Source organism: Sarcophilus harrisii, chromosome 1 (genome assembly GCF_902635505.1).
Source record: "Sarcophilus harrisii chromosome 1, mSarHar1.11, whole genome shotgun sequence".
NCBI lineage: Eukaryota > Metazoa > Chordata > Mammalia > Dasyuromorphia > Dasyuridae > Sarcophilus > Sarcophilus harrisii.
Window position 1 is genome coordinate 14,197,445 of NC_045426.1, and position 143,819 is coordinate 14,341,263.

Genomic DNA, 143,819 nt, shown 5'->3' on the forward strand with positions numbered 1-143,819 from the left:
TGGATAATTTGACAACACTGACCCTTGCATAGCCTTGTGTTTCAGATTTTCCCCTTTTTCTCCCTGTAATGCCAAAGGTCACTTTTAATGGGATGACCAGTTCCTCCATTTGTCTTATTTCGTATTCTGCCTTAAAGTAATGACCGTCCCCTCTTAATGGTTGAGATAAAGGTGTTATAGACATTCCTTAGAATATCAGTAACCTCCATTTATGAGGCTCTCCCCACCTAGGTCTAATGCATTATGTCATTGTTCTTGTTATCCCATAAAAGGCTTGCTGTCCAGATACTCCGGGCTAGACTCTTTGAGATGATACTCTCGTCTAGCCCTGGGATCCATTGGTCCCAGTATTTCTTTCCATTTAATAAATTATTGAATTGGTCTCTAATCTCTGTCTTGCTCAGTTTCTTTTGGCATTACATCCCCACCCCCTGCCCTAGTTGGCAAGCAATTCAATATATGTTCAACATGATCAAATATATGTTAAATCCAATATGTGTGAACATATTTATACAATTCTCTTGCTGCACAAGAGAAATCAGATCAAAAAAAGAAAGTAAATGAGTAAGAAAACAAAATGCAAGAGAACAACAAAAAGAGTGAAAATGCTATTCTGTGATTCACACTCAGTCCCCATAGTCTCTCTCTGGGTGTGGATGGCTCTCTTCACCACAAGACCGTTGGAACTGGCCTGAGTCACTTCATTGTTGAAGAGAGCCACGTCCATCAGAATTGATCATCATATAGCCTTGCTGCTGTGTATAATGATCTCCTGGTTCTGCTCATTTCACTCAGCATCAGTTCATGTAAGTCTCTCCAGGCTTCTCTGAAATCCTCCTGCTGGTCATTTCTTACCGAATAATAATATTCCATAACCTTCATATACCACAATTTATTCAGCCATTCTCCAATTGATGGGCATCCACTCAGTTTCCAGTTTCTGGCTACTACAAACAGGGCTGCCACAAACATTCTTGCATATGTGGGTCCCTTTCCCTCCTTTGAGGTCTCTTTGGGATAGAAGCCCAGTAGAAACACTGCTGGGTCAGAGGGTGTGCACAGTTTGACCATCCTTTGAGTGTAGTTCCAAATTGCTCTCCAGAATGGCTGGATGTATTCACAATTCCACCCACAATGTATCAGTGTCCCTGTTTTCCCACGTCCCCTCCAACATTTGTCCTTGTCTTTTCCTGTCATTTTGGCCAACCTGAGAGGGGTGTAGTGGTACCTCAGAGTTGTCTTAATTTGTATTTCTCTGATCAGTAGTACTTTAGAGCACCTTTTCATATGACTAGAAATGGTTTTAATTTCTTCATCTGAAAATTGTTCATATCCTTTGACCATTTAGATCTAAATCTTATAAGATTCTTCTAGACCTAAATAAATCAAAGCTTTGATCATTTAAGGGCGGCGGGGGTAGGGGGGGGGAATAAAAAGATGAATAAGAGAGGCACAAGGGACCAGAAGGAAGAGAAAGGAGGCACAGAAAACTATGGCAAATGCTTCCCCTTCCCAATACCTCCCTTTGGCCTCGGGGCGATGGAGAAAGGACCATGACATCCAGCACTCCTGGTAATCAATCAAAGGCCCAGGACATCCAGTGTTTCTAATACTTCCCCCTGCAGTCACACGTTCCTTTGAGGGCCCAGAACTCCCAAGGGACCTTTTAAAAGCATCAGTCCCTTTTCCTGAACCTCTTTTCCTGGCCAGATTGGGGAGAAGGAAAATGCAACACTTGGCCATTCTCAGAGCCCAGCAGTGTGGAAGGTTGAGATGGCTGGAGGCCCCAGCTCCTGCCCCCTGGCTCACGTCTGGCAGGGGCCCCCCAAAAGTCAGGCACAGACGAAAATGTCCCTCTCCCTCCTCCCCCTCCTCCTCCTCCTCTTCCTTGGACAAGAGGGAACTTGGGAGGGGACACACCCTTAAGGATGCAAATAGAAAACTTCCCCAACTGTATGGTTTAAGAGAGTGGCCTCCAGGCCCCACCCACTTTGCCTCCTGCCTCTCCTCTGGTGCACCAGATTTACATCAAGTTCCATAACCGGCTCTTCTCTAATGAAGCTGACAGGCTTTTGGAGAAGTGAGAGCCATGGCTGGCGCCCCTGGTACCACCGACTCACATCCTAAGCTTTGGAAAGGGGGCAGGGGAGGGCGGTCACCCAGTACCAAGACTGGAGTCCATCTAACTCTGGGAGCACTTGGCTCCTGTCTCTCCAGCCAGTCAACCAACATTTAACAAACCCTACAAGGAGGCAAAAAGAGGCTCCTGGGAACTCGTATAAATCCTATAGATCAAAATCTTATGAGATTCTTATAGACCTAAATAAATCAAGGCTTTGATCATCTAAAGAGGAGCAAAGGGGGCCTGAAGGAAGAGAAAGGAGGCACAGAAAACTACAGCAAATGCTTCCCTTCCACAAACTAATGAGGGAAACAACAAGTGAACAAAGACACGGATCAATAATTAACAGAGGGAGGCCTGGGGAGTTCTCCTGCCAAGGCAGGTAACCGAGGGTTCTGGGCGGAAGGAGGAACTTCACGTTTCCATCCCCTTTCGTTTGGGGTCCTGTCCCCGGTTCCTGCGGCCACTCAGGGGGAAAAAGTCCACGGGGACAACTGGGCGGCTGAGAGCTCCCCAAGTTCTTCGGGTATCAAGGGGAGGAAACTCCCCGAGAGACCAGTCCGACGGGTCTGCCTTTGTGGGCGCACATCGTGAGGGACTGGCCCAGAAACGGAGCATTAGCCAACATCAGGGGAAGCTGCAGCCCAGACTCTGTCAGCTTTTATCAGTAACCCAGGAGAGGCCAGACAGAGCTCCCAGAGGTCATGTTTCCCCCACACCCCAAGGTGCTAAACCCGCCCAGCTCCCCCAGAACCAAGTCGCCCAGCATTTACTGAATTACCATCCCTGGGCTCAGGCTTGGGGGAAGAGACAAATCTGGATGGTCCCTGCGCTCAAGGAGCTTACAGGGGAACAAAGAAAATGTCCACAGAGATAGAAGATTAAAAAAAAATCCTTGTATATGTACACATCTTTCTCTATCTCTGTGTCTCTCCATCTCTCTCCCTCCCTCTAGTTCTCACTCTCATTCTCTGTGTCTGTGTCTCTCCCCTCCCTCAGTCCCCATCAGTGTCTCTCTCTCTCTTCCTCTGTCTCTGTCTCTCCATCTCTCTCTGTCTCTATTTCTCTCTCTCTGTCTCTTTCTCAGTCTCTGTCTCTCTCTATCTCTCTCTGGCTCTCCCTCTCTCCATTTCTGTCTCTCTGTCCCTCCCTTTCTCTGTCTCCGTCTCTGTCTTTCTCTGTCTCTCTCCGTCTCTGTCTCTCTCTGTCTCTGGGCCTGAGTGGGAGGACGGTCACCTCGGGGATTCCCAGCGGGCTCTCGGGGGCAGGAGGAGCAGCCCAGGTCCGGCCTGGGGCAGACTCGGGCTTGGCCCGTGCCGGGTTGGGCCGGAGCGCCCCGGGCCGCCGTGCTCCCCACGCCCTCCTCCCCACGCCCTCCTCCCCCCGGAGCTTTCCCTCCATCCCGACTTCCCGCTCACTGGGCCCTATTTGCTGGTCCCGGTCTCTACCCCGGAATGCGGACTGCCTGAGGGCAGGGCCCGGCCGGGCTTAATGAACGTTAATTTATGGTAGGAAGGTGGGAGACCCCTGGCGGGGCCCCCGAGGGGCGTCTGGGGCGCGGGAAGGCTTCTGGCCGGTATCTGTGGCCGACCCTGGGGGCGCCGCAGCCCCGGGAGAATCATCCCGGGGCAGGGGCAGGGGCAGGTCCCGGGGGCGTTTTATAGGAGGAGGACTAGCGTTTGGGGCCGTGCGGCCGGAGACGGGACTCGAACCTGGGACTCCACGGCCTTCTCTCAGACGGGGAGGGCCTCCTCCCTCCGCCTCCGTTACCCCGGCAACCGGCGGAGTTCCGGCGGGAGCCTCTCCCGTCACTTTCCGGGAGGGCGGGGCGGCTGGAGACGGCGCAGGTGCCCACCCGGCTACACCGCTCCTCCCCCCCTCCCCCCGCGCTTGGGCCCCGAGAGCCTCCGTAGAGGCCCGTCCACGTTGGCCGCGCAGACGCGCTGGGAGCGTGGCTCTCCTGCCGGCCTCCGCCGTCGCCGTCGCCGCCGCCGCGGCTGGATGGATGGGGGCGCGGGGGGCGGGCCGAGGCGAGGCGGGGAGGGCGGGGAGCGGAGCCGGAGCCGGGAGCAGCAGCAGCGACCGCGGGGAGCGAAGCCGCCGCCGCGTCCGTGAGGCCTCCGTGGGGCCCGGCCCGAGGCCCGGGGCGGCCGCACCATGTTCAAGAAGCTGAAGCAGAAGATCAGCGAGGAGCAGCAGCAGCAGCAGGCGGCGGCCCAGGTAACCGGGGGGACGGAGGCTCGGGGGCGGGGCCGGGGGCGGGGGGGGGGCTGACTCCCGGCCCCCGCGTGTGACCTGGCAGCAAACGGTGGCAACGAGCTCCCGGGGCCCGGCTGCGGGCCGGCCTCCTCCCCCGCGGGACCCTGTCTCTCTCCGCCTGCCCCGCGGCGGGACATTAACCTGCCGGCGCCGCCCGGCCTCCCCGGCCTCCCCGGCCTCCCCCGGCCGGCGCAGGCGCCAAGTTGGCTGTTCCTTTCGAAGTTTCTGCCCCTGACGTGGAGCGGCCGTCGGGCCGATGGCGGCCGGGAAGGGCCGGCTGGGAGGAGCGCCCCCGAGTGCCCTGGGTCTCCCTGGGTCTCCCGGGCCCCGCCCCCGCGCCGGGACAGAAGCCATAAATCACAGTCCGTTTCGTGCGCCCCGCTCCTCCGGCTCCTCAGGCGCCGGTGCCTTCTGCGGCTCATTCCCAGATGGGGAAACTGAGGCGGGCGGCGGGGGGGCGCTCCGGGCCACCCAGCTCAGACTGAGGCCCAACTTTCGGCCTCTGCCGCCTCTGCCGCGCCCGGGGCGCCGGAGCTGACGCTTCTCTGGCGCCGCGTGGGTCTCCCCGCTCCCTCTGTTACGGGCGGCCCTGCCTGGCGGGTCCCCCCGGCCGCGGCAGCCCTCAGCCCGGGGCCTCTCTCCCCCGGCCGCGGCAGCCCTCAGCCCGGGGCCTCTCTCCCCCGGCCGCGGCAGCCCTCAGCCCGGGGCCTCTCTCCCCCGGCCGCGGCAGCCCTCAGCCCGGGGCCTCTCTCCCCCGGCCGCGGCAGCCCTCAGCCCGGGGCCTCTCTCCCCCGGCCGCGGCAGCCCTCAGCCCGGGGCAGGGAGGTGGGCTTCTCTGGTCCCCGCGCCCCGAGCTGTGGCCCCCCAGGAGCAGGGTGACGGGATCCAGGCGGCCCCTGGTTTCGGAGCACCTGCCGCCTGCAGGTCTCAGCTTTCCCAGATGATGGTTCCTAAAATGGGCGGCCGGTGATTGTTTTCCCTCGCTCTCACAAGGGAGACGTCCGGGCTTTCTAGCCCCATTCTCTCCTCCAGAGTCCCGGGCCGGACAGGGTCCGGGTGACCTCGGCCGTCTCAAGTGAAGCCTTTCCCCAGGCCTTAGCTTGTCTGAGGCCGGGCGGTGACGGGTCAGCCATTCACTTTTTGGTTATTTAGAGACTGGCATCGGGCCCCTGCCAAGCGATGCTCCCCCGCCTCTTTGGGCCTTGGTGAGGATCCAGGGAGACAACAAAACCTGCAGCCCCCTGGCAAGCGCTTTAGGATCCGGTGGAGATCCTGCTGCCTTAGAAAGACTTGGGCCCGCCGGCCCGCTGAAGTGTCCCCGGTGGGGCCGGCGGGCGGTGGTTATTATCTGCGGCAGTTCTCTGACTGTCAGGTTATCGGAGCAGTTAGTCTGCCGGAAGGAGGTCCCTTCGCTGGAGAAGTTTCGCAAGCGCTGGATGTGGAGGATAGAAAAGGGCAGAAATACAATAATCCCGTCCCAAGCAGAGTGGAGGCCAGCAGAGAAGCAGGCGGGGGGAGATGCCCAGAAGTCAGAGACCGCGAGAGACGCCTCCGAGGTGCCCACCGAGCCATGGATCATTTGGGTTAGGAAGGGTCGGTCTGCTCCAGATCGCTTCCTTGGGCTGCATTCCTAGGAGCAGGAGTACTGGGTCAGAAGTTGTGACCGCTTCCAGCCAGCTTGCTTTTCAGGACAATCGCACACGTTACTTTTACCACCACCTACATCACACAGTCCCCCGAGTTGTTTTTAAAAGTCCCTTTAAAGTGATCGTTCATGGCTGTTTTAGGAGGCATTTCTTTATGCGTGTTTGTTTACTCTGACTTTCTGTTTGTTCGCATCATGATTTCCTTTGTGCCCTGGAGAGAGGATCCTCGATTGGTATCAGGCAGCGCTGGCAGTTGCCCAGGAGCGCGTTGTTGTTTCTCTTTTGGTGGTGGGTGTTCAGACCTGGGGGATGGAGAACTCCATGTTTGCAAACTCCTAGCAAGGCGCGTCTGCAGGTTAAGTCGTTTGTCCGGGGCGCGCGGTGGGTAAGCGTCTGAGGCTGGATTTGAACTCGGGCCCTTCTGCCGTCAGGGCTGATGTTCTGCCCACTGTGCCACCTGGCTGTCCCTAGCTTATAGTCGAGGGGTTGAGCTGTTTTGGGGGACAGAAGCCTTAATTTTGTCCCCTGTGCTTTATTGCCCAGTGTGACTCCACTCGGATAATAATGATGTCTCGGTGGGAAAGTGAGTCAGTCAGTAGGCATTTATTAGGTGTTTACAATGTGCCAGGCACTGTGCTGAGAGCACAAGGAGCCTACGGTCCGACTGGGGGGAGGGGGTGGGCAGGGTGAAAAGGTATGTTCAAATACCTGGCTCCTGGCACAGGGCAACAACACTTGGGGAGGGACGAGGGAGGAGGGAGCATAGGATCGGAGCTGGTCTGTCATGTTTGGGAGCAGGGAGCACCCTCAGGTAGCGGGGTCCCCACGGGATGACTGGAAAGGCAGGAAGGGGCGAGGTTCTGAAGAGCCTCAAAGGCTACACGAAGGCCCCGAGGCTGGATGGTGGGTGGTAGGCAGGAAGGGTCACTCCTGTGCTTTGGGAACACAGCGTTGGAAACCCAGGAGAGGGGATTGGAGTCGGGGGAAACTTGAGAGCCAGAAAACGTTGGCTGTTGTCCAGGTGGGAGGTGTTGAGGACCCAAAATAGGGCTGAGGCTGTTGGAGAGGAGAGACAGGGTGAGAAGTCCTGAAGGGAATGATGGGATTGGGCACCAGAATGGGCGCCTGTGTTGCCCGGCTGCCAGCCAGCAGGCAGGAGAAGGGGAGGGTCCAGAGGGAAGGGGGGAACGTGTGAGTCTTATCGAGATCTGGGGTGGTGGTGAGAGAGTAAGAGCAGAGAATGTCCTAGACTGTGAGCCCGGAAGAAGGGTGGGACCCTTCAGAGTGAGGGGGAAGCTTTGTGGGGGGATTTGAGACAGGAGGGTCAGCAGAAGAAGTGGGGCCACATAAGTAGATTTGAGAATTCTTAGCGTGAAGATGACCCGATGAGATCACCAGGAGCAGAGGGCCCAGGCCAGAGTCTCGGGACACACTTGGCTAATAGGGACCAGAAGAGCAATTAGGAGTGATGACTGAAGAGGAGCAGCCAGACAGGTTAGAGGAGAATCAGGAGACACATGTTAGGGAATCCTAGGGAGGACACCAGAGGGGAGCCCTGGAGAGTGCTGGGGGTACAGAGGGCATAGGATTGAGGGTCCTGGGGCACTTGGGGAGGTGTGAGCCTCCTTGTAGGAGCGAGAGGGCAGAGCTGGGTCACGGAGATCCGGATGGATCCGAAGGCCGTAAGGAAGAAGCCAGGAGACAGCTAGATCAGTGCGAGGGAGCATGATGGAGAGAGCAGTCTGCCGGAGAAGATGGAAGGGGGTGATGGATCCACCATAGCAAGGCCCTCCCCTGGTGCCTGGGATTGTTGAGTGTTCCAGGGCTGCCTGAGTCTTTGTGACCCTGTTGGGATTTTCTTGGCAGCAAAGATTCTGGGCTGGTTGGCCGGCTCCTTCTCCAGCTCATTTTACAGTTGAGGAACCTGAGGCAGACAGGGTAACAGGACTTGCTTGGGGGCACACCTAATGTCTGAGGCTGGATTTGAACTTGGGCTCGCTGACCTGAGCCCGGCATGTTACTCATTGGGCCTCCTAAAATGGGTAGGTTGAAGGCAAACAGGTGAAATGGCTTCCCCGGGTCACAGATGCAGTAAGTGTCTGAAATCCAGGCCCAGGGCCCTTCCCCTTTGGCCACCCGGCCGCCTCCATAAATAGGTAGTGGTCATTCAGGCTCGGGGACTTTGGGGGCCCCATAGGAGGTTTCTTGGCAAGGCTGCTTCCTGGAGTCATTGGTCAGCTAGTAAGTGTCTGAGGCCGGATTTGAATTTGGCTCTTTCCGACTCAGGTTCAGGCCTCCGGCCACAGGCCACCTCGCTGCCTCCATGCTGCTCCCCATGCTCCCAGCTGGCTCCATGCCCCCTACTGGTGATGCAGAAAGGGGCCTGAGACAGCTTCAATTCTCAAGGAGTTTACAGTCTAATGGGGGAGGCAACAGGTAAGCCAGTGCCTAGAAATGCGTAAATTAGGGGCACAGAAGTGGGAAATAGTCACTAGAGAGAAGGCCCTGAATGCAGGGGGGCTGGGGTTGTAGTTAGGACTTTGGGGAAGATTCCTCATTGTTGTAGGCTTATAGGAGAAGGGCCTCATTGCTATGGGAGGGCACAGTGGCAGCAGGCCGCTGGAGGGTGCAAATTGAGGAGAGGGGGGAAGGGAGCTCTTTTAGCAAATAACTTCTTTTTTTCAGGAAAATAGGAAGCACATTTCTCAGCTGAGATGACGGTAGAAAGGGAAACCAGGAGAGGATTGTGTATTGGGCTGAGGGCGGCACCTCGCTTGGGAAGACCGTTCATGGAGGATGGCGGGGCCCTTTTAGTCTTATGATAGTTCAGAAGAGAGGTGGGTTGGGGGGGGGTGACAAATTGTTTTGGGCTTAGCGAATTTGAAGTGTCTGTGGGACATTGGGAGCAGCTCAAGACAGGAGCTGGGGCTGCGTGTAGAGATCTGTAGAGGTGATGACCGAACCCCTGGGAACTGCAGAGAACGCCAAGTGAGCGACCAGAGAGGAAGGGGGCACAGAGAGCCGCAGGCGCTGCTTCTGGGTGGTGAAAGATCCAGCAGCCCCGAGGAGCCCAGCAGAGAGGGCTGTCTGGAGGAGAGGGGGCCAGAGGTCAGGAAGGGTGGGCCTGGAGAAGGGGCCTTGGGCCTGCAGAAGGGGCCTTGGGTTTGAGAGAGCTCCTGGGAACTGGAGAGCAGGCTTGGGTGTGCGCCAGGTTTCCAGGGTCTGCAGAGAGTGAGAGGAGAGGCCGGCCGGGGACTCGTGCTCCCTTGTGGCTCCCAGGCACTCTTGGTGTATCCGGGACAGGGTGAGGGTGGCCCTGGGTGTCGCTGCACTCCTGATGGTTACTGTTGTCCTCCTAGGTCCCTTCCAGTTCTCCTGCCCCAGCAGGGACCAGGAGCCGGACGTCTTCTCTTACAGAGCAGCCTGAGGATGGGACGCCCAACAGAGAGGTCAGTGTGGAACTGCTTGTCTTGTTATTTCTCAAAGGAGGCGAGTCACTTAAGTGGGCAAGGGCTGTGACCCAAGGGCCAGGTTGTTGGACGGAAAGGCTGGCATTTCAGAAGATGATAGGATTTCTTTGATGGGTGTCGTCTGGAAATATTAACACAGGTCCCCTGCTGTCTCCTCCCCCAGGGCAGGGACTTGGAAGGCTGCACCGGGGGTTTCCCTGGTCCAGGGTGGGTGTGATGAGAAGCCTTCTGCCCTTCTGTGCAGCTGCCAGTTAGAGAGATGCTCATTGCCTAGAATGTGGAGGGAGGAGTACTTTTATTTTTTTATTATTATTTTTTCTATACATATTTCCACAGTTATGACACCACACAAGAAAATCAGATTGAAAAGGAAAAAATGAGAAAGAAAAAAAAAGGCACGCAAACTACAACAAAAAAGGTGAAAATATAGTGTTGTGGTCTACACTCAGATGGCTCTCTCCAGCACAAGACCATTGGAACTGGCCTGAATTGCCTTGTTGCTGAAAAGAGCCACATCCATCACAATTGATATCACATAATCTTGTTGTTGTGAACAGTTGTGTACAGTGACCTCTTGCTCACTTCCCTTAGCATCATGTAAGTCTCTCCAGGCCCCTCTGAAGCCCTCGGAGGAGCAGCTTTACAGAGAAACCCAGTGAATCCTTGTGCTTAGAAGTCACTTGGATCTGTTGGGCCAGAGAGGGGAAGTCCATGCCCACGGCCATCTGCAAACTCAGTGGCAGGAGCCCTGGCTCTCTGACTGCAGACATGAAGCCTTGAATCACTTCCAGAGTTGGGGGGAGGGAGGAAAGCTCATTGTAGCAATGAGGAAGTTAGATCAGACGGGCCGATTCTCCACAACCGTAGTTCAAGTGGCTAAACTTAGAAGCTCTTTAAACATAGACATTACAGGAGTCTTGAAGGTTTACAGGGAGCTTCCCATGGTTCTCCTGGCACCAACAGTCCTGGCAGATCTGCCACTGGGCACAGAGAAGTTCAGTACCCCTGGTCCCATGGCTGGTCAGTAGCTAAGGCAAAATTTCAATCCAGGGCATACTCCATCTCTTCTTTTTCAGTCTTAGGGTCTCTCAGTTTTTCTAGTGGTGATTTTACATACACACACACACTGTTTATAGTAATATAGCATACCACTTAAAAAATCTAAGAGCACTTGTTTTTATGTGTTAATTGTATATTTTTATCTATCATAGTATATCTTTAGATGTTGTCAGTTGTAATTTTAAAAGTGACACTGATATTTTTGTTGAATTCTTAACTCATATAATAAAATAAATTCCTATATTTTTAAGCTTTGTTTTCAGGGTTATTATTATTTCAGGTTATTATTTTCATGTTTATTCATGGATCTAACTAATTTAAAGGGAGTGGAATGAATACTACTTGAAATTCTATAATAGGTAAAAATTTTGTTCCATTGATTGCTTTTTAAATGAATTCTAAGTGTTTGTAAAGTAAATATACTCAACTTATTTTTTTTCCATGTAGGTGGGAAGGCAAGCCTTCTTGAGGCAATTCTTTGTAAACACCTGAGACTTGATATCAGACTGACCCAGGGAACCAGAAGCTCTTTGATTCTTTGGCCTTTCCCCCATGATAGGTTTCCTTTCATTGCTCAGTGACCTTGTACTTGGGCCAGTTCCAAAGCCTCACACAGGGTAATTCATTGTTCTACATGATAGAGCTCTATAATCAAACCACCATAACTGCCTGCTTAGCATTTTCTATTAGGGAACTTTTGGTAACAAACTAGTTCTTCAACTTGAATGAAATTCTCAATCCTGGGCCTGGTATTTTAATTGCTAAGTCAGTTTCTAGTATAATAAATGTATATTTAACTAAAAGTACATTTTCTTAGGGAGAATCTAGATAGCCCTTTCAGGCTTTTTCCTTTTGATCTATTGAGTTCATATAGTGATTTTGAGTCTTCCTCCTTTAAAGCAGAAATTGATATATATTAATTTGATGTATAAAATTGGTTGTCTTTTAGTCCTAATACCTAGACATAATAGAGTTCAATTCTGCAAACATTTTCAAGAATCAAACTCTTAAGTGCTTGGTGATCCACAGAATTTAGGGAAAAATGTGTTTCTTGCCCATTTGGAGATTACAGTCTTTTGGGGGACATGACATGGACACATAACCATAATACAAAATAATCTGATTGCACACTGAAAGTGCTCCTGGATTGCACACTGGAAGTGTACAAGGTATGAGCAAAGTGCTAAGTGAGGGATGAAGAGAGATCTTAACTCATGTTGGGTAAGGAATTGCCTAGCTGGAGAAGGTTAGGTTTAAGTAAAAATGCTTAGTAGGATAGGATGGAATAGTGTGTGGGGAGTGACAGAAGTCTAATTAGCTTTACACTAGAATTTGTGGAGGACAGTAGGATCAGAGAATGCTCTTTGGAGTGCAGACTTATTAGCGAGGTTTTTATATCCCTTTTAAGCTTAGTTCCAGATTGCTCTCTAGAATGGTTGGACCAGTTCACTACTCCACCAGCAGCTCATTAATATACTTATTTTCCCTCATCCCTCACAACATTTGTCATTTCTCGTAGTGAGATGGTGCTTCTTAGTTTTATTTTGCTTCTCTCTCTAATTGATAGGGATTTAGATCATTTTTTCATATGAATGTAGATAGCTTGGTTTTCTTTTGTTCATTTCACTTGATCATTTATCAATTGGGGAATGACTTTTGTTTTTATAAAGTTAACTCAATTCCCTATGTTTTTGAGAAATGAGGCCTTTATCAAAGGAATTCAGTGTAGGATTTTTTGGTATTACTTTGATACTTTTTGATTACTACCTTTGGCTTTTTTTTTTTTCCAAAACTTCCGGTAAAGCATCTTAGATTCTTCTCTAGGCCTTTATTCTATCCCTAGGTATGTCTTGTCTTTTTCAAGCTTGTCTCTTGTATATAGCATATTGTTAGATTCTGCTTTTCACTTGTTTTACGAGTTCATTCCATTCACAGTTATAATGACTGTGTATTTCCCTCCATCATATGTCCTTCTGTTGTCCTTCTCTCTTTATCTGTCCTTTTCAAAAGTATATATGTATGTGTACACATACATATATATGTGACATGGATTCCAGGTTATCCAGCATCCTTTTGGCTTTCCTCTGGAATTAATGAACTTGATGAGAAGTGTGGGAGAAGGAAAAATAAGAGTAATGCTAGTAAGTCTCATGTTAACTGAGATTCTTGGGGAACTGAAGATGAAGTTAGTCTTTTTAATTGAAGGTTAATCTGAAAACTTTGTTCCAGTGGTTGAGAATCTTGGTAAAATGGAGAAGCTCATTTTTCTGCCTCAGTAATAAATATATTGTGATGAAGTGAGCTGGATCTTTTCAGTGATTTCTGTCCTCAGAGTTATTAGAAGCAGGAATGTGAATTACAGAGAATTATACATTAGGACAGTCTGTGAGAGGGAGGGGAACCGGGCCCAGGGAGCTCCTTCAGAGGAGAGCTGTGTCTGCAGGGGAGCCTGTGGCTCAGCCCCCATTCCTCGGGGTAATCATCCTTGAAAGATGATATCCTGTGCCCCTTCTTCCACCCCCTGCCCAGCTGAAATAAAGATAGGAGCCTTTGAAGAGGAAAACGAGTCATCCAAGGAGAAGGACATTGGTCTTGGGATTGGCAGAGTGTTCATGTCACTGACTGACAATCTACCTTCACTGACTGCATTTGTGCTTCACATCTCTCATTTCTGGACTTTTCCTGGGTTTTGTTTCTCTTAAATTCCCAATAATGGGATTTCTGTCATTAACCGTATTTCTAAAATCAGATTGCAGCAAAAAAATCCAGTTAGTTGATAGGTTTTATTGTAATGAAATGCTACATTTTGTAGATTGACTTTCTCTTAAAAAATTATTGTCATCTTTTTAAAAAAGAAGTTTTTATTGATGTCTTTTGTTTTTTATATCATCGTAGTTTTTCTCAGTATCTCTTCCCTTTCCCATCCTAGCAAAAGTGGAAAAAATCAGCACAACCTTCTAAAACACTGAATAAATCTGAAAATTGTAAAATCCAGTGATTTCTATATTGTTTCCACTTTCATGAGAGGGTGCCTTGGGAGCTACATGTCACATTGTTTCCATCTCTTATCTCTGCTTGAGCTTTATAACTTTGCAACATTCACATTTGGGTTTTGTTTGATGATGTTCTTTTAATTCACATTGTTGTAGCACTGTGTAGTGTTTCCTTGGCTCTGCTCATTCGTCTCTACATCAGTTCATAGAGATCTTTCCAGACTTCTCTGGATTCATCACACACATTATTTCTTACAGCAGATAATACTGTATCCCGTTCATGTCTCACAGTGTGTTTAACCATTCCTCAATTGATGAGCATTTAGGTTGTTTCCAGTTCTTTGCTACCACAAAAAGTGCTGCTATGTAACTTTGGGATATATTGGGATTTTCTTCTTATTAGTGGCTTCCCTTATAGTATAAGTAGGGAAATCTCTGGGTCAAAAAGGATAACCATTTGAATCACTTATTTTGCTTATTTCCAAAATGGAGCCAGAATGCTTCTTGGCTCCTATCTTTGTGCTTGCTGGCCCACATGCCCTTCTATAACCATGTTTTGAGTTACATTTCCCTTATTACTAGTGATTTGGTTCCTTCTTTCATGTAGTTTTAATACTTTGCAGTTCTTCTTCTGAGAACTATTTTCTTCATATCTTTTGACCACTTACTTATTGGGGAAGATAACTTTTTTTAAACATCATTTTCATTTTCCAATTTATCCCTCCTTCTCTCTCACCAGAAAGCCATTCCTTATAACAAGAATAAGAAAGATAGGGGAAAAAGCATTTCAGTAAAACTTACCAACCCATCAACCATGTCCAGAGAGCCCCTCACCTCTGCATCCCCCTATTTCTGTTTCCAGGTATGAAGAATGATTCCTTTCTTATGATACATACTATGTATATGTGTCAAGATAAATTGCCTTTCTCTTCTTTTTTTATACTGAGAAGGACTTTTTGTAGGGGGAATATTTTTTATTTTACTCAGTGGTGGGTGGTTGACTGGAAGCCTGTTTCCTGGCCAAAATTCTAAATTTTTCCTTCAGAGAGAAAGTGTGATACATTTGCTTTAGAGAAGAGGGGTGTGGAATCAAAAGAGAGATTAATCAGTGACCTCTAAGGGGTTTAATTCATGACGGCTTAAGAGTATACTTGCCAGCTCCAGGACATTGGTTGTGTTGCTTTATCTGTGATCTTTTAAAAGTGGAATGGAGGATGTGCAGGGATTTCTTTTGTCTCTATTGCTTCCAAGTAGATTAATTTTTATTGAGATGTGAGGGGGGGTCTGAGATAGAAATTCTTGGCAGCCTTAAATCTTGATAAATACACTGGATTGTTCAAAGCCATCAGGTGATGTAGAGATAAGAACTGTTTTGAAAATGTTTGATGTTTGGAAAGAGCTTTTTCGATCACTTGCCCCTTGGATTGGTGTTGTGTTTTTAGCTCTGACTTTATAATTTTGAAGGAATGCTAGCTTCACAGTTGACACATTGACCATTAGTGGGGCAGTGCCAAGTGCTGGGGATATAAGGAAAAGAGAAAGACAGTCCCTCCTGTGTTTAAGAAGCTTAGGCCATTGGAGGAGACAGCTTTGGGGTCTCCAGTATCTGGGCCTCCAGAGCACTAACCCTGCATGGTCCTCCTACTCTGGAAAGGCCATAAGTCTAAGCTTAGTGATTAGCTAAGTATAGCCAGGTCTGATGACAGAAGGCTGGCAGCTGGCACTCCCTTCTCCCAAGCCTCACCCCCATTTTCTTCTGAGAGATTAGGACTGCCTCAGTCCACATGAAGGGCATATCCCCACAGCAGGCTGGGTTTCCTCTTACTCTTCACTACTGCCTGGAATTCAGAAGTGTGGAAAGAACACAGGCCTTTGAGTCAGAAGTCCTGGCTGCGGGCCCAGCTCCAAAGCGTCCTGGGTGACCTTGGCCAGCAGGTTGCCTCTTGGGGACTCAGCTACAAAATTAAAGGGATTGGCCTAGGTGACTTCTGAGGGCCTTTTAGCTTAAACTTGGGTATCTCTAAGATGATTTTTGGACTCTACCAGAGTTATTGATTTACCAGAAGTGCTTTATCCTCATTTTATGGTCCCAGAGGCCTAAATTATAGAGCTTTCAGTATTTATAGTAGGATGATTTTTTTTTCTGAGTAAATTTATTATTAATACATATTACTTTATGAATCATACTGGGAGGGAAAAATCAGAGCAAAAGTGAAAAACCATGGGAGAGATAAAAAAACAAGAAGTGAAGCTAGCATGTGTTGATTTATTCAGTCTTAGTTCTTTTTCTGGATGCTGATGGCATTTTCTGTTCAAAGTCTATTGGGATTGCTTTAGATCACTGAACCACTGAAAAGAGCCAGGTCTTTCATGATTGATCGAAGCACATGCTTGCTGTTAGTGTTTACACTGTATTCCTGGTTTTGCTTGTTTCCCTCAGCATCAGTTCATGTAAATCTTTCCAGGCCTTTCTGAAATCAGCTTCTTTGTCATTTTTTCAGCCATTCCCCAATTGATGGGCATCCACTCCTTTTCCAGTTCTTTGCTACCACAAAAAGGGCTGCCACAAACATTTTTGTACGTGTGGGTCATTTTCCCTCCTTTAAGATCTCTTTGGGATACAGGCTCAGTAAAGACACTGCTGGATTAAAGGGTGTGCACAGTTTGATGGCCCTTTGGGCATAATTCCAAATTGCTCTCCAGAAAGTTTAAATCATTTCACAATTCCACCAACGATACGTTAGTGTCCCAGTTTTCTCACATTTCCCTCCAATATTCATCATTATCTTTTCCTGTCATCTTGGCAGGTGTGAGATGGTACCTTGGAATTATTTTAATTTGCATTTCTCTCTCTCTCTCTTTTTTTTTTTCTTTTTTAAAATTTTATTTTATTTGAAAAAAACAAAGTAAGAAAAAAAAACTGAAAAGAAATAGAAAACGAAATAAAGCAAAATAAAAGAGGACATTGTCATGTGCCCAGAAGAACATCAGGGAGGATTCAAAATATATAACAACAAATTACCAGATCAAAAAAGGATATATATATATTAGTAGAAGAAATTATATTCATGAATGTCCATTTTTTTACTTCCTTGTAAATTGTTCTTTGGTTCTCTGCTGTGTACCTTATTTACTTTATTCTTTTCCATCACCCCCACCTCCAGTTAAAATATATGTATATATACATATACATATATATAATTATATATAATATATATACATATGTAGCTCCCCCCCCCACACATACACCCCTTTCCTATCCCTGCTGACTCTTTAATTAAATTCTGCTCCATAACTTATTAGAATTTGCATTTCTCTAATGAAAAGTGATTTAGAGCATTTTTTAAAATATAATCATTGGCTTTAATTTCAGCATTTGAAAATTGTCTGTTCAGATCTTTTGACCTAATAACTTGTATTCTTATAAATTTGACATGGTCCTTTATATATTTTAGAAAAGAGACCTTTATCAGAAATATTGGCTGTAAAGATTTTTTTCCCAACTTTGTACTTCACAATAGGATGAATTTATGAATGAGTTCTTGTGTGTTTTTGTGTGTGCATGCTTTCTATTACACAATGAATTATTTGCTATTTTTTTAAAAGGTAACTTTCTAGGCTACTTAACTTGAAGAGAACTTTATAGCCTGCATTGTGAGAGGGAATTTCCTTATTAGGGAGCTCCCCCTACCACTAAAATTAGAGCTCTATCCCCTCTCCCCTGTTAAAAAAATAAACAAACCCCTCCCCCCAAAACTTCTTGTCTGATATCTTATAAGACTCATGTTGTTCTTTGTAAATAAATTTATTTTTGCATATATAATATTTCAGTATTTTATAGACCCTTCAGGACAATTAGAATAGAAAAAAGCAATTAAAAATATTCAGAATGTGGAGCAATAGCAAGCAGGATCCCAAATAGAATATGGGCTTAACCTTTATAATTTGTAATTATTCAAAAGCAGTTTTTAAAAAAATGCTTGAAGTCTGGGTGGGGAAATTGCTCCCTAGTGTCAGAGCTCCCTTACCAAATTCAGATATCACTGTGCCTTGGTAGCTAAGTTTCTGAGGAGCCGCCGAAGGCTTCTGGAAGTTGTGACTTACCAGTGTCCTACAGTGATTTGCCAAAGCATGCCTTGGACATAGCTTTCCTGTTATGAACCCAGTGCGTTATCGACAGTGCCCCGTCCAGGAAGCATTGATTTAGTCCTTATGGCGTGCAGAACCCCAAGGATTGGGATGGAAACCCAAGCCAGAGGAAGGCACCTGCCTCTGAGAGCTGGCGTGCATCCGAAGGACTGAGGGCTCAGGCAGAGTGGAAGGCCCTGGTCTCAAGGAGCCGGAGAGCAATTCCTGGAGAGTTGGACATAGGTCTAGCCTTGAGAGGGAGATCTGGCCCCTGGGGGTCCTTGAAGATACAGCGCTGCTTGGGGAGTGCTCCCAAATGGGAGGGGAGCAGGGGTCAGGGATGCTGCCTCCCTGTCAGAGAAGGAGCAGTCATGTCTAAGCGAAATTCCTGTGAGAGAGTGTGAGCATACATCAGTGAGCGGGCAGGGGTAGATATGGGTATGTGTGTATGAATGACTTAATTACCCTTCTCAGTGTTCTTGTGGCATATTTACCTTTGTGGGCATAGGTTCTCATATTAAGCTGTTTAATATGCTACTTGTGTTCTACTTTTGAGATGCTTTTAGAGATTTTTATGAAAATACAATTTAAAATTGAATTATTGAAAAGCTGGGAGATTTCGGACTCATTCCTTTCTTTTCTTTATTGCTTTTTATATCGGCATTGCTCTGTCTCCTGAAATCTAACAAAGAGGGAAGATCATCAATTCCTAATCCCTTATAAACTCCCTTTTTACTCTCCTGCTAGGCTAAAACTCCTCTTTTTTTTTTTTTTTTTTTTAATAATTATAACTTTTTATTGACAGAGCCCATGCCTGGGTAATATTTTACAACATTATCCCTTGCATTCACTTCTGTTCCGACTTTTCCCCTCCCTCGCTCCATCCCCTCCCCAAAATGGCAAGCAGTCCTATACATGTTAAATATGTCACAGTATATCCTAGATATAATATATGTGTGCAGAACCGAACAATTCTCTTGTAAAACTCCTTCTTTCTTGAGGGAACTCATGGATTCCTTATTGCTAATCCCAGTGTCGGTCCCTTTTGTTGGTTTTTCTTCTGCTTTTTCCTTGCCCTTTGTCACATGTGCTTCTTCCCCCTCTTAGGCCTTTTCTTCTGTGCCTCTTCTCTGACCCTTTCTTCTCCTCCTACCTTGTAGCTGTGAATGTTTTCCAAGCTTCTTTCTGGCTTCTCTTTCTCTCCAGTACGTTCTTCTTTCATAATCTTATCTCTTCCTGGGGTTTTATTATCTCACTCTTTACTGACCACTCTCAGGATCCATGTTTCACTTCTATTGTCTCTTCCAGGCTCATCCATTCATTTAACAAACTTTCAGTAAACACTTGTATTCCAAGAACTCTGCCAAAGAGCGGAGAATAGCCGCAATATGGCCAGACACAGTGCTTGTCTTCCTGGGGCTTCCAGTCTCATAGACACAAATACGGTTAGCCAGAATCCAAGTACATCAGTGAATTAGACAAAGTGCCATGGCAGACTGAGGGGCCCAGTTTGCCTGGAGAGGATTAGAGATGGAGATGGCTCCTGAGAGGAAAGGAGCATCTTTGGAGGCAGATGGAAGCCTGCCAAGGCTGGAGATTGCTGGGGCATGAAGTGTTTGGGAGCTGGGCCCAGAGTGCTTGGAGGATAGTGTGAAAATAAGTCTGGAAGGGGACATAGTATCAGGTGTGCAGGGCCTTGAATGCCAGACAGAGGCACTTGGACTTTACCCAAGAGGCAGTAGAGGTCAGTTGTAGGTTTTTGAGCTTTGTCCCCAAAAATGATTATTCCATCAGGGTGATAAGTTGGAGGGAAGGTGGGGAGACCTGTTGGATAGAGGAGCAGGTTTTCCTTGAGGGCAGGGGTGTGCAGTTCCTCTCATGGTGGCTGTTCCAGGGGTCTTCCCGTTCTCTCCCATTCTCTGTGTCTCTTTCTGCCCCAGACCTGGAGTCCTCCTTGCTCCTGTCTTCTTCTTCTGTGTGCACGGCCCGTTTCCAGGACTTGTCTCTGTCCTGACCATTTGTCCTCTGTTCTCTTCCCTTTTCCTGCAGCCACTGTTTCAAATGTCCATCTCTTTTTCCACTCACCTCCTCTGTCACCTCTGTAGCTGGCTGTCTCACTTCCACTTGTTTCTTTTCTCATTCTCTAATTCAGATTTTAAAGAATAATTTTCCTGGTGAAATCCTCTGATCCTGTAACTTCTCTGTCCACAAACCTTCCCTGGGTGTCTGTTGTTTCCTGAAGCTCTCAGGACTGCCAGTCAGGGATTTCCTGGGGTGACTCAAACCTTTTGGCTGAAGGGCCGGTCTTAGGGCTGGTTGTGTCTTTCCTTCTTTCCCCTCCCTGCCCTTGCCTGGGCTGCCCTAGGGAACCTCCTCCTCTTCCTTCCCAGTCTGTGGCCTGGCCTCTCCCTCCCTTTAGGTTCTTCATGAAGCCTTCCCAGACCGATGATTACTTCTTTCTCAGATTTCCCACTTTTCCCTGGACCTCTCGGTTGTACTTCTCTCAGGCTCTTATTTTGTGTGTACTTGCCTTCCCCGATTAGTTTTCCATTTTCTTGAGCGCAGGGTCTGGGTGGTGTCATAGAACAGAGGCCCATACACAGTGGGTGCACACTAACGTTTGTAGAATTAAGAACATTATGCTTGACGAAAATTGGAGAAAGCTGTGCATCGTGCTTTGATGATTTGTTTTTTCATTATGTGTTTTGTTTTCATATCCTTATTTATTGCACTGAATGAAGCAGCTTCTAGCTGGGATTTTAGCAGAGCCTGCTTTTCTCTCTGAGTACACTATCTTTGCTTTGGATTCCTCCAAACCACCCAAACCACAGATTGCCTGTGTGGTGAGTCCTGCCACCCCCGTCAGCACCTCCTGTGGGGAGAAGGAAAGTGTGGTAATAACAGAAGGCCGACCTAACGAATGCTGCTTCACTTAGCGCCTCTCCGAGGTGTCCTCAATTACTGGTTGCTAATCATGCACTAAAGATCAGAGAGTAATAAACAGCTGAAGCTTGTGGCTCCCGGGCTGCTGGTGTCTTAACATTAAAAAATAACATCGCTTCTGTTTTGTAGACTAGAATTCATTTGTCCTGACCTCTAAATCCTCCTCACTGTACGATGTTAGCTCGTTACCTAAAATTAATATGCACGGCTTGAAATCTGTGTGTTTTTAATGTAGATGTTGACGAATGCTTTCTGAAGTGACCTTCGTTTTAGGAAACTGTGAAGCATCAGGCACAGATTGACACCGTATCATAGAATCTGAGAGCTTGAAAGTTGGGGAAGACTTGATCAGTCATCCTGTGCAACCCTTCTGGGACGCCTGGTCTTTCAGGTTCAGATCTTCAGCAAGGAGGAGCCCAGCACCTTTCCACTTGTAGATGATAGCTGACTGGTAGACAAGATAACATCGGAATAATTCAAGGAGCCTCTTTGAAAGAGCAGTCACTTTCTGGATTGAAAATATCATTAAAAGGGGCAGCTAGGTGGTGCAGTGGATAGAGCACCAGCCCTGAAGTCAGGAGGACCTGAGTTCAAATCTGGCCTCAGACACTTAACACTTCCTAGCTGTGGAACTCTGGGCAAGTCACTTAACCGCCATTGCCTCAGCCAAAAAAAAAAAAAAAAAAAAAAAAAAAAAAAAATCATTAAAATTCTAATTTTTAAAAATTTCCCATTGTTCCTACTTTAGCTTTTTAAAGTTCGTGTTGTATTTTTCTCTAGGGAAAAAGGGAATTTCTTTTAGACATTTTCTAATTATCTGGCATATTCTTAAATCTACAGGAAAAGTAAAATTTAGGAAAAATGGGTTGTGTTTCTGTGTTTAATTAGACATTGATTAAAAACAATCTATTTGTTTTCTTGTTTGCTTTTAAAGGGAGAATAGAGAACTGAGCTTTTCTCCAGTGAAGAGTAGACAAATGAAAAACTTAACATTGATAGCTTAAAATCATGGAATCTTGTTCTAAAGTTGGAGATGATATTAATTGCTAGTGTTTCTGATACTATGACATTCCTTCCCCCCCCATGAGTTAAGTTAAGTGACTTGCCCAGGGTCACTTAAGTGTTAAGTGTCTGAGGCCAGATTTGAGCTCAGGTCCTCCTGACTTAAGGGCTGGTGCTCTATCCACTGTGCCACCTAGCTACCCCTACTATGATATTCCTATACTAATTTCAGTTTATTCAGTCAAGAGCTGGTCTGGCACATATGGGACCATCATCCCGATTATTTCCCAATTTGCTTTCAGGTGAAGGAGGCACCTGAAAAAAGAAAATGATTGAGATTTCTCACAAATTTAACACTCATCATTTATGAAAAAAAGACCAGAGAAGTTTTACAAATATTTAAAAGAAGTGGACACATTTATGCTCCCTCCCTCTCCACCTCCCCTCCCTCTCCACCTCCCCTCCCTCTCCCAGCTTTTTTAGGCACTTTGAGAGGCATTAAGCCCTAATTGCTAAATAGAAGAGCCAAATGTGATGTAAAATGGTTTTCGCCCCACTCTTCTTTCTCATCCATTCAACTCCTGTTAATGTTTGGATAATTGTATTTTACTCTGTGTTCACCATCTAGTCTCTTTTTTTGATTTCCTGAATTAATGGGAAAGCCTCCAAATTTCTTCCCATAAAGTCTAAAAAATTTAAACACACAATATATAAATATAGAACTTTCTCTTTATTTGCCAGCAGAACTTGTAAAACGTTTATAATTTGAAAAAGAACTTTTCTACAAACTTGAGTTCTAAGATTGTGTATAAAGATCACCATATTCCTTTTTAGATGCGATGAGAACAATTTAGCCAACCAGATTGAATTCCAAATAAGAAAATTAGTAGCAGGCTAGTATACATTCATCCCTTTTCATTTAATGTACAGTTTAAAAGAAAAAAAAATGAAAGAGAAAACTAAATTTGTATCTTTTCTTTCAAATTTATAGTGATGAAAAAAAGTCAAATGAATCCTTCCATTTTAGCTAGAAACAAATTCAAAAGTAAGATGTAATTGAAAGAGACCTTGCCTACTTATCTGCTCCAGGCCCCTCATCTTACAGGTGAAATGACTCACCGAAGGTCAGCTGGTAGCTGTCGTGGGCTCAGTCAGACGTGGGTTTTCATGACTCTGAATCCAGTTTTCCCTTCCAGAACAAGCTGTCCTTGGTTTCCCGTTCTGATGTCATGTGGCTTACAAAGCAGTTCTTGTGAATGTCTTTGGTATTTACTGACCAGCTGAGCACATGACTGCATGCTTAGAGATCAAGTAGTCTAATTTTTTCTAAGGAAACTGAGTTCAGGAAAGATAAATGGTCTGAACAAGGCTACATAGCTACCTGAGGGAAGGAGACCCCTGACTCCTAATCTTACTGTTTCTGTACTACGTGGCCTCTCTTTTTGTTATGGTTTATGTTAAACTTAAGATTTCTTTATTTTTTTATTCTTTCATATGAAACATCTCCCCCCTCTAAATTTGTTCACATCATCTAATCGTGTTAAAGTAACCTTTTTCTTCTTCTTTTTTTTTTTTTTAAAGCATGACAGATAATTTTTTTTTTTTTATTGAGTTAAATTGCCCAGTGAGTATCCAGTAAGTGGGAGATTTACTATTTTTTGAGCCATTTTGAATTTGTTGGGATACATAGTACAGCATATTAAGACATGGAAAATGCCATGGCAGGTTACAGGAATAGGTGCTCTCCATAGAATATAGTCTATTTTGTTTGACTTTTTCTTTTTTTTTTTTCTGGATAATGAGGTAGGTAGATCAAAAAAAGATAAGTTTATTCATAGGACACTGTGCCTTCCAGATTTCTTTACTAGCTACTTTCTGAGGAGGTATCTTAAGTTAAGTTCATTATGATGTTTTGTGTAGTGTTCACCCCCTTTCATTGTCCCCCCCCTCCCCCCTCCCAATCAACCTTACACGAGTGAGCTCATAGAAGGTTGGTTGCAGTCCGAGTTCATTGCCCACACCCAAGGCTGGGTACCACTGTACTCCATGATCCTTGGTGGAACTTAGGCAAAATTATGTTTGGTTTAAATATCCAAGCCTGGGCATCATCTGGAATTGGGATATAACAGGCAAAATCAAAATACAGCTTAGTGATAATGGTTTTTATCTTCATATAGAACCAGGTTACACTGTACAAAAAATAAAGCTTTCATTTAGTAACTGTACCATTTGATTGAGTGCCTATTATTTGGGATACTTACATTTCTTAAGAAAAAAATACAACCTCCTTAGACATTTGTCCATATAATAATCAGTTGCTGAAGTGTATTTGGACTTGAGGAAGATCATTGAGGAGTTAAATTTCAGTTATAAGAACTATAAAATCTTCTAGACATTGACAAGGTTTTCTTTTATGAGTTAGTAGAAATGGTTGGCACATATATAGATCTTTTCCCCCAATAATAATTTCTGTTTCTTATACACTGTCAGTTTCAAGCTTTTTTCAAAAATATATGTATAAATATTTTTCCTTTTTACTATCTTTTTTTCTGTGAACTTAACCTCTCAAGGAAAGGTAATTTCAATTATGTTTTATGATAGGTAAATGTTCACATTACCAGTATTCTCTGTTCTATGTGTTTATCCTTTATAGTATTTCAAAATGATTTTCTTGCAACTTGGGAAGTCCTTATTTTTGGGGAACGGTCTTAACAAAGGGATGAGTATGTCTATTGTGTAATAAGGTGAATGTGAAGGTTGCTATACTAATCCCTTTAGTTTCATATAATCTTTATTAAAAGCTGAGTTTTCTAGTACTTACCAAACTAGCTTTGGCTTGCATGAAAGCATTGTAATTAATAATAATTAAAATAATTTTTTAACTAAATATATGTATTATGCAGTAGAATTTGGATATTGTTGCCTTTAATGGGATGAAGAATTTTACAAAATACTTTGCCTGTTTTCTTTAGCTTTCCATTTTCCTTTCTTTTTCTAGACTGCATCTAGCCACACGCCTCCAAAAACAGCTGACTGCATTAATGGAAATGAACCAGCTCCTCAGGTCTGTTCTTTCACTTATAGTGCCTTTTAAACAGTAGCATACAGATGCAGAGCCCTGTTAGTTTTCCATGATTGACTTGATGGAGAAGAGAGGTCGTCAGATAATCAGCTCTACATTAGGCTGAATCCTTGATGGACATTAAAGTAAAAGCTGCAATCATCTATGATTGTGTGTATCTGCATTTGTTGCCAGGGAAACTAGGAGAGCCACAGCTCACATGGAATTGAGGTGGTGTCAACGTGTTCTCTTGGAGGCAGCTATAAGAAAAATGGGATTTTTTCCAGAGACATTTTAATGAGGATTTATTTTAAAACCAAAAGAAAATATTATTTCTTTGATTTTGTAAGAAAAAAAGTTTTAACACATTGAATTTTCTGCTCTGTCCTCCCCTCTCTTTGCTAGTAGTTGCTCCTCTCCTTTCCAGTATCCTCATTTTTGATGTTTCTATTTTTCCAAAAAGGCATAAGGTTTTCAGCAGTTGTTTTCTTTAGGTGATATCCTCTCTGATTATTTCTCTCATAATGAGGAAAACCAATATATTCACTCTAGAATGGATCTGGGATGTTAATATGAGTTGGTTTTTGAGGGGAAGTGTCACTAATTTGGAAGAACCTTTCTGAAGTATCTGTTTACCTGAGTTTATGTAGCTAAAGAAGACTGGGCTTAGAGTTTATTTGGCACATAGTAGGTACTTAATGTTTAATGATTGATTGTCCTTTGGATGAAATGACATGTTGGAAAAGCACTCCAACAGTAAGATTCCAAAGATTCAGAATGATAGTTAGCCCCAAATGAATACAAGGTAGTTCAAACCAATAACATTGTGGTTGTTTAGGAGAGTTTAGTTGAAGTGAACAATGATGATTTCTAGTGCACTAAAGCCACACTTTTCCAGAACTCTGCTCTCTGGCAACCGGCTATTTCCAAACAGCCCAAATTGCTGCCACAAAGTCTACAAGGAATTCTTGTATTTTATTAATGGGCAAACAGTTTAGGACCTTACCAGTGCCTCCAGGCTCTTATTAAACCCACAGGCCGTGCCTACATTGGCAACAGTATAAGAGATGGAATGAATACAGCAGATGAAAAAGTTACAGATGAAAGCTGAGTCTCTTACAAACAGGCAGAAATAACAGTGAAAAGTGGTTGTTGGCAAATGTCGAGAGATGAAACTGCTGAACCACTAACCAGACATAACTTTAGAAGTCCAGTAGTGGGGGTTCATGTTAAGAGCAAGCCACCTGCCAGCCCTCACCAGGCCCTGCCCGCCTGCCTGAGGACACCCATGTTGGATTCTCCAGGGCAGGGTTGATGGTTCTGTAGGATGCTGATTTGAAGGTGGCAGAAAAAGGCCAAATTATGTTCAATAGCTCTTTTGGGGACGACTGACTTTAAAAAAAAATTTATCTCTTTGTTTTTATATCACAAATATCAATATTTGTTTTTTGTTTCCCATTGCATTTTTTCTACATTTCCCTTCCCCCTTTTGGGCAGTTAATAGTCAATAAACATTTATTAAATATCTACTGTGTTCATAGTCCTATACCTGTTGGTGAAGGGAGAGGGTAGGGGAAAGATAGAACATAGTTGCTGGAATTAAAAGAAACCATTTACCAAGAGTAAGCAAAGTAACTAGAGAAAACTACATTTTAGCAAGAAAAAGTAACATTGAAATACCTGAGAGTAATCAGTTGGGAGGATGAAAGTGGCTGGGTGGGGGAGAGATTTAATCAGAAAAGATTGTATGCTACAATTACTGGTCAGTAAATGGTACTGGTCAGAAAATGCTAACTTTGACCAGAAGTAAAATACTTAGGCTTGGTTGGTTACAGCTAATTTCTGAGAGCCATCCCTTTGAAACAAAGAATAAACTGAGAAAAAAAAAAGCCTGACATTGTATATGTGGTTTTCCCATACCCTGAAAAGAAAAGGGATTGAGGTAAAGAGGGAAAGGGGGAAGAACTTGAGAAGATGAGAATCTTTGCTTTTAGGCCAGTCTTGGTCATTTTGTTTTTATGGTTTTAGCTATTATGTGTATTGTTTTCCTGATTGCTTACTTCAGTTTGCATAAGTTCATATACATTTTCCCATCTTTCTGTTTTTCATGTTAACTGTTTGTTAAAACACAGTAATATCGCATTGCCTGCCTCTCATACAACTTGTTAGCCATTTCCCAATTGATAGAAATCTACTTTATTTGCATTTCTTGCTACTGTAGAAGTGCTGTGTCCAGCAGCTTTTAAAGATGCAGGGAAATGTGGGTGAAAAAGCTTCCATAAAAATGGTTAAAATCAAAACAAATTATGGCAAAAAAATTGAGGCTTTAGGGAATAAGCCCTTTAGGGGAAAAAAAAAAGACCTTTCAGTGTGTTTGATTTTTTTAAGTGGTTCTCTTAGCCGGAGTTAATATTACACATAGAACCAGGAAGAACTCAGATATTTGAAAATAACTTGCTTATGCTGCCTGGTGAACTTCAATATATTGATCTTCAATCTTTGCAAAGTAGTAGAAAGGTTCTTGATGAAAAAACCAAGGGCATTATAATAAAATCTTGAAGGGTTTTCAGGAGTGTTTAAAAGAAAGTGTTTTCAATCCTTTAGTGCTGTTTAGTTTTAATTATTAACTAGTTGATCTCCAGAACTCCAGGAACTTTTCTCTTTGAGTGTAGCAAATTAGCAAATTGCTATTTTCATATTAAGTCTAAAACACCAAAGTCAAGTCAGAAAATGATTCAAAGTTTTTTCTGTTAGCCTCAACAGAACGGTTCCATTTTTTTTCATCCAGATAAATAATTTGGTGTGGATACACAGTGCTTTTTTTCCTGCCAAGAGTTACCTTCTCATTTTTCTTCTGGTCTCATGGGAAGACCTATGCTAGTGCTGCCATGTGATCTCTAGTGAGCCTGGCTGGCCACTTAATGGGGATGTTGTAGGGGGTGATCTCTTTCTGGGAGGAGTTGGATGGGTTGGCCTCAAGGGTCCTGTATCCTCCCCATTCTGGGGGACAGCTGCTGCTGAGGCTGAGACTGGAACTCCGTTCAGTGATTCTTTCCCATCATGCTCAAGAGTAGCTTTGTAGCATTGATTCCATAGTGATTCTTTTTTTTTTTTTGAGGCATTTGGGGTTAAGTGATTTGCCCAGAATCACACAGCTAGGAAGTGTTAAGTGTCTGAGGTCAAATTTGAACTCAGGTCTTCCTGGCTTCAGGGCTGGTGCTCTAGCCACTGTACCACCTAGCTGCCCCCATAATGATTCTTAAAAGAGCCTATTTGTTTGAAGTTTTATGTCACATTTTTATTAAGTATAAAATGGGCATTTGCTTAATTCTGACTTTTTAAAATGTTCCTTTTTTCCCCCCTGGTAAAAGCAGCTTAACTCCCAAAGTTAGTAGTTAGGATAGTTTGGCCTCTGCCAGTAGATGCTATTCAGAAATGACCACTAGGTTTGAGTGAACTTTTTTCAAGTAGGTTGTTCACAACGATAATTATACACCTGCTACTCGGAAGAGGCCGGAAAGTTGGCCAAGAACCTTCCTTATAAATGCTTGGGAGCGGCCACTTTGAGCATTGTTATTTGTACTTGGAGAGGATCAAGGATTGGAAGTTGGGTTGAACCCCTGTTCTTATGCCTTGTTCTGTTCTCCTTTTCCTTGGCCACGAGGCTTTTTAATAGCCTCGATACTGGATTGTCCAGGAGTGGGAGAGAGCCTGTGGGCTCTTGTCAATCCTTCAAATCCTTCTGTACATTCTGGATGGCAATGCCATGTGTATCACTTTTCATGGTTAGGTTTGGAAATTTGATACTTTAACTGGTGGTTAATCCATTTTTAGGAAGTTTCTTACTCTTTTTCCCCTGTCTTGTTCTGTGCCATTATTTGGTCTCTAGAATCCATTCACAAAAGCTGTATTTCAAAAATTTTATCTTTAGAGAATTTCTTTGTTTTCCTGTTGTGCTTCAGCCTCTGCTGAGCTTTTCCCTCAAGATTTCTGAAAGACTGCACAAGTGATGGTGTTGTAGCACTGAGAATGAATTTCTTGGTAACCATTTGTTAATTAAGCACAGCTGGGTGGCTCAGTGGCTGGGGCTCTGGGCCTGGAGTCAAGAAGATTCATCTTTGTGAATTCAAACCTGGCCTCAGATAGTTACTAGCTGTGTGACCTTGGTCAAGTCACCTAACCCTGTTTGCTTCAGTTTCCTCATCTGTAAGATGAGCTAGAGAAGGAAATGGTAAATCATTTCAGTAGTCAGACATGACAAAATGATCCCAAACTTTTAAATACAGAGTTCTATGACCTTTTGGGGGACAAATATTCAAAACTTGTTAAAGAAGTTGGAAGGATAATCTTTTTTCATTACTTCTTCATTGTTCCAATTAATTTTCAAACACTTCTAGTTATTTCCTGTGCTTTAAAGCATTGTAGGCCTAAATTTATCATTTTGTCCCCATGGACAGTACTGAAAAGAGAGCATGGATCAGCCGGATCGCTGCTTTATTTATTAAGAGCTTCCGGTGTAGACGGATGTTTATTGCTTTACCAAGCGCTGCCATGGGCATCTCTCTGTTACAGTGCCTGTGGAGGGGGCAGGCTAGGGGTCTCCCCCACCCCTTTTTTCTGTTTGAGAGATGAGGGAGCTGAAGCTCCTGCAGGGTCAGTGATTCCCTTCAGGCCCCAAAGCTGGTGAGTGGCAGAGGCAGGACTTGCCTCTGGGCCTTTGGACTCGAGTTCTGTGTTCTCTCTGCCAGTGTGCTGTGACTGCCCCGCATTGTTTGGTCACAGTGAGTTTTGTGGAGCCCCTTGGGGGTTCTGGGGCTCCCTGGCATTGTTGGGAAGGTTCCTGCTGAGGACAGACGGATGTGTGCATGTGAAAATCTTCTCGTTTGGCCCCACAGCCGAGTGAGGCGCAATCTTTTGCGCAGAAGCTCCAGCTCCGTGTTCCCTCAATGGAATCTCTATTTCGAAGTCCAATCAAGGAGTCCTTGTTCCGTTCTTCTTCAAAAGAGTCTCTGGTACGAAGCTCCTCGAGAGAGTCCCTGAATCGCCTTGATCTGGACTCGTCCGCCATGCTGGATCCGCCGTCTGACATTGAAAGTGAGGCTGAGGAGGCCACAGCCGGGATGGACGGTCTCAGTAAAGAGCAGCTCTGTCAGCGGCTGCGGAGGATGGAACGAAGCTTAAACAGCTACAGAGGCAAATATTCGGAGGTAGGAGCCCCCCTGCCTTTTTCATAACTCTCTCTTGAGTTCTGTGGATTTTCCTTGTGGAACTTTCCGGTGGTTTCCGGGAGAACACAAGTTTCTTGAGGATGTGACTTTTGTCTCAGTGTTTCTAGCTCTGAGCAAAATGCTGTGTCTGCCTAAGTAAGCTTAGGTGGTGTTTGGTCCCATTTCACTTCCCTCTGCTGGACTGGGTATCACATTTTGTCACAATATTCCAGGGCCCAGGTAAACCTGGAAAGTTGGACAAGGGTCTTTTTGGCCTCCCTGCCTCCCTTTCTGCAGCCTCCATCCCTGATCGCCAGGCGCTCTGCCTGTATCCTGCTTCCCAATGGGACATTTCAGGCAGAACTGCTCTCTCCCAGACCCCTCACACTCCAGAAGTCCATCTTTTTTTTTTTTTTTTTTTTTTTTCTTTTTTTCCCTGCTCCCTTGCCTCAATAAAAACTCCAGTTTCTAGAATTCTCAATTAAGGTTGTATTTATAAAAAACAAAGAAACCCATTGAAGCAAATTCTGTTAGTTAAACATAATAGCACCATGTCATAACTAGTTTGTAAGAGGGGAAAAGTCTAAGATAACTCGCCTTTCATCTTTCCTGAACCCCTCTCCCAGGTGAGTCCCTCGGCCTTTTATCTTCAGCTCATCCCACCCACTTAAACTTGAGCCCATTTCTGGGGACTTTTCATGGAAAAGGCAGAGAGTCACGTCCTAGAATCCAGGAGCTTACAAGCCCCTCTCCCTCTCTTTTCTTGCAGCAGAATAGTGAGAGCTTAAAGAGGTAGGAAGGGCATCTCTCTCATGGCGACTAATTTTCTAAAGGAGGAATTACTTCTCTGTTTTGGAGGCGAGTTATTGACTTTAGGTATATTTATGAGGTACCTGGAAGTTCATCTCTATTTACTTCTTATATCTCTTTATTGCTTTCCTTCCTCTTGGCCCGTTCCTCTGCCTCTCCTGCCATCTAGTGGAGATTTTTTCCATTTTTCATAGCTTTTATTTTACCAAATACATGAAAAGATAGTTTTCAGCATTCAGCTTTGCATAACCTTGTGTTCTAAATTTTTCTCCCTCTCTTCGCCCTTTCATAGACGGCCCACAATCCAATATAGGTTAAACATGTGCAGTTCTTCTAAACATATTTCCAAATTTGTCATGTACTGCAAGAAAAATCACATCAAAAGGCAAAGGAAAGAAAAAAATTGAGAAAAAAGCAAACACACAACAACAAAATAAGGTGAAAATACAATGTTGTGATCTACATTTAGTCCCCATAGTTTTCTCTGGATGCAGGTGACTCTCTCCATCACAAGTCTATTGGATTTAGCCTGAAATTGTTAAAAAAAAAAAAAGCCACATCCATCAGAACTGATCATCACATAATCTTGTTGCTATGTACATTAGCTCATGTAAGTCTCTCCAGGTTTTTCTGAAATCCATCTTGCTCATCATTTCTTATGGAACAATAATATTCCATAATATTCATATATCATGACTTATTCATTCTCCACCTGATGGGCATCCATTCAATTCCCAATTCCTTGCTGGTGGAGATTTTTTAAGGAAAGATTGGAAGTTGAAACTCTTCTAAGATAAATTGGATTCAACTTCAAGTCTCAGTTTGCCTCTTTGGAGACTTCTCATAAACCTGGATGAAAGCCGGATGATCATCTATCTGATAAATACTTTGCCTCCTGTCAGATGCACTCTCCCATTTATTTTCAGTCTGTCCTTCTCTGCTGGCTCATTTCCTATGCTGACAAACCCACATACCCATGCTGACAAAGCTTCTACTTCCGTTTCTGCTATCATCTTAAATTTCTTCTTCTGCTCACTGTGGCCAAACTCCTAGAACAGGCCTTCTCCATTGGCTGCCTCCGCTTTGTCTCCTCATAGTCTCCTTGTAGTCAATCTCTGCTGAAATGGTTTCTAACCTGCACATTCCACTGGAATTCTTTGGTCCAAAATTCAGTGCCCTTTCTTAATCTTTGTTGGACTGGACACTCTTCTCTCTGCGTTTTCTCCACCCCTTTCTTCCCCTGGTTCTCTTCTGTTCCTTTGTCTCCTTTGTTGGAGCCGCTTCAGATCCCTCACACCTTCTCACCTTAGGAGTCCCTCAGGGTTCTGCCCTCTTCGCTTCTTCCTCTGGACAGTTGCCTTGGTGAGCTCTCTACATGGTAAGGTAGAAGATTCTTAAATCCACCTTTCCTGTTCCAGCCTCTCTGCTGATCTCCAATCTCACATCTCTAACTGGCCTTTCCGAAGTCTTGTACTGGCTGTCCAGTAGACATCCTAAACTCAATATGGCCAAATGGAACACGTACCTTCCCTTTTTTTTTTTTTTTAAATAACTTTTTATTGACAGAGCCCATGCCTGGGTAATTTTTTACATTATCCCTTGCACTCACTTCTGTTCCGACTTTTCCCTTCCCTCCCTTCACTCCCTCCCCTAGATGGTAGCCAGTCTTATACATGGTAAATATGTTATAGTATATCCTAGATACAATCAATATATGTGTACAGAACCAACAGTTCTCTTCTTGCACAGGAAGAATTGGATTCAGAAGGTAAAAATAACCCGGGAAGAAAAACCAAAATGCAAACAGTTTACATTTATTTCCCAGTGTTCCTTCTCTGGGTGTAGCTGCTTCTGTCCAGCATTGATCAACTGAAACCGAGTTAGATTTTCTCTTTGTCGAAGAAATCCACTTTTATCAGAGTACATCTTCATACAGTATCGTTGTTGACGTATATAATGATCTCTTGGTTCTGCTCATTTCACTTAGCATCAGTTCATGTAATTCTCTCCAAGCCTCTCTGTATTCATCCTGCTGGTCATTTCTTACAGAACAATAATATTCCATAACATTCATATACCACAATTTACCCAACCATTCTCCAATTGATGGGCATCCATTCATTTTCCAGTTTCTAGCCACCACAAAAAGGGCATGCACCTTCCCTTTTACTACCAGTCCCTTAGGCTCTTAGCAGTCATCCAGGACTCCTTCCCCTCTCTCAGCCTCCCCAGATCCAATCTGTGCCCAAGGCCCCTCCATTTCACCTTGGCAGCACGTGTCTCTCTTTCTCTCCTTGGACCCTGTGGGTCCCCTCTGCCCTTTCCTCCACAGAGGCTCTCATCACCTTACGTCTGGCTTATTGCAGCAATTGCTGGCTGGTCTGGTCATCCTTAGTCTCTCTCCGCTCTGGTCCCTCTTTTGATTGTCCACTAAACTCAGGTCTAAAAATGTCACAACCCTAAAAGCACTGCCTAGCTTCCGCCTTAATAAATGCCAGTGGCTCACTCTTGCTTCTAGGATCAAATATAAAATCCTTTGTTCAACTTTGAAAACCCTTCATAATGAAGTCTTCTTACTCCTCCCCTGCCACAAATCTTCATTTCCGTGACTCTGGCCTCCTGGCTTGTCCATGGAAAAGACCCTCTAACTCTGGGCTCTGGGCATTTTCTGTGGATGTCCCCCATGCCTGAAGTGCCCTCCCTCCTCATTTCTGCCTCCGGACTTCTTTGAAGTCCCAGTGAAAGTTCTTTCTCAACTCCTCTTAATTGGATTGCCTTCCCTCTGTTACTGATTTCCTAGTTATCTTGTGTCAGCTTGTGGTTGTTTATTTGCTGCCTCCTCCATTAGATGGAAAGCTCCTTGAGGGTTGGGACCTTCTTTTGCCTCTCCCTATTTTTGTTGCTTTGCACAGTGCCCAGTGTACATGCTTAATGTTTGGTTGATTAAAATGAAATGGTTCTTAAATCTTTGTTACAAGTTTAATACTTAGATTTTTCACAGAATTCAGGTCATTCATTATAGAACTGAAAAGGACCTCAGGAGAAAGCCTAGTATAGATAAATCAGATCTTAGCTCCACTTGATAAATAAGGCTTTTTGAGATTAAAGAACTTGGTCTTTATACTGTGATTTCCCCTTCACAATTTTAGCTTTTCCACTGTTCAACTTAATTAATGTTTGACAACATGCTTGGACCCATTAGAAACAAACTTTTGTTAATATATAGATCATTTTTGGTTAACCTAGAACATTTTAAATATGTTTTAGGATAGCTAATATTCTTTTTTTTTTTTTAAATAATAGCTTTTTATTTTTCAAAATATGTGCAAAGATAGTTTTCCACATTCACCCTTGCAAACTCTTGTATTTCATATTTTTCTCCCTCGCTTCCCACCTTCCCCCTTTCCTAGACAGCAAGCAATTCAAAATAGGTTAGCCATGTGCAATTCTTTTAAACAGTTTTCCACATTTTTCATGCTGCACAAGAAAAATCAGATCAAAGAGGTTAAAAACAGTTCAAAAAGGAAAACAAAAATAGAGGAAAAAACAAAGCAAGCAAACAACAACAAAAAAGGTGAAAATACAGTGTTGTGATCCACATTTAGTTCCCCTGTCTCTCTCTGGATGCAAATGGCTCTCTCCATCACAAGTCCATTAGAATTGGCCTGAATTGGTAATTGTTTCTTTGTTTATTTCAGCTTGTTACATCCTATCAAGCTGTCCAAAGAGAAAAGAAGAAGTTACAGGTAAGTTCTTTCTTAGCTGTGATAACAGTCATAGAATTTGATATTTAGTGTCTAGAGATAAACTAAGGGATTATCTCATTTTTATATACATATTACATACATAATTTATATATAAATATATAAATTCTCAACAAAACTGAGATTTATTTCAAGACAGTTTTTGTCAGTTGAAAAAGCAAAACCAAAGGCTACTGTTCACGCATATAAATATAGGAGTTGGAGCGTGTGGGTTTGGGGAATTCTGCAATTTATCTACCTGAATGATATTTGGGATCTGGGGACTGTCACCTTGCAGAGCTCAGGGAAAGGGAGAAAAATCATCTGTAGTGTATGTTTTATGTCACACAGCAGCTCTGAGGGAATATTTAGTCCACACAGAGATTTACTTTTGTTATTTAAAAAAATCCTTGATATATATAAAAAGCTTATGGAATGAAGTGGACACGCCAATCCTACATTATGGCCCTCTCTCCATTTACATTTTCTCCTCATTGTATGACTGTTTCTTTGAAGAAAAGCCATTTGTGCTCTCTGTAATAATTCTTAAGTTACTAAGATAGAAATGGGGTGTCGATGGCAATATAACATGGCAGGTGTCCTATGTAGTTGTACATGTATTCCAGTTTTCCTGTCAACCTGGGGGGAAATATTCAGAGCACCTTAATTCTAGGGACTTGGTCTATAAATAATAAAGATGAATAAGCTGCTAATTTTTGGTGCTATTAAGGACTTGTTACAAATTTATTCTTTAAATAAGAAAAGTTTAGCTTTTAGTTTAGCTAAAAGAACTTTTATTTGAACTACTTATAGATCTTTGGTTATGCAGTGATAGGTAGGGGTGACTAGTAGCTAGTCCATGGTCTGCATTGATGTCCATGAGATTGTAGAGGAGGACCTTCATCCAGCACAACCATATGGGCTGCACCCCCGGTCCCTAGGTGGGGAGGGGAATTTCTAGAAGGACACCAAGGAGAATAGCATAGGGTCATGGAGGAGACCCCAGAGGCTATCTGGTCCAGTTCTGTCACTTTATAGCTTAGGGAATAGGCTCATGTACTTTCTCTCCAAAGTCACATGTGGGGTCGTTATGGGGGGCAGGAGGTTTAATCCTCACTCCAGCTTCAAGGTTCTTTCCCCTCTACTGTGGTCCATGAGGAGGCATGGGATGGGTTACAGTCTATACTGGTGGAGGGAATATCTACATTTAGGACATCACAGATCCATAGAATCTGCACTATATCAGTAGATATTTTCCTAAGAAGTTGTTTGTTAAATACATTTTGGAAAAATTAATCATTTTCTCATTTATGTGAATTACCATTTGATGGGTATATCTAGGCCGTGTGTTACCTGACCGAAGCATCCCTTATTCTTCTAGTTAGAACTAAACTCCCTTGAGATGATTCCTGGGGTTGGTAGCTCTCTCAGTGGCACATTTTTTTTTTTCATAGTAGATATTTTCCTAATGTCATCTGACCCTAAAATGTTTTAATCTAAGCCCCAACTTCTCCTTCTTAAACTGTGGTTCATGATCCCATATGATATATTATAACTGAATGTGGGGGTCATGAAGTTATGGTTTATTATCAGTAAATGTTTGATTTGTATACCTATTTTATATACCTATATTCCTAGGGCCACATAAAAATGTCTTGGATGAAAAGGAGTCACTAGTGGAAAAAGTTTAAGAATCTCTTATCTAAGCAACTCAGAGTATGTTTTTTGACAGGAAGCTCATTTTTTTTTTTTGTTTGCAATATTTTCCCTATTAATATATTTTAAGTTGTTTTGAATATTAATGGGGAAATAGGATTCAGTTTTATAAAAAAATTTGTATTATAACCCCATCAAAAATGTTTTTTCATTAGTGAGAAAATTAATGAAAGTCTTATTTCAGAAAAACTCCTGAGAGTAATGATCTGTTTTTGTCACATTGCTGCCTGTTTTGTTCCTACAAACAAAAGTCAAAAAGTTTGTGCATTTATAAATCTACCTCAGTGTATTTAACTGGTAAATATAAGGCGTAAGGCATCAGAGGTAGGTTATACTGTGTCATGGTAGAAAAAGAGATTTAATTTGGAGTTTGGTTTAGCATGAAACTGATTTTCAAAATAAGTACTTCTTGACTATTTTTTGGTTCTTGTCTCCACAACTCCACAAGCAAGTAGTTAAAAATACCTACTATGTGTGAATAATGCTCTTGGGTTGAATTGCTTTGCATGGACATAATCATTTTGAACTACCTCTTTTTTTTTTTAAAGGGTCTTTTGAGCCAGAGTCAAGATAAAGCCCTCAGGAGAATTGGAGAATTACGGGAGGTGAGTTTGGTAACATGTTGTGAAAAGAATAATTAAAATACCCACATTTCAGAGCATCGTGAATGGCAGTGCTCAGGGGGCTTATGTTTCTCAACTTTCCTGACAGATAGATCCACTTTTTTCTCTTTAAAACAAAATAAAAAAACCAACCTAGTCCCAGCATCTCCAGGAAAATTCAGTTTTATAAAAATGATTGGATAACAGTAATAACTCACTCTGATATAGTTCTTTTATTTTTTAAAAAATTCAGTAGTTATTTTATTTTTCCAATTACATGTAATTTTCAACATTCATTTTTGTAAATTTTGACTTCCAAATTTTTTTCTCTCTTCTTTCCCTCTCTCCTCTTCAAGATAGCAAGCAATCTGATACAGATTGCACATATACAATCCTTTGAAACATATTTCCATATGAGTCATGTTGTGAAGGAAAAATCAAAACAAAATGGAAAAACCATGAGAAAAAAAAGCAAACCCCCCAAAAAGTGAAAATAGTATGCTTGGATCCGCATTTGGTCTTCATAGTTCTCTCTCTGGATGCAGATAGGCATTTTCCATCCCAAGTCTCTTGGCATTGTCTTGGACCAATTTATTGCTGAGAAGAGCCACGTCTGTCATGGTTGATCTGATATAATACGTTATGGTTTATAATGTACCTGTTCTCACAACAACTCTGAAGGTGGATAGTATAAACATTACCCTTTTATAAGTGAGAAACTAGGAGTCAGAGAGATTAGGTGATTTATTTAGACTCACTCAACTAATTAAGTGTTTGTTGTTAATTAAAAAACCTTTTATTTCATTAAATACTTTTTAATGACATGTAAAAAATTTTTCAGTCATTTAAAAAAAAAATTGAGCTCCAAATTCTCTTCCTCTTGTCCCCCCTCCTCCTTGAGAAGGTAAAAAAATTGATATTGACTATACATGTAAAGTCATGCAAAACATATTTTCATATTACTCATATTTAAGAAAAATAGCAAGATAAAGGAAAACAAGTTTGCCTTGACCTTCACTCAGAATTCATCAGTTCTCTTTTTGGAGGTGGACAGCATTTTTTTTATCATGGCTTCTTTGGAATTGTCTTGATTATAGACTTGATTAGAGCAACCAAGTCTTTAATATTTGATCATCCTCACAGTCTTGCTGTTATTATGTACTGTGTTCCCCTAGTTCTGTTCACCATTTTGCATCAGCTCAGGTAATGTCTTTTGAGGTTTTTCTGAAACCATCCTCTCATCGTTTCTTACAGCACAGTAGTATTCATTGTTTAGCTGTTAAAGAGTTGCTATAAATATTTTCCTACATGGAAGTCCTTTCTCCTTTTCTTTGATGTCTTTGGGATATAGATTTGGCTTTAATTTAACAAATATTCAAGTTCTTGTTTTGTACTCTAGGGCTAGAAACTGGGGGAGATATATTATGGAGTGTAACAATATAAGTGATGAAGCAATGACTTGAACCCAATCTTCTCACTCCAAGCTCATGCTCCTCCTTAAATAAACATTGTTTTCCTCCCTGGATCTAAATGATCCTCCTCATTCATTCTGTCTCTGGGTCTCTGTAGACCAGGGTGAATGACACTTGCAAAGCTGAACTCTGCCTGTGATTGATTGGGTTAGATTTGTTCTAAATGAGTTTCTGCTGAACTGTCCCAATAGCCCACTTCTCCTGAGATTGGAGAGGTCTCTAAGGGGCCGTTGAGACTAGTGATGGCCCAGAGTTGGTTTGTGCCTGCCTTGTTTCTTGGAGTGGATCTGTTAGGTCTGTTTTGGTCTGTCTTGCAATTCTAGGGCAGGGCCTTTAGGCAAGAAAAGAGAGAAAGATCAGTTCATTTGTGGCTGGTTTTTTATATGCCCCTTTGAGGAATAAAACCAATGTACTAGGCTTTGTTAAGGGGGCTTCAGAGAACCCATCATCAGTTTGATTGTTGCTTTGGGCCATTTTTTAGTTGTGGATTTTAAGTGAATTAGTCACATATCTTGCCTAATGCTCTTTTTGACAAAAGATAATGAATTTATAAGATTCCTGGCTAGGATTAAGAGTGTAGTTTGTGTCATGGCATCATGTAAAACTAATTGACCCATCTAGAGATTGATCATCAGTATCACACAGCAATTGTTTACAGAGTGGAAGCCTCTTTACTATTGAAGTGTGTATTTCCTGATTATTACTTTTTTCTTTTTGGTATCATGTGTGCTATTCTGGTACATGTAGTAATTCAGATTTTGTTTTATTTTGGAATGAAGACATTTGTAGCAAAGTAGAAGCAGCCAAAAGTTAATATGGTAATGTAGATCATTAAAAGAATTACTAAGATCTTTATGATAGATTAGTTTTTCAGCTAATATAAGGAGTAATGGGAATAAACATAATTACGTATGATTTTAAAGAAGACTTCAAAATGATAGTATCATATCTGTATCATAGCCCTGTAGTTCTGTGGATAACTTTAGAAATTATCAATAGCAGCCTTCCTCAATTGGATAAATTTCTGACTTGCAGTTTTGCTTGAAAGGAAAATTGTTTCCATTGTTTTGAATTGAGATCTAATAAAAGATGCCACCGTTGAATTGTGGGTTAAATTGTTCTGCATGCTATTAAAGAAGCTTAGATTCCATAGAATAGTAGTGGTTATGTCACTCTATTACTCTCAGAATTCCTCTTTCTTAAGGAACCCAAATTTTTTTGAAACTGATCCAGAAGTGACATGTGCCAGTCCCCACAAGAAGATAGTGCTAGGAGAATCAAACTGGCCAGACCCCAGCACTATAGGTGCACATACTTACAAAAGCCCCCTCATACTAGTTCACAGATCTTTTTCATTTTTAATTTTATTCAGGTATTAAATTTATTTCCTGTTTATTCCTTATCTCTCCACCATTTCCATTTGTCTGGCAAAATTCCTACTCTTTTCTCTTGTACCATTCCATACTTGTATAAAGAAAGCAAAGGAAAGAGTTAGATTTTTGAAAACTGGACAACATTGTTTTAGTATGGACAACGTTTATTGGACATGATAGGGAAAATTCCCAGTTTGCACTGTATAAAAGACAGCCAGATTGCAGCTATTAAAGGAATAGAGGAAATTTTAACAAACTTTTCTTCAAGATATTTCTGCCATATGCAGAGAGTTTCATTAGCCTCCTATTCAGACATCCAGAAGCAGTTCTCTGTGAAGTTGATGACTACTCTTTCCATTCCAATAAAAGTTTGCTTACATTTTTTACTTACTGTTTTCTATAGAAGTAGGTTCTTAGGGCATCTTGTTCTATGTTTTGTATTTTGAAGGACTCTTGACTTTCTTCATGGACTTTGGATTTTTCCATTTTGCTTTGTTTTTTGTTCACTTTTTCTCCTTTTTTGCTGCAGTATCACTCTTCACTTTTCTCAAATTGAAAGTTATCTCATCATCTTAATTCTTACTCTTTAGTTTTAACTTTTTCTGTAGGACCTTCCTACAAACTTCAGGAATAGATCATTTGTTAGACATTCCCCCCCTTTTTATCATTATTAATTTTATTTACATTCTTTTTAAAAAATTTTAATATTGTATTTTTCAAGTTACATAAAAACATAGTTTTCAATATTCATTTTTTGCAAAACCTTGTATTCCAAATTTTTCTCCCTCTCCACATCTCCTCCCCAAGACAGCAGGCAATCTGATACAGGTTAAACATGTGCAGTTGTTCCAAACATATTTTCATATTCATCATGCTGCACGAGATAAAACAAAAAAATATGAGAAAGTTAAAAAAAAACCAACCAAACAAAAACAACATCAAAAAGGTAAAAAGGATCAAAGGAAGTGGTAGGATGGGGGTGGCAGTAGGGACACTGTGTTCAAGGAGATGGGATGGAATGGGATACTTGAGTAAGGAGAAGAGTTAGCTTTGGTAAGGAGGAAGGCCACCTCATATGTGAGATGGGGGAAGTAAGTAGTGATAAGAGGCATCATAGGAATATCAGAAGAGGAGGAGGGGAAAAGAGGGAGCTCCTGGTGAATGACCTCAGTCCAAAATATGAGCCAGGGTTCTCAGGTGAGAGGATGGAAGGGTTGGAGGAGGAAGAGCCACTGTGGAGTGAATTGATAAGGGAAGGGAAGAATAGAAGGATTACCTTGCAGCAGTGAGAGCCCAAGTAGTTTGTAAAATATAAGTTTGGACCCTCCACCTTTGTTCAGTAGCAGTTGTGAAGACATTGGATGGTGGGAATGAGCCAAATTGGGCAGGCACAGTTGGCCAAATGATAAGGGGACCAGGAACTCAAGAGAAGAGGAAAGTTTAAAGTTGAATTGGTTCACCAAATGGTCAGGGTAGGGGGAGAGCAACTAATATAGAAGTGATAACCTGGGAGGAAACTGAGGGATGGTGGGTATGGAAATTGTAGTGTGGCTAAAGTGTAGGATTTGGTAAAGGAAGGCAGAGGAGAGTTGGATAAAGTCAGATAAGGAATAGTTAAGTTCTCAAACAGAGAGGTGATAAGATTTGGGATATGACCATCTTTGTAGCTAAGATGACATAGAATAGTAGGTCATGGAAAGTGAATAGGTTAAGGAACTGTGTAGTTATGATGTTTGAGGGAGTGTCAGTAAGTTTCTTGATGTATGATGATATTGTGAGAGCAAGAGTTGGGGAGGAGAGAGAATGTGCACAACATGCACATTGTGAGCCATGTAGCAAACTTGTTGAGGATGGGAGGGAGAGCGTCCTGAAAGTCTGCAGACAATTACTCTCAGGATTTGGATTGGGTCAGAGATGTTGATCTTATGGATCCAAAGGGTTTCCCCCTTTAGTGGATGAGAACCAGGGAGAGAACCTGGAATTAACAGTTAAGAGCAAGAATTATTTTTCTAATGGCCCCTCCTTGACCAGAGGAAAAGATTTGAGATGAAAGCATATTATTGCCCATGGAACAGGCAGAGGGCCCAATGTAAGGTAATGTTTTGTTAGGATTTGAGGGTCAAAGGATTGAGGGTGATGGGAATAAGGAATTGGGTAATAGAGGACAGGACACAGAGTTAGTAGGATGACCTACAGGGTTGCAGTCACTGGGGTTATTTAGACTATGATGAAGCAAGATCTACTGTTTAATGATCTGCTGTCTGCTGTTTAAAAATCTTGTATTTGCTACTTATTCTAGGTAATTTAAAATATGCTTTCTTCATAACTTATTTCAAGCTTGCTGTGATTTCATCCACATGGGTATCCCTTCCTCTGCACCAGATTGATGTTTCTTTACTCCTTAGTGAACAATCTCCATGCATTTTGCTTTGCTGCTGCTTTGGTGACTATTCCAGTCTCTGGTTCTACCTTTGAAGGCTTTTCCAGCCTGTTGGTGGCTTCCCAAGGTTGTTTTCTGTGGTTGTAGCTTCTGCAGCCCAAGGCCCTTGGAGAAACAGAAAATTCATTTAAAAGCCGAGTGGCAGAAACATGCTGATCTAATGACTGACCTTTGGGTGTGTGTGTTATGAGTTGTTTGGAACTGTTGTGATTTTGTCCCAAACGCCCCTTGAAAGTCCTCTCTCCTTTAGGAGCTTCAGATGGACCAGCAGGCGAAGAAACATCTTCAGGAAGAGTTTGATGCGTCCTTAGAGGAGAAGGACCAGTACATCAGTGTGCTGCAGACTCAGGTAAAGGCCCTGCCATTTGGGAGGGAGGAGTGAACAAAAAAAGGGAGCAGATTCGGAGTTGGGCATATCTTTCCAATTGTCGGATCCCTTGTTGTCCCTCTCACATTATACTGAAGGCTCCTGCGCTAACTGTCTAGAGACAGGAAAACCTGCGGTTTGCTTGTTGAGAGAATGTTTTTCTTCTGAACAGGGAGGTGTTAGTTTTACCAGACTCTCGGAATAAGCCCTCACCGCCTACTTAAGTTTTTCTAATGAAAATATTTTATTTAGGTTTCACTCCTGAAGCATCGCTTGCAAAGTGGCCAGATGACAGTGGAATTACCTAAATCCGAAAGCCTCCCCAAAGAAATTAAGGAAGAGAATGTACAGAACGATCTGGATCATGGAGGTCTGTTGCCCCTTGCCAAATCCGTTTTTAATTCGGTTTTGCCGAATGATCAGTCAGAGCGAGAGAGATTCAGAGAAAGGGAAATACTGGGTCCAGTCAAAGAGGTTGGCACCGTGACCGAGCCTTGAGTCTTCAGGGTGTTCTGCTTTAGTGAGATCTTTTTTGGGGTGTTAGAAATGACTTTTATGGGAGATGACTTTACAGATGAAGGGATGTTGGATAGTGTCACGCATCTGAGTAAATATGATTTCCGTGCATTTTTCCTATTTGGGCTTCTCCTTTTTCCTGCTCATAAGTTCTGTGGGCTTTGGGAGACAAGCTTCTGTCTCTGGTTCTTCTTTCTCAGCTGTGGCATTTTTTATTGCTTTCTTGAGACCCTTCCTACTTTTATGCTGCTTAGGTTTTGTAAAGATCTAAATTTGGCGTCAAATGGAAAGTGCTGTGCAGAGTTATTAAATGCACCAAGTCCAGGTTTCCCAAATTTCTTTTGCTTTTGGGAGTTTACAACCTAAGTCTTTGCATAATGCCTTGACTTCTTCACAAAGTATGTGCCATAAATGGGGTATAAACAGTGCTTTCTTTGCATTCTGTTATTTTAGGTATTTGGGACAGATCCATAGTGCTCCTTCATTCTCCCAGTCTTTATTTCCTTAGGTTTGTGATCGAGATTTTTGAGAAATGTGTCGTACATTTTACATCTACATTTTATATTTCATTTTATATTTTAATGCCTAGTAACGAATGCTCTTTGAGCTGCGAGAGTTCCCACCTGCCTGACTCCTCCATGGTTATTCCATTTCAGTGTCAGCAGAGGGAGATGGAGACACTGCCAAAACATTGGAAACTCTTCAGCAGAGAGTTAAAAGACAAGAGAATCTCCTTCAGCGGTGCAAAGAGACCATTAAGTCGCACAAAGAGACCATTAAGTCGCACAAAGAGCGTGCTACCGTCCTGACCAATGAGAAAGAAGCTCTTCAGGAGCAGTTAGATGAAAGACTTCAGGAACTGGAGAAGATGAAGGTAAGAAACATGTTGGCCTCCATTCTGATTTTTAGCAACTTGGAGCCAGGCATTCCCTTGGCCAGAGATAAGTGGAATCTGTGTGCCAGAGCCTGAAAACATGAGACCTTGTGCTGCTGTCCTGGCTTTCAGGATACAGCTGCCATTCCCATGGCCGTCATCAAATGAGACCCTCATGTGAGACTGTTTCGGTATCTAGGGGTTTATCCTAACTTCACAAACATGAATACTGGACAGGGGTGGGGAAAGAGATTTGTCTAAGGTCTCCTTGGAAGTGGGTACACAAGTGGAGGCTTACATTTTCTTTTAAATAGCTTTCTTAAATTTATTTCTGTCTAAAACATACTATGAGGAAGGTATTAAAATAGGGTGTAACTGCATCAGGGAGATATTCAAGTATTCAGTGAAGATTTTTTTATTTTAACATTTTTTATTTTCAGTACCAAATTCTCTTTCTCTGCCCCTTCACACCCCATTGATAAGGCGGAAAAATGATACCCTCAATGCACATGATGTGATCAAGACATTTTTTTTTCTGTAAATATATTTCCACAAATATCATGTTGCACAAGAAAAATCAAATCAAGAATGAAAAATAAATGATAATGAAAGCAAAAAGCAAGCAAACAACAGCAAAAAAGGGGAAAATGCAGTGTTGTGATCCACATTTGGTCCCCACCAAATCTCTCTCTGGGTGCAGATGGCTCTCTCCATCCCAAGTCTATTGGAATTGACCTGAATCACCTCATTGTGAAAAGAGCCACGTCTGTCACAATCAAAGAATTTCACATGAGCTCTGTTGTGAGGGGAAGAGCAAGAAAAATGAAGTGAAGGCAGACTGTTTGCATGTGAGCTCAGAGGTGGCTGGGGAGCAGCTTAATATCATCACAAGTTCTTTGGGCGTTCCTGTCATTGTGTTGATCCAGAGGCACTGAAACCTTTCCCGCTGAGCATCATTGCAGTAGAGCTGTCATTGTGAGCACTATTTCCGTCCCGAGAGCAGCCTTCAGGCTCCTCTCTGATTTTCCTTATTTTTTAGTAACTGGCCTGAGGAGGAGCATCGATAGCCCGGGAGCCGAGGAAGGCAGTGGATCCTGGGCCTGGAAGGGGCCCACGTCCTCATTGCCTGGAGGGCCAATTGCTCAGGCCAGAACTGGACTCCTTGTGGGCCCTTTTCCCCTGGCACTGCACCCCCTGCCCACACCCCGTGGTCATTTGACCACAGCTTTCACTCTACCGTGGGCATGTTGAGCTTTTGTCTCAATGCTAGGCAATTTGGTGAGCTCTGCTGCGAGCTTCACATGGTGGCCTGGTTCTTGGAGACAGAGAAACCAGCCAAAATGAGCATGCTCTCCCGAAGCCTCCCCTCCCCCCAGCTTCTGGGCTTCGGCTGAGCTTGAGCTGCCATGTCTAGGCCCTCTGCTCGTAGCCCGCCTCTGCAGCCTCCTCCAAGCTCTCTGCCCAGCCTTCCCATGCTTCCCAGAAGATGGTGGGCGGGTGCTGTCTCTGAGACGTTGTGGCTCACGTTTATGTCACTCTCGGGGCTTACCTGTTCTGCAAGTGTCTCTTTGGTCCTCACAGTGGCCCCATGACAGAGGCCCCATTTACAGGTGAGGAGACGGATGTCCAGTGGGAGGACAGCTTTTCCCAGCAGGTGGGTGATAGAATTAGGCCCAGGCTTTCCTTGGGCTGAGCCCAGAGCTCTGCTTCCCTTGCTCAGGGGCTGAGTAGGGGTGTGCTGGGGGGATATTTGAGACTCAGAAAAGGACAGGGAGAGAATCTGGTCAGCGCCCCCAGAGTCTGTTCTTGGCTTTGGGCCGCATTATTATAAAGTACAACATCTTGCCCTTCTCTAGTCCCCCCCCACCCCCCAAGATGTAAAGTCCACTAGGTCAGTTTAGATGCTGGGATGAATAAAAGCTCCTCAGGGAGCTCATCCTTGGGAAAGAGAAGGCCCATCTCTTGCTCCCAGAGTCCTCCTGAGGAGATTTGTTCCTGCAGGCCTCTGATGGCCGCCTCTGGACTCATCACACGCCGTCCCTCCTCCTGTGTAAACAGGGCCCTGGTTCAGCCCCTCAGAGTCCTCCTCCAGGGTCCTGTATCCTGTGATGTAGCTCTCACTGCTCCTCCATCTCCTGGGCCTGAACCCCAAGTGGCCCCTTTGTTCTTTGTCTCAGCTATCATCTCTTTGTAGGTGACTCCCAGATTTAGAGAACTACTACCTCATAGCTCTCAGCTCGGGCCTGGAGTCAGGAGGACCCAGGTTCAAAGACAGCCTCAGACACTTGCTCGCTGTGGGACCCTGGGCAAGGCACTTCAGCCTGGGCCCCCGTTACATCATCTGTGAAATGAATTGGAGAAGGACATGGCTGACCCCTCAGTGTCTGTGCCAGGAGGACCCCAAATGGGTCTGTGACTGAGACGACTGGATAGTGACAAACAAGTTTCTCCCCCGAATCTAGTGGGATGACTCAAAGGAATCTCCAGCTCCCCATGCCTAAAATGGAACATCTCATTGTCTGTGGAGAGGCCTCTGTGCCCCTGAGCCACTGGGATCTGCAACCGCACAAGTGCTTTACTTGCCACACTCTGTTACCCCCGCCACGTCTCACTAGTTCACCTTCTGGACCATCCTTTGCCTTGGGGCCTTTGTCTCTGCTCACACGGGTCCTCTCTAATCTCTACTGACCCAGACTGTTGTTAATAGTCTCTATTTAATGGTAAAGTTTGGTTTTTTAATCAACAAAACATTTCCCTCCCTCTGTGGAGGAAGAGTGAAAATCAGTGTTCCTCTTACAGACACGTCTGTAATTTCTGCATTGGCCACGTCAGGAATAAAAGTCTCCTGAAATCTCATCAACGTGCATTAAGGCTGCATGGGGCAAAAACAGGATTCAAAGAAAGTGGTGAGGATCTCACAACTCGGGCTAAGGAGAGTGTCCAGTGGAGGAGAGACTCTGAAATGACGTGCTCCCTGTGGGCTGAGAACTTCCAATACAAAAGAGGAAGAAAGCGCAGACGGATGCAGATACTCGGAGAACTGCCCTCCCCTCCCCCCAGCTACCCTTGTCCAGAGTGTTCCCGGCTTGGCACCCCTTCAGCAGCTTCCCTGACCTCCATTGATGACACCCCCTTCATCCTGTGGGGGCTTTTCTCTCCCTAGTGGTCTTGAGCGGTACAGGGATTCTTAGGTGAGCTGAACTTCAGAACTGGCTAGGGCAAATTTAAATAGAGGTTTCCAGCTCTGGACAGACACATTTCTAGATTATGTCATAAGAGATGGCTGCAGACTTCTGGAATGGAGCACCAGAGTGCACAGAGGTTGGGCCTGGGGTCCCGAGTTCAAATGCAGCTGGGTGACAGCCACGTGGGCAGGTCACTCAATGCCTTGTTGGACTCAGTTTCCTCATCTGTAAAAGTGAGCTGCAGAAGGACATGGCTAGTGGCTCCCATCCCTGCCAAGAAAATCCCAGCCGGGTTATGGAGAGCCTGTGGGAGAGAGTTATGGTCAAGCCTGCCATGGCTCAACAGTGCTTGCAGTCAAGCAGTGAATTGTGAAAGGAAATGGGACAGAAAAAGGGTGACTTATCAGGAACAAGCCTCAGTTTTACTGTGCATGGTTTAACTTTAGGAGGGGGCAGTGAAATGGGCATCCAGGGAGAGAGATACACAGGGGTTACCCGTCTTTTTTTTTTTTTTTTTTTTTTTTTTTTTGGCTGAAGCAATTGGAGTTAAGTGACTTGCCTAGGGTCACACACCAGGAAGTATTAAGTAAGTTCAGATTTGAACTCAGGTCCTCCTGACGTCAAGGCTGGTGCTCTATCTGGTGCGCCACCTAGTTGCTCTGGGTTACCTGTCTTTTATACAAACATGTTTTATATAAACATAACTCAGATTAGAAAACTATGCAGTTGGTGAACTTGGAGCTGCTTGAAATTCTGTATCAGTTTGGAAGGAGGGCCCATCTCTAAACCAGTTCCTATTTGTATCAGTGGCTTTGAGAAAGGTCTGCGTCATGGTTTGACAGACTTTAAAGTTCATCTGAGCGTTAGCTGACACGTAGCCCAGCATGGCCAGTTCAGAGGGTGAGAGGAAGGCTCCCAGAAGATCTTCCAAGATAAAGAAGATGAGTTCCTTAAGTGTGAGTGAGATGTGGGGCTGGACGGTGCTTGGTCGGAGGCTATGAACATTGGGATGCCTTTTGCAGTCATCTTGAGAGGTGATAAAGGCCTGGGATCATAGACGCTGTTGGGGGGTCAAGCCTTTGTGACTCTGACTGATGCGAGCCTGATGGGCAGGTAGGGAGCACAAAGTTGGCAGCTGTTGGATGTGAGGGATGGAGGAGGGGCTGGAAGAGGAGGAGACTTGCCAACAGAAGTAGGGGAGAAAGTCAGAGATAGTAAGAATGGAGAAAAGGGCATTCACTGGTGATTTGGTCACTGATGACTTTTGAGCAAACACTTGAATTTTTTTTAGGATTGGAGGTACTTGAACATTTCTTTCCTTTTTCTTTTTTTTTTTTTTTTTGTTTTTTAGATTTTAATAGTATTTTATTTTTCCCAAAATACTTGCAAAGATAGTTCTCAGCATTCACTTTCACCTTTGCAAAACTTGTGTTTAAAATTTTTCTCCCTCCACTCCCCCCTAAGACAGAAAGCAATGCAATATAGGTTAAACATGTGCAAATTTCCCCTTGATCATGCTGCACAAGAAAAGTTAGATCAAAAGAGAAAATTAGAAAAAAAAAGCAACAACAGAAAACGTGAAAATACTATCCTGTGATCCACATTCAGTCCCCACAGCCCTCTCTCTCGATGCAGATGGCTCTCTCCATCCCAAGTCTGTTGGAATTGCCTTGAATCCCCTCATTGTTGAAAAGAGCCACGTCCATCACACTGATCATCATGTAGTCTTGTTTTTAGCATTTGTTAGATGAGATGAAGCCAAGTGCTAAGAGAGAAATTAAAAGTATCTGAAAAGGTGGCTGAGGTGTGGAATGAAGTATAACTCATAGGAGTTGAGGAGGCTGATGGGAAATGATTTATTGAGCAGACATCACTATATAAACTGAAGTCTTCAAATACTAGAACAGGAACTGGGATGGAGAGAAAGTAATACTATGAGGCTGGTACTATGGTACTATGAGGCAAGAAAAAGAATGATCTGAGTTCAGTCGATAACTGCTGCAAAAATCTGATTGACTGGACTAAGTGAACTTCATATGAGAGGTTACTGAGTGACCTATATGATACTATATGAATGAATATTTTTAAAATGAATAAAACACTAGATTTTCCAAAAAGAAAAAAAAAAAGAATGAAGAGGAGTCTTGTGGGAGGTTACGGGAAAATGGTAGTCAGGGACTTGGGGACATGAAAGCATTGAGACAATCATGTCCGGAATAGCTTTGAAGCAGAAAAATTGAGCCATAGGGATGACCCAGGAGAACTTTTGCTAGGGTCTGGCCACAGAGTCCTCCTGGTAAGACTGTGTTCTCTCGAGGCTCAGCAAGATCTGTTTTATAGATCTAAAAGCTGAGACAAGGAGAGGTTGACTTCAGATTTTTTTGCCCTATTCATTCTGCCATTACTTTGCTGCCTTGGACCAGTGGCTAAAAGTTCTAGGGATATTGTTTTCTGGTCAGTGGAATAGAAAATTTCTTTAATAATTTTTTCTGCCCAAAGCTGTTTTAGGAGTGGTGAATTCCTTATCCCTTGAGTTCATTGGCTAAAGAATAAAGGATTACTTATTGGAGGTGTTATTACAAGAGATCTTAATAAATGTCTGGCACATAGTAGGTGTTTAATAAATGCTTTTTAATTGCTTGGTTGATTGACTCAGTAATAATAGCGACTGGGATTATACATGTATATCAAGTCCCATAGGTATTTTTCCCCCAAATGTTCATACTGTTGTGATAAAATGCAAATTCGTTGATCTGTTAACTAACTTTATTTTTTTATGGGAGGGTAGTTCCAAGATTTTAATGCCGGAATAGTGATTTTCCAGTGTGGAAACTCCCTCCACTGATATGAATTGGCATTTTGTCTATAACTTTACACTTATACAGAATTGTTTTACAGAGTTTTACAGAATTGCTTAGAACACAGAACTCTGAATTACAGAACCCTCTGATCACTTAGCTTGCATGTGGTTCAAAAATTGTCTTCTCTCCACTAGGTCAACCTGTCTCTCCTAATTAAATTCATAGTAATTAAAAAAAAAAAGAATTATCTATTTTTGTGTTGTGAAGTAATCTAAACATTTTGGAGAGCAATTTGGAACTATATATCAGTACTATTTCTGTATCCTGTATAGTACCAGTACTATACTGCCATGCCTTCCCCTCCCCCCCCCAAAAAAAAGAGAGAGAGAGAAGGACTGATATGTACAAAAATAATTATAGAGCTTTTTTATCGTGCAAAGAATTGGAAATTGGGGGGATGTTGTGGTATGTGATGGTGATGGAATACTTTGTTCCATAAGAAATGTTGCTTAAGCAGACAGTTTCAGAAACACCTGGAAAGGCTTATTACCTGAGCTGATGCAAAGCAGAGTGAGCAGAACCTGGGGAACATTTTACATAGTAACAGCATTATGGTACAATATCAACTGTGTATGACTTATCTCTTCTCAGGGGTACAAAAATCCCAAGACCTTCCTGAAGGATTTTAATGAAAAGTAATACCCACTTCTCAAAGAACTGATGGAGTCTCAATGCAGATTGAAGCATACTATACTTTTTTCTTTTATTTTTTCATTCTTTATTGGCGGGGGGGGGAGGGGAGTGTCTGGGTTTTCTTTCACAACATAACTAATATGGAAATGGAAATGTTTTACATGACTGAAGAGTTATAACCTGCATCAAATTACTAGCCTGTTCAGTTTAGGGAGAGGGAAAGGCGAGAATGAGCATCTTTGGAATTAAAATAAATTATTTTATTTATTTTTTTATTTACAAAGCTTGTGCATGGGTAATTTTTCCAACATTGACTCTTGAAAAACCTTTTGTTCCAAATATTCCCTCCTTCCCCCACCTCCTCCCCTAGCTGTCAGGTAGTCCAGTATGTGTTAAATATGTTGAAATACATGTTAAATCTAATATATGTATACATATTTATACAGTTATCTTGCTACACAAGAAAAATCAGATCAAGAAGGAAGAAAAAGAAAAACTGAGAAAGAAAACAAAATGCAACTATACTTTAACATATTTAACATGTATTGGTCAACCCGCCATCTGGGAGAAGGGGTGGGGGAAGGAGGTGAAAAATTGGAAGAAAAGGTTTGGCAATTGTCAATGTTGAAAAATTACCCATGCATATATCTTGTAAAAAAAAAAAAAAAGCTATAATAAAAAAGAGGAAAGAAAAGGAAAAAAAACAAAGCTGGAACTATGTTAAAAAAAAAAAGAAAAGAAAAAATGCAAGCAAACAGCAACAGAAAGAGTGAGAATGCTATGTTGTGGTCCACACTCATTTCCCATAGTTCTCTTTCTGGATGTAGATGGCTCTCTCTATCACTGACCAATTGGAACTGTTTTGAATCCTCTCATTGCTGAAAGGAGCCACATCCATCAGAATTGATCTTTGTATAGTCTAGTTATTACTGTGTATAATGATCTCCTGGTTCTGCTCATTTTACTTAGCATCTGTCTGTTCATGTAGGCCTCTGTGTGAAGTCATTCTGCTGGTCGTTTCTTGCAGAACAATAGTGGAATTAAAGATTTTTAAAAAAGGAATGTTAAAATTGTTTTTTACATATAACTAAAAAAATAGTAAAGAAAGAAACTCTTTTCTGTAATAGGAAATACTAATAGTACAGATACTATCATGGACAGTCTGAGAAAAAAGGTCCTCAAACTGGACAAGATTGGGAACCACTGAATCAGAACTAGGATCTTTTCAATTCTTTTAGGTTCTATCATTCTAAATAAATTATCATGTGTGAGAATTAGAAGTTCTTGATTTATTATAAAATTCCTAAATTCTAAAAAGGAGTAAATGGAATTGAACTTTTTTTTTATCTCCTAGGAACTTCATATGGCTGAGAAAACAAAATTGATTACTCAGTTGCGGGATGCAAAGAACCTGATTGAACAACTTGAACAAGATAAGGTAAATAAGCAAGGAAATAACGCAGTCTTTCTCATAGATCTGTGTTTTGAATACTTTAAAAGCACTCAGAATAAATGTTTATTTCACTTTCTAGAGTCAGATAAGTTTTAGCTCTGGTGTTGTTTACGGAAATCTGATAATCACTGATTTCTTGACCTTAATACTGAATTGTCAGTCACACTTTTGTGATGAGACATTTGTAATAATGGCATGTGATTTATTATTTCTTTGAAACATATACTTGAAGATGTAGTTATTTATACTTAATACTTGAATGGGTAACTGGTGTTAAGGAAATGAAGCCAGTGAGTTGGAGTCATTTTTTAAGGAGTCTGGCATGGAAGGTGGGGAGGAAAGAGATGGTGTAATGGGCTGTCCCTGTGCTTAGGGAAAAAGCAAAGGAAACCATTTCCCCTTGAACCTGGCAGTGCTCTCGATGTGATCTCAGTTGGCTGGTGAAAAGTGGCTCCTGGGAACTGATGGAGGGATGGAAGAGGGATGCCCTTGTTTATATCACAGATGCTAAAATGTTTCTCCCCAGGGAATGGTAATAGCAGAGACCAAACGTCAGATGCACGAAACACTGGAAATGAAGGAAGAGGAGATCGCTCAACTTCGAAGTCGAATCAAGCAGATGACTACCCAGGGAGAGGAGCTGCGAGAACAGAAAGAGAAATGTGAAAAAGCTGGTAAGCCGTCTCGGGGACTGTCAGTGTGCTGGGGGAGCCCCAGCTCTTTTAACCTGATCTGGTATGAAACGCCCTCCATGCTGCTTGACAGAAATCTCCATTTAGAGCCCATACTAGCTCCTACATTTCTGCAGTCCCTCAGAAAGTGTCCTTCAGGCTCAAGAAGTGCCTGGTTGCCAAGGTATGGGGGGGAACTCAGGAGCTTCTCAAGCCTGGACCTCACCCATAGGTGGGAAGACAAGGGGTCCCATGCACAGTGGGGGGCTGCAGGGATGTACTGGACCCAGTGAGATGGGGAGCCCCTCGTGTGGCTCTAGCTGTGGAGTAGGAGCATCTGGAGGCAAGTGCTGCCTTTATCTGTTCTGGGGCTGCGGACGCTTTCCAGGAAAGGCAGGATGTCTCCCCGGAGGCCCCGTCACTCTCCCATTCCTTTCTGAACTTTTTTTAGAAGGAGTCTCACTGATCTCTCCCTTTCTCTCTGCCCACTCTCTTTTTCTCCTTTGCCACCAGTGCTCCATGGCCACGGCTTCCTTACAACTTCTTAGTGTTCTTTGCTCTTTAAAGCCCAGATTTCCCCAGAAAGCACTTTCCCTCTGCATTCTCACAGCTTTTGAGCCTGTGATGGCCTGCTCTCCTGGCTGTTACTCTTCATGTAGGGCTTGGTCATTGTCCCTGCTCTCTGTGCCCTTCCTCTCCTTCCGGCCTCCAGCCAGGTCACTCTCTGCCCCCTCTCCCTGGCATCGGCCTTTCCAGGACGTCTCCTCTGCTCACCCTGCCCAGCCTCCTGGCCTCCCTGGGCACCTTGAGACCTCTTGGGTCACCCTTCCTTGGAGGCCTTCCTGCTCTCCTCATCCCTCCAGGTCTGCTCAGGCCGTTTTTTGCCTCAGACTCACCTGATGCTTGAGGCCTTTGAAAGTCCATGGATCTGCATCCCCCTGTCCCAGGCCAAAACTCTCCCCACGTTCTCATAAACTTCAGGGAACCATGAGGCCCAAGACACCGGGCAGGCTCTTTCTCACGCTGGGAGTGCCTTCTTTCCCACAGGCTTGGGTTTCCAGCCCCCTTCTTTTTTTCAGTTTTTGAGCATTTCTGCTGCCCCCTTCCTGTCCTCTAACATGAGCCTCATTGGGTCCAGCACTCTCTTGTGGTAAAGCTCAGCATGGAGGCCATCTCTTTTACCAAGTTGTTCTTGGCCCCTCTACTTACTCAAAAGATCCACTTAAAGGATGATTAAAAAAAAGTGGCGTTTTGTCCCTTGGCTGGCTTGTGCACTCCAGGAAGGTGTCTCCATTGTAGGTGATCACTGTTTATTAGGTGGGTGAATGGCCTGGTATTTGGGTGGCAAATGGGAGGGGGGCAGGGGGTGATAGTGCTGTAGTTTGAGCCTGAGGTGCTGAGGGCCAGGGTGAGGGTGCCCATGGAGGAATATGGAGAGAGGTGGAAGGGGAGCCTGGGAGCCCCTGGGAAGGAAGAGGAGACACAGGGTATTCTAGTCCGGTCTGGACTTGAAATTATGGACTCCTCAGTAAATGGAGAGCAACCAACTCGGTGTCCATCGAGAACAGGATGCGGACAAAAGAACAGGCCTCTACGTGAATTTAAGGAGCCTGTCCAGAGAGAGATCCTTGCTGGGAGTGAGGGGTAGAGTAAGGCCTGTGGTTTCTAGCCAGGCTGGACTCGGCCCTCCTGTCCCTCTACCCCCCGCCCTCTTTCCCCTCTGCCCCTCTGCCCTCCCTACTCCCCTCCCCTCCTACTTCTCCTCCTGCTCCCCTGCCCCCCTGTCTTCCTGCTCTTCTGCTTCCCAGCCCCCCTGCATCTCTGGCTCCCTGCCCCCCCCACTCCCCTTGTTCCCCTGCCTTCCTGTCCTCTTACCCACTGCCCCCCTGCCCTCCTCCTCCCCTGTCCCCCTGATAGATGTGTTGGCGTCTGATGATCTGGTTTTCCCTCTTGTCTCTGGGGTAACCCCAAGCCAGATGTGGGTTTTGGCAGATCTGTCCGGATGGCTTAAGAGACCACTTAAAAGCAGCCCAAGGAAGCAAAGTATCTCATCCAGCCCCTGCTTCCCCTCTCGCCAGGCCTTTTGCAGACGTCTGTTGCCGCTGACAGGGATTGTAGTTAGGCACGGGAAAACTAGCGCTGGAGATTGCTTTCTTCCAGGGTAGGAAACGTGATGACTTAAGAAAGCCTTAAGTATAGAATGGGATGAATTTTAAAAGGAGCAGGAGACAAGCGGGCAGAGCCCCAAAGAGGACTGGGGGCTGACCAGGGTGTGGATCCCTGTCCCCAGTGACTTCAGGCAGTCAACCCGGTCCATAAGCTTATTCTGCCTGTGCAAAATCTAGACAAATGCTTAGTTGTGTGTTTCTTTTAGGGATGGTTTGTATAAAATGTATTCCTATAAATATTTACTTTGTCAGATGATTTCTTCTTCTAGTAATCAAAACTGTATAAATATGCCTTTGGAAGAAATTGGGTAATGAAGCAAATGTACTCAAAGACAGAATTTCTATGCATATTTTAAAACAGATTTGCTAACTTTTGGAAAACCTTTGTGTAGCACAGCTGTAAGTGTCTTTGCATACACTTAAAAAGCCTATCTTTAGAATCCATAATTTTTGAGGACTCTTGCCCAAAAATGGTTATTGTTGGACTGGCTGCGTTGTATTTAATTTGCTCATTACTGATGCTGCATTTTAAATAGGCATTGAAGTGGCGTTTACTAATTGCATTTTTTCTGATCCTAGAATCAGTTTGGATAGAATGTTCCCAACCTAAACACATTCTTTTGTGGTTACCCTGTGTATATGTATAGTGATGGAAAGACTTCATTAAAGGACTGAGAATATGAAAAAGTCAACCAAAATAAATGGAATTTTATAAATCTTCTCTTGTGAATATTCGGAGAACTGGTGAAAAAAGGCAACATCTAATTTTAAAAAGTTGGCTACTTTATAAAATATTTTTTATCCTCTGATTTAAAATTCATACACTAGACACATAAAAAGTGTATGTTTTTCTCCCCTCTGAGGCACTTGGGGTTAAGTGACTTGCCCAGGGTCACCCAGCTAGTGTCTGAGATTCAGATTTGAACTTGGTCCTCCAGTGCTTTATCCCCCGTGCCATCTAGCTTCCCCTAAAGTATACTTTTAAAGCAAGCATTAAACATTTTTTAAATCTTACAGTTCTTAAGCCTTTTTAGAGTAAACTTGTCATTAGGAAATCAGCTTCCAGTGGCTTTTCAAGTGTTAAGTAATTAATTTTTGCATTTGAAAGCAATTAATGAAAGCAGTTAATGAGCGTGGCTTTTGATGGTGGATGTTCACAAATAATGTCTTTTGTCTCTAAGTGAGAACTTAAAAATTGGCTTTTGCTTGTTACTTTTGCTTCTCATCACTATCTCCCTCAGTCTGTTCTCTCTTCTATCAGTCTCCCTCTTTTCTTTCTTCTTTTCCCTCTTCCTTCTTGGCTAGGATAAATTTCTGTACCCAACTCTATGTATGTTCTTCCCTTTTTAAGCCAAATAGGAGAGTAAGACTCTAACAATGCTTACTCTCGCTCTGCTTGCTCTCTGCTGTAATAGGTCTTTCCTCTTCAAGTGATGTAATATTCTCTGTCTCCCCCTTACCTCTTCTCCCAGTATATTTTTTTTCCCCCTTAAATTTTTTTTAATATCACATCAGAATTGACTTGTATGCCTATCTTCTATCTATATATACTCCTTTTAACTAATCCCTAATGAAAATTCAATTAATAACTGTTAGAAGTATCATCTTCTCCTGTATGGATATATACAATTTAATCTCATTGAATAACATGGTTTTTCTTACCTATTTATCTTTTTATAATAACTTTGAGTCTTATATTTAAAAATTGAAATTTCTGATCAGTTCTGGTCTTTTCATCAGGAAAATTTAAAAGTTCCCCGTTTCCTTTAATGTCCATCTTTTTTCCTAAAAGATTATGCTCAAGTTTGCTGGATAATTGATTTTTGGTTGTAATCCAAGCTCCTTTGTCTTCTGGAATATCATATTCCAAGCCCTCCGATTCTTTTATTTAGAAACTGCTAAATCCTGTGTAATCCTGACTGTGACTTTGTAATTGAAATATTTTCTCCTTGACCCCTGGGAACTCTGGAATTTAGCTATAATATATTCATTGGGAGTTTTTATTTTGGGGTCTCTTTTAGGAGGTGATTGATGAATTCTTTCAATAGTTACTTTACCCTATGATTCTAGGATATTGTGGCAATTTTCCTGAAAAATGCTATCCACTCTCTCTCTCTTTCTCTCTCTTTTTTTTTTTTGCTATGGCTTTTAGGTAGTCCAATACTTCTTAAATTAACTTTCCTGGATCTATTTTCCAAGTCAGTTCTTTTTTCCAGTGAGATATTTTGTATCTCTTCCCCCCCCCCCCTTATTTTTTCATGCTTTTGATTTTGTTAATCATTAGTTTCCACTTGTCCGATTCTGAGTTTTAGTCCACTTTTGTTGTATCTCCTTTTCCATTTTGGCCAGTTGTATTTTCTAAGGAATTGTTTTTTTCAGTCAATTTTTTGCTTTCTTTTCCAAGCTCAACATTGAAACCTTTCCTCCCACAATTTTCTTGCATCACTCTCATTTCTCTTCTACCACTCTAACTTGATTTTAAAAATCATTTTTGAGCTCTTCCAAGAAGACTTTTTGGGCTTTTGCTTTGAGGCTTCACCTCTAGGCATTTCTGAGTTTGCATTTTGATCTCTGTCGCCATAATAGCTTTCTGTGGTCTGGAGGCTTTTTTGTCTTTTTGTTCATCTTAAAGCTGAGCTCTGCTCCTAGGACACAGGAAGCGCTGTCCCAAGCTTGTGTTCATGGCCGGGGGCCTGGTCACTTGCTTTGACTGCGGGGCCTCAGGTGCTTGTAGCTTACCCACTGTGCTGGGGTGGCTCGGCCTAGGCACGCTGCTTGTGCTGGGGTTCTGGGGCTGGCAGTTTGCCTTTTGTGCCAGGGCTGGGGGCCTCCCTGCTGTTGTGTTGTGCACTGACTGGCTGAACCAGGACTGAGGGGTCTTGATTGTTGAGCTTTGCTTTGTCCTGGATATAGTCTGCTCTCCCCTTTTACCCAAATGAGACCTGAAGTCCTAAGTTATCTTAAGCTGAAAAAACTGTTTCACAGTCTTTTTGTGGGATCTTTTACTCCATAATTCTTTAGCATTTTGATTTAATGTTTGTGAGGGAAACTGGGGAGAGTTCAGGCAACTTCCCAACTTCTCTCTGCCATCTTAGCCCCATCCTCCCCTTCTTATTTTTCATAGAAAATAACTAAGTCTGCTAGACTTTGTATTTCTAAATGAATTGTTATAAATGCCCCATATTTGAGGAAGTTTGGATCTCTCAGCTCACTGTCTTTGGAATGACATGCTCTCATGACATTTACCATGAAATTAGGAATATGTTGGCTACATTAGCCCCGGCACGTGCCGCCAGTCTTGTTATTGTTGCCTCAGATTTATTTTTCTGAATCAGAACATTCTTCTCTGTCCTGGAAAATGATTGCTAATTCATTTAAGTAGAACCCTACTCTCATTATTATCCTTTTTCTTTGGGTTAAGAAAACATAGAATTGTGTAAATGGACATGTTAATAGAACTTTAAAACTGAAAAACTGTAATGTTCATTTTTTTTTTTTCAATTTCATCTTTTTGATGTGGTCTGTTCAAAAGTGAATCGCTCTGCCAAAAAGTAGTAAATGTATAGGAAGGAAGCATTACTTTATGGAGAAAAGTTTTGTTTTATGGGAGAGCAGAGTAACAGTAATTGTAGCATCTGCTAATTAGAAAACTTTTTTGTACCCCTAAACTCCCACCAACAAATCATGTACCATATAACTCAAGAATTCTTTCAAAACCACAATTATTCCCACTGTATATTTTAAAAATTAAATATTCTTATTGTTGTTACTCTTAATACTGATTCACCCATAAGATAATATTGCCCATATAATTACTTTCTAAGGGTTAGAAGGAATATGCAAAATTCTCCTTTTCAATGAAAAATACAACTGGTTGAGTTAAATTTTGTAACTATTTCTAACATATAACTTCTCTTCCTATATATTCTTTCCATGCTAAGAGTTATCTGGGCTGAATTTTACACTTTGATCTTAGCTCATTCTGTGTAGGTGCTGTGTGTATTTATTTTATGTAAACCTTATAGAACAAAAACAGAAGTCCTGTATTAGAATTCTTATGATATTTAACGTCAATATATCCATGTTTTGGTTCACTATAAGATTTAGAGCTGGAGAGGTATGAACAATGGCATTTTAAATAAAAGTGGAGTTTATACTCATTGATGTTAAAGTAATGTATAGTTTTTGTGCATGTGTAAATTTGTATTTACATTTTGTTAATTATGTGATTAGCAGCCAATTTGTATTTTTGTAGCCTTAAATCTCTCCAATCATCTTATTTTTGTGCATCCAAACATGCCATTAAGTGAATCATGGTGCCTTTCCCAAGCCTTGTATGAACAGGACTGGGGTAAGGGCTAATTTTTCTTATGCTGGGTGCTTGGAATAGGCTTTATAAAGAAAATTCTGTGCTTCTCAGGCAATACAAAATATAAATTGAAGTGGTATAAAAATAACTTGCTAAACTAAGAAATATTTACTTGTTTTAAATCTTAATGAATTTTGCTTAAAATTTCAGTTACTATGTAATTGATTACTCCTAGTGACCACATTCAGAATAGCTATCCCCCCCCCCCCCAGTGGTTTTGATAAGATGTTAGAAGTATAGCAAAATGCAGCCCTTTTTCTCGATGAATTAGATTTTATTCCCTCTCAATTGACCATATTTCTTTAGTTGTAAGTTAGATGAGTTGTCTTTAACTTTTACAATTTCAAAACATTAGCCTGCTACAAATATGTTTTGTAAATCTGGGAATCCCTCCTTCCAAATAATACGACAGAAAAGCAGTATAGGGAGGTGGCATTATTTGGGGAGAAGTTCCCTTGTTACCTTCAAACTTCCAAGGCCAATTCGGAGGCCCTAGTTTTATTCGTGTTGCATTACCTAGTCTTTGCCCCTGGATGGTAGCATCGCCTCATTTCTATTAGCTGAATTCCCTCTTTTACTCAAGTGAGAGCCGAACATGTCAAGTAGTTATCCGAGGATCCTTCCTTTTGGCCCTCGAGGTTGTTTTAAAAAGCAACTTAAATAATGTATGGAAACATTTTATTAGACTGCCAAGTCCTTTAGGAGTACATAAAGTAGTTTGTACATTCATTTTTTTCCTTCTTTACTCTGATTTTGGTTAGGGCTGCTTCTCTGGCGCAGCTAAGGTGGGATCAGAGACACATGTACATTATCTAGGGAGTGCCCATTGAGTCTGGGCACTAGTGTTCTTTTCAAGGTAGCATGTGATATTGTATTCCCTCCTGTCCTCACCAGCCTCGTGACAGGTCCAGGTTGTGACTTTGGAGGGGTCTCTTCTTGAGTTAGGCTTAGAAGTGAAATGGTAGGAGAAGATAAGAGAGAGGGCCCCAACCCCCTCCAAGGGGCTTCCCACCTTCAGCAAACCTTTAATTAATCATCAAACATCTCAGCAGATTGAGGGACTCTATGAGAGAGTGCTTGAAGCTAGTGGAGGCAGATTTGCAGATGGCTTCCTCTTCCCAGCTCTTGCCACACTAGAAGTGGTTTCTCACTGGCCACCCTAGAGCTTCCCATTTACCTCTTCTTGTGGATCCTACTTAAATAAACCTGCTTAGAGTAGACTGCCGGAGTAATCACAGTCGACATGGTATTTAACTGTGGGGTGACCAAATTTTTCCAAGATTTATTACATAAGAGATTAGATTTCTTCTGCAGAGTATCTTGCTCATGTTCTTTTAAAAATAATGATTGCCTGAGATACATAGAATTTTACTTTGAAAGAAAAAAAGTGCATTCTTGTGTCAGTCCGCTAGTGATATTTAGCTTTCCTGCTGGTGTTGTGCTGGGATTGTGGTGAGTCAGCCGTCCCTTCTGCATGTCGGTGGGCCTTTGGCAATGGGGGCTGGTGCACTTTTCTCCTCTCCCTGCTCTACGATCCTCTTTTAATACCTATTAGGATAATTATATTAAAATGCAGGAAATAGTCAATGCTTATATAACTACAATGGAAACATTATGATATTTAGATATAAAAATGTTAGCAGTTTAGATTACAAATTATATGAAATACATGCGATTATTCAGAAGGCTATTATAAAATATGGACTGGTTATAAGAAAAATCACATTTATTCTACTAATCTCAAGATTTTATGAAGTACAACATTACTTGTTAATGAAGAACTACTACTACCATATAGTCAGTCAGTATTTATTAAGCACCGACAGTTTATCCAGTACTATGAAAAGCATTTAAATGAAAATTGGATCTTTAGCTTTATGTAGATATTTTCTTAGGGAAGTATCTTAATTTGGGGCAGAATGTAGAGTCCAAAATAAATTTTAAACGATATGTTTTTATATACATGTATACACTCAGCTTATTTGTAACAAATGTGTCTCTTAAATAGTTAAACTGTATCTAAAGCAGGAAAGAAACAGAACAAAGTTAAGATTTGATGTGCTGGGCTCAGATGGTATGTGTTGGGTTTTGGCAGGTTGTCAGACACTGCCAGCAATTGACCTGGTAAGGTGGCAGTTTCTGTTTACCTGCTTGATCCTTTATTGATTTTTAGAATATTGCTGGGTAAGTAAGGCATATTGCTTAAAGAACAGATGACCTTAATTTTAAAAGGAAAAGAATGTCATCACTTAGCAAAGGGCATGCTATTCATGACTTATTTATAAAGTAATAAATTTGTGCTGGACTTTTATCCTTTTAGCTTTAAAGCTAAAAGTCTCTGTCTCTGAGACAGGTAGGTTAGATCTGATTGAAATCATAATATGGAAAGAAAGAATCAGATTTCAGTGAAACATTTTGGTTCACCAGTCTAGATACTACAAGGTTACAAAGGCAAAAATAAAATTGGCTTTTTCTTTAAGAAATGTATATCCTTTTGAGTTCAAGTTGACAGTGTTATGCTTTAAAAAGGAGTAGTCAATAATAACAGAGTACCCAGAGTATTTTATTGTGGCAGCATTTTCTTTACAAGAACCTAGGGAACGAGAGAGAGAGTTATTACTCCTTCCATTTTATACTTGTGAAACATGAAACTCAAAAGAGATTCAGTGACTTGCCCTGGTTATAGCGCTAGAAGGGAGCCGAGTTGGGACGGGAATTCCATTTCCCTGAGATGCAGTCTGGGGCTTTTCCCTTTAAAACCATGTTGCCCCCCCATCTGTGAGACAGATTACTTCCTGCCTGGAGAGGACTGGGAATGCAGGAAAGGGGCAGCTTTTAATTTTAAAATTGTTCTAGATTCTGAGTTGTCAAAGTGTATGCAGGGCAAAAATCTACTTAGTATTAGTATTAGTACTTAGTTTCCCCCCCCAGACAAAAGCATGACATCCCAAATTCTCATAATCTTGTTGGTTACATTTTACCATCCCTCTTAGTCTATTTTCCATGTGCGACTCAGGTCCCTCTGCAAAAGGCACCTCCTCATCTATGTTACACATAATCCACGTTAAACAGTTAAGGAGAGAAAGGATCGGTGGCTTCCAGATAATGACACATGTCAGTGGTAGGGTCCCCGGTCCACTTGCATTGCCCATACTTTCTGCCATGGGCACAGGATTATTCACAGCCATGCTTCTATAGTACAGGGATGGTTCCCATTTTTACTTCTGTTCCCCCAGCAATGAGCACACTGCTCCATATAGCACAAATACTTGAAAAGTAATGAGGAAGTTGAGGAAACTGATTCCTTGTCAGCAGCTAGAAGTCAGAACTGAAATAATCCAAGCTCTCTCAGCACTGTTACTGATAACCCAATGAGAGAATAATGTCTCAGGCACAAATATTTGTAGATGAATGTTCGTAGAAGTCATTGAAGTTTATTTGTGAAGAGCAGGAGTGCGAACGGAAGTCAGAGACAACCTCATCTGTTGGCCACTTGATGGACCTTGTCGGTCCAGTTCTAGGAAGAGTTGCTGAAAACAAGACCCTTGACTTTTGGTTGTGTCCCTGTCTTGTCACTGCCTCTGTATAAGCTTCAATGGCGTATTTCCTGTCTTCTTTTTTTTCATTCTAGCTTTTGAGGAACTTGAAAAAGCTTTGAGCACAGCACAAAAAACTGAAGAAGCCCGGAAAAAAATGAAGGCTGAGATGGATGAACAGATAAAAGCAATTGAAAAGACAAATGAGGAAGAACGGATAAATCTGCAGCAGGAGCTGAGCCGGGTAAAACAGGAAGTTGTAGACATCATGAAGGTAAGAATGAAAAGACTCCATAAGACATAGGAATCAAAACTGGTGCTTAAAATTTTTTATTTTGTATTTCATCAACAAAATAAACAAATGAGAAAAATTAACAGCAATCTATCAGTAGTTAGCACTATGACATATTCTATGTTTATGATTATACTCATTTTTTATATCGTTTTAAAATTGACTTTGTTGATATCTTTTGTTCTTATATGTTCTAGATTTCCGCCTTTATCCTTTAATCTTTCTCTTCCCAGAGAGCCATCCCTTGTAATTAATAATACTGAAAGAAAAAAGGGAAGTAAGAGGGAAAAATGTTAGTAAAAGTGATCAACTCATTGGAAAAAAAAATGAGATGGTATCTGTAATATTGTTTGCCCTGACCTCTACAGAACAGCTAGGGGAAGTATTTTCTTACATTTCTTCTTTGGAGCCAAGTTTGTTTTTCATAATTTTAGAATATTCATTTTCAGTTGTGTTTTTTTCCATTTATATTGTTTTAATCATTATGATCGACCATTTGATAAAGATTTATTAAGAACCTGTTATGTGCCAGGCTCTGTGCTAGGCTCTGAAAAAGCCCTGCCCTCAAGAAGCTTACAATATAAAAGGGAAACGACATATGAACAAATAAATAGGAAACAAATTATATTCTAGATCAGGGGTCCTCAAACCTTTTAAATAGGGGGCCAGTTCACTGTCCCTCAGACTGTTGGAGGGCCGGACTATAGTAAAAACAAAAACTTTGTTTTGTGGGCCTTTAAATAAAGAAACTTCATAGCCCTGGGTGAGAGGGATAATTGTCCTCAGCTGCTACATCTGGCCCGTGGGCTGTAGTAGGACCCCTGTCCTAGATAAATAGGCCATCATAACAGAGGGAAGGACTTCAAGAGTGTAACAGATGGGATTTTAGTTGGGACTTCTAAGGAAGCTGGGAGGTAAGGATGTGAAGTTAGAGCATCCCAGGGATGGGGGGACAGTCAGAGAGCGGGCGCAGGAGATGGAGATTTGTATTGGCGGAAGCAGCAGAAGACCAATGGGGGAAAGGCTCTCCATGCTTCCCCACTGCAATACTCATGTCCCATTGGTTGGGTCTTCCCTGATTGAAGGATGCTGGCTCTGTTCTAGAGCTGTACAGCCACAGAGAGTCTTGCTTTCAGTATTCTAGTGTACTGAAGCCTTCTTTTTGTTGGGGCCTCTGTACTGGGTGGGCCTGGGCTGTCTGTTGGGGGTGGACTTGAGCTGCATTGTCACAAATCCACGTTGTTCTCCAAAGCGGCTACAGGCCCGTGACTTTGTCACGTAGTCTCAGAGAAAACCCCATTGGAAGCTCATGGGTGCCCTGTACAAAAATCAGTCGTTTCTTTGGACCCCAAAGTGTTGGAGAGAACTGTAAATTTAGAACTGGAAGGAGATCTTCCAGGCTCCTTCTGGTCTCACAGGGGAGAAGCGAAGGCTCAGAGAGGTGAGAGTAAACGGGGAGCTGCACAAGCGACCTTTGCTTCTCTGACTTCAGGTCAGCTGCCTTGTCATGTGTCGTGCAGGGTCTGACTCACTGTGACCCCCTTTGGGATCGTCTTGGCCAGGAGACTGGGTGATAGCGTGGTGATGGTCCTTGCTGCCTGGTCCTTTTGGGCCCATCCAAGTCTTCAGGCCCCTTCTGGGGATTTTTGGCAGAGGCTGGAGCAGTTGGCCATGAGGCAGATAGGGTTAGAGGCTGGGTTTGAACTCCTGATTCCAAGCGCAGGGCTCCCTGGCTGCTCCATGGAACCCCCGCCTGATTTTATGTAGAATGATTGGTGCTCTTTGTGGGGGTATTGCACAGCATTGATGAGTCATTGCTTTTATTAGGCAGCAAGCGAGTGCCTACTCTGTGAGAGGTTTCACTCTAGCAAAAGCTGGGCCCCTGGAGGGAGTCAGAGCAAAGATGGCAGAGCATCAGGAAGGAGCTCGGATGTTCTAGTCACAGATAGATGCACTAGCCCAAAATCTGATCCAGAAATCCAAGTGAGACCTGGGTAGATCGATTGGGGGACACTCGGCACCGGGCCTAGTCAGGAATAGCTACACAGAACCTTCCAGGGCCTCAGCGGAGGCTGGACCTTATCCCAGAGCAAGAGAAAGTCTCAGAACGAAGCCCGGGTAGCTCAGTGGTCGGGGGCTGGCTGAATACATGGTTAGCTGCTGAAGGCGGGGCGGGCTAGGGACCTAGGCAGCAGACAAGGACAGAAGGTATCAAACCTTGCCTGAGTACCAAACTCTGATTAGTCCTAAATAAAACAGGTCCAAGAGTGTAAAAAACAGAATATGTATGTATTTCTAGCTCTTGCTGAGGTTGCAAAGAATGGAAATCTGAGGGGATGCCCAGATTTGGGCATTGGGGACTGGCAGACAAATTAAGTACATAAATGGCTATAAAAATGATGATGCACATGGTGTTGGAGAAAGTGAAGAACTCTGGTGTGAACTTGATGCGGGGTGGAATGAGCAGAACCTGGCTAATGGCAGTAACAACCTGGAAGAATCGAGAGCTCTTATCAGAGTAATGAACACCCATGGCTACCCAGGACTCATAGTGAAGCACCTTCTGAAAGAGAGGTGAAGGACTCGGTGCAGAATGAGACAGGCAGGCAGACTCACCCACAGACACTAGGATAGATGTCTTTTTTGAACAAGGTCCATGTTGAAATTTGTTTTGCTTGACAATACGTGTTCAAAAGAGGGATTCTCTTATTCTTTTGTTTTCATTGGCAATGTAGAGAGAAGTGGAAGGGGGAGAGAAGGTAGATTTTTGTTTATTAAAAATATAATTATTATTAAAGAAAAAAAATACACAAGCGTCTGGTCTGAAGAATAATAAGGACACCAGTGAACCTGATTAAAGCATGCGTGGGGATATGAGGAATTATGAAGACTAAAGGTGGGGAGGACTTTAGAAGACAAAGGATTTTCTATTTGACCCACAGAGTTGGTAGAATATGGGGTGTGTGTCAGGGCAGTGACATGGCCAGACTGCAGGTGAGTTAGGCTTCTGGGCAGAGGGCGGCCAGGAGCGGAGAGGATGTCTTTTTATGGGTTGTGTTCCCCTATTAGAATGTCAGTCCCTGAGAACAGGAATTTTCTGTGGCTCCTGTTTGTGTTCTGCACACTAAGCACCTGGCACATGGCAAACATGTGACTAGTGCTTGCAAACTTGATGGGTCCCTGAGCTTTTTCCCACTTTCTCAGTGTCCTTCCTAAAATGGAGGGCTCACAGCTGAGAATAGGTCTTTTAGATAGTGGTCTGAGGACTCGCAAAGGGGACAGTACAATTATTTTATATTACAAACTTCTTTTTAAATTGGGATTTCCCTGGTTTGTACTTGTGAAGATTGGATTTTTTTTATATAGTAGCATCTTATGCTGTTGCTTGGGTTAGAGATGTGCCAGTTTTGTGACAGTAAAGTTTGCAAAAATGCCCTAGAAACAAGACTCAGTTGTTTTCTAAGATACTCCTGGAGAGAGTTTACTTGTGAGAACTGTCAAAGAATTGGAAAATTGAGAATGTCTCTCTCTCTCTGTTGTTAATATTTTTAAATGGATAATAAGTTCTATTTTAAAAAATTATTAACACGATTTACTGAGTTGTGATAAAAAATTGGTTCAGTTTTTATGAGCATGTGTTAAATACTGTATAGCACATCATAGCACTAAGGACGCAGAAAGTGACTTGGGTGGAACTGGCCTTTTGCCCATTTCTCATCACCTCTCTAATTCTACACAACGACTGCTGTTTTCCAGGAACTTTAACTGTGCCCATTTGATTTTTCAGAAATCATCTGAAGAGAAAATCGCTCATCTCCAGAAGATGTATGCTGGGGAGCTCGCTAACAAGGAGAAGGAGCTCAATGAGAAATTTCAGGCTCGGGAAGAAGAATTCCAGAGGCAATTGAAAGCAGCTCTGGTTAAGTATTGGCTGTATTGGTTTTTGTAGTTTAGTGTAGTAGCATCATGCTTTTTGTTTGGGTTATTTTGACAAAAGTCTTTGAAATCCCACGTGACCAAAAACCAGAGTTCTTTCATCCTCAACTGGAATTGAAAGAGAATGAACAAGTCTGTGAGTGCAGGAGAAACTCAGAGCTCTGGCCCTAGCTCTGAGGCTGTTCATATTAAATTGATGGACTAATTAGTCCATTTAGTTCATATTAAATATTATTAACTAATATTATTAACTAATTAATAACTTATTATAATGTTATTAATATCATATAATAGTTATCATTACATATTAAAATAAATTAGTTCATATTAAATTGATGGACTAATTAGTCCATTTAGAAATTAGCCCATTAGTTTATAAGTTATTTGATGTTCCTTGCAGTTTTATAATTTTTAACTTCTAATGGAGAGTAGATTACCAGCAGAGTATTAGTGGACTCTCACTCCTTCCAATGATTGTTTCTTAATAATTTTAGATAAATGAGTTTTTCTATATAGAATATTTTGCATGAATTATTCAATTGTTTCATGAGCTTATAATAGGTCTGTTTTCTTAAAGGAGAAAAAGAAAAGAAATAAGATTAAATATTCAGTGTAACAAAATAGAAGTATTTTACATGATAAAACAGTATCAAATTAATATTTGGCAAAATTAATTTGAAAATGAAAAGCAATTTTCCTATTTGCATATAGGCCATGTTTTTCTCCCCAACTTGGCTTGTAAACAGATAGAACATTTTCTGTGAGAGAGGGTAGGGATCTTATACTCAGACCTACCTGGTCTCAACTTCTTTTCCCTTGTTCGGCTCCTTATTGCTGCGTATTGGGTAGTGGTGGTAGAGAGGATAGGGATAGTGGATCCTGTTCAGTGGCAAGGTGTCTGTGCTTTGTAATTTAGCAAAAAAGTGCGTGTCTGAATGTTTCCCATTTCTCAGACTATAGCAGGGGGTACTTTTTGATTAACTGGGTATGGGAGGAGAGAAAGTCAGGAACCTTTTTACAAGCCCCAGAGAACTAGGATCTGGGACAAATAGTGGAAGGAATACTTTGGGACTGGGAAAGAAGATCGTGGAATGGTAGAGAATGGAAAAATACCCACCCCCATTGCCCCTTGGGATATATAGAGACTGTGGAAAGAGGAAGGTAATGGCAAGTGCTGAAAAACCATTCTTAAAATAAATGTTCCATTATCCCATCTCTTGATGTTACACAGTTTTATCTTTATTCTGGACCTAATGTTCAGGGCACCAAGGAATTGTAGTAGAAAGAAGAATTGCACAGCACTTGCTGATGGGACTCTACATCTTATATAAATGTAAAATAGTTACTTTTGTTGAAAATAGCAGCTTCTCCCAAATAGATGTGTTTTATATAGTAATCATGCATTATTCTTTTTGTTGAATACCTTTCAAAGAGATTTTAGGGATATCTTTTGTTTGTCCAGCAGTGTGCATTTCAGTCACTGAATCATAGAATTGGAAGATTGGAAGGGACCTCTGACACTCTTTGCCATTCCCATTTTGACATCTTTGACTGGGGGTTTCTGAAGACCTTCAGTGAAGGGAGGCACGTCACTTCTTGAGACAGTCCATTTTGTTTCTTACAGACCTTCTCATCAAGAAGATTGGTCTGAATTGATCTTTTTGTAATTCTGTAGTCCTGCCTTCTTGGACTAGGTAGAAAAAGACCAGTTCCTCCTCCATGCCATAGATTCAAACACTTGGATTCAGATCTCATGATCCTTTTCAGGCCTCTTTTTTCCAATGATGCTTTTGTGACATGATCTCAAGGTCTTTTGCCATTCCTTAAGAATTCTCCCCAAGACCCTCTCTAGCTTCTGTACATGAACACTTGACTTCTAATGTGGTCAGACCAAGGCCAAGTACAACAAGACTGGATATGTTTATAAAAATTCCTTTTTAGTCAGTCCTCTGCTAAGGTAGCATTTGCTTTTGGGCGGCCACTTCATACTTCTGGCTTATTGAATTTGCAATCTGCTTAAATCTTTTCCAGAACAACTGCTATGTAAATATGCCTCTCTCAGGCTGGACTTGGGACCTGTTGTTTAACGCTTTCCATTTCCTCCTGTTTGCATCTCTGTTGCAAATGCATTTGTTTTTTCTTTCAGTGATAAAAGAGTTATAGATTGTAGATTCAGAACTCACTGGAAACTTGGATATTGTCTAGTTCGACCTCTTTATTGCACAGATGATGAAGCTGAGGCCCATGGAGTCTCAGTTACCTGCTAAAAGTCATACAGCTAGTAAATGTCTGGTGCAGTCTTCAAAACCAGATTTCACCTCACTCTGCCACTTAACTCTAAAACAAATACCATGTGGCCTTTGAGAGACAGTATGGTGCATAAGTGAATTTTGGGACCATTTAGTAATGTTCTCCCTGTCACAGCCTTCTATTTTTTAAATATAAATTTTTCTCCCAGCAATTTTCTACAATTGTACATCTTGGAAAACCACAGTCCCTAAGGACTGTTGCAGATGGCTCTGAAAATACTGGGAAGATGATGATGGGAGGGAAATTTGGTGCCCCCTAGGATGACCAATGCTTAAGAAATGGTGTTGGATGTATTCTTCAGGAAGGAAGTGTGACATTTTGGTAAAAGAGGCTATCCCCTCCTATCTGTAAGGGATAGTAGAGAGATGACTTCATACTTCCTTGGTATCTTGCTGTTTAAGAAGGCTAGATCGAGCTTCTACCAAGTTTGGTGGATTGTCTGTAACCTCCAGAATAAAGGAGACGAGTCCCTCAGTGTGTTGTGATTTCCTTTTGCACGGGATATCCGTGTACCTGAGTTAACATTTCACTGACACTGAAATTTACACTTTTGGAAATTTTTGAAAACTGTTTGATGCAGTTATGCTAATGGAAAGAATTAATGAACAAGCCATGTCTTAGGACTGTGATGGTGATCTTTGTGTTAATAGTGAGTCTGCCAGATAAAGATTAGCTAAACAGAGCCTGGGAAGGCTCTGTTTCTTTGTTTCAGCAAAATAGGACGTGGAAGGAAAAGTAAGTTAATTTTTCTGTTTATTGCTTATCAGGATTACCAGAGGTTATCATTCTTTTTTTTCATTGTCAGCAGTTATTAGGTTCTTAAAAAGTACTTGATGTATAGCCATTATCTCTCCTCTGTTAATTGGTAGTTATTTTGTTATGCTTTAAAACCCTCATTAATTTGGATTTCACTAATTTGGAATCTGTGATAATTGGGACAGTGTCTGACTTAAGTTTCTGATTCTTAATGAAAAAAGGGCCTTACTAAGCAAATGAAAGGTACATACCATTCCAGTTAACAATTTGAACAAGATCACAAAGGAAGTGTCAGACTATTTAAGAAAATTGTTTTCAAGCACGGTAGAGGTGACTATTGACATATAAGCAAGAATAAGTATAAATGGAAAAGATAGCATTTATTACCCTGGGTCCTTGTAAATGATTCATTTTATTGAAGCTCTTTACCCTTTGGTAAGACAAATTCTAGCTACATTAGAATAAAAGTATATGTTGCAAAATATACTATACTGCATGATTTCTACAAACTCAGCCAAGTTATTGTCTTCTACATTAATGAAGTGCCATGTTTTTATTCTGACTTGTGATTGCCATGACCACAACAAAATATGGCTTAAATCTTTTTTTTTTTTTTTAAATCACAGGAAAATAATCAAACAGAGTGTTTAAAGACCACTCAAGAAAAGGAGCAGCTGGAATTTCTTAATCATGAAAAACTTGAATTGGATAAAAAAACTTTACTCTTAAAAGTAAGTGAGGATAAGCTTCAGGATCTACAGCAAGAAGCAGAGGCATATAGAAATGTAAGTTTAAAAAATTATTAGGGATGGGCCTTTGGACAAGTCACATTAGTGTTTGTGGGCCTCAGTTTCCTTCTCTCTAAAATGAGGATGTCAGGCTAAATAAAGGCTGTGATAGGTGGCAGCTCATTACAGCCTATAGGCCACATCAGGCCCAATGCCTATTTTTGATTTAAGAAATGTAAAAATCATTCTTAAACTTTTCAGACTATATGAAAAGGTTGCTTGGCTTGTGTTCCATAGTTTACTGAAGCTTGGTCTTCACTTCCTCCTGGCTCTGAAATATTATGATTTTAGTACCATGTATTCATTCATGGCACTAGAATAAATAGAAACAATTATTTTTTCACTAACTTATTAGTGAATGATTTTCATTTGATGTGAATTTCATATCACTATTTGTTTTCAAAAGGTGATGCCATTTCATTATTTGAGATTATTGTGACTGAAAAGACAAATTTATCAATAGTTGGTTGTCTTCTCTGTCCTAGATATGTGTTGATGATTGCCTGTGGACACCATCTGACATAAGTCTCAGTTTAAAAAAAGTTGTTATAGATTTGTTACTTTTAATCACTTGACATTTATGTCTTTGCTGTCATAGAAATAGCCCTAAATACTTTTGTTGGCAAAAGTCAGACACATTCCTTTAAAGTATCTTTGTCTGAAAAGTTATAGTAATAGGTTTTTCCCATCTATGATAAATGGTTTGAAATATTATGAATTAAATTTAGGGTAGAAATTTTTTGCCTTTTTGTTTTATGGTTTCTTTGTAAAATTATCAGTGAAGGAAGTATAATATATTCTTACTGTTATCTGTTTTGAGATCTAGAATTGCTCTTTTGTCATCAGTTTAATTTTGTCCATCCAGTTTGTAAATATTATGTCAACATTAGTCATGTTGGTCGACATGTGCCTCAGTTAAAATATATATCCTTTCTTATTTCTAGCGAATCCTAGAGTTGGAAAGCTCCCTGGCAAAATGCTCTCAAGATAGCAAGAATCGGGTGGAAGAGATGCCCTTACAAATGGAATCCGAGCGAAACAAGCACAACGCAGAAATCACAATCATGGTTGAAAACCATAAAGCAGAATTAGAAAGTGTGCAGAAAGAGCAGGAACAGCTTTGGACAGAGAAACTTCAAGTTCTAAAGGAGCATCACCAGACTGAAATCGAGCAGCTCAGGGAGAAATACAAACAAGAACAAGAAGCATTATTGAAAGAGAAGGAGACTGTGTTCCGTGGACACATAGAAGAGATGAACGAGAAGACATTAGAAAAGCTTGACGTGAAGCAGACAGAGTTAGAAGCATTATCTTTGGAGTTATCCGAAGTATTAAAAGTTCGCCAGAATCTGGAAAAAGAGCTCTCTGTCTTAAAGAATGAGACAGATCAAGTAAAACGGGAGCTTGAGGCAAAGCTGGATGAACAGAGAATTCAGCACCAGCAGCAAGTTGACATGCTCATCGAAGAGCAAAAACTCTCTGTGCAGAATATTGAGAAAGTAATGAAAGATGAAGTCAATCAACTTGGGCTTCTGCTAAAGGAAAAGGAACGACATTTGGAAGAACAGCAAGCACAGCAGCAGAAATTAGAGGAATCTATCAAAAGAGCTGAAACGGAGCTTAAACAAGCGTCAGATAAGATAGATATTTTTCAGTCACACCAAAATAACTCAAATGAACAGATTAAGGCCTATGAGAAGCAGCTGATAGAATTGCAGCAGAAATGGATTGATGTGCAAGCAGAGAAAGATCGCCTTGAAAAACAGGTGGCAGAAGCTGATATTCAAAAGAATCATCTCAATGTGGAACTGGACTCTTATAAAACTCAGGTACAAGACTTAATGCTGCAGCTGGAGAAAGACCATCTTGAAATGGATCAAAAACTCCTTTCTCTAACCAATCAACATGAGTCTCAACTCAAAGATCTCAGTAAGGAACTAGAACAGACCAGGCAAAGTTTGACCGAAAGGGAAAATGAAATTTTACACATGAAAGAAGTGCAGGGCCAGGAAATCAACAATTTTAAGCAAAAACTGTCAGCCATAGAAGAAAGCATGAAGACTTTGGAAGAAGAACATGAGAACAAATTGAAGAATCAAGAAATCAAAATGGAAAAAATGAAACAGAACACAAAGGAAGTGCAAGAGATCTTCAAGAAGAAACTGTCAGATCAGGAAGCTAAGTTGAAAAAAGAACTTGAAAACTCACAGCTAGAGTTTAGCGAGAAAGAAAAACAGTTTAATGAAAAACTGTTGGAGATGGCTCAGGCTAGTTCTGCTGGAATGAATGACACTATTTCAGAACTGAAGAAGAACCAAAAGGAGCAGATGGAAAGTCTTAAGGTGGCGCATCAGCGACAACTGAGTAAGATTGCGTTAAGTTGGGAAAAGAAGGTGGGTCAGCAAGCCAAGGAGCTCCAGGAGAAGCATGAACGCGAGCTCCAGGAGAAGGAGCGGGAAGTGACCTTGCTGAAAGAGGAGGGTGTGAAGCAGGGAGTGCTGCTGGATGAGCTCCAGGAGCAGCTGAAGCAGAAATCTGCTCATGCAGAGATGCTGACCCAGAGCGCGGCGGACATGAAGGCGCGGCTTGAGGCCCTGGAGGCTGACCTGGATCATTCTGTTAGAGAAAGGGCCTCTCTTCATGAGCAGATAAGAGAGCTGAAGGTACAGGAAGCAAAAGAGGAGCAGAAGCTTTTGGAGGTGACCGAGAAGTTGAAAACTACTGAAGAGCAACTTGGGGCTTTGAAATCTTCATGTGAAGCATATGAGAAGAAAGTAGCTGCTGACCACTCGCACTTTCAGAAACTCTCTGAAAAACTAGCAGCCCAGCTGCATGCGTACTGCCAGGAAGCCGAAGCCCTCCTGCAAGCTAAAACCAGTGAGCTGATTGAGAAAAGTCACAGTAAAATCGAGACTGCACTTTCTAGGGTTTCTTCTTGCCAGCACCAGACAGCTAAAGTGAAGGAAGTGATGTTAATTCAAACTCGTAAAATCCCTGAACTAGAAGCAAAACTCCGACAGGCGACAGAACAACAAAATGTATTAAGTAGTTCTTTGCAACGTTCAGTTCATCAATTAGAAGAAAAAGAAAATCAGATTAAGAGTATGAGTGCTGACATCGAAGGCCTCGTCACAGAGAAAGAGGCATTGCAGAAAGAAGGAGGGCATCAGCAGCAGGCTGCCTCCGAGAAGGAATCTTGCATCACGCAACTCAAGAAGGAGCTGGCAGAAAACATCAATGCTGTCACCCTGATGAGAGAGGAGCTCCAAGAAAAGAAATCTGAAATCGGCGGCCTCCACGACCGCGTACGGGAGCTGAATGCCCAACTTCAGAACAGCATTAGCTTAACAGAAAAAGAGGAGGCCTTATCGCTGATGAATAAGCAGCACCAAGAGGCCCAACGGGAGCTGCTCAACCAGGTCCAGGATTTATCCCTGACGGTCGACACCTTGAACACGGAGAAAGTATCGGCTCTTGAGCAGGTGGATCACTGGATGAATAAATTCTCCGAGTGGAAGAAGAAAGCCCAGTCGAAGATTACACAGAATCAGAATACTATTAAAGACTTACAGGTGCAATTGGAGCTAAAAACAAAGGAGTCTAGTGAAAAAGATGAACAAATCAATTCATTAAAAGAGAACCTTGATAAGGAAAAAGAAAGTTTTCAGAGTTGGAAGGATGAACTTGAAGAAAGGGAGAGTAAGAAGGAGAAACATGAGTGTGACTTACAAGCCAAGTTAAACGTCCACTTGGCAAGAATTGCGGAGTTAGAGGAGCATGTTAACCAGAAAACAGCAGAAAACACGTCCTTAGTGGAAGAAGTGAGAAGACACTGTGAAAAGGAAGAACAGCTTCAGCGCGCGCAAGAGCGAGGGGAGGCGCAGCTGCTGCAGCTTCAGATGCAGGCGGACACTCTGAAGTCGGAGCTGGAGGCTCAGCGGAAGGAGACGGAGCACGCCGTCGCATGTAGCGACAGAAGCAGAGCGGAGCAGTTGAAGGCCCTGCAGGAGCGCCTGGATGCAGAAAATGCTGCCAAGTTGGCAGAGCTGAAGAAGAAGGCCGAACAAAAAATTGCCACCATCAAGAAGCAGTTGCTGTCCCAAATGGAAGACAAGGAAGAGCAGCACAAGAGAGAAGCTGAAAGCCAGGTAATGGCGCTGACCCAGCAGCTGCAGGAGAAGGAGCGTGAGGTTCAGCATCTTCGCCAGCAGCTGGGGTCTGCAGGTGGACAGACGCGAGAGCTGGCAGGAGAGGCCACGGCCGAGGCACCTGTGGCACAGGTCACAGAGGGGGAGACTGGCCGGGAGGAAAGGGCTCCGGCTGAGACACAGGAGCTTCTGGCAGAGCGGGAGCAGCAGGAGAGGCAGAAAATCCCCCAAGAGAAGGATCAGACGGCGGAAGAAGAAATAAAGGGGTTGGATGCCTCTGGTGCAAGAGAGCAAAAAGAAACCAGCGTGGGAGTGGGGTTGCTGATGGCTGGCCCCGGACACTTGCAGGCTTCCCCACAGCAGCTGGAGGAGAGAGAACAGCCAGTGGAAGTCGTAGGGAACAGTGGTGAAAGCGGCCCAAAGGCCCAGACAGCCCTGGCCACCCAGGGCCCGCAAGAAGACCTGCGCTCTGAGCTGGCGGAGGCCGAGCGGGACCGACAGCGGCTGCGCAAGGAGGTGAATCGCTTGCAGAAGGATTTACGGACTCTGAGGAAGGAGCACCAGCAGGAATTGGAAATAACCAAGAAAGAATGGGAAGAAGAAATGGAGAAAAAACTGAAGTAAGTTTTGTCTGTGCCCCAAAAGTCAACAAGTGTGACGTGGCTCCTGGTTACAGAGTTCTCTGAGGTGGGATGGGACATGGGGGCAGGGAGGTCCTGAGGGAAGACTGGCAAAGGGCAGTGGCCAGGTTGCTAAAAGGCAAGGGTTGGCACACTGTGCCACACAGGGGTCCTTTTACTCTAGGTGCAGGAGGAAGCTGTTGGGTGGGCAAGGGATGGGACAAGCTTGTGCTTTAGGAACAAGTGTTCATTTGGCTGTTCTGTGGGTAATGGAGCAGAATAGACTGGGTAGAAGACTGGTGGGAATGGGAGTGGTAATAGTAGTGTAGCCATAGTGCTAGTAAGCAAAGGGAAGCAGGGTCTTGAACACAGGGAGCTGTAGTGGAACTGCAGAGAAGGGGATGGGTATGGGGAATTGGGGACCTTGGAAGCAACCAGAAAGGCTCCTCACCAAATTAGGTACTCTTTGGCTTTCATTTTAGCTTATTTAATCTGTAGTTTTTAAAATGTTGTGTTAATAGTTGTAAAGTAGAAATTTAAGGAGTGTTTCATGTTTAATGGAAAAAGGATATATTTCTCTTTCATATAAGATAATTAGTTAAGTGATTTTGTTCTCTTTATATGAAGATGTTTGATTTTAAAATTTTGTTGGCCAGGCTGGAACAGGAAGATAATGAGCTGAAGCATAACTCCAAGTTAAAACAATTAATGAGGGAGTTTAATACCCAGCTGGCTCAGAAGGAACAAGAACTAGAAGCAACAATCAAAGAAACCATCAGTAAGTAAAGCACCAATCTATTACCAGAGAAACTCCAAATCCACCTAATGAAATTTGAGCTCCATTCTTCTTGTCACTGTGTGAAGTACTTTGAATAATGATACTGACCTCCTCCCAGATCACAGCCCCAAACATTCTTTTCTTAGGGTTTATAGTGGGATAGGAGCAGTGTTGACTGGGCATTAGCCCCTCTTCACTGTTAGAAGAGAAAAGGAAAGGGAAAGAAATATAGTGTCCAGGAAGAGACATTGGTCAGGGTGAAAATCTCTGGTGATTAAAAGTATGTGAGCAGAGTGTGTGTGTGAGATTTAACTTAAAATTCCCATAAGCCTTTGCAGGAGCTGGAAATAGGGGGAAAATAAAACATGGGAGCCAAAGTGGAGTCAGAAGTTGAGATGTATTGATTTACATGCTTTTGTGAGGCAATGCACAGTGTTCTGCTGTCTTCCCTTATAACGTTTAACAAATGAGTTGGGTTGTCAGTCCTGGGGGTTGGGGGGGCCCATATTGTGTGTATGTGTGCTGTGTGTGCATTTGCACGTTTATATAATTTTATGCAGAAATGATGTATATGTACAAAAACTTTCTTTTATGTGAAGCTGAAAAATTCATTTCTAATTAGTCTCATTAAAGTCAGTTGAGAAGAAGGGCAATTTTCAGAAGCTGGACTAGTGTCTCTCCCTGGCTCATGCCTTTTCCTCTCTTGTTGCTTGTCAGGTAAAGCCCAAGAAGTGGAGGCCGAGCTCTTAGAAAGCCACCAAGCAGAGACAAATCATTTGCATAAAAGAATTGCGGATAAAGAAGAAGATTTAAAAAGAACAGCCAAGAGATATGAAGAAATCCTTGATGTAACCCTGCTTTTGTTTGCTTCTTTTAGCTTCAGTTAAGTTTATTTCCTCCCAGTCAAAGATAAAGCTAATGGCTCACTCTTTCCAGTCTGTTTTTGCGCCATTGACTGTTCATGTGACTTTTGTATAGACAGGTCCATTTGATTGCATTCTTCCATGGCTTCAGCCTCCTAAGGAGCTCCGGCCAAACCCTGAGGCAGGGACAGGAATGTAGGGATCAGGGCACGTCCCTGAGCCTGAGTTTCCTCCTTTGTTAAGTAGGAAAGAACCCGAATTCAGCAGAATGATTCTGAGGAAAAAACTTTGAGGCAGCCTTCTTAGCTGTCATTGCAGTTAGCAGACCAGTGGTTTCATCTCCACCGTTTGTTCATTTAGGAATCTCACATGCTATTTGCTACATCTTGTTAATTAACTTTTTTTTTATCTCAAAGGCACGAGAAGAAGAAATGACTGCTAAAGTTACTGAACTCCAAGCACAGTTGGACCAGCTGCAAAAGGAATACCAGCAGAGACTCCATGAAGAAGAGGAGAATCCGAGTAGTGAGAAAGTGAGCCAGCCCCTATTTCCCCAGTGTCTGCTCTATAAAAAAACACTGGGCAGGGTGGGATGGGCAGAGAACAAGGTGGTCCTTGCATCAGGGCTGGAAGTAGGATGTGTCCCTAAGTCTGTGTGTCAGAGAATGGAACCTGCAGAGTAGAGGAAGGATGGCCAGCCAGTGGAGCAGCGATCTGGGAAGGAAGGAAGAGGCCTTGGCCAGGGAAAATCCTGGGAGAGCCTGGCCTGTGGGGATGCGGAAGGGAGCCTTGCTCTCCAGAGCCAGTCTTGGGAGGGCCGGCACAGCGGGGCACTCCTATCTCTTTTTTTAGACACCAGGTCTCTTGCAGGAATCCACAATCACAGTAGCCACACTTTTGACTGTGTGCAGGGGGATAGACTGTGAAACAAGCCATTTTTCAATATCTGCTTTGTGCCAGGCGCCAGGCTAAGTGCTTATGATGGGATCTTATTACAGCTTCATAGAAATCTTGAGAAGTAGGTGCTGTTAATATCCCCACTTTATAGATGAGGAAACTGAGGGAGACAGCATCTTAGCCACTGTACCACCAACTGGCTGCTATTTATATTGAGCTTTTTAGCCTACTAAGGTTTCCAGATTTTGTGTTTTTGATTAAACTGTGGTCTAGGCTTTCTGATCCTGTACTGTGCAATTGATTTTTTTTTTTTTAATCAAAGTGTAAGACTTTACACTTGTTCCTTTAAAACTTAATTTGATTTGATTTGGCCCATTGTTCTAGAAGGGATTTTCTTCTGCCTTTTTTTTTTTTTTTAAATCAGAAGGTTATTTTTTATTAAATTTTATTTGATTTTCAGGTTTATATTCTTTCCCTTCCTTTTTTCTTCAATCCGTCTTTGAGAAAGCAAGAAAAATAAAACCTGTTATAAAGATATATAGTTATATATGTTATAAACTACATATATATATACACACACACACCCACACACACACACACATATATATATATATATATATATATATATAGTAAAGCAAAACAAATACTCACATTGACCATATTCAGGAGAAAAAACCCCAAAACTATGTCTCAGTGTATTCTGAGTCCATCACCTCTCTCTCAAAAGGTGGGTAGCATGTTTCATCACCAGTCTTCTGGAATTATGATTGGTCACTGTGTTGATCAGAGTTTTTTCCTAAGTTTTTTTTAGAGTTGTTTGTCTTTACAATACCATTGTTATTGCATAAACAGTGATTTTTCTGCACTTGCTTACTTGTTCTTGCATGAGTTTAAGTCTTTCCAATTTTTCCTAAAATCACCTCCTTCATCATTTCTTACAGCACAAGAGTATTCCATCACATTCATGTACCACAACTTGTTCGACCATCCCCCAGTTGATGGGCAGCCCCTCTTTTTGCAACTCTCTGCTGCCACAAAGAGAACAGCCATGATCTTTTTGTATATATGGTCCATTTTCCTTTTTATTTGATCACTTTGGAGTATAGAACTAAGAGTGATATCATGGGTCAAAGGGCATTCACAGTTTAATAGCTTTTTTGTGAACTGGGAGTTCTTTACCTGTTTCAGCCTCCTGCGTATGTTTTGAATTTTATGCATTATCATTTAGTTTAGCTGTTCCTCTGTTTCATGTCATCTGCAGATTTCATTAGCATGCTGCTTTTGCCTATATTCATGTCATGATAAAAATGACTTTCAAGTCAGGAACCTTGGATCTCTGCCAGAGACCCCTTCAAGTCAATAAAGACCTATTTCAGTCCAGTCACTCTCCAGTTTTGTATTTCCTTAACTGTACTGTCTTCTAGACTAGATTTTTCCATCTTTTCCCACAAGAGTAGCATTACCTTAAACTTTCTCTTGAAGGTATAATGAATATTGCATATGAAAACCATTTTCTTGCTATTGTTTTCTTGGTTTTTTGGGGGGCCCTTAAATTTAGATCATAATTCTGTTTTAGATTTATTTTGTAGTTTTTTGAGTTTTTATTATTGTTGTTGTTCAGTAGTTTGCAACATGTCTGTCTCTTTGTGACTCCGTTTGGGATTTTCTAGGCAAAGATACTGGAGTGGTTTGCCATTTCCTTCTCCAGCTTATTTTATAGATGAGAAACTGAGACAGACAGGGTGAAGTGATTTGCCCGAGGTCACACAGCTAGGCATCTGAGGCTGGATTTGAACTTTGGTCTTTCTAAATCCAAACTTAGCTCTCTATCCATTGTGCTACCTGTCTGCCTTTTTGATTAATCTGTGACATTTGTTATCACTTAATTTCTTTACTTTTTAGATTTATTCACCTTGAGATCTCATCCTCACTGTAGCAGTTGACATTTATTCTTGACCTAGTTGTATAATGATTTTAATGCGGTACTTTAAAAATGTTTTTTTTTTTTTTTTTTTTTTAATTCTCTGTCATTGAAAGCTTGAGGGGGAATTAGTCAGAAATACTACCATAATCCTGAGGGTGTGTACAAAAGTAAACATTTTGAAGAAAATTTAAGAAAGTTTTTTAAACATCAATTTTACATTGTCTTTGTCACAAATTGAGAACTGAATAAGTTCTTGACCTTTTTTTTTTTTTTAATCAGAAGGTTATTTTTTATTCAATTATATTTGATTTTCAGGTTTATATTCTCTCCCTTCCTTCTTTCTTCAATCCATCTTTGAGAAAGCAAGAAAAATAAAACCTGTTATAGAGATATATAGTAAAGCAAAACAAATACTCACATTGACCATATTCAGGAGAAAAAAAATCCCCAAACTATGTTTCAGTATATTCTGAGTCCATCACCTCTCTCTCATGAGGTGGGTAGCATGTTTCATCACCAGTCTTCTGGAATTATGATTGATCACTGTGTTGATCAGAGTGAATAAGAATAAGAATCTTGACCTATTACTTCCCGGCATTCATTTCTGTATCTGCCAACTTTGATGTTTGTTTCAAGCAAGTTTCCTTTTTTCTCTTTTCAGGTCACAATAATGGATCTCCAGGTAGGTCCTGAATTTCGTTGGCTTGGATTAAATAAAAGTACTACCTTTTCAGGAGCATTTTTTGTTAAAATAAAGCCAAGGAGAGGTTGTTATTAACAAGAAAAAGTTCCCCAGCACTGTAAAATGTGGCCCTGTTTTAACAAAGAGTAGTTTGTTTGAAAAATCCCTTTTTTGTTTCTTTTCAGACCCAGCTGGCCCAGAAAACCACTCTTGTCAATGATTCCAAGTTGAAAGAGCAGGAGTTCAGAGAACAGGTGAGGGAAGTTTGGGTTTGTGTAAGAGATGATGCTGGCAAACTTCGCTCCTGGAATCTGTGCTCCTGGGAAGGTATGGGCAGCCGGCTCACTTGATGCATCAGCACTAAGCCCATCTTGGCATCATGGGAGCTTGAGGGATCCGGGTTAGGGGGGAACTTCTTTGGCTTCTTAAGGAGGACCAAAGGGGCCTCAGCTAGAAGTGGAAGCAGCTGGGTGGGGTCAGAGCCAGGTGTGGTCGCTGTTCTGTTAGAGGAAGATAGGGAGATCCAGTCTTCAAAAAGGCATTGAATATTGAACATTTCAACTTACTTTCATTTAGCTAGAATTTAATTTTGCTGAGTAGCAGTTGGCCTTGAAATTTTTTGAACTATTTCTGCATCAGAAAGGTTACTTTTTTAATAAAAAAAATCATGTTATATGATTAATGTAAATTTAATGATTAAGACATTCTTTAAATCTTCCATTTGGTCTTTTAATTATCGCAAACTGATGAGAATGTTTTTAGTGCTTGAAGGCATTTATCTTTGGATAAAATATTGAGTTTTTAATACTTGCTACAAGGTTCAATTCTTAGAAGAATATTTTTCTTTTTGACTCATAAAGTAAAAAATTGATTCATTGAAGTTAATGTTTCTGTTATTGAATTTGTATACATGTGTACCGAGTATTAAGCTTTATTGGTAGCCAAAGAAAGCTACAAGGTGAGCAGGTAGGTCCAATCTTTATTCTGTCCACTCTTCTTTTGGCTTTTGGAAGCGTCGTCTTGAGTGGATTGACTTGAGCTTTCAGGATTATATTTGCAGAGATTTGTCCATTTCCTCCTGTCCTTTAGTTTCTCTTTGACATTTCCTACCATGCTGTCTCCATGCTGCTTCCTACAATGTCTTTGGTCATCTCTCGTGATTCCGCTTCTGGAGTTCTGTTCTTAGGAGCACTTTTTGAACACCCTAATTCTCATGTCCCTGCCTGTTGTGGGTTATGGTAACACTAACTTTCATGAGTTTCTACCTTGGTGATATTTTTATAATCCTTTATGTAGCCACTCTGATTCTTAGACACATTTCTTATTTTTCTTCATATTTAAAAAAACGATTTTATTGATAACTTTTAGATTCATACGCTAGAAGACCGGTTAAAGAAGTATGAGAAGAACATGTATGTTACAACAGTGGGGATGCCTTACCAAGGTGAGGATATTTACTCATTTTTTACTAGACATTAACTTAAAAAATATTTCTTTTTTATTAGGTATTAAACAAAAAGTAATTTCTTAAAGGAGCCTTAAAATCAATCTGATGTGATTTGAAAATAGGTTCTCCCTTTGGAGTGAAAGAGCTGTAACACCGGGCAAAGTGTGGCTGGATGTTGAATCTTAGGAAGCAGCGGTCTTGAGGCTCGGTAGAAGCTCTGGTTGCTTTTTATATTCTTGGACTTGATGAAAAGTAGCTGAGAAGTTAAAAACAAAACAAAACAACCCTTTTTGTTTTCTCAAATAATTTTTTTTGGTATCAGTCACAGACGTTTAACATTCTTCTGTGGTTTTGGAAGCTCTGTGATCCCTTCTCATTTGAGAACAAGAGAAAGAAGAAATGAATCATTTCATTGAAAATCTGTACTCCTGTTCATGGAGCCATCACTTTAGTTGTGGCCTTCTCTTGCTCAGAAAATCTGCCGTAGCCTGCTGCTGTTTGCTGGCCTCCAGGCCTTCTGCACTCTGGCCCGGTTTTTGGTCCAGCTTGTTTTCCCCCTCACCTCCATCCCCTAATTCAATGAACTTCATTGACTGTCTGTAAGTCCAGGATCAGATATCAGCTCTTCTCTTTGGCATTAGGAAACCCACAAAACCTTTCCCCTCTTTTCACTCGGGTGTTCCTATCCCAGCCCACATTTGTGCTCAGACTACTCGGGCTGACCTGCTGGGAGACCCCTTTCAGACACAACCTCCTCGAAGAGCCTGGGAGGATTTTGTTTGTTCTGTCGGTCATTGTTTAAAAAACCTTGGGATGATGGGCATGTGCCAAAAGCCATAATGCTTTATGATATTGGATATTATGATATTGGACTTGTTTGTAGTTACAGTTTTGATAGGTCCTTCTTTTACTGTCCAGCTTTTACTTGTTAAGGTGAAAATTTAGATCCTGAATTAACTTTATTCAGCAGTGATTGACATAGGTAGTGAGGGTGAATCCTTTGGCAGAACCGCAGCCACAGCCGTTATTTCCCAATCCAGTCATCATGGCTGGCTCTTGGCCCAAGTTGGCGTTCTCTCCCTTCTCAAGTCTGTCTCCTGGCTTTCCTGCCTCCTTTCAAGTCTCACCTAAAATTCCACCTTTTACAAATAACTTTTCCATCCCTTCAATGCTAAAAGCTTCCTTCTGATTATTTCTATTTTATTTATTTATTTTTTGGTAGATAGTTATTTGCATATTTTCTAACTCAAGCCTGATGTGTATTAGATGCTTAATAAATGTGTGTTGAATTGACTGCTGGCTAACAGGATCAGGTGAAGCTTCCTGTAGGAGCTGTTGCTGGAGGGAACCTAGAAGGAAACCTAGAGCAATTTCAGAGCAAAAGGAAGGCAGGAGTGTGTTCTCGGCAAATAGTCCAACTTGTGCGAAGGGGTCAGAATACCAAGTTTAGATAGCAGCAAGCCGGCCAGTTGACTAATAAGAGCAGTAATAACAGCAGTAGCCAACAGTTGTGCAGTGCTTTAACAACTACTAGCTGATTTTTATTCTCAGCAACCCTGGGAGAGGTACATGCTATTATCCTCACTTTGCAGAGGAGGGGACTGAGGCAGAGAATCCCTGCTCTCAAAGAGCTTTCACTTCAGTGACAGAGACAGGATCGAGGGAAGGTTTCAACTACAAGTTAATTGGCACAGCAGTACTCAGGAAATTGCCCCTCTTTAATGCCATTATTTAGCTGCTGTTTCCAGACCTCCTGGGTTCAGGAGCTGGGTTGTCTCCATTAGGGTCTGAAGGGGGGGACAGTTGTTTGCTTTGACGGGCTCTTGCTGTCTCCTGCCTCCCTCAGGGTTCCTGGTGGCTTCAGTGAGCTTGCTTACTTGTCCTGTGTGTGGCAATCAGTGGGACGACCTATCCTTTTCCAGGAGAGTTACTTGTTGTAAGGGATGAGCTGGATGAGTCACATCCTTAATAGAATTTCCTCTTTTTTCCTCCCTTCAAAAATGGAGTGAGGAGTAAGGGAAGTCCAGAAATTATTGACTGCTGTGCTTTGGCAGAAATGGAGCTCTACGAGTTTGTCCATCAAAGAAATTATTTGAAAGGATGCAGCATAGTCTGGATTACCCTCCTAGTTGCCACAGGCAGTGGAAATGTGGCCCAGCATTTGATATGAAGAACACTTCATCTTCTGACACCGAGCTACCTTGTTAGAAGGGCTATATCTCTGCTAACCTGTCCACGTGAAATGTTTCCTTGGCTAAAACGACTTGATGAAGTGGAGTTGATAGTTTGTACATTGAGATGTCTCTCAGGTTCCGCAGATACTTTGTGTCTTTGGTGTGATAGAATCTCTGAGTATTTTTTAAAAATCTGGTTAATCTTTATGCCAGTGCTATTTCAGAGATTGTTACTTGTGGTGTTCAAATTTCGCTATCGTTCCTCTGGAATCATGGATAATGGATTCATTACAACTCTCAGAGTTGCTTGGTTTAACAGTGTTTTTGTCTTGTAAATAGTTGTTCTGGTTCTACTCAGTTTAGTTCGTAAAAGTCCTCCCAAGCTTCTCTGAAATTGCTGTCTTGATCATTTTTGCAGCACAGTTGTATTCCATCACAGTCATTTATCACAATTTGTTCAGTCATTCCCTGGTTGATGGCATCCTTGTGATTTCCATCACAAAAGCTATAAATGTTTTCATACATCTAGTCCTTTTTCCATTTTTTAGGGTTAGAGCTGGAGGCAGAGATTTGTTCAACATTTTTTCATAATACCTTGGTTGTAGACATAGAGTGAGGTGTGTTTGTCAAGATAAGTTGAAGCTAGATTGGATTGTTATCGTGTTATTGACAGAAACAGGCTCCAGAAAGGCCTTCCATGTAGAAAATGGGTTATCTTCTTTGTTCTGGAACTAACTGATTTTTCAATTCTTTTTACCAGCTTCCTCACAACTTCTCACAACTCACAACTTCTCACAACTCACAACTTCTCACAACAATACTTAAAAAGAATGATAGAGCCCGGAAGTGTCAGAGGTAGTATATAGTGCCTGCTTGGGAGTGGGAGAGACAGAGCTCACTGAGGAGCAGCGGAAGGGATGCTACTTGGGTTCAGACAGTAAACTTTTTAAATCTTAAGGTACAAATAAGTGGTGCTAGATATATAAGGGCCTGGAGCTGCCACGCTCAGTATAAGTGGCTCAAAAATGCCCACAGGGGCTTATGGTAAAGACTCAGTGTTCTGAACACAGGAAGTGATAGTTCTACTTTCCTTTAAATCATATCTGGACTATTGGATTCAGGTTTAGTCTGTATTTTAGGGAGGACATCAGCATGCTGGAGTACCTGGGCATCCAGGATGCTGAAGGAACTAGAGAATAGGTTGTACGAAGATCAGTGGAAGACATTAGGGGTATTTAGCCCTTTGAAGGGCACTGGATGGTTGTTCTGTTTAAAAAGTTGCTCTATGGAAGAAGTATTAGACTGATTTGCTTGTCCCCAGGTAGACCCAAGGGCTGTGGGTGGAATTTATAGAAAGATGAAGCTAGATGAAAGGAATCAACATTGCCCAAAGTAAAATGCAAGATAGCAAGTTCCTTCTTATCCATCGTAATAAAGTGGAGAATGCCTCCATCTGCTTGTCCCCTTGGTCCCCTCTTCTCCTCTCCCCCTCATTTCCCCTCTTCAAACCTTGAAACTCTCCCCATTGACTCACTGGTTCCCTGCTCACTGGATCTTAGCATCCCTGTAGCCAGGATTCTATCTTTTTCTTCCTCTTCTCCGTTAGATTCTTTCAGAAAGGTATTTGTCCTTGGTACTTCTCACTTCTACCTGCGATCTGGCCCCCAAGCCTGTCGTTCACCTGAAACTGCTCTCCTGAGTTACCAAGGACCTCCCTTTTAAAAAACATCTTTTTCAAATGACCAATGACTTCTTCATGCCAAACCCGACAAGCTTTTCTCCATCCTTATTCCTTCTTGACTTCTGTGCACATTGCCTCTTTTCCCGCCTTTTCTCTTGGATATTCTCTCTCCTTCCACTTTTTGTGATTCTTGTGTCTGGGTTTCCATTGAAGGCTCATCATCTGGATCACCATGTGTCTTTCCTCCCCCTTTCTCCCCCCCCTTGCTCCCCTGATCCTCCTTCTCTCTCTCTTTCCCACAGGGATTTGCTTTTGAGGCTGTGCTAATGCTTCCAGGCCCCAGGTCTCTCCTGAGCATCCCAAACACGGCCTGTGGCCTACTTTTCCAGAACCCCTTCCTGCTGAAGCTCCCTTTTCCTGTTGTTCAGCTAGAGTCCCGATACCAGGATCTGCAGTCTGCAGACCTACAGTCACCGAGTCTTGGTGGGCCTGCTACTGTTCTCATAGGACCCCCTTCTCCCTCCTCTCCCCACCACCGACCAGCACCATGGTCCCTTCTTAGGTCTCTTGCTTCTCATGGATCCTCCTCAGGAAACTGATGGCTCCAGTTGTCTCCAGGATCAAATCCTGAGCCCTTCAGCACCCGGGCCCCTCTTGGTCTGCCCTCCATGGCCAGCCGCTCTTCTTCAAGTCCTGTGCCTTTGGGGTGTTGCCCTTCCTACGTCCAGATCGCAGGAACCCTCGAGCTTGTCAAGAGTCAGCTCGGAGGCCATTCTCAGCTTCTCCGGCTTCTGGTGCGGGGAACCAGTGAGTCCACGGGAGATGCTGAAGGTTGAGAGAGGAGAAATTGCTGGGGAGGCCAAAGGGACATGTAGATGGAAGCACTCTCCACTTTGAAATTATGAATAAGGAGGAAATCTTGTGCTTTACTCTGGGCAATGTTAATTCCTTTCACCTAGCCTAGTCTTTCTTTTCTGCAGGTTCCACCCACTGGGCCTGGGTCTACCTGCTGTAGACAGGCAAATCAGTCTAATGCGTCTCCCATAAGGCGACTTCTTAGATTCTTTTCAGATTCAGAAGGGCATCCTGTACCCTTCAAAGGGCTGCGTACTCCTGATGTTTCCCGGCTTTCTCTCTTCCGAAGACACTCCAGCGGCTAATGTCCTCCTTAAAATATGGAGATTAGACCTGAACCCAGTAGTCCGATGTAACCTAAGGAAAAGGAGAGCTGGTGCTGAGATTGCCCTGTATCCATTCTGTGTTTTGTACATCTTGATTTGTATATTAGAATCTTAGCTTCTTGATGGCGGGGTAACGGGCCTGGAGGGAAAGTGTTGTCCCCAGTACTTAAAATGGTACCTGGCATGTAGTAAATATTGATTAATGACTAGTAAATGAAGACTGCTTGTTAACTGCTGATTATCTAAGGAATTCTTATTCATGCAGGGACTAGACCTGATGACTTCCGTATTATTTCTGAGGTTCTAAAAATCTGTTATTTGAAACATTGGGCAAGCTTTTTTTTGCAAATAATCATTTGAAAACAAGGAAAGGCTTTGTGATTTCATTAGTTTAGGAAGCACCAGAGATTGAAGCTTCTTTATGGATTTAGTGGACTAGGGAATACGAGCCCGAGAGTTGTTATATGACAGCTTGTGATTGTTAGTGGCAAGATTTCAGTCAAGGTTGTTCTTATTTCAGAAGCCTGCACCCTGCCTGTCATTTCTTGCTACCCCTTGATAAAACATGTTTATTTGGATGATTGTAATTTGCACCGTGGTTACTTAAAACTAAGGCTCAGAAACAAGTTTGATAGAGCAAACATCCATGTTCCATAGTAAGTAAGCACTTAGTGCTTGCTGACTTGAAACTTTAGCTGTCACATATTGTAGTAAAAGGAAGTTTTAAAATAGAATATAGAATAAATTGCAGGGATGCCATCAACCAGGGAATGACTGAACAAATTGTGATAAATGACTGCGATGGAATACAACTGTGCCACAAAAATGATCAAGACAGCAATTTCAGAGAAGCTTGGGAGGACTTTTACGAACTAAATTGAGTAGAACCATATTTAAAATAGAATATTTTGGGGAAAATATGCAAAAGAGCAGGTAGAAGTGCTTCTTTGGAAAACATTTCTTAGAAACAAAATTACATTGGATATATTTCACTAAGGGCCCTGGTGGTTTCTACAAATGAGTAGACATTTGTGTTTGCAGATTAAAGTTGATTTCTTATGTAATGTTTGTTGTTTGTACATTTCAAATACAAAATGGAGTTTTGTTGAGAGATAATCTATAAACAGTTTTTATATTAGCAGTCATTCAGTCTAGCAAGCAGTATTTCCTGTTTGGATGAAAATGTTTAAAACCCGAATAAAAAAGAAAAGCTCATTTGCTCTTTGTACTAAACTTATTCCATCTATCCCACATTTGAAATGAAATCATTGTGAACTATTAACTTTCACATTGCAAAAACATATATATATCATTCTAGAATATTACACAGACAAAAAAAGAGTCTTGATAGAATAATAAAAGGAGATCATTCTGTAACTTATGGGTAGATAAACTGTCCTAAGTAAATGAATTAAATAATGTAAAACAATAGTTGTGAGAATTGTTTTCAGTCCTTATATGCATTATTTTCTTAAAATGACAGTCACAGTGCTCAAGTTTTCTCCTTCAAAGTGTGAATCCATGTCAGAAAACCTGAAATTTAGGAAATGTATTGATTGACATAAAGTATAAGTACTCTAACTCTCTTTGACTAGATTCTATTCACATAATTACAAGTCAGGCAAAAATTATTCTTTCTTTGTTTTTAGTTTACTAATCTTTTAAGTAATAAGCATTTTATTCACATGTTAACATTTGTGCTTGATCTGTTTTTTGACAGGGGGAAATCTCTGCCATGCTGATGTCTCTCTATTCGGAGAGCCAACTGAGTTTGAGTACTTGAGAAAAGTGCTCTTTGAATACATGATGGGTCGTGAAACCAAGGTATGGACAAAGCTCTGTTTCTAGTGACGTGTAGTGTGCTGTAGGTTAGAAGAGAGAGTGTTGCCCATGTGCCCTCACCACGGTGTTTCTTTTGCTACAGTCCCGTACTGTGCTCTTTGTAGGCCATAGAAGATTACATGATTCAGGATTTCACTCTTGGTGCAAAAAAGGAATTGGCAGATCTTGCTTAGGTTCATTATACCTGTAAATGTTAATTTTATGATCGTTCTTGGTAATGGTGATTAATAGAAGTTATATGTATATTGAATTATGGGAATAATTTGTTTTGTCACTTCAGCTCTAAAAATGTGAAAATGATTTCCCATTTTTGAAACACGTTGGTTATTATAGCAGTATTTCTGTTTTTCCAGAATAAATAATACATGTTTAGGAAGAACTATAATCTTTTACTTTGGCTAGAGAGAAAAGTTATCAAAAGTGCCTGGGAAATCACCTTAGATTTAAAGTGCTCTAAGTGTCTACTGCGCCTGGCCTGGCCATTTTATAGGAAGTTTGCCCATGTCTAGAGTTTCTGTTGATTGGGAGGCTTCCCCTGAGAGCAGTCTCTTTTATGTGGGGTTTCCTATCACAGGAATAGAAGAATACAAAACATGTGACTCTGACATGTGGAAAAGTAATCGAATATTCTAAAGTTTGGGTTATTGTGCCCCTCCCTACCCTGCCTGACTTTCAAATAGGAAGCCCGAGGAAGAGAGAATAGGGTGTTTGGGCAAACTATGGCTCTGGTTTCTAAAGAGACCTGAAAATAAAAGCCCAGGAATATGTCCTACAGGAAGGCAGACTTGGGATGAAGCACTTATTGATTCTCTGATGGGTCTCAGAATTACAGGAGACCCTCTTTGGCAGCTCAGGAACGTGGGACCTGCCCATCCCTCTGTGGCATTGCAGTTACCCAGTCAGTGCAGGATTAGGAAGGGGCGGCCTCCCTGACCCTTCATGTTTCTGGGTCAAGGGCAGGTCTGTTCCCAGCTCAGCAGGGCCAAGCCTCTCTTCTGGTCCCTCATCAGGCCATGACTTTTCTTCCCTGGGTTCTTATCTGTACCTCCCTAGGGTAGGCTGTGGTTCTCCTCTGGCGCTGACACATGGGTTAGCCTTTCTCGGCTCAGTTTGTCAGTGAGCAAAATGGATCAGGCCTCCGCCTCCTGAGGAGGGGGGGCCATGGGGATGGTCAAGGCTTTGACCTTTGGGTGTGCCCTCCTTTTAGCCCCCTGCCCCGAGGTGAGAATTGCCTTAGCAGAGCCTCTTCAGAAAGCTTACTGATTTACAGTCTGCCCAGAGTTGTTGAGGAAGAAGCCTGTTTTGCTTTCCATGGGTAAATCCTATAGCTTATTGATTATGTTCTTCTGGCTACTGCAAGTGGAAGGTGGCCTGTTGTAATTCTATAATGTCCTCAAGTTGGCATAGAAAGCAGCAGCCACGGCTTTTCTCTGCTGGGCTTGGCTGGGCATACATATCTTGTCTGTGGCGACAAACACCAGCTGAGACTTAACACATGGTGGCGCCCAGGAGTTGTCCCTTTACGATATCATCATCATCCGCAGCTCTGCCCCATTTTGCAGGATGCACGTTTTCCTTGACCTGTGTTGCCTCATCTGCTATTGCTATTGCTCGTGATGGCCTTCATTTTGATGGTAGGTGATTTTAAAAGAGCCAAGTGTTTTCTCCAGAGAGCAGCAGCACCCAAAGTGCCTTCCTTCCCTTTTTCTGTGCCTTAGATTCTGAATATCTAAGCCATGTCTATCGAAGAAGTCAGCTCTTTGCCCCTTTTGGGTTAAACAAAAGCATTTCTGCTCTCAGCTGTTGTATAATGACTTCTTATGGAAAAGGAGATTAGAAAAGTTTCCACTGTTTTAGCTTCCCATTTCTCCCCCCCTGTACTTGGAATATGTTGTCAGAACAGTTAATTCAATCTCCTTTTCCAATATTCTAAGGCAGGGGGCCTGGACGTCTCCATGAAGATGGCATCTTCTGTCATGCTCAGCAAGAGTTCTGGCTCCCTAATTGGGCAGTCAGCAAATTGTGTAATCAGAAGAGGGGACGTCGCAGTGAATTAATCAAGTGTGCCCTAAAAAAAAAAAGCCTGATGAAATGAATGTTGTCTTTTTTTCCCCTATTCACATGGTGTCTGATAACTTGTTTAGTAAATTGACAAATGGTAGAATAGTTAATTGCATTTCATTTATTCAAACAGATTTTTGGATACACAGGTGTCCAGTATGTGCCTTCCTAACAGGTTAGCTAGCACTTTAATGTTGCATGTTTTTAAGATATTTGTAATATTTAAGTAGCACAAGTAGATTTTTGTGACCTTGAACAGTGCACCAAAACCAGTTCTCTTTTTAAGGATCTTCCTTTAAATGGATCTTTAATGGTCTCTTAAGAAGTTTGACCTTGTGTGACTGTGCTAGGAAAATAAACTCTGCAATGATTAGGTTGAAATATTTATATCGACATATTTAAGACACCACCATGTGTGAATTTTAGGCTTAGTACAGGGTGATGCTCTCCTTAGTAGAGTGAAAGAATTGAAATAAGACCTTCTCTAGACTACTTCTAAAAATCTTTTGAGAATTGAATTATATTTTTTGAGTCTAGTCTTGAGGGATGTGAGAATTGGAAAAGCCAAAATCTGTAGTTTATAATATTAGTTCCTGGTTTGTGGGACATTCTTATTGTACTTGGGCCTTATGTTGACTTTGGAGTAAAAACAGGCACGACAGGCTTAAGTCAAAAAAGAATTATGGCATTATTTTTGTCACATGTGATTATAAAAGTAATTAGCTCATGACAGACAGTGGATCTTCTCAAACACAAATATATACCTGGACGCACAGAGCAAAACACATTCCCCCAGAGAAGTCCCTTGTATTTGCACAAATATGCAGTGGTAAAGGGAAAATGCTTACAAGGTTATCTCTTCCCAACTTCCCACACCCTAGAAGGAAGTCTCCGTAGCCTCCCTGACAGCTGGGCATGATTTTATATTTAAGCACTGAATTTGTTATTTTATTTTCATAAGTGGTGTCTTCTTTCCTCTCTGTTTCCCTCAAAACTCCTCACCTTGAGAACCAAATAGGGAAAGTTTCATCCTTTGAGGAGAATTTTCCAGGAGCTTATGGGTAACAGTCTGACTTACGGTATATTTATTCAGATCTGCACAACTTAGGATCTTGTTTTGCAAGCTGCCATGTATGATGTTTTGATTCATCTGTCTTCCGCAAAGCAATACATCCTGTGTTTATTTGAAATCTAAGTTGTATTTCCAGTAGGCTGATGTGCTGCATGTCTTGGGAAACCCCCCCAACCCTTCTGAGCATGCTCATGTTCATGCGGTAGCAAGTGTTTGTGAGATCTATGATGTGATAGAGTCTCAGTTGGGCTTGGGGTGACCATCCGTTTCTGATTACTTTGAACATATATTTTGTCATTGCATCAGTTCTCAGATAGATTGTTCCAAAGGAAAGGGACTTACTAATTGATGAGCTATTTATTGCAGTTTTCCAAAGTTCATCTTCACCAGATGAAAAGGGCTAAGAGTATTTGACCTTGGTAGTGCCAGGGAGCTTTTGCTCTTTGGTAAGCACCTTTTATCCCAAGAGCAACCAAAAGACTTTCAGGATTGCCATCTAATTGGAATAATAGATTGCTCAGTTTTGTCTCACATTTTCTTGATTGATAATCTTCACATCATACTTCATTTGTCATGGCTTTGAGATTTCGAAAGAATACTCTTAGCTTGGATAACAGATTTTTAGCTAGTGCACATCAAGTTATTGTTGTTGGGCTTCGTGTTCTATGATAACTATCGTTAATCCTCTTCGATTTTTCTTTTAGACGATGGCAAAAGTCATAACTACAGTCCTGAAGTTTCCTGCGGATCAGACTCAGAAAATCTTAGAACGTGAAGATGCCCGGCCACTGGTAGGATTTGCAAACAGACTTCATTAAGTTATAGATAAGTTAAGGTCACTTAGTCCTTCTTGCCCAAAGGCCCAAAAAGTGAGAAGGATTTCACCGTCAGGAGGCTGAGCAAAGATTATATGTCAATGAGTGTGGTAGAAGAGAAAATCTATTTCCTTATAAGGACTATGTACAAGCACAAATAGTATAGTTAGAGGGTGGTGGGCATTTTTTCTTGCATCATTAGTAATCTTTTGGGCCCAGTCCAAGTGATGTCTTTTTGCTTCCTAATTTGAAGCAAAATATTTTAAGGTTCACTAATTTTTGATCATAAAATTCAAATATTACTAAGTCTTTTACCCTTTATAAGGCAGAAGGATCATCAGATAAAGCTTCTTTATGTAAAACAGCTGGTTGGAAAAACTTTATGCTAAGTTGTGTTGAGCAGAACTGTCTCTCCTTGTAGCTACCAGACAAGTCAGTGTGGATGCTCTCCCTGTGCCCGATTAGTGAAGGCAGCAGGGCAGCCCCTGGGCACGGAGGGAGGCTGGCCATTCTGCCTTTCCTAGTACCTTTCGGACAGCATCTCCCTGAGTAGTGATTCCCTCTGGAGCATCCCTGCCTTTGCTTAGTCTTAAAGGTTTCCTTGATCTTGAGCTCAGTTTTCAATAAATCTGCCATTTCTCCTTTTGAAAAGTCAGTAAATATTGATCACGTGCCTACTGTGGGTCAGGCTCTGGGAAGGTCAGTGGAAAAGGAGTGACCTTTGTTCCTCTCAGCAGTGTTCTTGTAGTCTAAAAAGGAAGCCAGACACGCCCTGGAGCCGGCCCTTCTCGCCATTGCCAGTTGATGGCTGGCTTGGGCAGTGTGCAGACAATAAAGTTTTAATGGGGCTTGCATTATTTACTCAGCAGCAATAGATTGTGGGACCTTGCCTTTGCGACCTTGGTAATTGCCTATTTACTCTTGTGCTGTCACGTTGGATGAAGAGTTTTCCGTTTGTGCTTGTGAGGTATTTCTCTGCTGTTCCTTTCTTGCCATCCCCTGTGAATGCAGACTTGTGCTCTGGAGAAATTCAATCACAACATGAAAATCATTGGTTTTTAGTAAGTACTTCTGTAGCGTCACTTATTTTTGGTATCGTATTCCTGAGCTGAAAGAGCCATTATCCGCTAAAGGGAATTAAGTTAGAAAATGTTAAACACTCAGAGATTCTGAATCCTTTTTAGATGAAAAAAAGGCTTGAGGAGGATTCTTGACTCCTGCCGCTTGCCCCCTTGTAGGAGCTATTTCCCAGCCTTTGCCTGTTTGTCTCCCTGCTTTCTTTCGAGTTCTTGCCCCAGTCCTGGCTTCTCCAAGAAGCTTTGCTCTGACCTTGTTGTCTCCTAGTCTGGAGCCGGACGTCATCGGCTACTCTGGTGTCTGCCCTCTTCTAGTGGGACTGGTCATCTGGGTTCTCCTTGAGGCTTCCAAGGGAGGCCATCCTCCTCCTCTTGTAGAAGGGAGGTCACAAGCCAGAGGTATGGACTGAGCATTCAGAGCCTGAGAGCCTGTTGTGTGTGTCCTGGGGCCTTGGGAAGGATTGGGCCACCACCCTCCTGATTGTGTCCCCCTAGGGTAATGGACGTTTGGAGGGGCAGAGGTTATTCCTGGTTGTCTCTGAATCCCTGGCACCCAGCACCTAACTTGGCACTGAGTGGGCATTTAGCAAATGCTCCTTGATTGGTTCCCAGTGGAAATTAGGACTGTCCTTTTCATACCTGACAGCATTCCTCAGAGTTCTTTGCACATAGTAGGTCCTTCCTAAACATGTGACATGGAAACATAACCAGGCATAAAGTGTAAGCCCTCGGTGCCAGCACATGTCCTCTCTGGACAAGGCATTGTGCCATCGGATGTACAAAGTGCCTGCCCTCAAGGAATTTGGAATCAGGGCCTTAATCAGTGTGAGAGCAATCGGGGAGATGAGGGAGGGCTTTGTGGCTAGGTCTTCCACAGAAGAGCAGCAGGGTGGCAAGGGGATGGAGTTTGGCAGGTGATGGGTCATCAAGCCAAGGAGCAGAAAGGACAGAGCCACGGAATGGGGAGGGAGCGCCAGCCATTGGGGACCAAGTGCAGCTTACTGCCCTGTTAGCTCTGCGGTTGGCCAGCTGTCAGGGTGACCATTCACACGCTTGACCCTCAGGTTTCTCACAGCTATGAAGGCAGGAAAAGTGGGATTGTCATTACCATCATTAGAGTGGGCTCTGCTGAAAAACTTAGTTTAGATTTGTTTCAAGGGAAAATTGGGAATATGGTGCACAAAAACATTCTTGCCTCCCTTGTGCCTCTGTTTTCCTTTCTGACTTAGACCAGGGCTTTTTGGACACTGATTCATTTTGGTGATGATTGAGCCCAGCAGGGAAGGCAAGGGTGTGTGGGTAATTATTTAAAAAATGGTCCTCTGGACACTTTTTAAGTTTAATTGGAAGCGTTAGCATTTTTTCTGCTCCTTTCTGAAGTCTAGACAAAGCGATACATCCTGCCCTAATTTGTAGTATTTTCTGATGCCAAGGCATAAACGCTCACACAGAAAACGTAAGAGTCAGCTGGGCTTGGAGGTGGCCGGGCCCTTGCCGTTGGGCCAATGGCTCCTGCGCTCTCAGCTCCATCCCACAAGAGAGATGAGCCTCTCAGAGGATGGGATCGCCATGGGAGTCATTACCAGTTGGTCGTTGGAACTCCCATCTGACGCACACTCTCCCATCCCTCAGGCCTCTGTAGGTGACCTGGTGCCTGGCCCACAGGGAGCCCTGTTCAGTCCCTGTGAGGTGGCTGGTACCAGGGTAACAGAGGAGGAAACGGAGGCTCGGGGGGGGAGGGGGGAAGACTTCTCAGTCAGTCAGCTGGGGAGGGGACGAGCAGGACTGAGAGCCCCTTTGTGTCCTTAACAGAGTCGGTGCAGGGATGTCTCTTCCCCACGTCCCCTGCCATTTTTATTGGCTGCTTCCCGACTCTCCTGCTTGGCTGCTGTGTCTTCCTCGGCCTTGGGGGTTGGAGTCGATGTTTTCCCTTGCTGTTGGTCAGCTCAGGTTAGCATGGTTTGGGGGTACACTGTCCCCCAAGGGAGAAAGACCCCAGAAGGTCAGGAGCAATCCTGCCTGACTTTTCCCCAAAAATGCATCTCATTTCCATCTACTGTGACAACTCCTGCTGGACGCTTCCTTTGGCTAAATGGATCTCCTCTTCTGCACCCCCACTCTCCAGATTTCCCGGCGCCTGTCCTGCCTTCGGGGGCACCTGGCACGCCACTCACCAGGACCTCCCCCTTCAGGTGCCATGGGGGCAGTGAAGTGGGTCATAGGAAGTGGCAGAATTGTTTGTTAGGACACACGATGGAAATGGCAGTTTTCAGTGATAGCCCTTCAAGCTTTCCTGATCTTTTATATACTTTCAAGCATATAGACTTTATGAGCTCTGCACAGAATACCCTGCCAGGGACCCCTGGCCCTGGAGGGAAGAGAGGCTGCAGATGCCTGCTTTGTGAGAGTATGTCTATTTGAATGTATCTGTGCAAGCGAGCGCTTGTGCACGTAGACGTACCTTGGTGCACGTTTCTTAGCTTTCCTGTCCCTCATCAACTGCAAAATGGGTGTAATAATACTCCTGGCACCTGTTTTAGTGAGCTCTGAAGATGAAATGAAAGAACCCTCAGAAGATGCTTTTATAAGCCCTAAATGCTTCGTAAATGTCTGTGATCATTACTCTGACATCAGTTCTCACCAGACCCCAGATCATCTTGCCCCCTTCACCCCGCCCTGGTTATGGGGTCCCTTTGTACTATCATTTCACACCTGTAATCTTCAGCTCCCGACTCCAGGGATTGAGCTGTTCAGATTGGATTATTCTCTGTGGGCCCTTCCAGCTTTTGAGATTCTATGAGTTTCTGAAAATTCTTCACAGACTAGCTTTCTTGGATTAAGAGATGGCTTGCTCTCAGCCCACTGCTCCTAGGATGACCCCTCCCCAGCACTCCCTGCACGTTTCAGAGCAGAATTTGGTTTCCTAGGATTTATTCCCAAAGGAAGGCCGATATAGACTTTGCAAGGGCCTGCTAGATGTTGTTCACCTACTAAGCTTACCTCAGCCATCAGAATCCCTGGACTGAATCCTCAGCCCACTGTGATTTGGGTGGCTCCTGGAGGTCCACTTCAGAGTCTGGGTTCCCTTCTGGCCCCACATGAGAATGGCTTTTGGTTCTTGGCATGAGACTGATAACAGTTGAGTTTTAGGACCCTGGGCTCTCCTCCTCTGGCTCCTGACTAGCCTTGATGGATGCTTCCCTCATCAGATGAGGGATTACAAATCAATTCCTAATTCATTGCTCACAGTCCCTTTCCCCTAATATCCAGGTAAAGAAAAAGAATATTAAGCAGGTGTAAACTTTTTCCCATTGCTTCAGAACATCCAGAGATATAATCCTTACCAGCTGTCAGGATTAGAACTCTTCCTTACAGCCACCTCTTTCAGGTAGGTGCCCATTTTAAAGATCAGGACGTTGCAGTTCAGATCTGTGGAATAATCTTTCCAATCAGGCTCAGAGTCCAGAATTGCTGGGCTAGTATTTTGCCCCCATGCCACATTCCCTCTGTGGATATAAAATCCTTTGTTAAAATAGTAGCCGATAATCGTAATGACAGCTGGCATTTCTACAGAACTTTGAAATAGGATCTCATTTGATCTCACAACCATTGGGGAGGTAGCTGCCATTGGTATCCTCAACTAACACAGGAGGAAACAGAAGTGAAGCAGCTTTCCTGCACTCACCCAGCTAGAATTCAAACTCACATCTTCCAACCTGCAGGTCCAGCCTTCCAGCTACGATAAAACGGCATTGATTGAAATTCAGTTTTAGCTGGATGGCCAGAATTTAACTTTATTTATTTATTAGGAAAGTTTAAATGAACACCATAGAGATTTAGCCTGGTTTATAATGTTCTTATTTATCTTGTTGGATATTTTGTGGATAATGTACTATTTCTTGTTGTATGTAGAAAGTCATCTACTTTTATTTCTTTTTTTTAAAATTAATTTATTTCTTTTTATTTATTATAATAACTTTTTATTGACAGAACCCATGCCAGGGTAATTTTTTTTTTACAACATTATCCCTTGCATTCACTTCTGTTCTGATTTTTCCCCTCCCACCCTACACCTCCTCCCCTAGATGTCAAGAAGTCCTATATATGTTGAATATGTCGTAGTATATCCTAGATACAATATATGTGTGCAGAACCAAACAGTTTTCTTGTTGCACAGGGAGAATTGGATTCGGAAGGTAAAAATAACCAGGGAAGAAAAACAAAAATGCACATAGTTTACATTCATTTCCCAGTGTTTTTTTTCTTTGCGTGTAGCTGCTTCTGTCCATCATTGATCAATTGAAATTGAATTAGGTCTCTTTGTCAAAGAAATCCACTTCCATCAGAGTATATCTTCATACAGTATCGTTGTTGACATATATAATGATCTCTTGGTTCTGCTCATTTCACTTAGCATCAGTTCATGTAAGTCTCTCCAAGCCTCTCTGTATTCATCCTGCTGATCATTTCTTACAGAACAATAATATTCTATAATGTTCATATACCATAATTTACCCAACTATTCTCCAATTGATGGGCATCCATTCATTTTCCAGTTTGTAGCCACTATAAACAGGGCTGCCACAAACATTTTGGCACATACAGGTCCCTTTCCCTTCTTTAGTATCTCCTTGGGATATAAGCCCAGTAATCCCCTTTTATTTCTAATTTTCCAACTCCTAGCCTTAAAAGAGTTACAGCCAGTCTTCATCTTTTCCCCCTTTTGTTGTCTTCTACAGAATCATTTTCATCTTATTTTAATTGAATCTTCTGAATGATGTTTTCAGGATGGTTGAATATGCCCCTTTTTGCATGGAAGGATTTTAAATGGATCAGATCAGCTAGCCCATAGATTGTAGTTTAAGAAAATAAGTTATTCTCAGTGGCCGAAGGCTCAATAACTCTGCTACTGACATGTCACTAAGTCTGAGGATTTGGGAGCATCCTGAATTCTCCCACTGACTCTGAATGTAAATACAATGAAGCTTCTGGAATTGAACTAACTTTATTTCAGCTCTTGGGTTCACCTTTTATTAACAGTTTATAGATAGACTTTTAAAACACATTTGAAAGTTTAAAATTATACAGTACTTATGATTCTTCCCTGTACTTAATGGCACATACATTGCATTTAGACAACTTTGCTTTAGTACAACACTGAACTGTGATCTTGGGCCTGTTTCTTTGGTTCTAAGGGTTTAAATCAAGAGAAATGGTAACCATTTCAGACAGAACTTCGTTTCAGTAATTTGTCTTGTTTCTAAATATAAGACATTTATCCAGTAGTAATTTAAATGTGATTTATGTGGAACTGAGATTTCAAAAAATTTACAAATTGTGGCCTTCCTAAAGAAAAGTTGTAAGTAGATTGAATTTTTGTAATTTTATAGTTTGTAAATCAAATGCTATTTTAAATACACCGCTGGAGCATCTATTAAAAAACTCCTTAAAGGGAGTAATTTTTTTTTTTTTTTTTTTTTTTGCCCAGATGGTTCTCTTATATTGTCTAAAAATTCTCTTTGTCATTTTGTTCATTCTAATAAAATCATAGACAGATTCTCTCAGGAAAAGTAAATTTAATTTTTGTTTTATAATTTTGGATTTTCATATATTGGGTTTGCTTAAAATGAGTTACACCTCTGTTATCTTAGCTGCCTTCCCTTGGGTAAACATTCACCATTATCATTTTAAAATTTTTTGTGCAATTTGTAAAGACAATTTCAGAATTCAAGTGATGCATGTGCCAAGCATGGGAAAGTCATAGGGAATTTTAAGTTCTTCCTAATTGTGGAAGAAAAAGTTAAAATAGAATTTTATTTCAGCCTATTAACCTTGTATATACACCTCAGCTGTATTTTATTGTTCGTTCTTAAAAAGTCATTCAATGAGCTTTTTTCTTCCCGACTTTGTAGTTTGCTTCAGCTCGCAGTGGTATCTTCTGAATAAGCCGTCAGTCTGTGCTTAGTTAGCATGTGGGTGAGTGAAGAATACTTTATCCTGTATCTTTTATACAAAATCGAATGGCCTGCATGAAATCAATTCTTCCCTGGAATTCTGTTCCTCTCGAATAAAAATCTTTCATGTGAGCTGATCCTAAGAAAACCTCTTAATTTTAGGCCTATGTTTGCACTGTTAAATTAACTTTATTTTATGAAACATTAACCTTTGAAGTGCTCTTCAGATGGTTTAAGTTGTTCTTGGAAACCCTTAAACAGGAGTTAAAAAAATGTCCAGCCAGCCTCCTTATTTCCTATTCTTCCTCCAGAGAAGACAACAACAAAATCAGCTGAAATGATAAAATGATAAAATTTTTGAAATGATAAAAAGAGAAAAACATACAACCAAATGGCAAATTAGTATTAAAGTTATAAATATCACAGATCTGAGTTTTAACATGGTCAAATGTGACCAACGTGGTAGAAGACAATTCTGAATTTAGAGGAAATGTGAAGAATATTCGTTGAGAATTATTTTCATTTGATTTTTATTAGCACATAAATGTGCTTTAAGTTTTACCCAGTCAAAGACCTCTCACAATCTATTTTACTGTTTTAATAATTAGCCCAGAGAGTTCTCTTATATTATCTTCAAAATTCCCTTTGCAATTTTGTTCATTCTATTAAAGTCATGGACAGGTATGTCCCTTCCCTTCCCACCAGGAAAATTTCAGCCTGATCTGTGAATTTTCACAAAGTCTGAATTAATGGGGTAATTAGTGAATGAAGTTTAACTGTAGTTACACTATTACCTTCATACCAACATTTTCATTTTCAAGCTTTTTAAATTTAGACATCTGTGATTATGTCTTTAATACATAAAAGTTATGTATTAAACTTTTTTTCAATACATAAAATGTATTTAATACATGGTCTGTCCTCATTCTGTATTTGATGTATATCATTTCTATTGAGCATTTCTTTAAGAAGTGTTAATAGCCCACGAAGTTATAATTTATTTTTTAAATTACAGCTGTTAATTGTTGCCACTAACTTAGGACAGTTCACATTTGTAATTTTTTATCATTTGAATACAGTGATTTGATCATTCAATTCCACATTTTTTTTTTTCTTAAGCATCTGTCATGGGCAGGTCCTTTGCTAAGCTCGGGATTCAAAGGCCTACTCAAGACAACTCCTCCCTCTAGGAACTTCCATTCTCCTGGGGTGGGTGTAGTACAAAGTACATGCAAATCCTAAGTCCTATGAAGAGCTTGAGAGAGTATTCACATCAGGTAGTTTTACTGGAGCACATTTATTCAAACTTGGTATCCCCAACCTTTGTTGCCTAATCTAATATGATCATTAAACTAACATGATAATGAATGTACAATGAAAATATGGAAAAGACCAGTTTATATATGTATGGAATGTATATGTATATTATATTATACATATGTATGGAATATAGTTTTCATTTTGCAAATCACTTTAAGAAATCAGTTCCTTTCATTTGTGATTTCACAAACTCTTTCCTCATTATCTCTTCTGTTAAATTTTATATTATGTAGTGTTGGTGGGAGAAGGGAATGGATGGCTGGGACCAGTGTCTTTGAAACTGCCCTTTGATTTCTTAATTTCATTTGGTTGATTATCTCATAGCTTTTTTAGCCTTGAAATTTATGTCTGATCCACTTCCTTGACTGTTTTAAGTCTTATAAGGGGAGTATTAGCTTCATTTTTTAGAGTTTTTTTCTTTTCACAAAGGCTTTAAAAATGAGCTCAGTAATTTCAAATAAAACATAACTTTTCAAACTGAAATATTATGGTGCTGAGAAGTCTTTAATGGGAAAGGCCATTGTAAAGATTTGGTGGCCTCCTTTTGCTAGGGATGCTAAGGGCTTTTTAATTATATTAGGTTCCTTATTAAGCAGCTTTTGGGGTGTTGGGCCTACAAGGAAGCAAATATTTTTGATCCCTTTTTGTTTGATTTCAGTTTTGGGTCATTCATTTTTTTTTCTCTAAAAAGAAAATATTGTTTTGGAGGGTTAGACTAAGAGAAATATTAAAAGATTTGGGGGATTTAATTATGAAATCTTTCTAGACCTTTATGCCAAATACTAGACTATGTTACAATTTGAATTTTACTGACAGAAACTACTTTGTTCTTTTTTCGTGGCAAAAGTTAACAGGTAATTTTACTTCTTGTCTTTTATCCTTTTCTAGTCATGGCTCCGATTGTCATCTTGAAGAAATTGGGATGAAGTGTGTTCCTTGATTGTGCTGCTTAAAAAACTGTCCACGTCTCTGTTTTTCTTTGAGAAAAGGCGTGCTGGATGACAAGCTGCTTCTCAGGTCCCTGGAGAGGCAGTGCGGAGGGGGTCCACGCAGACAGCCGAAGCTGTCCCCCAAGGCTAAGCCGCCATATTTGGCTGGGGGCAGGGAACGGCACTGGGAGGGGCTGGAGTACTGATTGGAATGAATGAGATGATCCCGGGAGTGGTGGTTTTTGCCCCTTTTTTCTCCTTCATTTTAGGATTTGAACTTGATGGTTTGCCTCTTGGGTTTATTTATTTTAGGGTGATTTTTTTTCTGGGGTGAAATGGGGTTCTGTTTTAGTTTAAATGACTCGTGCAATACATTTTGAGGTGGAATTTGATAAATTTTTTTCCTGATGAATTAGAGAGATTTAACTATATTATTATCTAGATATGATTTGTTGATTTTTTTTTTTTTTTTTTTGCTAAAGACTAGTTCTTTAAGCTTTTGCTTCTGACGAATCCAAATGGCAGTACCTCATTTGTTTATTTCGCTTTTGTACTTATATTTTCCAGGAAAAAAATATTGTAAATTGTAAATAGTTAATACATAACTGTATCATATGCTGATCTGTGACTGTTGGCAATGTCAATCTAGGATGAACAGAGAAAAAAATAAAGATTTATTTACTGTATAAAACTTGTATTTGTGTTTCATTAAAAATTTTTTTTCAGTGATTGAGTATTCGTCCTTTTGCTCCCTTTCTCTGCCACCATGGTGGCTCCTCCTTAAAGGAAAACAAAATCCTTATAACATGAAAAGTCAAGCAAAACAAATCCTCATATTGACCATTTGCAAAAATATTTGTCCCATTCTGCACATTTATGTCTTTGCCTTTCTGGCAGGATATGGAAAGCATTCTGCATCATTGGTTTTCTGTGTTTTTAAGTTTAAATTCTTAGTAACCTCTATAAGTAAAGCTATGTACTGAACATGTTCTTTGAGAAAATTATAACTGCTTTTTGTATATATCATTTTTGAAGACCTCCTTTCTTTCTCCCCTACCAAAGGGAACTTTACCTTTTGATAAAGAAAAACAGTTAAGCCAAAATGACTGATTTAAATAAATCCTTCTGATACTTAAGCAGTATTTAGCTTGCAGAGCCCTATCTCTGCTAAGCAAAGGGTGATAGGTTTCCTTGTTGCTTCTTCAGGACGGTTCTTAGTTTTTGAATTGTTGAGGGAATTTTTATTTTAGTATATTTTTCATCTACACTGTGCATATTGTTCTTTCAGTTCTGCTTATTTCACCGTGTTCATTCATATGTGTTTTCCCAGATTTCTTTGAATAATACAGATTTTTGTCATAAGATGTCAGGAAGAGCTAAGATCAAATTGTAGTAAAAGGAGTTGGGAACGTTGTAAAAAGAAGCAGGTTGGATTTAGTGGGCTCAGATTCCTTCTAACTCGGAATCTGGAAGCCATGGAATGTCCCATTCCATTCCCTGTGAGTTCCTTCCACAATTCCCCAATTGCTGGGCTTCTACTTTTGCTTTCATTCTTTGTTATTATATTCTTGAATATATTGGACTTTGCTTCTCGCTTTTATCTCTTGAGGGTGTTGTTTTTGCTTGTTTTGTCAGGTAGAAGGTGAGACCTCAGAAGAATTGCTTTAATTTGTTAATGAGGTTATAAAGGCTGTACTCATTCACTGCTGGTGAAATTGCAGATATGTGTGCTGGCTTTTTCTTGGTGAGTAATCCAGTATTAATGTACAATAAAGTACAAATTAATCATACTTTTTGACCTAGTAATTGTATTAAGAATATAACCTGATTTTTTTCATAAATCAACAAAAAAAAGATGTTAAGTTTCATAGCATTATTTTTAATTTCGAGAAAGTGGAAGCAGTGATAGGAGAATGATGAAATAAGTTGTGGTACCTTTATTTAATAACTATGATTAAATGACAGATTTGAATGTTCTTTAAAAGCTATAACATCATTGGGAAATCATGTAAAGCAAAAACTAGAGGACAGAACTCTTAAATCAGGAAACTTCTTCCACGAATGCAGGCCAGCACACTCTGCAGCTTATGATCCAAGAGAGCTGCCCACAGTGCTGTGAACGGTTAAGTGCCTTGCCCAGGGTCACAGAACCAGCACTTGAAAAAAGTCCGCACCACACTCAACTTAGGCTGAAAGGGAATGAGAATGAATGGCCAAGCAGAGGATGCTGTTGGGGATTTGGAGGAAGTAATGGAGGTGTTACAACATTTTACATGGTGAGATTACTTTCTCTGAAAATTGTTAAAATGCACATTTAATTTTGGATTTACTTTTCTTTTTTTCCTTTAATAGCTTTTTATTTTTCCAAGTATGTGCAGAGGTAGTTTTCAACATTACCTTTGCAAAACTTCGTGTACCGTATTTTTCTGCCTCTTCCCATAGACAGCAAGTAATCCAGTATGGGTTAAATATGAAGATGCACATTTAATTTTTAAAAATTATCTAATTTTTTGGCTATGATTCAAATTCACCAAATGTTAAAAGAAAAATCGCATTTATTTTACAGGAGTCTTTGGTTATGTGGCCTGTACTCATCATAATACTCCCGACACCTTTGTCATTCTTGGTCTTTCTATACAAAACATACAGTTCAAAAAAGCCTTTGGATCTGCTGGTTAGTTTGGATGGTGTTGAATTCTCAGTGCTCTGGAGGGTCTGGGAAGGCACTTTGCTGCCCCCTGGAGGCTTGGTGCCTTCACTGTAGCCATGTAATGACCTTACAAAATAAGCACCTTTTCTCCCAGTGGGACTGGAATTTTTTCCTTTAGCCTAGTTGAGTTTGTTAGTGGCAGGAGTGTCCCCCTGCCACGCTGTGCTTCCTGGGCTGGGTGGGCCTGACCTCACTGTCCTGGGCAGGAGCCCACAGGGAGCCCCAGAACTTGGCCCAAGGGCCCTGCAAAGAGTAAAGTTGGGGAGAAATGCAGGATTGAATGGCCATTTGTCGGAGCGGTCTCCTTGTCCTCCATAGCAGGAAACAGGGTCGGAGAAATGACATGGCTGGGCCGGGGTCGTTTAGACTGTGAAGGCTGAGGCTGAATTTGAACCTGTATCCACTGAGACAAGACTAACTGCTTCCTGCATTATCCCACACTTCCACTTGTATTATATAATTCAGTGACGTCCGTAGTATGCCTCCGTCTCTGCCCGACACAGAAATAGCAGCTACCTCCCGAGCTGGTGGTTAGGAGGATGAAATATTTTTAAAGAATGAAATGCTGATTATTAGTATTTGGTTGTGATTGGGCACTCCAGGACACAAGGTAAGTCTCAGGGAGTCTCTTTTTTGCTTTTACCCTCAGTGCTTCGGACCTTATGTTTGATAAATGGTTGTTAATGGATAAATCCCGCAAGAGGAGAGTCGAGTGAAGGTGGGGGGCGTTCTCACACCAGAAAGAAGGCAGATCAATTGGACTGTTAATAGAAGCGGAAGTGGAAGTCAGGCAGGAAGAGCCAGAGGGCCACAAGGCACGTGGGAAGTGATGTCCCCAGTCACCAGCTGGTGAATGGCTGAGGGTTTGAGTTTGGGTCTTCTGGCTCTTTTCCATTGCTCTACCTGCCGCCCCGCCTGGCTGCTTCTCTTCCTTGTACTTTTTACTTTGTTGGTGCTAGTTTGGGCTGTCATCCCTCAGCCCCGGCTCTGCGGCCAGCCCGTCTTCTTTCTGAGCTTTTTTCTGAGTTATTTCGTGATAACCCCCCAAATTCTTGTAGATCCTTATTGAAAACACGTCGCAGCCTGCTTGAGCCTCTCCGCTGTTTACCACTGTCACCTGAAATTTGGATTCTTCAGAGTTTAGGGTTCTTTAATCCACCGCTGCATTGCATTCCCAGGACAATATTTGTGTTTGATAACATGGATCTTGGAACCTAAAGGCCTCTTGAGATCCCATGGGAGACATTATTTTCCAAATGTGATCTGGTTCCCTCTTGATCATTTTCAATTCTGGGCTCCACCCATTGCGCATCTGCAGTGACCTTCCAGTTCTGTGCCCTGATATAGCGACCCAATGGGCCACCTGTCTGGCCCTGTCATATTCACGTATTTTGGCTTTTCTCGGCCAGGGATTTCTGTAAACATGCATCGTCCTGTGAGGGGCCCTGTAAGGTTCTGGACCTTACTGCATTTGGCACAAAATCACCTGCGAACAGGAACATCCAAAGGAACCTCCGCTTTCACAGGGAATTCATCTAAAGGAGAAATCGGGATCAAGTGGAAAATCGTCTTTGCAAGGAAGTGAGCCTTAAAGCTCCAAGGCACCGAATTGGACAATTGGAGGTTGGTTTTCTTAAAATGTAGGATAAAAACGTGGACCAAGAGTGGCCTTGCATGGAGACCGACTTCAGCTCCTGCCCCCAGCCTTTGTCCTTTATCCTTGCACGGCCAAGGCAGTGACTGACCCTCGGCCTTTGTTCTCACTTGTAGTGAGAACACTACTTGGATTAGATGGCCTCCGGGATCTTTCTGGCCCCAGGTCGGGGATCCTCTGGGTCTCCAGACAACCCTTAGCAGCAGGCCAGAAGCACAGATCCTGCCATGGTTGCAATCGAGATGCAGATGCTTGGAGGGATGGGAGTGAGGAATGGAGTTGAGATCTGAACCCGGGCCCAGGACTCTTGGCACTGAACCGCCCAGGAATTGTCAATCTTTTCTTGTAGGCTCCCCTCTGAGGGACCTTACACTGGGACAAAAATCCAATCTCCCTTGTTTCACTTAAATCTTTGCATCCCCAGTGCCTGGCACATAGTAGTGCTTATTACACGCCTGTTCTTGATTGATTCACCAATCTCCTTCCAGTTTCTTTCTCCCATTTAAAATTGATGCCTTTTTTATATTATAGTCACATCCCAATATATCGACAACCTTCCCCTCTTGACCTTTCCTTCCCCCCTAAGAAAGAATAGACCTATTAATGTGCATGGTACGTTCCAGGACTATAACTCAATCACCTTTCAGCTGTGCTGATATATATATATATATATATATATAGAGAGAGAGAGAGAGAGAGAGATATAGAGATATATAGAGATATATAGAGATAGATATCTATCTATATCTATATCTATCTATATATCTATCTGTTTTATTCTTGAACATCCACCAATCAAGCCCGAGATCAGTCACTGAGCATTTGTGAAATGCCCTCTGGGTTCTAGTCAGTGTGGGGGTCTGGTCTCTGACAGCCTGGCCTGTGTTCCCGGGCAAGCCCTCTTGTGCTCTGGACAACTGAGACTGATTTACAGAGGAGTTTCTTCTTCGAGGTAGTCCCCAGTCCTACGCTTTCCCCAGCCGTGTCTGAGCTCTGGGCTGAATGAGGAGCAAGAACAAGGAGGGGAAGTAACCTGTGGTCCCCAGAAGTCTGTTTCACACTGAAGGAGGATCTGCATCAGTGAGTCTTTGCAGGATAAGTACAGGATGCATGCAAATTTGGTACAGGCGGTTGGGGTGAAGGCTGCAGCAACCAGAAAGGAGCTGTGTCCTGAAGTAAATGAGGGATTCTGGGAACCGAGGAGGAGGGAAAGCATTCTTGGCATGGGATTCAGTTGGGTTAAAGGCCCGAGGACTAAATGGAGTTCTGTGGGTTCTGAGAAGAGCAGGAAGTTGGAAACCTTTCAAAGGAAGTTCATGTTTTATTCTAGGGACCCATGGGAGTTTCCTGGGTAAAGGGAAGATGGGTCAGGCCATCTTCAGGAAGATCACTTGGCCAACTGAGAGGAGGATGGATGACAGATGGCCAGTTGGGACAATGGTCCAGGTAAGAGGGGATAAGGGCCTGGACTCGGGTGGCAGCTGCGGAGAAGACATGGGGATGTCATGGAGAAGGGGCCCCTGAAGGAGGATGCACTCAGTGAGCCTGCGAGTCGGGGAGGACGGCCATTGGCTCTCTGGGGGCTTTTCCAAGGACACCTGGACTTCCAGCAAGGTCAGAGTGTGCTGGTAGTGGGAGGTGGGCGCTGTTGGGAGCTGCTGAAAGTTGTTGAGTTAGAAGCAGCAAGATTTGTCAGCTGGTTAGGTTTGTGGGCGTGCACCCATTAACTGTGAGTGTCCCCCAAGGGTCTGTGCTGGCCTTCTCCCTTGCTCAGCCATCCCTTCAGATCTCAGGTTTGTGTTGTCTCTGTCCCGGTGACTTTTAGATGGATTTTTCTAGCTCTGCCTTCTCTGCCATCACCAACTAGATATTTAGCGGAGATCTTGAGCCGTATCTCCCACAGACCTCGTTATCTTTTCCCTCAAACCTTGCTTGCTTCTGCCCTCCCTTGTTATGGCGAGGACATAGCCATCTTTCTGGTCACCAAGGAGCACGTCTTCCCTCCTCCATCCCCTCATACTCGCTGCACATGATCTCGTGTCGGACTTCTGCCTTCATTGCGAGTTGTGTAGGTCTTCATTCATCTCTGGGCACAAGGCTGTGCTTGGGGAAGCTCCTGTATCACCCTCTGCCCGTGCCAGGCTGGCCCCCATCACCCTGTTCCTGTGCCAGGCTGGCTCCCTGCCTCAGTTTCTCCCCACTGCACCCCACCTTCTATTCCCCTGCCCAGGTCTCCTTCCTAAAGTACAGATGGGACCATATCACCTTCCCACCAATTCAGAAATCCCAGAGGCCCCTGTTCCCTTTGGGAGCACATGTGGAGTCCCTTGGTTGGCTCTAATGCCCTTTGCCATCCGGCTCCCTTCTACCTTGGCTCTCTCCTTGCACTTTACCCCCTCCACCGGAGGTCTTTCCTAGCCTCCTTCCCCACTAACGTCTTCCCTTTGGGATTATCATCCCTCTGTGTTGTAAGATGTGTGTGTGTGTGTGTGTGTGTGTGTGTGTGTGTGTGTGTGTGTGTGTGTCCCTCCGCTATCACATCCCTTGGAATAAGAATCATCAGCTTTCTTCAAACCCCAGCCCAGGCTCCATCTGCCTCCTGGGGTCTTCCCTCATTCTCTCTAACGATTAGTGCTTCCTTTTTCTAGATATTTCCTTTGTATTTACTTCTATGTCCTTTTCTCTGATAGGCTGTAAGCGTCTTGACAATAGGGACCATCCTATCACTGTAAAACAGCAGCTGGCATAGAGCCCGGCATAGAATAATGAGTATTCTTGATTGACAGTAGTATTCCTCGACATTCATAGATCCAGATTGGTTCGTCTGTTCCCCAACCGAGAGTTTCCACCGGGCAGTTATTTATTATCATAAAATTCCAAGGATAAATATTTGGATCCACACGGGGCCTTTCCTTTAGTCACGGAGCTCCTCTGGGCATGTGTCCAATAGTGAGATCCCTGGGTCAGAGGGCATGAACTTCAGTGACTTTTCTCACATATTTGCAAATGGTTTTCCAGAACGATTTGATCAATCCACAGCTCCACCAAGAACATATGAACATTCCCACAGTCCTCCAACATCGACTGCTCCATTATTCCTCATCTTTGCCAATTGAATGGGTCTCTCTCCACTTTTCTTCTCAGATGACTCCATCCTTTAATCCTTTGTCAGCGGCTCCATTCTTTAATCTTCTGTCAGTTCTGATGACTGAGTACTCTTTGGCTCATTTCATGCTCATGTTCCTTCTGTTGCCAGAGGTATTGGAAGATGACCAGTCAGATGGGATTGGAACCCGCTATTCCCTCTAAAGCATCAAAGTATTTCCCTATCTGCGTGCCTTCCGAGAGCGCCCCAAACCCCAGAAAGTGCTGGTGTCCCTGAATAAATGATAGCACGACTATGGAAACGCTGAGCGATTCCACTTCCCAGCGTTCTCTTGTTTTCTTTGATGGTTTGTGTTGGCTCGCCCCCGCATCCTTTGATTGTTGCATGGAAGGTACCTTTGATGATTACTTTTTCAGTAACAAAATTGATGCCAAATGTTCTGCAGAGTGTGCATGAAATTGTTTTAAAATACCCATCTGTTGGGCGGGTTACAGTGGGGAGCCCGTGCCTAGAATCCCCAGCCTCATGAAAAAAGTAGGAAGGAAGGAGGAAGTAACCATAGCTCAAACTATGTTATATGGCAATAATCATGAAAACTCTTCGGTAATGCTTAAAAAATAGCTAAGTTGGATCACATGAGGTAAACATGAGAAAAACAAATTTGAATATGGTGTCGCATAGTGTTCAATAAGCCAGGGGTGGGTGCCAAGTTACTAAAGACTTCATGTTCTACAAAACCTGTAAGAAAAAAATGGAAAGTGCTCTGGCAGAAATTTGGTTTAGCTCAAGATCTTATACCATATACTTAAGCTTCTAATGGATATGAGACTATGTGATTTTTAAAAAGATGGAGAAATGGAGATGGGTAGGGAGAAAGAGTTAGGGTTAAACAAAGGATACAAGATTAAATGAACAATTTCAGTTACATTTATTTGAAAAACTTTTGGCACAAAAAATCAATTGAGGAAGAAAATTAGAAATCAGAAAAGAAGTTAGAATTAGAAAGATCAGAAATTAGAAAATTAGAAAGAAAACAATTAGGAAAAAAATCGTTGCTATAAATTTCTCTAGTTTTTTTGTTTTTTGTTTTTGGGCCAGGTATTCAAGAAATATTAGCAATTCATGCATATACATAAAAAGTCAAAGCCATTCCTCACCAGACTAGTGGTCAGGCAGTTTCCAAATATAGAAGTGAGACCTACTAATAATATGAAAAAATGTTCAGTCACCGATAATAAGAAAAGTGAAAATCAAGAATTCTGAGATTTCCATCAGATTGTCAAAGTGGACCAAAGTTAAAAATGACAATTGTTAGAGGGATACAGGGAGGATAGGCAGTCAGATACATGGTGGTGCTGGGAATTGATCTAATCATTCTGGAAAACACTTCAGTATTTTATCAAAAAGCCATTAAACTGTTCATATTTTTCATTCCAGCAGTATTATAATTAGTGAGTTTGGAAACAAAGCTATCACTCTTTGCAGCTATTATGGTAGTCTACTTAAACAGTTCTAGAGAATCAACTAAAAACTAGCTGAAATAATTAACAACTTTGCTAAAGTTTACCATTTACTAAGATGAGATCAAAATGGATGATATATGTGATTTAGGGTGATAAAGGAACGTGGGATACTTTACCTGTCAGATCTACGGATAAAGGAAGAATTTGTGACCAAATGAGATAGGGAGAGTATTATAAGATGTAAAATGGATAATTTAAAAAAAATTTTTGAGTGAGCAAAACCAATGCAACCAAGATTTTTTAAAGAAAGCAGAAAGCTGGGAATTTTTTTAAAACAGCAACTATTGCTGCCTCATTTTTCAAAAATATTGAGAATGGAATCAAATTTATATATATATAAGTCATTCTCAAATTTATATACATATATATATATATATATATATATTTGTAGGTATAAAAAAGAGCCATTCTCCCATTGATAAATAGTTAAAGGATATGAACAGGCAGTTTTTAGGTGAAATACCAACTTAAAAGCTAACCTAAAAGATTGACTAATATGACAGAAAAGGAAACCGATAACTATTGGAGGGGATGGTGGGAAAATTGAGACACTAATTCACTGTTGGTGGAATTGGGAAATGATCCAGCCATTCTGGAAAACAATTTAGAGAGGTTATAAAACTAGGCATACTTTTTGATCCAGCAATCTAGCAGGGATATTGCTGGATCAGAAAGTTCTTATAGAGAAAAAAAGGGAAAAGGCCGTAATTGTTCAAAAATATTTATTGTAACTTTTTCTGTGGGAGCAAAGAACTGAAAGTTGAGGGGATACCTGTCAGCTGGGGAATGACTGTACAGGTTGTGGTATGTGGTTGTGATGAAATACTATAAGAAAAGATGAGTGGGCAGATTTTGGAAAAACCTGGAAAGGCTTACATGACCTGATGCAAGATCAAGTCAGGAGAACAGTGTCTACTTGATAGCAATGTCGTATAATGATGAACTGGGAATGACTTGGCTGTTCTCAACAATATGATAATCTAGGACAGATCTGAGGAACTCATGAGGAAAGGCACGGTCCGCCTCCAGGGAAACAGCTGATGGAGTCTGAGAACAAATGGGCTTTGAGGGACAACATAGAACAAATACAGGAGTATATGAGACCTTATGTTCTCGACTTAGTTTTGTCTCGATGAAGTTCTCTCTCCCGGCTCCCATCCTCACAAATCTACCTCGGAGAGTGGAAGGAATTGGGAAACGGAAAACCCCAAATCCCAGATCTCTTGGAATTCTTTTTAAGAGAGTAGACTGTCTGTGTGAATGATGGGGCCTAGTCTAGCTATTACAGACAAATAGGGAGGCACTCTGCTAGAGTGTTCAAAAGAAAGACTTGAGTTTGAAGGTATTAGCTAAATAGCGAAGAGTAGAGCCTTTGCATTCTAAATAGCTTCAAGAGTTTACCAATGGAGATGAAAATTCTTCTAGCTAAGAGAGGCAGGAGAGAGAACATTCTTTATGGGAGAAAAAAATCTGAGATGATTATTTTTCCTACAGATGATTTTTGTTAGTGTTATGGTGAGTAATTTAAGGTACATTTCTTTTATGCAAGGATTCATGGAAAGCACTGGGGCCTTAATAAAAGAGCATGGTCAGGGGCAGCTCGGTGGCGCAGTGGGTAGAGCACCAGCCCTGAAGTCAGGAGGACCTGAGTTCAAATGTGATTTCAGACACTTAATACTTCCTTGCTGTGTGACCCTGGGCAAAGTCACTTAAGCCCAATTGCCTCAGCAAAAAAAGAAAATAGCATGGCTGAGTCCACTCTTCTCACAAGGAAGATCCAGGATTGTAGCCGGGGGCATTAGCTGAAGCTAAAAGCAGAGAGAGCGTCGAAAAGAGACTGAGAATGTGGCCAGTGGAGCCATCGATGAGACAGAGACGTGCTCACAGTGAGAGATCTGGATTGGCTTTGCCAGGAGCCATCAGCTGTTTGGCTTTTTGGAGGCGTGATTTGCCTTTCTGTGCATGTGCCCCAGCCATCCTCGTTCCCTGTATTTGTGCCCCTTCGGAATGTGCAATCTGGAAATATATGTTGCTCTTATGTGCTGGCCTCGTGTTCCTTCTCTGCCTCTTTTATTTGCATTGTCCGCATGTATTTCTTCTTCCTGCTGCTGGTGTACGAATTTGTGGGAGCCTGAGCCCTAACTTTATGGGGAAAATGGCCATTTTTCTTACTAGTTGTTTCATTAAATGCCTTTGTTTTAAGCTAATTGTGTCACCCGCCTGAATGTTGAAAAGGAGGCACGGCACATGTGCAGACCCTGTGAATCTGTTCACATGCCGGATGGAAGCACTTCTGGGAGAATCATGGAAGGATTTGGGGGAAATTAGAGTACGTGTATGTAATATTTCTTTACTCAAGGAATCTTTTTTCAGTTGGTTCCATGGTTAGAACTCTAGAACACTGGAATTTGGGTGTCTTTTCACCTCTTTGTCCTCTCCTCTGAGTGTCCTTGGAACCCTGAAAGACAAAGTACCTGCCTGACCCTGCTTGACCCTGGACATCCATGTGACAGTTTTTTTTTTTAATAGCCATTGATTCTGTCATCTCCATTTGATATTACCTCATATAAATCTTACCAAATCTCCTCCATATTTTTTTTGTATTTGTTTTTATTGTATTATATATGTTGTTCGGTTGTTTTCAATTGTATTTGAGTCTTTGTGACCATTTGGGATTTTCTTAGCAAAGACTTGGTTTACTATTTCCTTCTCCAGTTCATTTTACAGATGAGGAAACTGAGGCAGATAGGGTGAAGTGACTTGGCCAGGGTCACACATCTAGTAAGTGTCTCCTAACTTTGGGCTTGGCATTTTATCCACTGTGCACATATGACTCAGTGTAAATGCCTTCTATGAACTGATGGATGCAATAGAGATGTCATCGTCTCATTCAGAGGCAGCTCACATATCTGATTCAATCTAGACTCGCTATAATTATTGAGCTCATTCTCTAATATATAAACGTATCCCTTCCTGACATTACCCTCATATAGAAATATGATCCGGGTGCATTTATCTTATAAACTGCAGGCTTGCAGAGTTCGCTTGTTATTTCCATGCGGAAGGAATGATAGATTTTCTAGGTGAATGGTTATGATATATACAAAGTAAAGCATTTTCTCTATTTCCCGAACTTCTTAGTTTTTCCAGTCTTTCAGCAGCTGTTCTTGACCTTTCCAATCCCATAGCCAACATAAGGAAAAGTTTCCTAACAATCGGTGCTTTCAGGGCTTAAGATGTTAACCCTATCTCAATGCTAAGACCCAAGAGCTGCTTATCAGCCAATAACAGGCTAAAGGAAGGAGTGGGAGAAGAGAAGCTTTATCTGGAGGATTTGGCTGGGAGGGGAATTTGTTCTGTGTTAGGCCAGATCTAGAAGCAAGAAGAAATTACAGGGACGCAGATTTATGTTTGATATGAGAAGAAGCTTCCCAAATTTAGCCAAAAGGACTGCCTTGGGTGCTAATAGCCTTCCTCTCCCCAAAGGTCTTCAAGAGGAATCATGATCACCAAATGCAGGGTTGTCACTTAGCTAGTAAGTATCCGAGACTCTAAGAAATCAAGCTGGGTTATCTTTGTTTTGAATGGATGCATTAGTGGAAAGCATTTAGTAAACACTTACTAGGACCAAGCACTGGGCTAAACTCTACATGGAGAAATACGAAAGGGAGACACTCTTTGCCTTAAGAGTTTTTGTTCTAAAAGTTTTTATTCTACCAAGGAGGGCTTGCCAGGGTGGGCTTTTTGGGTCTGTCCAGTTGCCGGGATATGTAGTGGGAAGCACACCCATGGAAAAATTGATTGCTGTGCTTTCTCCATTGTTCCCAGAGCAAGAGGTGGAGAACAGAGGGTGAGGTTTGGGGAGGATGGGCCCTCTAGCAGGCAGGATAGCAAGAAGATGGTAGGAGGAAGTAGCAAGATGGGACATGGAGCCTAGTTTGTGGCCGGCTAGACAGTGCAGACCTAGGGTGGGAGTTCCCAGCAGCGAGGGGGAGTAGTGGATATGTTTATATTGTTTCTCCAGTGTGGCCTCTGAATTTCAAGCATATGCTTTTTTTGTGTTGAGGGAAAAAAAATCTCTATTACTGTTCTTTTATAAACCATGAATGGCTATTATCCACCTATTAAGGGTATGGCAAGGAAAGGCGTGCATTTGATGAGTCCAGGTGTGCTATCTTGTCTGGTCCTGGTGAATATTCCTGCCTAGTCCCCATCAGTATCATTTGAAAGATCATGGGAGATGGCCAAGGTCCCGCAATATTGGAGAAGGGCAAATGTTCTCTCAATTGTCAAAAAACCCAAACCAAACCAAAACACAAAAACAAGAACAAGGCGATCAGAATCTGCAAACTAGGTTCATAGTTTAGAGAAAATTGGTTGCTGGACATCTAGAAGGGGAAGCAGTGATAACCCAGAGTTAGCTTAGGTTTGTTAGAAATAGGTTACATGAGACTAACTTAATTTCCTTTTTTTTTTTTTTTTTTTTAATAGAATCAATTAAAGTAGAATAGGGGAATGTTATAGAGATGATTCACTTAAATCTTGGCAGAGCTTTTACACATTAAATAATAATGTAATTGGATGGATTCAGAACTAGTTGGATGGATGGACTCAAAGAATAATTGTTTCTTTCTTTCTTTCTTTCTTTTTTTTTTTTAAGTGAGGCAGTTGGGCTTAAATCCGATTTGACCTTGGTTCTCCTGACTTCTCAGGGTCGGTGCTCTATCCACTGCCATCTAGCTATCCCTCAAAAAATAATCATTCTCGATTCAACATCAGCGTGGCAGAAGGTTGTGGGTAAGGCAACTGCCTTTGGTCCTGTTCTCCTTAATTTTTTTTTTGTGACTTGGCTAAAAGTGTAGATGTAGAAATGCTTGTCCAGTTTTTAAAGCTGGGGAGGATGACAGACATGATGGATAGCAGAATCGGGAGACAGAATGATAGTTATTTCCCCTCCTTTTCAGTCTTCCCTCTCTTAGTCCCTGTTCTGAGCCCTGATACAACATGCACTCGTTTCTATCCTGCTCCCCTTCCCTGCTTTATGTCCCCTCCCATGCCGTAACATTGTCCTACAAAAGGAGTCTTGATTCACTTGTGGGCAGGGAACTGCCCGGTTCTGCCCCCAGGCTCCAGGCTTCTGTCTCCACCGTTACCTTCACCAGATTTCTGCCGTCAGAACCCTGGCTCTTTGTGCACATCTGTCACTTCCTTTGTCTGCTGCATTTATTTTTTTCATTCTCTTGAATTTCTGCTGTTTGAGGTGTTCAGATCATTTCTCCAGTTCTGATTTTATGTTGAAAAGTTGTCTTTATTATTGAACAGCCATTTTTTGTCCTCTATGCCTCAGCTCAGATTTCTATGGAATAAGATGTTCTGAAGAGCCCAGAGGCTCCGGGTCAGTCCGGGGGGGACCTATTCAGCACATCTGCGCCGAGCCGGGAAGAAGCATCAGCCTCCCTGGGGGAAGATGCAAAGTGTCCCCTGGCCTCAGTCAGCCCCTCTCTCTCTTCCAGGGTCACCAGTGTCCAGCTAGGAGTCGGGGGGTATCCTGGGATGGAGCACTCCCCAGGCCCGCCTCAGGGCCTTTGGGACCATTGTTCCCATCCACCTCTGACATGGGGTCCAGTCTTCACGTGCTTGGGATAGACAGGCCCTGGCTCACCATGGTGTCAGCCCGTCTGCGGAGGCAGTTCTGCCGGCCGGCGGCATGCTACAGCTTTTGGGAGCGCTAGCTTGGCTGGTAAGTGCTTAATAAATACTTTTTCATTAAGAAAACATTTGTCATTAAAAAAAACCCTCAAACCAGAAGAGAATCCCAAATCAAAAAGCAAAATATTGAATGAAGACAGACTATAATGCCAAATAATAAAGAAAAAAAAATCAGTCCATAAAATATACCAGTGGTTGGAACCCATCCTTCCCTCCCCAATGGATTATGTGAGGGGAAGGGCATAAATAGCCCCCAATTCTGTGCCTTCTGCACGGTCCCTGCCTCCCATGGTTAGGGAGCCCGGGCTAGGTGCTTGGCTTCAGTCTGGAAGCTTTCGTCAGCTGAGATTGTGTCTTCCTTCTGTTGTTGGGTTCCGGCTGACTCCACCTGGCCCCGTTTGGGCTTTTCTCAGCAGAGACACTGGAGGACTCACCGTTCTCTAGCTCATTTTGCAGCTGAGAGCATTCTCAGATGGAGGCAAACAGGGTGAAGTGACTTGCCCAGGATCACTCAGTGAGTTCGTGTCTGAGGCTGGACTTGAACTTGAAGCTGACTTTCTGATTCAAAACCTGGGGCTCTACCCACTGGGCCACATTGCCTCATTGTGGACATGACCGTCAGATGCAGAAGCTGCACCCTTGCTTCTCTTATTGCCCCCATGGCTCTTTTACTCTTTTAATTAATTGTTTTTCAACAGACAAGAATTTAATTTCCTTCCCTTGCACTTCTTTTCCTCATCCTGTTGAATGTAAAAACAGAAACAAAACCCTTGGAGCAATTTTTCACGTTCAGGATGAACTTGAAGCAGATCGCCCCATTGTCTGTGCCCAGAAATGTCTGTCTCCATGTTCTGGACGTGTCCTGTCCAGGCCAAGGCTCCTTGAAATAAAAATCCAGCGCTCTAAACAGAGGCTTCAGCATCTGGACAACAATCACATTGTCCTGGTGCCAGGCGATAGTCAGCTATGATCCCCAGCTGTCTCCATACCTCCATACCATACTCCTAGCTGCAGGTAACTGAGACCCTGGGGGAGGGGATGTTCCAGGGGCTTCTCAATGAAGCTACAAATTAAGTCCCTTTCAGCACCGGAAAGAGGGGCTGTCCAGAGGCTTCTGGATGGTTGGGTCTCTTTTGATCCCTGTAAAAGGAACTTAACAGGAGTAGCTGAACCCTTTTCTAGGGGTGGGTGCAAGCATGCTAACAATAGTCCTTTATGCAAAATAAGGCAATTTGTAGGGATAAGTTTTTAAAAAAAATAATAATAGCTTTTTATTTTTCCAAATCCATGCAAAGATAGTTTTCAACATCCATCCTTGCAAAACCTTGTGTTCTAAATTTCTCTCCCTCTCTCTCCACCTCCCCCTCTCCCTCTAGGGACAAATTTATGGGAGGGTGCCAGCGGGTGCCAGGGATACATGATTCTAAAGGTCAAGGTATTTTTTAAGGTTTTATAAGTAAATCATGTTCTAGGATGAGTGCTGGTCTCTGCTGGGAAAAGCTCAGTCTGTGAAGATTTCTTTTAGAAGGCACCGTGGGTGGACATCATGGTCACAAGCTCAGGTCCTTCGCCCTCATTCTACAGCTTGGCTCCATCAGCTCTCTGTTGGGAAGTGTGTTTGGGTTCTCTTAGAGTTGGACCAGCCACCACGTTTACAACTCTGTTGTTAAACAGACCCTTTTCTCTGAAGGAGACCGTAGAAGGCTCGCCATCCGGGAGCCACCTAACGTGGCACTCCTTGCCTTAATCTGCTTATTGAAGGTTCCAACCTAAGGTGCTCTTAGTTGAGTAGAATGACTGGCTTCCATTCACCCCTTTCTTGCCCTCAGTTTCAATTTCCTGCCCGCCTTCACTTGGGCCAAAGAGTCAGAACCTCCAACTAAGATACCTCTCTGAGGCTGGAGAGATGCTACCCCTCTTTTTGCCTTTTCAAGTCCGATCAGGGCCCCTCCTCACTAGCACCTCGCTGTGCAAATCACTTTAAGTGATGAGCCTTCAGTAAGTGAGGGGAACTTTGGAAGGGATGGGGCAAAATCTTGGCTTCGGCGTGTATTGTTATCATCTTAGCTAAGGCTCGTCCATATTCCCTCGCACAAGTAAACCTCCCTTTCTTTGAAGTTTTCAAATTTATTAGCATCTTAGTTCTCAGGTGTTTTGATTTTAGGACTCTTCTGTCTCCCCTAAAATTATTGAGAGCTTTCCTTTGTGTAGGTTATGTCAATAGACATTTACCATATAAGAAATTAAAACATTATTAAGAAAATAGTTTTGTCCTTATTGACTGGATAAAACTCTTTCATTGACCCCCTCTAGAGGTCGTCAGACCATACTTGAGAACTACTACTTTTTCCTATAATAGTGGAATATGTTTCCTGGTGATGGTTTTTGATTTCCCATAATATTACTTTTAAAATTTCCAATTTTCATGATTTTTATTTTTATGATTACATCAGTTACTATTTTTGCCGGTTTTTTCAGTCTTTACAAAACTAAGTGGCTTTAATCGACAATTTAACTTTAAAAATTGATTTGCTTTTCTACTTATTTCTTCTCTCCTTTTATCTACTTTTTTCATTTGACCTATTTCGTTGTTCCTCTTTTAATGTATTTGAGATCAGACGTGATTCATTTGCTTTTTCTCTCTTCTCGGTATCGATTTGTCTGTGAGAACCATTCTGGCTCCATTCCATGACCATTCTGTTATGTCTTCAGTTCTTTCTTGAACAATTTATTATTTAATAGATAGACACAGAGGAGGACAATGAAATAGAAGTTGAAAAACATTCTGGAGGCAGGACTTGAATGCAGGTCTCATTGAACTATCATCTCCTTCGGGCGGAGACCCTGTCCGTGATAAGTGAAATTAATGTCAGTCAGAGAATTACAGGGTTGAATGATCTCAGATCTTAGGGCCTAAGAGACAACACTGTTCAGAAACTGAGGCACAGGTTTTAAAAAATATATTAATGAGATCTTTCCTTCTCTTTTTGCACAAGGTAAGAGCTGGAAAAAAAGGCAGCCTTGTAGTGGGGTGGGGATGATAAATATGTGTTCTGCCTGAGCTTTGGGAAAAGGAGTGAGGAGAAATGAGGGAAGCTATCTTTGAGGGGTTACTGCCAGGCACTGGACTGGGGGGATCCTGATTGGAAGGGTGTGAATGTAAGCTGCTTGAGAGCAGGGAACGTTTCATTTTTATCTTGGTGTCCTCAGATCCCGGCCCAGTGCCTAGTGGAGTGGATGCTTAACAAATACTGCCTTTTGATTACCTGGGCCGTGAAGTGGGAAGGAGACATATTCTTGCACATCTCCTGTGATTTCTACTTCAAGAGGATTCTCTTTCTCTTAAGGCTCTTAAGATCCGTTCGTGTCTTCTGGGGCTCCCTATTACCTCCAGGATAAAGGTAAAACCCCTCACTTCTGGTGTTTCCAGTCCTTCCCAGTCTGGCTCCAGCCTGTTTCCCCAGATGCATTTTGTACCAAATCCTAACTAATTGCTTGGTCCCCGACTTGCCTGTTGTCTTCTTCCTCGATGCCTTTCCTTGGGCTGTTTCCCATAAGAGCCAGCCTAGGACTTGGCAAGTGGCAATAAATGTTTATTGAACTGAATTGCTTTAATGGTCTGGATGTTTGCCTTGCTACCAAGGACTAATAACACGAATGAATTAAGTGGAACAAAATGGGAAACTGTAATTACAAACAAGTGTGCAAAATACTGTAAGGATATTGTAAATAGCTGTTGGAATGTTCTTATGGTCCCAGAGTTTAAAGAACCCTTGAAATCCGTGGGTGAGTAGGAGCTATGCAAGGAAAAGAGAAGATTTCTCCTTCTTCCTTTTGAAAAAACTAGATGTTTTATTAAACCAATGCATTTTCAGTAGTATTGATTTTTCCAATTGTATGGAAAGATAGTTTTCAACTTTTTTTTTTTTTAACTGAGGCAATTGGGGTTAAGTGATTTGCCCAGGGTCACACAGCTAGGAAGTATTAAGTGTCAGAGGCGGATTTGAACTCAGGTCCTTCTGATTTCAGGGCCACTGCTCCATTCATTACACCATTCACTACACCAACTAGCTGCCCCTCAACATTCATTTTTGTAAAATTTTGAGTTCAAATGTTTTTCTCCCTTCCTTCCTCCCTCTCCTGTCCTCAAGACAAATCTTTTACATGTATAGTTGTTGGTGTTTTTCTCTTCTTTAAAATAATAATAATAGTTCTCTCTGGGAGAAAGCAGGTTTCTCAGGGAGGTTTTCTGGAGGCAGCCTTAGTTTCAGTTACAAGTAAATAATTACTCCATATCGCAGCCAGCTGATAAAAAGATCAGATCTTTAATTATGTCCTTCAGTATAGCCCAGTTAGCTCAGAGGCCTATCTTTCTGCTTGGTTCCAAGAGCTCTTACAGCTTTTTCCTTGGCTTCTGCCTCTGCTTTCTTCAGCCTTCAGCCAGCACCGAGGTGAAAGATACAATGAATCTCTCTTTCCTCGAAGATAGGGCTCGTGGGCTTCCTCCCAGAGTTCTCCTCTCCGACCCCTGGGAATGTTCCCAAGTAACTCTCTCAAGTGGCTCACTGGAGCTGTATTTATGCTGCTTCTCCGAGAGTGGGATTGTGGGATATCTCCCAGCATGCTCTCTGGCCCTAAGAGCTCCAAGGGAGGTGTGAATTCAGATATCTCTTTCTAAACTCTGAAATCTCCCAAACATGTGAACTCCAATGAGTACTTAAATATTTCTTGCTTCTATGAGCTCTCTAAAGGTGTGAACACAAGCATCGTTTCTATCAGTTGTAGTTAGTACCTTGTTTCAAGTTCTGGCCCCAAATATCTCCTTCTAAGATCAAATCAATCATATTGAACCATGCCAAATTGGATAATTATTGTCTCTATCAACTCTAATGGCTTAACAGTTTGTAAAGATTCCAACATATAGTCATTTTAAATAAATTTCCATATAAGTCAAGTTGTGAAAGAAAAATCAGAATGAAAGGGAAAAAAAATCATAAGAAAGAAAAAGCAAACTAAACAAAACAAAAAAGGTGAAAATAGTATGCTCTGATCTGCATTCAGTGTCCATAGTTCTCTCTGTGGATGTAGATGGCATTTTCCATCCCAGTTCTATTGGGATTGTCTTACATAGTGTATTGACGTGAAGAGACGTGAAGAGATGTGAAGAGATCACAGTTAATCATCCTATAATCTTGCTGCTGTGTACAATGATCTCCTGGTCTTACTCATTTCCCTCAGCATCAGTTCCTGTAAGTCTTTCCAGGCCTTTCTGAAATCATCCTGCTGGTAGTTTCTCACAGAACAATAATATTCCATAATCTTCATATACCACAACTTATTCAGCCATCCCCCAACTGATGGGCATCCACTCAGTTTCCAGGTCCTTGTCACACAAAAAAGGCCGCTATTTTTGCCCATGTGGGTCTTTTCCCCTTTTTTATGTTCTTTTTGAGATACAGACCCAGTAGAGACTTTGCTGCATCAAAAGAGATGCACAGTTTGAGAGCCTTTGGGGTTAAATCTTTTTAATTTAATGTAATAAAAATGATCATTTTGCATTTCATAATGTTCTTTATTTCTTGTTTGGCCATAAATTCTTCCCTTCTCCAAAGATCTGACAGGTAAACTAGCCTTTCACCTTATTTTCTTAGAGTATCATTCTTTATGTCTAAGTCATCAACCCATTTTGACCTTATCTCGGTATATGGTGTGAGATGTTGGTCTGAGCCCAAGTTCTGCCATACTGTTTTCCAGTTTCCCCAACAAAATTCCCAAAGACTCTAGCTTCTGGGATAAGAACTCACAATTTGACAAAATAAAAAACACTATTGATTCTATTAAAACTGACTGAATTTTCTTTATAACTCTGTACGGTAAAAACAAGTACTTTCTACACCAAATATCCCCATGACTTCTGAGTCACACCCTCCGAGTCGTCACCAGAATTGTCCATTCATTCCCATCTCTGCTCTTTGTGCGTGATGGCGGTTGGTCAGTATGGCATGCTGGTTAGAGGGCCGCCCCCACAGCCTGGAAGACCTTTGTTTTAAGTCCCAATTCTGACACCTGTGAGCCGTCTGCCTCAGGGAAAGCACTTGACCGATAAACCCTCTGAGAATGTAAGGAGCAGAGTCTTGTTATTAAATTAATTCTGCATTAATAAAATTAATCTGCATTAATAAAAATAGCTCCCAAATCACAGCGTGGTGCTGTCTCTCCCCATCCCATCTCGAACTGGACGTATGACTAGGAAAGCCTTTATTAAATGCTTTTTGCATGCAAGGCACTGTGCTCAGTACTGGGGGGACACCTGATAAGAAAGCATGATAGTCCCCGACATTACAAATCCTACATCCTGATGGGAGAAGATAGTGTATAGAGGGGACCTGGGAAAGGAGAGAGGGAAATGGCAGCGACTTAGTGATGGTGCCCCTAAGGTGAAGTGAAAGTCGGTTCCAAGCAAGTGAATCAGTCAATCTCCAGGATTTCTTTAGGTGCTTAAATGCACCATTCTTCTGATTCTTCTATTCCCTGGAAACAGAATCTTGAGGCCGCTGGTGGTGCGGGAAGACCAGAGTTCAAATCCAGCCAAAGACAGCTAGCTGTGTGACCTTGGGCAAGTCATTTAACCTCTACCTCTTTCTCCATCAGTAAAATGAAGATCCTTATGGCACCCACTTCCCAGGGTTGTAATGAAGATAAGAGGAATTAACAAACACAAGGAACATTGTAAACCTTAAATTGCTCTGTAGGTTTCAGCTGTTATTAAAGGGCTCCATTTTGACTTTGTATCCTTAGGGCTTAGCATGTAATTGGTGCCTAATAAATAAATGCTTGTTGATTGAGTCTGCTTTTTGTTTTTTTAAACTTGCATCGTTTAATAAACTCCTTCCCAGCTTTCTCTGTATTTCTCATCCCTGTTTGTCTTAAATTCTTTATGATATTGCATTGCATTTGTTTAATGGAAACAAAGTGCTGCTGTGAAACAGACTGAAAGAAGATGCTTTTTAGTACATACTGCAAGACTTAAGTCCGAGCTGACTTAATAGCCATCTTTGGGAAAAGGGGTTCCCAAGCACCCTTGGATTAGAGCGAGCCCCCGGTTGAGTCCAACCAATTAATCGAGTATCTGATTCTGTGGTTCTGTTCGTGAGCAGAGCTTGCCTTGGGAAAATCCTGGCTCATGGCCTGTTTCTGCTCTATGGAGAATGGGCCTGATGGGCTGAGAACATACCAACTTGCTTTAGCAGGGAGTTAGCTCCTCAGGGAATTCCTTTTTTTTTTTTTTTTTTTGCTGAGGCAATTGGGGTTAAGTGACTTGCCTAAGGTCACACAGCCAGGAAATGGTAAGTGTCTGAGACTGGATTTGAACTCAGTTCTTCCTAACTTCAGGGCTGGTGCTCTATCCACTGCGTCACCTAGTTGCCCCTGGGAATTCTTTATACCAGTGAAATTACTATGAGGTTTTGGGCTTACAAAGACTGAGGGAAAAAAGAGAGAAATAAAACCTGTCCACGAGGAACTTAAGATGTAAAATATACATCTTAAAAAGGAGCACGTCAAGCCCTGGGTGGTCTGTGTGGGAATGGGGGAATGGCAGATTGGGGAATGAGAAGTGCCCAGAAATGATGCCACTCAGTAGAAAAATGATGAGAAGCTTCTTATCTAGCTTCTTCTGAGCAGTCGAGGAGCCCAGATGACAGAAGGGAGGCCGCCTTCATCCGTCAGGGGCTGGGGCTCCATAGGAGCAGCCCAGGCTGCATCGGCGTGCTTCGCCCATGACATCAGACCAGGGAAATCAGGAGCCTCTCAGCCAGAAATGTTTTCCTCTTGTCAGCTCTTGCTTAAAACGGCCCGTCACAAAGGGGGGGCTCTCTGGGGCACTCACGTGCGCCCCTGTCTAGCCAGGGGACAGATTACGTCCCTTGTCGAGTCGGCCGCCGTGGGGAGGGAGGAGAAAGATAGAGCCCAAAGCTGGAGACTGTGGGGACCTGGAAGGCCCCGGAGGGGTCAATGTTCAGGGAATGGGATGGATTCCCTGCTTACAAATACGCTGTGACAGAGACTGGCTGCCGTCCTCCTGCCACTAATGGGAAAGTTCAACGAGAAACCATTTGCCGGGGCTGGGGGGCGGGGAGAACCTCAGCAAGACTGGATTCAGGGCCCGCTTTAGACCCTTGGCCACTGGACCAGCTACTTCTCAGGGCAGTTACTGAGGGCTTGAAGCATGTGGCTTCAGAATCGTGAAGATGGCTTCCGGACCGCCCCATATTCCTTTGTGATGTCTTATCTTCACCATCCTGCACATCCTCAAGGTGCACTCCAGGGTCCTCCCTCCCTAAAATGGACTGCCCAGAAGTGAACATTGCGCTCCAGTGGGGGTCTGAGCAGGGTGACGTACAGAAAGATTGTTACTGCCCTTATTCTAAGCGTTATATTCCTATGAAAGTAATTGTTTTTTTCTGAGTGACTTCCCCAGAGTCACACAGCCAGAAAGTCTTAAGTATCTGAGGCCAGATTTGAACTTCAGGGCTGGTGCTCTAGCCACTGCACCGCCCAGCTGCCCCTAGTTATCCTGTTCTTGCTACATGGCTTGCCCGTGTTTTCCCTCCATCATAGATTTCCTGTATAATTCCTTATTTGTCATGGGTACAGCTTGTTATGTTATTATCTTTATATTTTTTTCGAGACCTTGGTATTCCGTGACTTGCATCCTTGAAATAGAATGTTTCCACGTCGAGAATGGGCTCCTGATTCAAAGAGAAACTTGGAATTATTAAAAGTGCCCCCCAGTTTCCCAAAGGCCTCTTCACTGTCCCTTCTTCTCTTTGACTCAGGGCCCAGGCAGCGTCCACCTGCAGAGCCTTCCTCCCCAAGACGTCAGTGTGTTCTGTAGGTTTTTCATGGCAGCCCGTGACACCCGAGGCGACTCTTCTTGGTCCTCCTTTCTCCCCACCATAGCCCCTGTCCTGAAGCACCCAGAGCAGGGATGCCCTGGCCAGCCCCAGCCTGGGCACCGGCTGGCACTGTCGGCCGGCCTTTGATGTCAAATGAGTTCATCCCTGAGGGTGCCATATGGCAGATAGCCCTCCCGCCAAGAGATATTTCCAGTGCTCTCTTGCTTTATCTTTTCCTGAAGAGGTGACAGTGATCCCCTGATGACAGAACTGTTTGTAACAAGGACCTTGTGAGCGGCTATAAAACAAGAGCTATTCCTGTCCCCTGCCTCAGTGACTTCCTCTCCCCCACTCCCTTAGACCCAGAAGTTCTAGGGGGAGGCCTCTCTCCCTAGGAAAATGTGTGTGGATTCGCTGCTAGTTCCCAGCAAGCATCTGGCGCTTCCTTCTAGGGCCTCTAGCCTGCAAAACCTGGGTTCAAACCTTGCCTTGGATGCTTTCTGATGGCAAGACGGGTGCCGTTCCTCATCTGGGGCTAGAATCGAGGAATATAGGTTGGTATGGGGATCAATGAGATAACAGATCCCAAAGGCTTGCAAACCGCAGAGCTCGGCGCAAATTCTGGTTATTAGGATGACCGGCGCTTGGACTCCGAGGGCTTTGAGAGCACTTACTGCTGTCTTCTGCCTTTCTTGCATTACCAGCACTTAATGGAGTGCCCGGCCCACAGTAGGCACTTAATAAATGCTTATTGACCAATTGACATAGGAACCACCCTTCCCCCCATCTCTCTCATTCCCTTCCTCCTCCTCCTCCTCTTCCTTCTTCCTCTTTCTCTGGCCAGGTCCCCCAGCTCTCTCTCACCACCCTGTTCCACAGCCCTGGGATCTTGGAATTTCTCCTCTTCTGGCTCTCTTGGGCCCCAGGGGCCATCATAGTGGTTCCGGACAGACCCGATTGCCTTTAGCCATAGCTCAGCTCAGAACTCCCCAAAGTAAGTGATGCAGCAACTGAGCACCCCCATACCTGCCGTGCATTCGTTTCCTTCTGACAACATCAGCAGGTGTCGTATGTTTGACAGTCGCATTGTACAGGAGCTTACATTCTATCTGGGAAGAGAATACACACACATGTATATGTCCTCCAAATAGGAACAAGGTGCTTTTTGGGAGGAGAAACCCATAATTGGAGAGAATTGGAAAAAAATGTCCCATAGGAAGTGGCATTGGAGAAATGGGAAGAAATTACAAAGGAACCAGTGGAGGAGGGGAATGGGACACCCCTGGGGGCGACGGGGTCCTCCTCCTTGGGGATCATCAAGCAGGGGCCGGACAATAGCTGTCAGATATCTCACATTTGGGGAGGGTTTTTGTTGGGGAAGGATTAAGTGATGCTGAAGTTCCTTTCAAGTCTCAGATTGGCTGATTCTGATTCTGGGAAGGAAACTGCATTCTCGGAAGCAGAGGAGAGAGGGTCCTGGGTGGAGTGTGACCCAGGTCTTTCTCCCTCAATGCTGGTTCATGTCCTTGCAGGAGGTTGCCTGGAATATCCACCCAACACATCAGAGGATGTTCTCTAGGTCTTTTAATACTGGGTGACTGCCCGTACAAAACTGAGGCTGTACCTCTGTTTTCCCTTGTTCTTTTCTTTCTCTAGTTTCTGCTCAGTCCACCTTCCCTCCTTCTCCCCAAACCATGTTTAGGGCAAATTGTAACCTATCCATACCTGTCCATCTCTTGTGTCTTCTGTCTGTGACCTCTCAAAAGTCCACCAAGGGGCTAGAGGCTTCCCTTGCTCCTCCCGACCCACCAAGGACACCTTACCCATGAGTCTCCGCTCTCCTCGTGTGGTTGCCCATCTTCTCTTTCTATCATTCAGTTAGTAATACTAATAATAGCTAGCATTTATAGAGCACCTACTGTGTACCTGGCACTGTGCTAAACACTTTGCAATATTTATCCACATATTTTATTTGATGTTGTCCTTTACTACTTTCTTTTGGAGTTCCTTATTGATTATATTTTACACCCACCGTGTACCCTTCCATTGCCCTCCCCGGGATGGTCATGTGTGGTTCTTCAGGGGTGGTCTCGGTCTTACTCCCACAAAGCAATGATGGTAAGATGTTAGTGTTGAGAAGATTGGACTTTACTCTCATGGGAACATTGGGGTTTGTGATTTCCTGAAAACAATTCTTGTGAAAAATCCTCTCCTTTTCAACTAAACCTAGCTCATTATCTATCTGCATGATTTGCCCAGGATAAATATACTTTTGGACAGACTCTAAAGATTGTATTATTCAGTTGAAATCAGAACCACAGATATTATCTATTTGGTCTTTTTCAGTATTTGTATGAAGATCAACGGGCCACGTCTTGGGACTTGATGTAATCAGCACACTGTCACGTGCAAACGAGGACATCTGGAGAACTCATCATCCAAAGGAAACTCCTCCTCAGGCTGGACTTCGCGTTGGATCTCCTCCGTCACAGCGGCAACTGTTTTGGGTGAGCATCCATCTCTTTCTATGCCTTGCCTGATGTTTGCTAGCACAGGGTCACTGAACACAGGGTTATTTCTACTGTGATTTCCTCCAAGGAATCTTGAATGATCTTGATGTATGGACGAGAAACCCCTAGTTATAAAGGAGTCAGTAAGGAAGTATTATGTTTTGCTGAGACAAATTTATAATTAACCCACAAATATTGCAGTGAGACTTAGTGTGTTCTTTGTTTTTAAGTCAATTGTGAGATGGTAAAGACATGATCCATTAGTCAATGTCATTTGCAAAAAAGCTCATTTGTTTCCTGTTAATACCGTCATTGGGCACGGCCTCTGTTTATGTATAGATCAATTTCCCAAAGACTTTGTATAGTTTATTATACATATAATTTATTAGTTGTTAATGTTTTCTTGGCCACTTTTTGAGGAAACCAATCAGGTTTGAGATTTTTTTTTTCCCATGCCTCCTTTAGACCTTGTAAATCGGTTTTTCAAATACTCTCACCATTAGAGTAAATAGATTTCTATTTCTACCTGATCCAGTCTGACTTCTCTCCCCATTTTTGTTCCCTTTAGTACTATCTCTCCTGCTTCTATAAACATTTCATGGACTGTGAGGTTAGGGTCCAAGTGTGGTGCTTCTGTTATCCTTGGAAAGAGAAAACAGTTTGTGGTTATAATTTTTGCCGTTCTCCCCTGTTTTTCTTCATTTCTAGTTTTCTTTGTTTTCACTCCTCAGTGCTCCTGGGATGACTCTGTTTAGCTGGATGTCTTGCCAAGCTTTCTTTAGACTGGTTTCACCCTCCACCGCTTCTCTCTGCTTTAGGAGACAAGATTGCTCATAATCATCCATCATCCTGCTTCCTAAGATTTTATAAATGGTTTATACTGTGACCTAGCCTTGTCTTTGGCAGCCATCTCTCTCCATTTGGCAAGGAAGTCTAGTGTTTGCTGACTAAAAAGCTTTCTGGGCTCTTTTGTTATCTTGGTTGTAGCAATTAATTTAGTTGTTTTTCCGTTGTGTCTGATTCTTCGTGACCGCATTTTGGGGTTTTCTTGGCAGATGCTGGAGTGACTTGCCATTTCCTTCTTCAGTTTGTTTTATAGATGAGGAACCCGAGGCACACATGGTTAAATGACTTGCCCAGAGTCACCTGGCTAGAAAGAGTCTAAGACTGGGATTTAAACTCATGAAGACTCTATCCATTATGGCACCACCTAGCTGCTTCAACAGTTAATTTATAATGGCTTAAATTCTGGATGAAGTTCTTACAGTCGGTCATTCCTGCCGTCCATTTCCCATTTTTGATTTCCAATGGCTTTGTTTAAATAATTCAGGGTTATATTTCCTTTCTTGTATGCCATATTTTTTCCATTACTAAGCTTTCTTTTTGTTTACAAGAAGTTTTGATCTTAGCTCTGACAAATTGTTGGTCCAATGGTGCACAGATAGCAGACTCGGGGCTAATTCTCACATCAATAAATCTTTTCCTGTCAATTAAGACACAGTCATTCGTATTCTTTGTGTTGTTTGGTGATCACCACGGCCAGTGCCGACGAGTTAATTTTTGAAGGAAATGTCTGTAAGATAGAAGCATAAATCTGTATAATCTACAAGCTTTTGCATTTTCATTTCTCTCTTGCACCCTACTTTGACAGATTTTTTTCCCTTTCTGCATCTTTCCCCTTTCCTGACTATCCTTTTCTCATTTTCTGGACTTCTTCTCCATGTCCTCCTGGGGGACCTTCACCTCTTCTTCCTTAATTTCCTTTTTTTTTATGTTGTCTTTCCACTGTAGAATGCAAGCTCTTTGCGGGCAGGGGCTGTCCTTTGTATCCCCGGCCCTAGTCCAGCCTCTAGCACATAATAAGTGCTTAATAAACACCTTATTTTTTTTTAAGTCATTGTTTTTAATTTCACATGTTGATTTAATTTGGAGAGTTCTACTAAATAAGATCTATCACTTCTCTACCATCTTGCCAGCAGCAACTGATGTTGGGAGCCATAATGATTTTGCTGTTAATCTTTTCATAAATACTCAGCATCGGTATTGCTGGCATGAAGACCAAATATCCCACAAGATTCTGCGTGAAGCTTGGAGATCTATGGCCAGGTCCCAATTAGTGTGACCAGAATCTGATGAAGAAGTTGCGTTATTTGAATTTGCAGATTTTCCATTTGGTTGGACCCAGGGATCATCTTTTACATAATCATGACTTTGAATAGTGTAAATTCTAGTACAAGGGATGACGTTAGGGCTTCATTATTTACATTAATAGAATCCACTTCTTTGTCTAAGGAGAACCTATGAGCCTTTTTCCTGCAACTTCTGTCTTTTGGTTTCATTTATATTAAGAACGGCAGAAAGGAGGTGATTCATTTCCTTCAACAATTTGTTCACTTATTGGTCATTGATAATAATAATAAATATAAATATTTATAATAATATATATTTATAATAAATAATAATAATAGCAATAAAACAACAATTAACATTTATATAGTGCTTACTGTATGCCAGGCACTGTGCCAAGTGTGTGACAGTTATTATCTCATTTGATCCTCCTAATAACTCCATGGGGTTCTCTCATTGATGAGGTAAATGTTACTGATGGTCTAAAAACTTCATCATTCAGCACCCTCTGCTCCCTTTGCTGACCCTGCCATGAGCACTGTGGGAACAGCAAGGTGGAGGGCCACTCTGCCTCTTTCCCTCTCTTGTGGGTTGTCGCGGCCAAAAAGTTCCATCTCTGGGTGACCCGGCTGCTCTTGGCCCCCGGAGGATAGTTAGGCCGGTCCCTGTTGCCCAGGGCCTTCCTGGACGCCTTCCCAGGTGGGAGAACCGGACCTAGCTTGGGTTTTTTTGGCAGAGCCTTCAGGGGTCTGCCTCATGTCTTCACCAGGGTAAGATTTGAGGTAGGACTGCTGAGGGGGATGCAAAGACCGAACACAGAACAATCAGTCCCTGCTCTTGTGGGGGAATAGCAGATTCAGAAAAGTAAATCTGGGATAACTGAGGAGAGAGAGAATTGTAGTTACCAGGGGAATCAGTAGGGGCTTCCTAGAGGAGGAGGTGTTTGATCTGAGCCTTGAATTGAGGCAGATAATTTAAGGCGGGGGATGGGGGGGAGAAGGGAGAATGGGGGATATGGGCCAGAGGTGATATCTCATGGGAGAATGAGTTTGGGGAATGGCAAGTAGGCCACTTGGACAGGAGTGTGTAATGGCTGAAGTTGGGAGGAAGGACTTGGACTTTGAGGAGCATTGGGAGTTACACAGGGAATCTTGACTTCATTAAAAAAAAATAGCTTTTTATTTTCAAAATACATGCAAAGATAGTTTTCAGCACTCACCCTTGCAAAACCTTGTATTACATATTTTTCTCTCTCCCTTCTCCTCATCCCTTTCCCTGGACAGCAAGTAATCCCTCCCTTCCTCCTTCTCTTCCCCTTCCTCCTCCTCCTTCTTCCTCTTTGTCCTCCTACTCCTTCCTTTTCTTCTTCCTCTACCTCCTTTCTTCCTCTTCTTCCTCCTCTTCCTCCTTTCTTTTCCTCTTCCTCCCCCTCCTCTTCCTCTTCCTCCTACTCCTTCCTTTTCCTCTTTCTCTTCCTCCCCCTCTTCTTCCTCTTCCTTCCCCTCCTCTTCCTCCTTCTTCCCTTCTCTTCCTCTTCTTCCTCCCCTTCCTTCTCCTGCTTTCCCCTCCTTTTCCTGCTCCTCCTGTTGTTATTGCACATTGGCTCCATCACCCATGGGAGCTCTCTGTCCATTCCATCCCCGTTCTCCTTGGTGCTTCCTCTCCATCTCCCAGTGGCCCTCATCCCTGCCTTTAGTCTGTTCTTGTCTGACACCCTGAATTTGGAAGATGCTCCTTCTTCTCTTCCCAGATGATCATTTGCCGTATTCCTCGGCAGGCCCTGAAGGGGGATGCTTGGTTTCTGGGCCCACTTGGGAGCCTCCCTCTGAGGCCAGGCCCCTTGGTTTTTGGCAGGAAGTGGCCCTTTGGGCCCCCACTCCCTTTTGGAGGAGGCTGCATCTCTCTCTGGCCTGGAGGGGCTGCCTTAGATATGTCTCCCTTTCTCGGAGCCCTTGGCCATCTTGTTGGAGGCAGAAAGTCCTTGGTTGCCCGTCCCAGCTCCTTGGAAAGTTCCGGCCTCACCTCCCTGGGATCCGGAGCTGCTGCAGGGACCACGATAGAGGGAACTCTCTTGTCACACATAAAGCAGAGCAGCTCCAACTCGCGTGGAGCAGGGTTAATGCCAAATGCCCACCACATGCTGCTGTCTAGAGATTGGGAGGGGGCTGCAGCCAGACTCACCAGCTCCCTCTGGACCACAGCGAGTGGGGCAGAAAAGTCCTTCGCTTCTCCCTCCAAGCTCCCCGAGGCTTCTCACCAGCCTCACAGCATCCCCTTCTTTGGACTTCTTCCAAAAATTAGGTGTAACTTTCATGCACGGGGGAGTCTTTCTTATGGGTCAAGTTTGACCAGATGAGTAATCCATTTAGTCTGGTTAAATGGCCCACAAGGGTGGAGCAGTTGGGGTTCAGGGCAAGAAGCCACAATCCGGAGAGCACAAAACACTGGCAGTCGATCCAGGCAGTTTGACTGAATCTCCGAACAACCTGGCGAATGAATGAAATGGTATACTGTCGAAAGCTCAAAAATCCTTTGACTATAAGTGGCTCCCGATTCCTCGTCCTGTCTGGGCTCTCTGCTCTCTGCTCGGCCCCCTGCATTTCCAGGATTGAGTTTTACTTAGCACTCTGTGACGCCAGAGGGTTTTGATTTTTGGGGGAAGCGGGTTTTTGGTACTATAGAAAAGCTGTAATAGGAAAAGAAAATAGATCTCGTGTTCCTATTAGGAGGCGTCTGTCTTTGAACATCTCCTAACCCTCCTTTTGGTTGCCCTTCCATTGTGTCAATTCCTGACCACGAACTCAGGATTATGGACTTAGAAAACAGGGAAAATGAATGAGGCAGTGAAGGAAATCTCCCCTCCCTTCCCCCCAGGACCCCCCAGTTCCCAGCAGCTGACAGCCTCATCAAATCTGGCTCTTCTCTCTTTACTCTCAGGACCTCTACTTCATTCTGGCCAGCCGCCATCGTGGTCTTTGGCCTTCCCTCCCAGCCGCCAAGTGTTCACACTCTTTGACCTTGACCGTTGTCCTTCACTCTTGGAAAGGACCAAAATGACATCATCTGTTTGGAGCCACGGTGCAGCGTGTCTGACTGTGGCCGATCGGACCAATAGGGGTCTGGAAGGCTCTGCCGCAGGGTGGGCACAAGTAATCCATGTAAACATTTGGGGGAGGGGGAGGGGGAGTTGTGTGGGGGACACAAACATTTGTGTCTCCTGTTCCTTTGCAGCTTTCATCATGGAACACTGTGCTTTCTTTGCTGTGGGCACACCATGTTGGGCAATCCTTTGCCACTGACCTTATAGCTTCTTGGAAATCCAAATCCAAAGGCAGCATGAAGAAAAGATTAAAAAATCACTCATTTATTTTTTAAAACTTTTTCAGTTTTTCAAATACAATTTATTTCCCCCAATTTTAATACTTATTTAAGAACAATATTGTTTCAAATTCTCTCCCTGCTCTCCTTTCCTCCCTAGCTCTGAGACAGTAAGCAGATTGATTTCTTGACCTCATTTCTCTAGTAGCCAAGGCTCTAATTTGTAGGACAATCAAACTAGGAAATTATCAGATTATCAGACGGTCACTTTGTCCCTTCTGTAAAGCTTCCTCGCGGTGCTCTGGGGCCTCCGGTGTGCCTAGCCGTGGAGTAGTCCCAAGTCATGGCCTTTTCCACTCATCCCCCCATAAATGAGAGTACGTTCAGAACCAGACCAGGAGGAATGAAATGTGGACTTTCATTGTCTTTTTTGTGCAAGTATCACAGAGGTCATGGCTTGCTTTGCGTGAATATTTGAGAAATGGGACCGATGCTGAGGAAGGAAACATTGTCACTTTCTGTTTAAACACTTTTATCTTTTCTATTTAAGATGTTCGAGATGTAAGAGTTGTTGGTAAAAAGATGTGAATTTCAGGAAGCTATCGCCTCATATGATACAAAAAGTAACTGTTATTAGAGGGAAACTATGCTGAGAAAAATATCCCGGCCTGTCCATGTAACGCTTTCCCCTGTAACTGTCGCCGGAGGTTCCCAAGGATGGAGCCAAAGGTTTCTGAGTGGTTTTTTATGATTGGATGTACTCCACACCATCCAACGGGAGAGTCAATGCAATCAATTCAAAAAGCACATTTTTTTTTTTTGACAATTGAAAAATCTTTTATTCCAGCTTTTCCCCTCCTTCCCCCCACCCCCTCCCCCAGATGGCAGGATGACCAATACATGTTAAATATGTTAAAGTATAAGTTGAATACAATATATGTATACATGTCCAAACAGTTATTTTGCTACACAAAACAATCAGACTCTGACATAGTGTACAATTAGCCTGTGAGAGAAATCACAAATGCAGGCGGACAAAAATAGAGGGATTGGGAATTCTTTGTAGTGGTTCATAGTCATCTCCCAGAGTTCTGTCGCTGGGGTGTGGCTGGTTCAGTTCATCACTGCTCCATTGGAAATGATTTGGTTGATCTCCTTGCTGAGGATGGCCAGGTCCATCAGAACTGGTCATCATATAGCATTGTTGTTGCTGTGTACAATGATCTCCTGGTCCTGCTCATTTCACTCAGCATCAGTTCGTGTAAGTCTCTCCAGGCCTTTCTGAAATCATCCTGTTGGTCATTTCTTACAGAACAGTAATATTCCATAACATTCATAGACCACAATTTACCCAACCATTCTCCAACTGATGGACATCCACTCAGTTTCCAATTTCTAGCCACTACAAAAAGGGCTGCCACAAACATTTGTGCACATGTGGGTCCCTTTCTCTTCTTTAGTATCTCTTTGGGATATAAGCCCAGTAGTAACACTGCTGGATCAAAGGGTATGCAGTTTGATAACTTTTTGAGCATAGTTCCAAATTGCTCTCCAGAATGGCTGGATGTATTCCCAATTCCACCAGCAATGTATCAGTGTCCCAGTTTCCTCCCATCCCCTCCAACTTTCAGCATCATCTCAAAAAGCACATATTAAACACCTACTGTATTTAAGGCCCTAAACTCAGTGTTAGAGATGAAAAGACAAAGATGAAAAATGGGATCTGATATCAAGGAGCATGCGTTCTACTGAGAGGGCTGCTTATGCTTCCTTCTACCAACCTGCTTCTAAGGAATGGATAGAAGGGCAAAAAAGCTGGAGCAGGACAGCTGGGCTGAGGTTAGGGGAACTATCTTATTTCTTTTCTCACCCAGAAAGAAAGCAAGGTCTCTCCAATCTTAAGGTCTCTGAAGCTACAGAGCTCAGCACATGGGGACAGACCTGAGGACTTTCCAGATGGAAGTGAGTGGATGGGAGGATACAAGAAGGGCTTCTCTCTTCAAAGGCTTGAAGGAAGGAGAAGGAAAGATTAAGGATCTTTATGAATTAAGAATAAGTTAAAGATCATGGTCTCAAATGACAACCAAGAAGATGTGGGCTCAAGTTTTACCTCTGATGTGATCCAGCACAAGCAAACCAGTAAGAGTGCAGGGTACAGTTGCTGACTTGAATTTATGGAGGGAGTTTTCTCACTGGGAGTTCCCTATACCAATGTAAGAACAGAATAACAGGTCTGGATTCCTTCTGGTACCTTCCTTGTCCTCCAAAGGATTAATGAAAGAGAAAAAAGTCCATACTAAATTCTACTTAGGAGGTGATTTCTTTAAATGACCATTTGATTGAATGCTTGTTATTAAATTAGCTGTTTTAATAGAGTCATTTTTTATGTGCCATTCGCTCCTGTAGTCTAGCACATCTTTGGTCCTTGCTCCTTTGGGCTCATAAATCAAAGTTCCTTTTTCTTGCTGGCAGCAGGATCAAGCTACTTCAGAATAGTGCTGAAGCCCTACTTAACCATGCAATGATGCAAGGTAATTCTATCAAGCTTGGGATGGAAAATGCCATCCGAATCCAGAGAGAGAACTGTGGAGACTAAATATGGATTAAAGCAGAGTGTCTTCATTTGTTTGTTTGTTTGTTCATTTGTTTTTTCTTTTTCGGTTTTTTTCCCTTTTTGATCTGATTTTTCTTGTGCAACATGACCAATATGGAAAATGTTTAAAAGGGTTATCAGTTATCAGTTAATGGTGAGATAAGCCACTTGTGGTCCTATTGATGTCGAGGTAGAACCAGCATGCCAAATTTCTCTCTTGTTGAGAGGAATAATAAATGGAGAGATTGATGCCGACTAGGGAGTCAGAGGATTGCACGCACATTGACGGGGTGGGGATGAGCTCACTGCCTTTTGAACCAGATTTCTGGGCAGATTTTTAAAAAATTTTTTTAAATTTTATTTTTTATTATAGCTTTTTATAAACAGAACATATGCATGGGTAATTTTTTCAGCACTGACAATTGCAAAACCTTCTGTTCCACCTTTCCCCCCCCTTTCACCCACCCCCTCCCCTAGATGGCAGGTAGTCCCATACACGTTAAATATGTTAAAGTATATGTTAAATACAATATATGTATACATATTTATACAGTTATCTTGCTGAACAAGAAAGATTGGGGAGAGGCTGGCTTAAAGCACTGCCCACTGCCCACTGGAGGCCAGGGAGAGGCTGGCTTAAAGCACTGCCCACTGGTCACTGGAGGTCGGGGAGAGACTGGTTTACAGCACTGCCCGCTGGAGGCCGGGGCGAGGCTGGCTTAAAGCACTGCCCCCTGATCATGGAGGCCGGGGAGAGGGCTGCCCTTTCCTTGAACCAAAAGAAAACTTCTGGATTTCAAAACTCTGTGGGATGCCTGGTAATGTGATCTGCTTTCTTGCTGGGGCAGACAGAGAGGAGCTGGCTTCTGCCCTGAAGGTCGCGTTCCCCCCTCCGCGCTCTGACCCATGTGTATTTATTTGTGTGGCCTCTGATGTGTGAGAGTCCCAGAGTAGCCGACCCTTCTGAATGATTTCCAGAGTCTGGCCCAGGACTGTGGTCTCTCCTGGGCATGGCCTGGGGGCTGGGAACTGCAGCTGAGTGGGGCTAGGGCTAATGGAGGGAACTCTGGAGCAGAGAGTCCAGAAGCCCAGGTTTTCCTCAAGGTTTGGTTCCCTTCCAATGGCCCTCCTTCCTCTGTCATAGGAAGGAGTTGGGGTATTCACCTTTCTCAGGCTTCTTTTAGTGAAGCTCTCTCAGAATAATACATTTCAAATGCACAAAATAAAATAGAGGGTTACAAACGGGACCAGTTTATTGAACCACAATTATCACAAGGTTTTTAAAGAACGAGTTCATAGACGCGAGGTTAACTGCTCCGGCCGTTAGGGATGTTGTGGTGGTTTGCCATTTTCTGATCTTGGGAAAAGTGTCAGCATGAAGTTGGAAGAAATGACTTGATGGAGACTTTGGCAATTCTGAGGCTGGTTATTTAATCCATCAGTTATCTGGGCCTGCTGAATCTCCCTCCCATTTCTTTGAGCTGAGCGTTCGATGCTTCCTTGCAGTCTGTCCGATTGCCCCCTCATTCACTGTAGACAGAAGGTCCCATTTCTCATTGCTTCCAGGCTTTGGTTAATCCGATTTCAGTTTAATTCAGTATTTTCCATGCTCACGACTGTGCTGGGTGTGGGTACAAAAAAAAAATGAGGGGAAGCCGTCCCGGGGCTTCTGGGTACACAAGGCACTGGCAGCGGGGAGCTGGGCTTTCCCTCCCCTGGAGAAGGTTGGGGCCCGTCTACAGTTGGTGTTGACAATTTTCACCTTCCTTCCATCATCCACGTCCTGGGGGCCCGCACGGCTGACTGATGTGAGTGCCCTGCGCTCCCTTGTCCTCCCTTTTCCCACTTTCCAAAGGGAAGATTGGTTTTTCGCAGGGTTAGGGCTGGGAGGCAGTTGGAGGACTTCCAAACCAAACCCCTCACTTCCCAGAGGAGCAAACAGAGTTTCCAAGGGTGAGGGGCTTAGCTGGGATCTGCCTTTTCATCTTCAGCCATTCCTCCTTCTCGGTTGGAGTTGATGTAATCTGGGCATCTCTGTGGTGCAATGGAAAGAGCCAGACCTGGACTCAGAAAGGCTCCTTTCCTGAATTCTAACCTGTTCTCAGACATGTCCTAGCTGGGGGAAGTCCCGGGAAGGGTTTTCTCATTTTACCTCATTTTCTCATCTGTAAAATCATCTGGAAAAGGAAAATGCAAACCCCTCCGGGATCTTTGCCAAGAAAACCCCAAACAGGGTCACCAAAAGTCAGTCACGGCCAAAAAATTGATTTAACCAATGAGAGATCTCCCGGTGATGAGGTGCAGGTCACAAACTCATCCACCGCACACACTGAGCTGATTTTGAAATGATTCCCCGATGCTACTCAGTTATTTCCTGGCTGTGATGATGGGGCCAAGTTCAGTTTTGGTGTTTGGCAGGCCCAGGACATTCTGACCCATAGATGTGAGGCTTCTGATGGGGGGAAAGGTAGGGAATGAATGTTCATTAAGTACCTACTGTGTGCTCGACACGGTATTAAGTGCTCTATACCCTTTTCTACACATCTCTAACAGTCTACCCAACTTACCAAGGGACAAGAAATATCACTTCTCGAATTCATCTCTTTCTCTTCCACCCAGTCACTACTACTGCATATTTTCCTAAAGCACAAGACTGGCCATATTAGTTCCCTGCTCAGCAGATCCTAGGGCTTCCTTTCACCAAATATAAGAGCAAATGCAAACCTTCTCTTGGGGATTTAAAGTCCTTCCCAGAACCTGCTTCCACCCACTTTCCAGCCTTGTCCCAAGTTTTCCTCTTTTTTTTTAAAAAAATATTTTATACTATTTTTTCCTTCGTCCCAAATGCTCTTGTAAAGATGGTTTTCCATATTCGTTTTTGGAAGATTTTGTCTTCCAGATGTTTCTTCCTTTCTCCCTCACCTTCCCCCTTCTTAAGACAACAAGCAATTTGATATAGGTTAAACATAGGCAGTCTTTTAAAACATATTTCCATATTTTTTACATTGTTTGAGAAAAGTCAGATCAAAAGAGAAAAAAACAAAAAGAAAAAATAAAGAAAAACAAACAAAAAACCAAAAAGAAAAAATAAAGAAAAACAAACAAAAACTAAAAAGAGGAAAAAGAGAAAAACAAAAAAGGTGAAAATACTATTGTGCTTTGATCCACATTCAGTGTTCATAGTCCTTTCTCTGGAAGAACATGGTGTTTTCCTTCCAAGATCTGTTGGAGATCCTCCACTCTTTGCTCCAGTCAAACATGGTACCAGATCTAACTGTCACCCTCTCTCCCCTGCACCTTCAGTGAGTGTCAGTGGCTCCCTAGGTTTGGTATTTTGGCCCTTTCCTATCTTTCCTTTGCTCCCTCTATGATCCAGCTATAACAGCTGGATTTCTCTTCCTCACCCAAAACACTCTATCTCCCATCTCCAGGTCTGCACAGACTGGCCCTTAAACTTGGAAAACCTTCCCTCTTTCCTTACCCTCCCCCTCAGAATCTTGGTTTTCTTCAAGGCTCAGCTCGAACGCAACCCCGGACACCATGCAGCCCTTTCTGAGACCCTCAGCTTCTAATCCCTCCCCAGGTCACGTATCTCTATTTTGTGCATCATTTGGTCTGAAGAGCAAAATACATTTGTCTTGCATATCCTGTGCCAGGAACTGTGCTGGGTGTTGGGGTGATGAAGAAAGGGAAAACTCCCCGGACACTCTCTGGCCTCCAGGACCTTACAGGCTCCACTCCCGGAGTACAGAGTTCTTGCACCTCCAGGACTAGGCCCGCTGTCCAGTACTCAGTAGGCACTTAATGAATGTGTGCTACTTTTGGCTTAGTTTTCAGGGAGGATTTTGTTAATGTTCCTTAGACTTTACCTTTTCAGCCTCGATAACAGATGCTGGCCTGTGAATAATGTTTGCATAGCAGCTTTCAGGTCATCCATTTGTTTTATGAACATTGGCTCACTTACTCTCCATTGTTCCCCTCTTGTGAGGTCTGAACCATGGGATCATTATCCCCATTTTACTGATGGGAAAACTAAGGCTCAAAGGTTAAGCGACCTGCTCTGATTTCTACCCCCTCTTAATGATTTCCCCCTGAGCTTACTTTGTATCACTTTGCATATATTTTTTATTTCCTATTGATGTACCTGTTGTGTCCCACCTCCTTCACCCCTTCCTTCAAATAGCACTAAGGGTTAGGGTTAGAGGACAGAAGTTGTTCTGTTTTTGTCCTTTTATCTGGGGCACTTGCCCTTAGTCACACAGGTAGCCGTTATCATCGGAGGCAGGATTTGAACCCAGGAACTGGCACATGGGAGGGGCTTAAATCAATCTTTGTCAAATTGAGCCACCCGCAGTTACATGGGCTGAAGGTCACAGAAGGCATTCCCGCTCCGACCTCCCCCGAGGTATAGTTTCCCCACCCCCCCCTTCCTGGGACCCTGGCCCAGCTTTAGCACAGCGAGCGTGCAGAGGAAGGAGTGATTGATGTGGGAGACGATGCAGATGAACAAAGAATGATTTGCTCCTGCTTTCAGTTCCAATTTTGTCAGGGCACACGGGAGGTTGGCCCGGTGTGAATTTTCGAGTCACCCAGAGAAAAGCTAAGAGTCGATTCCTCAAAATATCTTCAGGAGAAGTCACTTTTCCCCTTCCCAGTGGGGAGAGGTCCGGGCTGGAATTTGAGAGCTGCCCTTCCTCCCGACTTTCTCAGCCCCTGCCGGCCCATGACCTCAGGCGTGTCCTTCTCTCTTTCCAAGTGATTTGTTTATAGATCCCTTAAACCCTTTGCCAGATAAAACCCTTTTCCAGGCTCCCTGGGGACTGGGGGGCAGTGGGAAGGGTGCTGGTGGTGAATCAGAGGCTCTGGGTTTAATCCCAGCTCTGCCACAAACACAAGACTTCATACGTGACTTCTGGGCCTCATTTTGCTTAATTCCAAAAAGGGGGGGGTCTGGACCAGAGGGTCCCTGAGGTTCCTTCTAACCCAGAACTTGGGGGTCTGGACTAGAGGGTTCCTGAGGTTCCTTCTAACCCAGAACTTGGGGGTCTGAACTAGAGGGTCCCTTCGGTTCCTTCTAACCCAGAACTTGGGGGTCTAGACTAGAGGGTCCCTGAGGTTCCTTCTAACCCAGAACTAAGATCTCATGAACAAGAGAACCCTGTGCGAGTGGGCATCTCGTAACCCCCAAACAAGCCATACTATGTTACAGAACTGGGGAAAATAATTTCTGACTAAATATGAGGCTGTGCCTGCAGAAACCTAGAAATACATGGTGGGGGAAATGGTGGTGAAGTGGGGGGCAGTGTGTGGAATAGGGGACATGCCCAGAGATCAACTCTTTAGAGTGTCAGTCCTCCCAGCGACAACTGATGGACAAGCTTGATTTGGGGATTAGAAAAGATGAGTCCAGCTGACAATATTGGGTCCAGGGGGCAGCTGTTCACCCCATCCCTTACCTCCCAGGAGGGACACAGAAGAACCTCGTAGCAGCAGCGAGAGCCCACTTGAGTTTCTAACATATGAGTTGGCAGTGGAGGCCTTCAGAACAGATTTAGGAATTTTCTCAGCCCTCGTTTAGCGGGACATGAGCAGGAGACAAGACGGAAGATGGTGGGTATGATCTAAGGCACAACTGGTGATAGAAGGGGCCGGGGCTCAGGAGAAAAGGACGTAGAGTTAGCTGGCTCCCCAGAGGGCCAAGGGGGAGGTTAGTGCAGGGAGGATGTCTGGGGGAGAGGTCAGGGTGAGGGCGAAGAGCGGGGCTTGGATTTGTGAGGGAATGCCACTAGATTAGGAGCAGATGAAGGAAGCAGGCCCAGCTGGCCCCTTGCTATGTAGACTCTGGGGACTCCTCCGAGGGTCCCGGCCTGGCTGTGTGGCCCCGGAGAGCCCCGAGTCTCAGGTGCTTTATCCCCCAAAGCACCGTATGGTTGGGTATCAGTGTTCCCATTTATTCTCCTCCCTAACAGTAGAATCTGTGCATTTTCAAGGTTTTTTTCAGATCCTTGGGAAAGAAAGGACCGAGCCCCCAAACACAAAGCCTTATTCACCAAATAATCCTTTCCTCCGGATTTCCTGAATCAGACAAAAAGGTTTATTTATCAAAGTAGAGTTTAATCAGTTGGAGGCTCCGCCCCGGAGCAGGAATTTAAGCTACCTCAGTGGCCCCGTCTGTCACATCCACTTTGCCCTCCATTCTTTTCCTTGTCAAGTGAAGCTTTCCCCAGTGATGTTGGCAAGGAAAGGGAGATGGAGACGCCCGACTCCCTGCTTCGCCCACCTTAGTCCCGTGGAACAATCCACTCTATTCTTCTTGAGCTTTGGGCCCAAAGGTGCCCCAGGGGCAGACCGTTGGTCTCCTTGCTTTGCCTCTTGAATTCTTGCCAGCGGCCCGGGCCGATTCTACCATCAGACTTGGGAGAGAGGGGGCTGGGTTTGGATCCCGGCTCTCCCACAAAATCCTTCTGTCACCGTGGGCAGGAGCGGGGCTCAGGTGGCTCCCAGGACCAGAGGGCCCTAAGCCACCCAGAAGCCCCCAGCAGCTCGGCCTCTTTCTCCAGTGCCAGTGAGTCCAGAAAGACCCTCCCTCCAAGCTTGCTCTGGCTGACTGGCACCTTCTCGAACGACTTGATGTGGCTCCTTCGGGATCTGACCCTGTGGATAATGGCAAAAGGGATCGTGGTTTGTCTTTGTGGCCCAGGAGTCTGGGACCCCTGGGATGGGGCCGTAGATCAGGGGTTCAGCATCATACCAGGCTTCTCACCGGCCCTTCTCTCCTACCGTACTTGCCATACGTTAGCAACTTGGTTTTTTCCTTGGTCATTGGTGACCATTTTCTGACTCTGGTTGACGATTAGGTCCTACCTCACGTCTCTGCCTATTTATCCAAAGAACCAAAGTGATTTTCCTGAAGTGAATATCTGACCATTTCCTCCCCTCCTCTGTCAACATCAGTAGCATCCTGGCCCCCCCCACTCCCCAGACCCCCAGCCACACCTTCCTTGTCCCTGTTTGTATAGTTTGTGAATCTATTCCATCTCTCATCTTCATGCCTTTGCCATGGCCGGGATGCGTTCCCTGCTCATCTGGTCTTTTGTTCCCTACTCAAGTACCAGTTTCCTCCCAGACTCCCTTGCACGTGGCTACTTTTATTTATTTCTCTCCATTGATTCTCTTTGTATTTATTCCTTCTATACTTACACATGCTCATCTTCCCCATCTGAATGCAAGCACTTTGAGAGCAGATGTTCTATTCTTTATTCATATCCCTAGCACCTGGGACAGCTCCTGACACAGAGTAGGTGCTTTGTCTTTCAGATTCAATTTCACGATCCTATTGGGGTTTTCTTGGCAAAGATCCTGATATGGGTTTGTGATTTCTTCTCCATCTCATTTTACAGATGAGGAAACTGAGGCAGACAGGGGGAAGTGACTTGCCCAGGGTCAC

The 143,819-nt window shown here is 42.7% G+C and overlaps 1 protein-coding gene across 6 annotated transcripts; it reads left to right on the forward strand.

Moving 5' to 3' along the window:
* The first annotated feature begins 4,174 nt into the window (after positions 1–4,174).
* On the forward strand, positions 4,175–102,457 carry GOLGA4 (golgin A4). Of its 6 annotated transcripts, XM_031952645.1 has the most exons (26): positions 4,175–4,342; positions 9,387–9,476; positions 20,422–20,520; positions 24,621–24,686; positions 29,579–29,890; positions 34,399–34,446; positions 36,708–36,764; positions 42,297–42,395; positions 42,666–42,783; positions 43,586–43,803; positions 51,837–51,920; positions 52,462–52,609; positions 62,775–62,953; positions 66,759–66,890; positions 70,600–70,758; positions 71,706–75,529; positions 76,186–76,307; positions 77,025–77,155; positions 77,587–77,703; positions 80,653–80,673; positions 80,859–80,927; positions 82,042–82,117; positions 88,877–88,980; positions 92,836–92,922; positions 99,935–99,998; positions 102,185–102,457. In XM_031952645.1, the coding sequence occupies exons 1-25, from the start codon at positions 4,280–4,282 to the stop codon at positions 99,962–99,964; spliced, it is 6,453 nt and encodes a 2,150-aa protein (XP_031808505.1). In that variant the 5' UTR covers positions 4,175–4,279; the 3' UTR covers positions 99,965–99,998; positions 102,185–102,457. The 6 variants fall into 6 exon arrangements, with proteins under 6 accessions (XP_031808505.1, XP_031808511.1, XP_031808518.1 ...); XM_031952651.1 differs by lacking the exon at positions 99,935–99,998; XM_031952658.1 differs by lacking the exon at positions 80,653–80,673.
* Positions 102,458–143,819: the final 41,362 nt, after the last annotated feature.

What these genes read in the sequence shown, in the direction of transcription:
- GOLGA4 (XM_031952645.1), top strand. Translation starts at nt 4,280, where the DNA reads ATGTTCAAGAAGCTGAAGCAGAAGATCAGCGAGGAGCAGCAGCAGCAG. An exon ending in GGCAATTGAAAGCAGCTCTG is followed by an intron (nt 66,891 to 70,599) that starts GTTAAGTATTGG and finishes TTTAAATCACAG; the next exon opens with GAAAATAATCAAACAGAGTG. An exon ending in AAGCAGAGGCATATAGAAAT is followed by an intron (nt 70,759 to 71,705) that starts GTAAGTTTAAAA and finishes TCTTATTTCTAG; the next exon opens with CGAATCCTAGAGTTGGAAAG.